Genomic DNA, 134,143 nt, shown 5'->3' on the forward strand with positions numbered 1-134,143 from the left:
ATAGTAAAAAGTTAGAGGACATCCAGTCCCTTATGTCCTTTAGACACGCCTGTAGTCTGACTAGCGGCTCCGTTTCTTCAGGCTTCATGGATAAATACAGCTGGTTATCACCAGCATAACAATGAAAGTTTATGCCGTGCTTCTGGATGATGTTTCCTAGAGGGAGCATGTAGAGGGTGAACAGGATCGGTCCGAGCACAGAACCCTGTGGAACACCGTGATTAACCCTTGTACCTGTGGAAGAAACATCGTTAGCATGAACAAAGTGAAATCTGTCAGATAAATATGATTTAAACCAGCGCAGTGCTGTTCCTGTAATCCTGATCTCGTGTTCTAATCTGTGTAGCAGGATGCGATGATCTACTGTGTCGAAGGCAGCACTGAGATCCAGTAAAACGAGTACAGAGACGAGTCCACGGTCCGATGCCATGAGGAGGTCATTGGTGACTTTAAGCAGTGCTGTTTCTGTGCTGTGATGGGCTCTGAATCCAGACTGGAAAGCATCGAGCAGACTGTTCCTATGCAGGTGGTCATTTAGCTGACTTACAACAGCTCTTTCGAGTATTTTGGAGATAAAGATGAGGTTGGAGATCGGTCTGTAGTTTCCTAAGATGTCCGGGTCCAGTGAAGGTTTTTTAAGTATCGGAATGATCACAGCAGTCTTAAAAGCCTGTGGTACATATCCTGTTTCCAGAGACAAGTTGATCTGTCCTAATATAGACTCTCCGATCAGAGGAATAGCATCCTTGAGGAGCAAAGCACGGAGAAAGCGCGGGTTGTTCTTGTTTTCTTCTATTAGTAATGAATAGTAGGCTGTCCTAGCTTTGCGAAGGGCCTTCTTATACGTCAGCAGACTGTCTCTCCAGGCCCGCTGGGAGTCATCTGATTTAGAGGACTGCCACATCCTCTCCATCCTTCGTGTAATCCGTTTCAGTGATCGGATATTTGAGTTGTACCACGGAGCTAGCCTCTTCTGATTTGTAGTTTTCTTCTTCTTCAGTGGAGCAATCCTGTTTAAGACTGAGTGTAATGTGTCTGCAGTGTTGTTGACAAAGCGGTCCAGTTCTGCAGGAATAATATTTAAGTTGGTACCCCCATCAGTACTTGGGACTGTGGGGAGTACTGGTAGGATTGCTGTCCTAAACTGCTTTACGGCGTCTTCAGACAGACATCTGCTGTAGTAGAGCTTTTCCTCAGGTGCTGTTAGGTCTGAAAGAGAGAAGTCAAAGGTTATTAATGAGTGATCTGAAAGAACAGGATTTTGAGACCATACTAGCAGGTTCTCAGCTTCCAGGCCGTAGGTGAGAACCAGGTCGAGGGTGTGACTGTGGCAGTGTGTGGGTTCATTTACTAACTGAGAGAACCCAACTGAATCCAAGAGTGAGTTGAAGGCAATCTTCAGACTGTCGGAGTCGACGTCCATATGAATGTTAAAGTCACCCACTATAATGACTTTATCTGTGCTAAGCACTAAACTTGATAAGAAGTCTGAAAACTCCAGCAGGAACTCTGAATAAGCAGCAGCAGGTGGACGATAGACTATGACGAGTAAAACAAATTCTGACTTCTTCCAGCTTCCATGAGGCAGGCTGAGAGTGAGACTCTCAAAAGAAGAGTAGACTTAGGTTTAGGATTCATCTGAAGACTGGAGCGGTAGATTGCTGCCACTCCTCCTCTGCGACCTGTAACTCTAGGAACATGACAGTTAATATAACAAGACGGAGTTGATTCATCTAAAGCAACATTCTTCAGTGTGATGATCAATAATTAAATCATTAACTAAGAGCGACTTAGAGTGGAGGGATCGTATGTTAAACAATCCACACCTGAGTGTTCTGTTACCTTGTTCTATGTGTTTGTGTGTGTTAGTGTGTATTTTTATGAGGTTATTATGATTAATATATCTTAACTTGTGTGCTTGAGGAACTGTGGGAGGACGTGTGACCGACACCACTTCAATAACATTATTAAGCTTAGTGTTTCTATGTGTAGTTGTATTTAATATGTTTTTAACTGAGGGCGGCAGTTCTCCAGAAGCAGCAGAGAGGTGTGTAGGACAGCGACTCTGCCTCCTGGCCTTGACCCTGGGTTGTCTAATAAACTTGGCTATGTTGCTAGAAATCATAGCTGCACCACCCTGTGTGGGATGGATGCCTTCTCTCCTAATAAGACCAGGTTTCCCCCATAAAGTTTCCCAGTTATCTATAAAGGCCACGTTGTTTTTCATGGACACCACCATGACAGCCAGCGACGGAGCGAGGACATGCGGCTAAACATGTCATCACTGGTCAGATTCGGGAGGGGACCAGAGAACGCTACGGACAGTCCGACATGGTTTTAGATAAATTACACTCCGACTCAATATTAACTTTATTTATTAACTGTATTTATGCTTATCTCTGGCCAACAGCTTTAGGCTACCCTCTATGTCGCCCGCTCCGGCCCCCGGGATGCACTTAACTATAGCCACTGGTGTTGGCTTCTCAGCGGGTGTGTCGCCGAGTGGGGAAAAACGGTTCGATATATCAAGCGGCTGGTGGTGAACCACGGGCCTTTGTTTCGGGCTACGCTTTCTTCAAACCGCCACCCAACCTCTCTGACTTTCCGGCTGCTCAGGGGCTGCCGGGGGGGCGGCTAAGCTAAGGCAGGCCGGTCTGCACAGGCTAACTGCTGCTGGCTAGCTGCTGCGGCTACAGGTCTATTATCTAACGTGCGGAGCCGACCCTCTAACTCGCTTAGCCTCGCCTCCAAGACTGTGAATAAGCTACACTTTGTGCACACCTCATGCTCACTAAAGGAGGCAGAGGAATAGCTAAACATGTCACACACCATGCAGTGGGCAGGAGAGGGAGATGCAGAGCGAGAGCGAGTGAAAGAAGCCATGCTAATCGCTAATGCTAACCGCTAAGTTACGGTAAGCTTCGCTACAGTGGTAAACGAGAAGGGAACCCAGAGAATGGTGCCTTTAACTCTAACACTAAGGTGCTTGTGTATTACCACAATAAAAGCAAACACAATATGTCTAATGCAGAAAGTCCGTAGCACCAACAGCGCACACCAAGTGAACAAACAGGACAATGTCGAAACAGGAAGTGATGCAATATGTTACCCAACCACCAAATATGTTGGTGTGTCCAAAAACGCGTTATCTCAGCTCACAGAGGTGACTCATTACTCCTGAGTCACATAAAAGATGAGTTCATATTAAACGAATCGTTGGCAACCAGTCCACTGGGACTGAGGGTTTACCACACAGGGCTACAGAGATGTCTTTATCAATACACCTGCTTGTTTACTTAAAATCATCACGTTGTAAAATTATTGACGGCAGATACTTTAAACTGATGATGACTCAATTTGCTGCCCCAGGTGAGGGGCGCGATGGCCAGAGGATAGTGCTGATCAGTGTGTTGCACTGCTATGAATACATATGCACTGATGCATGCGTTTACGTTACGCCAATCTGGCTCCGTAGCTTTGAGGTCAAACCCATTACAAGTTCATATACGCCTGGTATGGCAGCTTATACTGTATTATTATGATTATTATATAACATGTATATGTAATAAATTGCTAACCAGGCTAACCAAGCATTTTTCATGATGAAAGCTAACAAGTAGCTTTAATGGCTAAAGCTAACTAAGCTAACCAAGCATTTTTTTATGATGAAAGCTAACAAGTAGCTTTAATGGCTAAAGCTACCCAAGCATTTTTCCTGATGAAAGCTAACAAGTAGCCTTAATGGCTAAAGCTAACCAAGCTAACCAAGCATTTTTCATGATGAAAGTTAAGAAGTAGCTTTAATGGCTAAAGCTAACCAAGCTAGCCAAGTATTTTTCCTGATGAAAGCTAACAAGTAGTTTTAATGGCTAAAGCTAACCAAGCTAATCAAGCATTTATCATGATGAAAGTTAACAAGTAGCTTGAATGGCTAAAACTAACCAAGTTGCTCCAATAGCTAAAGGTAACCAAGCTGTTTAATGATTAAAGTTAACAAGTAGCCTTAATGGCTAAAGCTAACAAGGTCCCTTTGACAGCTAATGCTAAGAACTAATGTACCTCAGTCAGGTACTTTAAAGACGAGGGCTCCTCGTTTCCATCATTTACTCGTTGACGTAGCAACCCCCCCAGCTGTATGAAGACATTACACTCAAGTCCTAATGAGGTGCATTCAGACCTTTATGCCCCCCCCCCCCCCCCCCCCCCGCTAAGCTCATCGACAAAAAGCGGATCGATATCTAATTACAAGCCGTGCACTACATCGCCTCGGCAACAGGACGAGGGGGGGGGGGGGGTGAAGAAGAAGCGAGGGCTCAATAACACCTTGATTATCTCTTCATCTTCATGCTGCCCTTGTAATGACCCCCCCCCCCCCCCCCCACATTTTAAGAATCTATAACCTGTTTTTTGCCTTAAAGTCAGCACTTTCAGAGGACGGACATTTGTTTCGCTGCGCTCCATCACTCGGGCTAAAGCTGCATTCTTCAAAAAAAGAGGTAAGAGGTACAAGTACGGAAACTTCAAGCGTCGCTCTCTGAGTTTTATTTTTTAATTTTTTTCTCTCTGAGTTTAATTATTTTCATGATTAAAGTTAACAAGTAGCTTTAATGGCTAAAGCTAGCCACATACTTTTGAAAGCTAACACTAACTATGTTGATTTAATGGCTAAAACTAACCAAGTTGTTTCAATAGCTAAAGCTAAGCAAATTGTTCAAATTGCCCAAGCTAATCAAGTGTTATTCATGATTAAAGTTAACAAGTACCTTTAAAAGCTAAAGCTAACCAAGCACTTTTGACAACTAATACTAACTATGTTGATTTAATGACTAAAGTTAAACATGTAGCTTTAATGGCTAAAGCTAACCAAGTGTTTTTCATGATTAAAGTTAATATGTAGCTTTAATGGCCAAAGCTAATTAAGTACTTTTGACAGCTAACACTATGTAACTTTAATGGCTAAAGCTAAACAAATTGTTTCAATAGCTAAAGTTAAACAAGTACTTTTTCTGATCAAATCAATGGGGTCAACTAAAGGTCAAGTAAGATAACCGTATTTTAAAGTGTAAAAAAGTGAGACAAGCTAACTAGCTATGCATGCTAAATGACGTGAAATACACTCACACGGCCCAGCAGGCGTCAAAGAGATCGATATTATTTATTTCATAAATCACCTCACAGCCAAAAGGATGATGTAAAACCCCTTCTGAACGGCACAGAGAGGCAGGAGAGAGGGGGGGGGGGGTTTCCAACATTTGTCACATCTTTCAATGGAGGAGTTGTATAAAGTTCACTTATTGTGGAGGATTAAGTTAGGTACAGTCGCATGTGGACGGCTCCATCTATCAAGTGCTAACAAAAAGTGGAGCGTAGACATAAATCTTTGCCCTTTTTGCCACAAAGAGTTAGCTTGATGCTGCACTGATGATCCTTGCAGCAGATGCTCTTATTGATATTTATGAATTGATGACATCATGAACGCTACGCCGGTACCTCATGCACAGGATGGTAAATGTCATACATCTCATGTGTCATGTAATATAGAATCTAACAAGCTAACAAGCTAGCAGTGGCTGTTACACCACTATGATGGGTTAGCATTAGATATAGATGGAAAATTCTGAATACAAGTTTGATAGAGCAGCATCTAATGAGTATTTTAAGACTGAAATGGAGTCTGTAGCTTGAAATTTGTAGGAGGAGATACATTTGGCAGGTGACACCGAAATTGCTTAACATTTGAAAAACTATAATTTTTTGAAAAAAAGTTGACCCGGAATATCCTCTGTGAGATGAACATTTTGATAGGAATGGCTGAAATCGGTCAATGTATGCTGAAGATACGCTGCACCAAAAAAACTTACGGAAGAATGGTTTGATTGCCTAGCAACGGCAATCAAACTAATGATTGCCTAGCTCAATGTTGCATGCTAACAAGAAGGCAGCTATTAACGTTAGCATGCTAACAAGCTAACAAGCTAACATTGACTGTTACACCACTATGATGGGCTTATATTTGAGTTATCAATGTTGCATGCAATCAAGATGGCAGCTATTAGAGTTAGCATGCTAACAACCTAACAAGCTAGTATTGGATCTACTAAAATGACCGCCATGCCTTTTATTTCTCTATTTCTATTTTGTTGCTGAGATAAAGAGGCTCAGTCTGCGGGGGTTGGGGGTGTTGTGGGAGGGGGGTGGTCTGTTCAATCTTTCCAGCTAAATTACCTCAGCACATATCAAACAGAGTCCTTCAACTCGGCCTGAATGATAATTGTAGCTGGCTGCCAGGTCCAATCCTCAGGGGGGGTCATGTGTGGCAGGAGAGAGGCTCTCTCTCTCATACACACAAACACACACACACACACAGTCTCTACTCAATCTGCTTTTTAAACAGCGGCTCAACAGCATATTTTGTGATGGGGAATCAATGGGTTAATGTTTATCAAGGATCACTGTAGGTTGCGGTCTGGATTAGAAAACAGGAAGAGAGCTCTCCTGCACAGTTCACTTCTATGTTCCAGATCTTAGATTGATTTTATCAATATAATAAAGATTGGTTTTCTTTTACACTTTAATTTTTCTGTAAATTTAAATCTGATACAGTAGCTCTGACTTTAATCTCAAAATTATGACTTAAATCTTAAATTCTGTCTTTATTTCAACATTCTGAACCTCAGGGAAATCCTTGGCTTACAGGAATCTGTAGTTCTGAGATTAAAGTAAGAATTTTGAGATTAATTAAAGAATTTTGAGATTAAAGTCAGAATTCTGAGATTAAAGTAATAAATCTGAGATTAAAGTCAGAATTCTGAGATTAAAGTCTGAGCTCAAAGTCTGAATTTTGAGGTTATAGTCAGAAATCTGAGATTAAAGTCTGAGATCAAAGTCAGAATTTTGAGATTAAAGTAAGAATTTTAAGATTAAAGTAAAAAGTTTGAGATCAAAGTCTGAGATCAAAGTCAGAATTTTGAGATTAAAGTCAGAAATCTGAGATTAAAGTCAAAATTCGAAGATCAAAGTCTGAGATCAACGTCAGAATTTTGAGAATAATGTCAGAAATTTGAGATTAAAGTGTTTTGAGATTAAAGAATTTTTAGATTTAGGAATTTTGAAATTTAAGAATTTTGAGATTAATTTCAGAATTCTGAGATTAAAGAATTTTGAGATTTAAGTCAGAATTTTGGGATTAAAGTGAGATTAAAGCTAGAATTCTGATTAAGTCAGCCCCCGTGTGTTACAGATGCGCTCGGCCGGTAGACAGAGAGCTCGGGATCACCTTGCAGACATGTAAATGAGGGTCCTTTAGCATCACCAGACAGGCAGAGGGTTAAATGAGCCTTATGATTTTCCACCTGATTCTGACAGATGGTTGGTATAAGGCCTTGGTTACCATGGTTACAGCCTTGTTGTTGCACAGTGTGATCTGCAGTGGTAATTTCAAGTCTGAGGCCGTTCTTCCTGCAACTTTTCTCTCGCTTGTGTCTCTTTCGCATGTACAGAAAATTAGCTTAGCATCGCTAATAGCCTGTGAAATTAAAAGGGGGGGTGGATTAAGGTCTCAGGCGTTCAGATTACGCACCTGCTCTCTGATTTAATTAAGTTTAAAGGTGAGGATCAGCACCGGGGCTCTCAAACACCTGGCCTGGATATCGAGTGAAATGGGGGCCATTTACCCCAAGGCTCTCTCTCTCTTTCACACATATAAAATATTGATCTTCAAATATTTACTCCTCAGACACATGTAGGACCTGACCCTTGTGTGTTTGAAATATTCATCTTTTTTTCCCGCTAAATGATTAATTGCGGCATCCAGGAGGGGGGGGGGGGGGGGGTCCTCTGCGATCTGTCAGCAGCGCAAAGGCCATTTTAATTGGGTCCTTGGCTGTGGAGTTGGGGGGGGGGGGGGGTCGGATAGACTGTCAGAGGTGTTAAGAGGCTTAGTCTCGACGATGTCTAAGATGCTGATCTGGCTCATTTTTAACAGTGTATTGATCGGCTGGTTAAGGCGTGCTAATCCCTTGCAGACGTAGCAGAGGGCACAGGAGCAGCACATGCATGGATTGACCGGTGAAACTTTGTAGCCTGAATTTATCGCGGGGTGCCTCTGTGGCTGTAGAGTAGAAAAACATTGTTTAGGCCTTGGTTACCATGGTTACAACTCTAAGGGGCCTTTGACCCAGGTTGGTTTTTTTGTTCTGTCCTCATCCAAAACCTCCAAAATGTCCTACTGGGACAGTTTCCAAAAGTGGACTGTAAGTAAGAAAGCATCATGGTTTGGGCCTTGGTTACCATGGTTACAACCCTAAATCAACCAGATCTTCACTCACTTTAATCTGTGACTTTAATCTCAAAACTCCTTCTTTAATCTCAGACTTTGATCTCAGAACTCTGACTTTAATCTCAGATTTTAATCTCAGACTTTGATCTCAGAACTCTGACTTTAACCTCAGACTTTAATCTCAAAATTCTCACTTCAATCTCAGACTTTAATCCCAAAATTATCACTTTAATCTCAGACTTTAATCTTAGAACTCTGACTTTAATCTCAGAAAGTGGACTGTAAGAAAGAAAGCATCACGGTTTGGACCTTGGTTACCATGGTTACCACTTTGGGTCCTGTTGACCCAGGTTGGTGTTTTGTTCTGTCCTCATCCAAAACGTCCTACTGGGACAGTTTCAAAAGTGGACTGTAAGTAAGAAAGCATCATTGTTTAGGGCTTGGTTACCATGGTTACAACCCTTAATCAACCAGATTTCCCTATACTCACTTTAATCTGTGATTTTAATCTCAAAATTCTCACTTTAATCTGTGATTTTAATCTCAAAATTCTGAATTTAATCTCAGACTTTAATCTCAGAACTTTTACTTTAATCTCAGAAAGTGGACTGTAAGTAAGAAAGCATCATTGTTTAGACCATGGTTACCATGCACAAATCAACCACATTTCCCTGTGCTCGATATTGTACTTCCTTTACGCTTCCCCTTCTTGGACAACTTTGCTGCCTAGTATTTGGTAGGGATGTTGGAACAGAGGGTTGCCATGGTTACCCCCCCCCCCCCCCCCTTCCAATCCTCAATATGGAGCCTGTCTTTGGATGACCAAGAAGTGTGGGCTTTAAGTGAACAAAGCCAAGTCAGCGTATCTGATGATTGGCCATCGTCCAAGAGGAGGTGAGCGAGGCGGTGGACATTCTGACCCCCTCGTCCTCATCTTTATGTCATAGGACATAAGGGCTAGGACTGACTTGGAGCTGACTTGGAGCATCAGAAAGACCGGCTAATCTGGTTAGAGCAGGATTCGGGTCATATCTGGATATATCCAAATAGTTTTTGAGTCTGAACAATGCAACAACAATTTGGTCACCCCTTATGGCATTGCATGACCTACATTTTCCTCACTATCAATTCTTTGGTATTACTTTTTGGCACCGGGTTAGCTGGCTGGACTGTCTGGCTTCGAGGCTAGCAAGCCGCTGGCTGCATGTCTGCTGAGGTAGAGAGAAGATTCTGGCAACACAGAAGAAAACAGAGGGGGACATTAGACTCAAGTCTCGTCACAAATACAAGTTCCAAGTTGTGATATTGCTAGCGTGTTTCTTTATGTCTTATCACTTCCTCGTCTTATCTTTTTTCCCCATCATCTCCCTTGACCTTTCTATCAGACTGCCCTACCCTCTGCACCACATTGTCTCCCGAGAACACTGCCAAATCTGGCTCAGACTCACCTTCGGGCCCCCCCACCCTTCTTTATACGCACCCACAGAAGTGTCAGATGTGGTAATCGTCAGGCGCAGACAGCTCTCTCATTAATTTAAATGACTCTCGATGGCTCCACAATCCCTCACTTTGACTTTGACCAATGTGACATCTGGGTCACCGCTACTCTGACAGCGCTGGAAAAGCTAAGCTAAGTTAGCTAAAAACTTGTGCTAACAAAAACAAATATGAAAAATTAAAGCATGTTAAGCAAAAGGCTGGCGTTTTAAGGGTTAAAAGCCTCCAAATGATTTCACGTTTGGTGGTTTTGAGCGGGGCTGAAGTCGTTCGACACATTTAAAGGGTTAAAATCCTCAAAATAATTTAACATTTGGTAGTTTTGAGGGGGGGCTGAAGTCGTTTGACATTTTTAAAGGATAGATTCCTCAGAATCATTCAACGTTTGGTGGTTTTGAGCGGGACTGAAGTCGTTTAAAACATTTAAAGGGTTAAATTCCTCAAAACGATGTATGCAGGGGGAAAGAAGCAGAAAGCTGGTGTTTAAAGGGTTGTGTTAACTTTTTAATCGCAGAATCAGATGGAAGTGCGCCTCTTGGTAAGCCAGAGGGTAGGCATGACCGGGCTGGTTTCTGATCTGCCCTTCAGGGAGAGCTAAGGGGTACTGCAAGGTCCATAGTGGCCCACACTGCTGTCAACTCATATATCCATTAGCTGCCTTTTTACATTGACAAAGTACGGCACACACACACAAACACACACACTTCCAGAAGTTCAAAGAAGTTCCACCCAAGAACTCCATCCTAGACTCTACAGTCCTAGGTTAGCATGTTAAATGTTAGCATCTGTTAAGGATGCTGGTTTTTAGAGGTAGGCCTTTGGGCTAACGTAGGAGTCCGTAGAAGGGTTATGTGTCCCTGGTGGTTTAGGACTGACTTGGAGCATCAGAAAGACCGGCTAATCTGGTTAGAGCAGGATTCGGGTCATATCTGGATATATCCAAATAGTTTTTGAGTCTGAACAATGCAACAACAATTTGGTCACCCCTTATGGCATTGCATGACCTACATTTTCCTCACTATCAATTCTTTGGTATTACTTTTTGGCACCGGGTTAGCTGGCTGGACTGTCTGGCTTCGAGGCTAGCAAGCCGCTGGCTGCATGTCTGCTGAGGTAGAGAGAAGATTCTGGCAACACAGAAGAAAACAGAGGGGGACATTAGACTCAAGTCTCGTCACAAATACAAGTTCCAAGTTGTGATATTGCTAGCGTGTTTGCCGTTCTATCTGCCGTTATGAGGCAATAGGATGCAAAGCCCTCCTACACAAAGTCTACCAATGCAAATAAGGGTAGGACTACTATATTGCAAGCAGGTGATGGATGCATCATAATACTGTACAAGGATCCAGGAAGTGATGATGTTCCGTGCCATAAACCGGTTACCTAGGCGACGGAAACTAGACAGAAAAAATAACAGAGGGGTCAGACCGCTACGAAGTCCAGCGTATCCCAACATGAAATGAAAGTCGCCAAACCCAGATCGACCTCTGCGACGCACAGCTAATGCTAACATAAGCTAAACGCTAAGCAACACACGTGATGCGTGTTTTCTGCTTTTTCCAAACCACCAAACGTTAAATCCTTCTGAGGAATTTAACCCTTTAAATATGTTAAACAACTTCGGCCCTGCTCAAAACTACCAAACGTTAAATTATTTTGAGAAATTTAACCTTTTAAATGCCAGTTTTATGCTTTTTACCCGCTCAAAACTACCAAACATTAAATCGTTTTGAGGATTTTTTTTAACCCTTTAAATGTGTTAAAACAACTTCAGCCCCGCTCAAAACCACCAAACGTTGAATCATTTTGAGGAATTTAACTCTTTAAATGTGTTAAACAACTTTGACCCTGCTCAAAACCACCAAATGTTTAATCATTTTGAGGAATTTAACCCTTCAAATGTGTTAAACAACTTCGGCCCCGCTCAGAACCACCTAACGTTAAATCATTTTGAGGAGTTTAAATTCCTTAAAATGAGCGGGGCTGAAGTTGTTTATCATATTTAAAGGGTTAAATTCAGAGGTGGCCTCGTGTTGAGGGCATGTTTGCACACGTGGCCCTTCTTATACCGTATATACCAGATATACTTTTGTAGAATTAGATTGGATTAGCTTAGCGTTCTTTAGCGCCTTCTGCAACAATGTTGTAACCCTAGAGACAAACACTCTCTCTCTCTTTCTTTCCTCTATCCCAGAAAATACCTCCATGGACTGGAGTGCCTCACCGTTGTCAGGGGCAACCAACATGGCAAGGCAAGGCAAGGCAAGGCAAGCTTTATTTATATAGCACCATTCATACACAAGGCAATTCAGAGTGCTTTACATAAGATGAAATCACAGAATAAAAACATATTAAAACATTAAATTAGGAAGGAAATTAAAATCATAAAAAAAAATAAAATCATAAAATCATAAAAACATCAAATAAAATCAGGATGATTAAATGAGAAGAGTGCAGTCAAGAAATTAGGAGAACGCTGCAGTAAACAAATGAGTTTTCAGGCCTGACTTAAATGAAGTGACTGTCTGAGCAGACCTCAGGTGTTCAGGAAGGCTGTTCCACAGGTGAGGGGCAGAGTAACTGAATCCTGCTTCTCTCTGTCTGGTTCTGACCCTGGGTACACACAGTAGGCCTGTCCCTGATGATCTCAAGCGTCTGGATGGTTCATAGGGAACCAATAAGTCCAGGATGTATTTTGGTCCAAGACCATTCAGTGCTTTGTAGACCAGGAGTAAAGTTTTGAAATGTATCCTTTGACTCACAGGAAGCCAGTGCAGTGATTTGAGGACCGGTGTGATGTGGTCCATTTTCCTGGTGTTACTCAGAACTCTGGCAGCAGCATTTTGGACCAGCTGCAGCTGCCTGACTGATTTTTTGCTAAGACCTGTGAGGACGCCGTTACAATAATCTAGTCTACTGAAAATAAATGCATGAATAAGTTTTTCTGTGTCTTGTTTGGACAGAAAGCCCTCATCCTAGCAATGTTTTTCAGGTGGTAATAGGCAGACTTAGTATTACACCAAGATTTCTGGCTTGGTTTGTGACCTTCAGTGACATGGAGTCAAGGTAAGCACTGATCTTAGCTCTTTCATTTTTGGGGCCAAAAACAATCATCTCTGTTTTGTCAGCATTGAGCTGGAGAAAGTTCTGGCTCATCCACTCATTGATTTGTTGAGTACACTTACTTAGTGAGTGTAAGGGACTGTAGTCATGTGATGACACTGATATATAAAGCTGTGTGTCATCTGCATAGGTGTGGTAGGAGATGTTGTGCTGTTCTATGATCTGAGCTAGGGGCAGCATGTAGATGTTGAACAGAAGTGGTCCAAGAATGGACCCTTGAGGAACCCCGCATGTGATTTTAGTTCGGTCAGACTCATAGTTACCAATTGACACAAAGTAGTCCCTATCATGTAAGTAAGATTTGAGCCAGTTTAACACAGTGCCAGTAATTCCCACCCACTGCTCCAGCCTGTCGAGCAGTATGTTGTGATCAACTGTATCAAATGCAGCACTAAGGTCCAGCAGCACTAAGACAGAGACTTTGGATGCATCATTATTCTGATGTATGTCATTTAAGACCTTAATAAGTGCAGTCTCAGTGCTGTGGTGTGCTCGAAATCCAGACTGAAATTCATTAAAAAGATTGTTTTGCACCAAAAATGCATGAATTTGTTGAAAAACAGCCTTTTCAATGACCTTTCCCAGAAAAGGAAGGTTAGATATTGGCCTGTAGTTATTTATTGCTGAAGCATCCAGATTTGATTTTTTGAGCAGAGGTTTGATTACTGCAGTTTTCAGGGCCTGGGGAAACTGCCCTGACTGAAGAGAGCTGTTAACTATCTGCAACACATCTGACGATATGCAGTTAAAAACGTTTTTAAGAAAATGTGTAGGCAGATTGTCAAGTGAGCATGTTGTGGGTTTTAACTGTTTAACAGTTTCTGTCAGTGCTGTATTATCTAGAAGGTTAAAATGTGCCAGCTTAACTGGTGGATGAGAAGGCACAAGTGACATTATGGTTTTGCCAGAGCTAGAGCTACAGACTGTTTGTCTTATTTTTAACACTTTATCTGTGAAAAAAGATGCAAAGTCATTGCATGACTTTTTAGACAGCAGTTCAGGTGGGACTGATACTCCTGGGTTTGTCAGTCTGTCTATAACAGAGAACAATGTGCGAGCATTGTTGCTGTTCCTATCGATGATCTCTGAAAAATAGGATTGTCTTGCATTTTTCAGTTCCTGGTTGTAGTTATGTAGGCTCTCTTTGTAAATGTTATAATGAACCTGGAGTTTAGTTTTTCTCCATCTGCGTTCTGCCTGTCTGCAGACTCTTTTTTGAGCTTTAACCAGTGTGGCATTTCTCCAAGGTGACTTTTTCCTTCCTGACAGAACTTTGGTTCTGATTGGGGCAATTGAATCAATAACAGTCATAACTTTGGAACTGAAACTGTTTACAAGGTCGTCAACAGGAGCTGTGGGCAGGGTTGGTGATGGTACAAAAGCCTGTGTGAACAGTGCACAGGTGTTATCATTAATGTGACGCTTTCTGATCACCTTTCCTTCTACCTTGTTGGGATTAGCAGGGTTGGTCGTTTTAAACGCAACACAGTAATGATCAGAAAGAGCAACATCGGTCACCACAACCTCAGAGATGTTCAGACCTTTGGAAATGACTAGATCCAGTATATGTCCCTTGTTATGTGTTGAGTCTGTTACATGCTGTGACAGCCCAAAGCTATCTAGGATGTTAAAGAGTTCTTTGGCACTTCCATCATTAGGATTATCAACATGAATGTTAAAGTCACCCACTAAGACAACACAATCAAAGTCAATGCACATAATAGACAATAGTTTGGCAAACTCATCAAAGAACTTTGCATTGTATTTCGGGGTTTTGTAAATAACTGCAAAGGTTGCTTGACAGGAGGATTTTAGCTGAAGAGCAACATATTCAAAAGAGTCAAACTTTCCATAGGATACCTTTTTGCACTGGAGGCAGTCATTAAACAAAATGGCGACTCCTCCTCCTTTCTTGTGCAATCTTGCTTCACTCATGAAACCAAAGTTAGGAGGAGTAGACTCAATAAGAACTGCTGCACTATTGTCTTGCCCCAACCAAGTTTCAGTTAAAAACATAAAATCCAGATGGTGCTTTTGAATAAAATCATTAATTAAGAACGATTTGCCTGCCAAAGACCTAACATTTAAGAGAGCTAAATTTAATGTATTAAAACCTTTGTCCTGTCTATGTTCAGGGACAGACTGTGGTTGACATTGAATAGATTTTAAATTTGATAGTACATTTGGATGATGGGGCTTTCTTTTCCTTTTACTTATCAAAACATGAATTGATGAATCTGCGCTGTGGGAGAGTGCTCTCTCCCTGGGCCTCAGGTTGGTAGTGGGATTATTATGGGTACAAGTCCTCAAACAGCAGAAGCCCTGGGTGTCCTAGTCCCTGATTGCAGCCTTGGTGTTGTCAAAGGCCTTAGAGGCCAGTGCTCTGGGTGGTGGCCGGGGAGGCTTAGATGTGTGCTTAGGGGAGTGGAAGAGGGAGGGGTGGGTTGGGTTGACCTGAGCTGCATAATCTGGGGGGAGGACGGAGGGGAGATACTGCATCTTGGGGGCCTTGAGGGAGGTGTCTGGGGGGATGCTGGTGGATGTTTCAGTGTTGAGGATAGGACTCTTGATCTGGCTAGATTGGGGGTGAGGGGGACCATTTTGATCCCAGACTTCACCAAACTCTCCATGTGACTTGGAAACCCAAGAGGTGAAGCAGGGGGGGAGATGGATATCGAGGAGTTGGAAGAGGATGTAGCTGACGGGGTGCAGGGCTGTAGTGGAGGAGGTGAGGTGGGGAGATCTGGTGAAGCGGTCCTGCTGTTGTCCCCCTGCAGCTGGTGTTCACTTTGCAGTGGAGCCTTAGGCTGGGCCCAGGGGGGGGTCGGAGGCGTTTCGGTGTCTCACAGAGTGGAGGAGATTATCGGTTAGCCGCCTCAGTCCACGTCCATTCAGATGAGGGCCTCTTCCTTTGAACAGGTCATCACGTTCCCAGAACAGGTTGAAGTTATCGATGAAGGTCACTGCATGTGTCTCACAGGTCTTAGACAGCCAAGTATTCAGTGCAAGCAGGCGACTGAATTTATTTATCCTTCTATCAATGTTTGGGAGCGGCCCGCTGATAAATGATTGGACTTCCAGTTTGTTGAGTATCTCTAAAAGTTTAGAGAAATCTTTTTTCAGCAGTTCTGATTCGCCCCTGTTGGTGTCAACTGCACCCACATGCAGAATGATCTGTTTGACTCCTGGGTGGTTTGACATGACCTGAGGGAGAAGTCCTGTTATATCAGTGACCGTGGCACTCGGATAGCTGCATGTGAGCATTCTTTCATTCTTGACGTCACTGATAGCGCCGTCTCCAAGCAGCAAGATATCTTTGTCCTTCACTTCTGACACAGATTCTCTGCCTCTGTGTGCCCGATGTTTTGTCTTCATCTCCCTCTCTGTTTTATTCTTTATGTCCCATTTCTTATTGACTGCATTGTATACTGGCTCGTTTACAGCCAACTCAGACAATGGTTGATATTTGTTTCTGAGCTGTATGCCTGGTGATGCAGCGTATGTCCCACTGATATTATCATTCATTTTTCTCATTCTGTGTCTTTTTGGTTTGGCGCCAAGTGTATGCCAGGTGGCATCAGTCTGTTTAGGACCAGCTTTCATAAGTTTTGGAAAGGACACAGTGTCGTCCAGGTTTAGCGTATCAGCGGCAGAATCATAATTAACACTGCATTTTGTTGATGCAGATTTAGTCTTCTTACCACCGGGTGTGATCGGGAGAGTCTCATGGAGTCCTTTTTCCATTTCCAGGGCAAAAATCTTTGCTTTAAGCTTGGTGATTTCCTGAAGATAATTCCAGCAGTTTTGGCAGCGTAAGCTTGTTGTGGTGTCTGCTCCAGACATTTCTTCACTGGGCTGATGAGTAGACAAAGTGAGCTGCAGCAGGTCCGTTGATTTGTTTAAAAAGTTAAAATCCAAACATCCAGTGATACAAAACGTATCATGGGTAAAAGATTGAACTGTAAAATCTTTGTGGGTAAAAAGAGTGAAAGATAAAAAGGTAAAAAGTAAAGTATAAAAGTAAAGATAAAAAGGTAAAAAGTAAAGTAAAGGCAGGCAAGAGCAGGAGCAAGCAGAAAAGCGTCTGCACTCTTCAGAAGCAAGGTCAAGTCATGGTGAGAGTTTGCACACAAGCAGATGAGGACAACAAACGCAAACACACTTGACATGCCAACACAGCCGCAGACATTTCCTCTCTCTCAAATACTGTTTCATTGGAGTAGATTATATTAGCCACCTGTTGCTAACAGATGCCGCTGGATGCTAATTGTGGTTGGCGAGGTGGCCGTGACGACATGCCGTGCTAACATTACAGTCTACAGAAACCAGAATTTAAACGGCAACCACATGGCAAAAATTAGCTTAGGTGTGCCAACACCACCAAAGATGATTGATTATCATTTATTGATATTGATATATAACCTAACAACCCAAGCAAGGCTGTTAGCTCATATGCTGTGCCACAAAGCCCATTCAGTCCAGACCCCAGAGGAAACATCAGTGTGCAAAGTTTACCACAACGCCGCCGCCAAAAACCGCCTGATGCTGCCCTGCTCAGGAGGAGGTGGAGCAAAGAGAGGTGGTGATGTTGGAGAAGGACAGCGCCAACCCCACGTGGACTCCAGCTGAAGGAGGTGAGAGACAGCAGATCCAGGAAGTGAAATAAAAAATATTTTTTATTAGGGCCCTGTTGTAATCGTAATGTGTTTTCTTTGTTTTTATATAAGCGCACGAAAACTCACCGAACTCACCCCTTGAAATTTTTAAAACCCCCCTCGCATTAGGCTTAGTTTGGAGTAGGTGCATGAAAATCAGTACGCATGTTTATCATACCGAGATGCACCAAAAAGAGATTTGGACCAATTGACTTGATATTTGGTGGATGTGATCTGAAGAACCTGCTGATCAAAATTTATCAAAAGCTTTTCTCTAACTTAAAGGGCGTGGCCTCTGCGGCTCGCTAAAGTCTGTCCACGATTCATGATTTCATGAATCATGATTGAACAGCTTACACCCGCATACTTTATCCAGACGTTTCTATGTGATCATGATCTGTGTTGCTCACAGCGCTCCCTTGTGGTGGAGACAGGAAGTGCCATGTTCCACACTAAATGTAATGTTCAAAAATGTAGCTAACCAGCATTGGTGTTGACAAACTATTCCCCATGCTATTAGCTAATTTGTTAGCATTACTGCTTCCATAATTCCATACATTTTGTTAGCATGCAAAGTGTATTGATGGCCAGATTGATTGATTATGATTCATGATCGCCAGGGGTGTTAGCTCATTTACTAACATTACAGTCTTAAAGGTAGGGTTTCATTCTGATACAGTTTTTGTTAAATTAGTGTAACTTCTTTTTACAATCCGATAGCAACCAATTAGTTTGGCAGTTTCGCTTTAAAGCGAAGAATATTAATCATCTGTGGAAGCTATAAAATGCTAAAAACTTCAGCCAATCCTACGAGGCGCCCCTGCGCGGAGTATTGGTTGGTTGTCACTCTCTTCCTGCTCTGCGCGCACCAGACAGGTACGTGCATGATGGCCGACGTCACAGACTGGTTGGGAGGCGTGGCTTCGGGGTAAACTCTGAGAGAAAGGGGCGTGTGTTTACTTTCAAAATCTGGCTGACTCACTGAGTTTTCAAAATCTCCTACACTACCTTTAATGAACTCTCATTAACATTAACTCTCTTCTCTAATTTACATTTAGCTAACTAGCATTGTGTTGACAAACTATTGCCCATGCTATTAGCTCATTTGTTAGCATTACAGCTTCCACATTTGACTCAACATCTTACGGTAATCACATGACAAATTAAGCTAGGTGTTAGCATGCAAAACTGTTTTGATGATTGATTGGCAGATTGATTGATTATGTTGTGTTTGTTTTTTAGCTAATTTAGCTAATTAGCAGTGGTGTCGACAATGATTGATTATAACTGATGAGCTTGCCCACGCTGTTAGCTCATTCATTAACATTACAGCTACCTTGCATTTGCTAGCTTATATTAGCATTAGCTGTAACAACAATCGACATTTGACCTCAGTATGCTAAGATATAGAAATATGCTAACATTAGCGGGATACGCTAAGATTAGGCCCCCAAGGATGGTAGCGATGCATCCTCCGAATTCAGGCAAAAGGAGGACGCATTTGGAGGACGCATTTGAAGGACCCTTCAAATTTTGGCGAATTGGGACAGCCTTCGTGCAGCGTTGTGACGTAAGCGGCCTTAAAATGTGCACTCCGAAGGATGCAGACCCTGAATTGGAATTGATGCCTGATTTTTGTCATCCACATAGGATGAAGTATGTGGGAGATACAGCCACAAATACATCCATTTCCTGTGCGTTGGTCCCTACTCCAAACTAAGCCAAATGCGAGGGGTGTTTTGAAAATTTCAAGGGGGCGCTGTAGAGCCATTTTGCCCCACCCCTTTGCAGCGACCACAAAATATCAAATTTTTCGCCACCCCTGATGAGTGTGCAAAGTTTCGTGAGTTTTCGTGCATGGCAAAGGGGCGAAAAATGCAGTTAAACAGGCAGGCAGGCCCCCTCCTCGTCACGCCTCCCACGAGCTGCGGCGATTTTGCCAGCGGTGGGAAAAAGCCGGCAGACAGAAGCAGAGAAGTGTCAATGCAACAAATCTGTCAATATATGTAAAAAATTTTAGTGTGCAGTAACCTCCTCTTTACAGTAGGTGGCGCTGTCCACAGATGTCCACACGTGGTCGGGGTCGGGTCTGTATTACATGTTAAAAATTTGAGGATTTTAGGAGCATCCGTGGTTGAGTTATATCAGTTGCAGTACCGTATGTGTCCACTGGGTGGAGCCAAACACCATGACAATAGCGGAGACCTGTCTGTGCATCAAACCTCAAAAAACATTTGATTCATACATGAAAAATGTCCAGAAGCAGTTACTTCCGGTTTCGTGTAGGTGGCGCTGTGCAGGTGACTCATGAGCATGGAGACGTGTGGGGGGACGGACCGTTACGACATGAAAAAAATTTGATGACGTTAGGACGATGCACGGAGAAGTTATAGGCAGTTGATGTTTCATGGCGAAGGTTAAACAGTCGCCAGCATGATACAGGAATCCACACAGGTGTCTCTGTGGGACTTCAAATCTGTGATCCTCATTTGGCTGTGTAATGACAGGGAAGGATTTAACAGAGTGCATGTCAGTGAAGAACATGGCACTTCCTGTCTCCACCACAAGGGAGCGCCATAGATCATGATGACATGGAGACGTTCAGGGAGGGGCTCTGACCACGTGCAGAAAGTTTGAAGCCGTTTGGAGCAAGTATGTAGGAGAGAGAGCTGTTCGTGTATGAATGGCAAAGTGACGCCACAGCGGCCACGCCCTTTAACTTAGAGAAAAGCTTTTGATAACTTTTGATCAGCATGGTCTCTAGGTGACAGCGACCAAATATGAAGTCAATCGGTCAAAATCCTTAGGAGAAGTTCGTCCGCATACCAAAGGTGGAAATCGCTGAAATTTGACCGCCAAAATCAAAATGGCTGACTTCCTGTGGGGTCTAGATCAATGGTGCAAGAGACTTTTAAGTGCGTCTGGACGTGTTCTGTGTGTGTGCCGATTTTTGTCTTCCTACTCTAAAAAAACCCCTATGGAGAGGGTTTTTCTAAAAATTCAAGGGGGCGCCATTGAGCCATTTTGCCCCGCCCACTTACGCAACCCCCATCAGTTGCTAGGACACGCCCCCGTGAACGTGTGTATGAATTTTCATGATCATAGAAGGTCATTAAGGTCATTAAAAACTCAAACGTAATCTCACGGCGAAGGGTCGACAGTCGCCGCGCCGCCACACAGACACCATTGCACGCAGCTTCACGGCCTTCATAGTGTAGCTTCACCAACTAGTTGGGAAGGTTCTAGAGGTGAAATGAAGTTGATGCTGTCAACTATGTAGGAGCAGTACATGTCAGAGTAAAAAGAGGTCATTTCCTGTTACCAGCAGGGGGCGCCATGAGTAAGTCAGGGTTTCAACATATGGAGGCGTTCAGGGCGGAGCCCTCATCATGCTCATAAAGTTTGAAGACGTTTGGATAAAGTATGCGGGCGTGAGAGCCGTTCGAAGTTGCATGGCGAAATCATGAATCGTCGCCAGATTTTGGCGAGCCATAGAGGCCACACCCTTTAAGTTAGACAAAAGCTTTTGATAACTTTTGATCAGCAGGTCCTTTAGGTGACCTCCAGCAAATTTCAGGTCAATCGGGTCAAAGCTCTAGGAGGAGTTCGTCCGCATACCAATGGTGTAAATCGCCAAAATCGCCATTTTCCATCCAAGATGGCGGACTTCCTGTTGGGTTAAGGTCATGGTGTCAAGAGACTTTTTGGTGCGTCTTGCCATGATAAATGTGTACTGATTTTCGTGCACCTACTCCAAACTAAGCCAAATGCGAGGGGTGTTTTGAAAATTTCAAGGGAGCGCTGTAGAGCCATTTTGCCCCGCCCCTTTGCAGCGACCACAAAATATCAAATTTTTCGCCACCCCTGATGAGTGTGCAAAGTTTTGTGAGTTTTCGCACCACTCGGTGCTCGGGCCCTAATAAGAATAATTAAAGCTGCAAGCATAATTAAAGCTGCAAGCAGCGATGACGGGTCCTCGCAGCCCTTGCGGTCGGTGGGAGCAGTAGCCGCCGCCTGTCCTATCGGCCCACGACCTCTCTCCCAGCTGTACCGGCACGAGCTGTGGTCTGCAGGGTAGAAGACTACAGCAAAACACGCATGTACAAAAGACAGGTCCTCCAGCCAGCAGGTGGCGCAGTGACTGTAGCATATCAGCATTTCAATCTGTGCAATGTCCGATGTTCAGCATGACTGTAAAGTTTCATCCACATAGGATGAAGTATGTGGGAGATACAGCCAAAAAGACATCTATTTCCTCTGCGTTGGCGAAGGGTCAACTTTGTGGCGGCGCCACGGCCAGACCGTGTGACAAAATGCTGCGTTTTTGATAACTTTTGGTCCCTAATGCTATTAAGCATGCTATTAAGAGTAACCAGACCAAGTTTCAGATGGATTGGACAAATCCTCTAGGAGGAGTTCGTAAAAGTGCGGGGAATGAAAACTGGAAAATGGCGCAGGTTTTTCAAAATGGCGGACTTCCTGTGCGTTTTAGAGTATACCTCCAAGAGACTTTTTTTCTTGTCTAGAGGTGATACATATGCGTACCAATTTTCGTGTCTGTAGGTCAAACGGGGAAGTAGATCTCATTCCAGGGGGCGCTGCAGAGCCATGTGGCCACGCCCACATATGACGATGAGGTGATATGAAAAGGTGCACAGGGGCTGATGTCATGATAGAGTAAGAGGCAGGTAGGATGAACAAATTAAGAAAGACAGCAGCTTTCTCTATGGTGGCGAAGGGTCACCTTTGTGGCGATGCCCCACCGTAACATCGAGCTGCGTTTTTGATAACTTTTGCTCGACCATATCTTCAGAACCAGGTGACAAAATCTCAGGTCCGGCAGAGTTTTTCCCTAGGAGGATTTTGTTCAAATACGAGGTGTGGAACATGGATAATCAGCCTGAACACAATTCATACCGCCAGTAGGCGGCGCTATGAGACTTTCTGGTCATTAGCATATCAATCTGTTCAGAATGACAGGCTCAGCATGTCTGATTTTTTTCATTTACATTGGATGAAGTATGTGGGAGATACAGCCATAAACACATTCATTTCCTTTGCGTTGGCGAAGGGTCAAATTCGTGGTGGCGCCACAGCCAGACCGTATGACGAAGTGCTGCGTTTTTTGATAACTTTTGGTCCCTAAGCCCTTAAGGGTGAGTGCACCAATTTTCAGCCGTATCAAGCGATTCCACTAGGAGGAGTTCGCAAAGCTGCGGGGTGTGCAAATTGGAACAAGGCGTGGTTTTTTCAAAATGGCGGACTTCCTGTACATCGTGGAATTTTCGTCCAAGAGGCTTCTTTTCTTGTCACGAGGCGATACATCAGTGTACCGAGTCTGAAGTCTGTAGCACTTGCGGTGAATATTTTCACACTTTAGGGGGCGCTGCAGAGTCATGCGGCCACGCCCGCCAATAGCGACAGTGTCAAGTTGCGATTTTCGTCGGGGGACAATTTTTTGCCAAATTTGGTGAGTTTTTGAGCATGTTCAGGGGGTCAAAATTGCGATACCAGTGCCAGAACCAGAGTCAAGTATAAACGCTTGCATTTCAATAGGGCTCTTGCACCATTCGGTGCTCAGGCCCTAATAAACACTACAATTACAATAGGGCCTTCGCACCACTTGGTGCTCGGGCCCTAATAATAATAATAATTCCTTGAATTTTAATAGGGCTCTTGCACCTTTCGGTGCTCGGGCCCTAATAATACCAGCAATTACAATAGGGCCTTCGCACCACTCGGTGCTCGGGCCCTAATAAACACTACAATTACAATAGGGCCTTCGCACCACTCAGTGCTCGGACCCTAATAATAAATGCTTGCATTTCAATAGGGATCTTGCACCATTCGGTGCTCGGGCCCTAATAAAGGCATTAGCATTGTGGTAACTAAAGGGACAGCAGATGTCCAGGCCTCCCAGTGTCCTGTACCTCACCTGGAGGGACCGCTACCTGCTCCCACCCCTTAATATATATTAGTTGATGCTAAGCTAACCATTATCAGCGCCATTACTTGTAGTTGGTTCCACATTAGCGAGTGCTACATGTTTGCCATGCAAATCCATCCAAAAGGATAACATTACACTCCCACCCCATAGTATTTATTAATTGATGCTAAGCTAACCATTAGCTGTGCTATGGCTTACCATTATAAGCGCAATTACATCTAGCTAGCGTTTTGCTTCCATATTAGCGAGTGCTACACGTTAGCCATGCTATCAAAAAGGATAAAATTACACTTTCACCCCACAATATTTATTAGTTGATGCTAAGCTAACAATTAGCTGTGCTATGGCTAACCATTATGAACGCCATTATTTCTAGTTGGATCGACATTAGCCAGTGCTACATGTTAGCCATGCTATCAAAAAGGATAACATTGAGCTAACCATTATCAGCACTATAACTACCTGATAATATTCATTAGTTGATGCTAAACCAACCATTAGCTGTCCTATGGCTCTTACTTCCAGCTAGTGCTTTGCTTCCACATTAGCAGGTGCTGCATGTTTAGCAATCCTATAGCATCCTAGTGTTACCTTTTTGCCATCTTGATTTATGCTCCAGACCTCTCCTCCTCGGGAGAATCGATCAGCCATGTTGACATCTGTGTCAGCGGTGGGGGGGGGGTATCCAGCGGTATTAAAACAACCTGCAGGAGAGGAAGACCATGATTAAATTTGTTAGCCCGAGACAGAACCCCCCCCCCCCCTTTACATTGTGAGACTAACCCAATTTCAGCCATGTCTGTCGGGGTTGGGCCAGCCGCCATAAATCATCCGGGGACTGGGGGGACATCTTATCCTGTGCTGACCTCCACATGATGCTGCATGCTATGGTTGTTCCCATCAGACGCGCTGACTCAGGCTCCAGAGCTGTGATGATATTTCCCTGCTGCCATCTGTGCCAGATGTTTGGGTTTTGTGTATTGTTGCTATGGAAACCGCTGCTGTTCTCCAATAGTTTAGCATGGAAGCTAACAAAGGTACAGTAAATAGTAAATAACCTGTAGCTAAATTTAGTAACAATTAGCCTAATTACTTTAGACAGTAAAGCTACTTGGTTAGAGTTAGCTGCTAAAGCTAATAGTTTAGCATCAGGTGTCAAAGCTAGTTGGCTAGTTTAAATCATTGAAACTACTTGGTTTGAGCTAGGTGCTAAAGCTAAATGATCTGTTTTAGGCACCAAAGCTACTATGCTAGGTGTTAAATCTGCCTGTTTAAAGTTAGATGCTAAAGCTAATAGTTCAGTTGTAGGCTTCAAAGCTGTGGCTAGGTTAAAACCTAATGAAGAACATGTGCTAAAGCTAATGTTTAGTTATGTCATGCATGACAAAAAAATGGCAACAATTGATGCTAAACAGGAGTAGCACAAATCCTGAACTGATCCCCTCATCTGTTGTCGTGGAAACGGCTCTTGGAGTTGGACCGGATCCAACCCTGCGACAGCTTGGCGAGCAAGATGGCGGCACATCTGCTCGTCATGTTCAGCAACGGAAAGCAGCCCAACATACTTAACCCTTCATTTAATCATGAACATGATCTACATTCCCTCAGCACATGAACGCACCACGTATTACAGATCAGTTGTTTTAGCCACAAATCGTTTTATTTAAATAAAAAAAATATACAGTTGGTGTTAGGAAAATTTGGTAAAAGACAAAAATTGTTTCATTGACTTCCCTAACTAAAGCACTATCATTGACTCGATTGTGACCAGCCATGACATGGCAAAAATGCACCAAGTTTTTGCATAACCTGCAAGCTTTTTTCCATTGATGTGATTATTATTATTAAAAAACTAATATAAAAAATACAAACTAATATCAAAAATCAACAAAAAATAATACTATAAAAATAAAAGCAAACATAATAATATGAAAAAATAAAAAACAATATAAAAACATTTTAAAATAATTATATAAAAAAAATAAAAAACGAATACAAAAATAAAAATAATATAAAAATAAAACTAATATAAAAAATAAAAAATAATAATATAAAAAACAAAAAACAATATAAAAAATAAATAATAATCATATAAAATTAAAAAAATAATAATAATAACAAATAAAATTAAAAATAATCATAACATAATCCCTCTCGCACGTTTCGTACTCAGGTCCTAAAAATCCATAGAACATTTTTTATTATTATTTTTAAATGTATTTTGTGTGTGTGTGGGACATTACTACTACCTTAGTGCCTCGGCCACTCTAACTGCATTTACAGTCATATTTCATATTCCTCCTATTAAGCGTGCAGCCACCCGGGGAGGGGAAATGCAATCAACCTGCTGAGGTGTTTACCTGCATTTTAATGTTGTCGTGGTTTTGTGTAGCCCAAAATCCACACACACACACAAAACCTTCATCTTCGCCCCCTTGTACCCACCCTGTTCGGTGAGCTACCTTGTCGCCGTGGCAATCGATACGCCTCAGTTAATAGCTGCCTGGAGAGCTTGAATGACAGTTCTGGGACCCTGGTTGAGTGATGGAGCGCTGTTGCTGGCTTAATTAACTTCCAGTCGAGTCCACCCCTCCCCCCCCCTCCACCACACACCCATCCCTACCCCCCCACCCTCCCATTACCCTAAGCATGGGGCTGCTCAGCTTTTGTTTGCACACACAAAAAATAAATATTCTACAAGGCGTGTTTGCACCATCATGTATTATGGATCAAACAATTTCATGCATCAAGGCGATTCCCCCCACCCCACCACCCCCACCCCCTGCTTGTCACTTTAGCTTCAAGTCAATTATTTTTTATTTTTTGCAATTTTTTTTGTTATTTTCATGTTGATAAACACACAAAACACGCACCCAGTCAAAACGAATAAAACCTTTTGTGTCACTTTGTGTTTTTAGAAAATACTGTGATATTTTATTAAAAATGTTGCAGAAAAAGTTTATACACGTGTCCAGCCAGAAATCTATTATCACTTAAGGCAAAAACCGCAAATGAAGAGGAGACAAATGAAGGACTTTTACTTTTACTCTACGGTAAAACCCTTGACTGGTTTCAGAGACCAAATGGCAAGAATAGATCTTTTTCTTCTTACAATTTTTTTATACAATTTACAAATGTACCTTAAAATCTTCTAGATGTATTTACATATATATGTATGTATATATAAGCACACACACATATATATGTATGTGTGTATATATATACACATACATGTGTGTATATATATATAGATATGTATGTGTATGTAAGTCTATATTAGGGATGTCCCGATCCGATCACGTGATCGGAAATCGGGCCCGATTACTTGATTTCAGACTCGATCGGAATCGGATGTTACCTCCCGATCAGGACTCGGATATATATTTATTAGGGTTCTCAAAGTTAACGCCTTCTGTGCAGGGTGGCTCTGTGTCCTGTAGTGTAGGGGTATGACTAGGCCTGTCGCGATAAACAATAAATCAATTAATTGCACGATAAATTAAATGGGCTCGATAAGTTTTTCGGCCTGCGTTAAATTACATTTGCATGCTGGTTTCTTTCCTCTCTCTCTCTCTCTCTCTCCCTCTCGCTGCCAAAGAGACTGGATGACAAAAGGCATCACTCCGGTGCGTCGTAGCGTATAAAGGCCGTCGGACTTTATATGGCCCGTGGCTTCTGTCTTAAAATGTGTCAAATCAACAGGTAGTTCTTATTTTTTAACTCAGTGTGTGACGTTTACGTGATGTTCTGAGCAGACCACGGTCAGCTCGCTGTCTGCGTCGCCACGGTGCGTCACAGTGCTGCAGGGCTTGGATGTTACAGCAACACAGAGAGCTGTGAAGCTGCTCAACACCGTTTCAACACTGTGCCACAATTCACCACGACACTAAACATGCTCATGTATAGAACCTGCTCTCAGAGACAGTCCGCGCTGTACGAGTGAAGTTCTCTGCCTTCTCACTGGCGGCACTCGCTGCAGCGCCACCCATTCTAGTTCTGACTATGACTATACTCAGATAAGCTATGATAATAGGCCTACCACTACTCATAATAATAATATCAACATTAATATTAATATCATTAATAATAACAATAATAATGTGTACTTGCATTATATGTCGTTATCATTATATTAGTTGAACATGGTCTCAAAACGACAATATCATCGATTATCACAAAAATTTCTCTTGGCAATTAAACACCCAGCAAAATCTGTTATCATGACAGGCCTAGGTATGACAGTTGCTTTTGGTGCGAGGTCTCGATGAGCTGCTGCGTGTCTGAAATCCTATTTATCTTGAAAGAATCGGATCGGGACTCGGTATCGGCAGATACTCAAAATCAAATGACTCGGACTCAGACTCAAAGGCAAAAAAACCTGATCGGGACATCCCTAGTCTATATATATATATACATATATGTATATATAGACATACATACATACATACACACATATATACACATACATATGTATATATATACATTTACATATATGTGTATGTATACATATATATATTAGGATGCGTAACAAAGTGGTTAGTTGTGTTGTAATTTCTATAATGTCATTAATATTTACACTCATTCCCTTTGCTTTTTTTTGTAACCCCAAAAATATCACAAAGCCTGGCACAATACTTTACATATTGCTAGCATGTGACAATTTGAAATACCTAACATATATTTCTTTACAAACATATCATATAACTAAATATTAATACCCCCCCCCCCCCAAAAAAAAAAAAAAAAAAACATGTCATTTTTTGTTGCATTTCCTAAATAATACATTGCCGGTCACAACAAAGGAAAACTTCAGGAAGCAGAACAAGTAAGAGGAGCAGGGCGGGCAGGGGGGTGAGGAGGTGGTAAGCAAGTCCTCCTTCGTCTCCTTCACTAGAACGTGCAAATGTCTAAAAAAGAGGACGCAAGACGGCTGCAATGTGATGTCCCAAAAATGGCGGGGGAAAAAAAATCAATAAATAAAAAAAATAAGAATATTTTAATATTTACACACATTTTTTTAAACTAAAAACACAAACATACATTTTTACATACAACTATATACCTGTTTTTTGTGTTGTGTTGTGTTGTTTGTGTGTCTAAATAAAGTTTTTCATAAATACATTTCAGGCTGGCATGTAGAATTCTGTGCCCAAAGTCAGATGCATGATGATTGGATAATTGTTGCTTTATCATAACAATATTAACAGTCATCCCTCTGGTCCGCCATTTGTTTTTGGCAAAACCTTCCATCTTTACGGTGACATTCACTTTTTGAAAAACTTGAAGAATTCAAGGCAACGGTAGCAAACTATCCGCTTTAAGAGTCTGTGCCTTTTGTTGGGGTTAGGGGTCATCATCCTGTCCCCATTAGGTCGAGCTATACCCGTGTGGTGGAGTGACCGTGGGGCAGGTTGGTACTGTTCTGGCTGCCGCTGAAGGTGTTGAAGTTGTGCAGGGGCTGCATGCCAGCCAGCGAGTTGGGGATCATTGTGATTGTGCTGGGTGTCATTAGCGGTATGTCGTCGGGCGACCGGCGAAGGGTTAGGGTGTAGTCGGGCGGGCAGGTTAGCCGCAGAGCATCATTGGGCTGCAGCGGATCGCACTCGTGGTGGTGCTCGTGTTCCTGCTGCTGCTGCTTTATCTGCAGAGACATTAGCTCCTCGCTCTGGAGGTGGGCCACGTCGTTAGCGGCGGACGACGGGGCGTTCGTCTGCGCCGAGTTGCGCTGCGGCGTCGGGACCCTGCGGTTTGTCTCATGCCGCCGTTTGTCCTTCTTGTAGTACAGCGCAGCGAAGGCGAGGATGTTGAGGAAAAGCAGGGATGCCCCGACGGCGATCGTAACGCTGAGTTCGGTGGAGTAGTCCCGCTTGGTTTCGATCACTACGGTCGACTCCTCGGTCATGTCGCCACTCTTTCTCTGGTCCGTCGTTTGCTTCGTGTTGGCGGGCGGGACCCCCGGGTGACGCGTGGTGGACGGCCAGCTGTTTTTACCCGGGAACCGCTTCGTATAAGGGTAGGGCGTTGTATCCTGTGGCGGTATTTTGGTCGTAGTGGACACGTATTGAAAAAACTCATTGATGTTGTGAAGGTGTGGGACCAGTTCAAGCCAGAATGCCACCTTGGTAGCTCGGTAGTGATCTCGGACTCTGGGTTTGAGGCCAATGTGGAGGTAGAGCTGGTCTTTGGGGTTGTACTTGGTCCAGGCTACCTCTTCGAATCGGTTGGGTTTGGTGTGGATGAACTTTGTGTCCTGGGGAACCGGTTGGTTTGGGTCCCTGAGGAGAAGGAGAAGACATCGAATCGGTTTGAATCTAGGGTACATGATGAAGGACTCAGGATACAAAACACCAAAGACCAACAAATGACCTCACTCCTGTATTTTTCAAAATACGACGCAGGCCCTAAAACAATCATACTTATTATACTCTAAAAGTGTATTTTAGTACAGCAGAAAGAGAAAGTAGTCCCCCCCCAGCCCATGTGTATTCTGCCATCTCAGGCATGAAGCCAGGTCTGCCTTCCAACTGGTGGCTATATATGGAACTAAGGCGAAACATGTGGTATCCTGTCGTCTCAACATATGCTTCAACAATATGGCTCTTTTCAGGGAAAACACTGAAGGGGCTCCTCTCGCGCTTACTGAACTGCAAAATGCATATGTTTTCATCCAGCGAGGTCGTGTCGCTGTAATCTGGCGTTCGCCATCGTCATGACAAGAGCAGGTGCAAAAATCTTTCATCCCAATCTAAAAACCCTAGGATCCACTTCTGGTGCTGCGACCTTGCGTAAGGATACTTTTATGTAATTTATCTATTGATTGGAGCCAGTCGCTATGGTGATGCAACGCGTTAATTCAAAACACACAAGGAGGTTATTAAGCATCTCAAGAGACCATTAACCATAAGAAACTCCTCACATCCAGAGAGGGTGGTGTGCTAGTGGCAAGGACACAATAAGCGGACAGAGGACATTTCTTAGACTAATGCTAATCTGTAAGTTGTAGGGGGAAAAGAGAGGAAGTAAACAAATACAATAGAGCATCATCAGCATACATCCTCATCTGCTAGATCTCAGATTGCTGCATTGACTTCGATTTAGTCTGATGCTAATTGCGCTGGTTTTTGTTACCTAGGCAACCATTAGATGACTCCATGCATCAAGAGTTATTGTTCAATAGACAGAGGACCTTACCCCGTTTTAGCGAAGTTAGTCCAGTACGTCATGACAACGGCGCTCAACATGACATCGTTCTTGGAGAAGTTGCAGTTGAAGAGATCCGTGGGTCCAATCATAGGGATTCCGAATACGTAAGGTACTTCGTCACCGTGGGCCGAGTCTGCCCAGCTGGGCTTCATGTCGCTCTGACAGTGGTGGTAGAAAGCATAAAAATATGTGGGCGAACCGTACTGGGCGTGGAGGTCCGCTGTGGCCACAGCTGGCGCCACCCACTGGTGGTCGGTGAACAGAGCCACCAGTGTCTTGCGACGAGTCTCCGGGTTCTCCTTGTCGGCCCAGTCGGTGTACATGAACTTGATGGTCTCGCGCAGAGTGTCCTTGCCCTCTGGGTAACCGTAGAGATGGTCCACAAAGTCCGAGACGGCAAAGTCGAAATCGTTAGCAGACACTCCGTCCTCACTGTCCACGATCCCGTCCACAAACTTAAACCCTTCGCCCTGATTGACCCCCAGCATAATATCATAGTTCAAGAACTCCCCTTGCTCCATGAGGATCTGGGGGTCATCCGGGATCACGTCTCCATCGATCACCGGTCCAAACGCTATGTGGTACTTAGCTGGCGTGATGTACTGCTCTATCAGCTCCTTGTAGTTCTTCTTCTGCAGGCACTCCACCAGGTCGATAGTGTCCAGCATGTTGCATCCAACCTTCTCGGCGAGGGCTCGAGTGTACTTGGCCGGTTGGTAGTTGACGGCCCAGCTGGAGAGCGCCGTTCCGCTCTGGATGATGGCTTTCTGGAACAGATCTGAACAGGGAAACGGTATCAGTGATAAGCAATAATTGTGAATGTTCGTTTCCCACGCTGCCGATCAGCAAGTAGGACACAATACACTAGGATTTTATGGACACAACATTAGGATGCAAATTTAAAGAAAATTTGACTTATAAAAATATTTTTTTTTTTAAGTCAATATAATGGAATGAATTTTAAAAATGTTTAATTGAATTTATTTTTAAAATATCTACTTTAGTTTATTTTAAAAATATTTAATCTAAGTTATTTTGAAAATATTTATTTTGTTTTGAAAATATATAATTAAATTTATTTTTTACAAAATTTCAATGTAATTTATTTTTCAATTATTTAATTTAGTTTATTTTTTTAAATTATTTCAACTAAATTATTTTTAAAATACTTATTTTATTTTAAAAATATATAATTCATTTATTTTGGTAAAATATCAAATGTAATTTATTTTTTAAACATTTAACCAAATGTATTTTTAAATTAAAGCTGCAAGCAGTGATGATCGGGCCCTCGCCCTCCGCGCCACTGCCCCCTCCCCGTCACGCTGTCCCTTCTCTCACCCGCTCCCCCCACAAGCTGCGGCGATTTTGCCAATGGTGGGAAAAAGCCGGCAGACAGAAGCAGAGGTGTCAGTGCAACAAATCTGTCAATATATGTAAAAAAGTTTACATATCTCAAAAATAAATTACATTAGATATTTTAAATATTTAATTTATTATTTCAAATATCTAATGTAATTTAATTTTTAAAAATATTTATGTAAATTATTTGTAAAATATTTAATTATTTTTAAAATATCTAATTATTATTGTTAATATCTAATGTAATTTATTTTTTAAAAAACAATTTAATTGTAATTTATTTTAAAAAGATTTAATATGAATTATTTAAAACATTTAATTTATTTTTTAAATATATAATTACATTTATTTTTTAAAAATTAAAAATTTATTTATTTTTTTAATTATTTAATTTAGTTTATTTTAAAAAATATTTAATCTACATTATTTTTAAAATATGTATTTTATTTTACAATATCTAATTCATTATTTAAATATTAAGATTAAGATTAAGATTAAGAAACCTTTATTAGTCCCACAATGGGGAAATTGCATTTTTGCAACGGCATACAGACAGCAAGGGTTAAGTTACGAAAAAGATATATACATTATAAAATAGACTACCAATAAAAAGATATATACATTATAAACAGTTTACATATTAACAGTTATTGCACAGGTGAGTGGAGGTAGAAATGGTTTATAAACTGTACATAGTGCATCAAAAACTAAATAAATAATTTATTGTACACTGTGGTGTGAGTATTGCACCTATCAGAAGTGTTTATTATACAGTCTGACAGCGGCAGGAAGGAAAGACCTTCTGTATCTCTCCTTTACACACCGAGGGTGGAGCAGTCTGCCACTGAAGCTGCTCTGCAGGGCTGACAGGGTGTCCTGCAGGGGGTGGGACTCATTGTCCAGCATGGATGTTAGTTTTGCCAGGACCCTCCTGTCACCCACCTCCTGCACTGAGTCAAGAGAGCAGCCCAGGACAGAGCTGGACTTCCTGATGACTCTGTCCAGCTTCTTCCTCTCCCTCTCAGTGATGCTGCTGTTCCAGCAGACCACACCGTACACGATGACCGATGCCACCACAGAGTCATAAAAGGTCTTCAGGAGTGCCCCTTTCACTCCAAAAGACCGCAGTCTGCTCAGCAGGTAGAGCCTGCTCTGGCCCTTCCTGTACAGTGCGTCTGTGTTGTGAGTCCAGTCCAGTTTGTTGTTGAGGTGAACACCCAGGTATTTGTAAGAGTCCACCTGCTAAATTGTCCATTCCCTGGATGTTCACCGGTGAGGGGGGGGGCTGAGTGTCATCTGCGAAAGTCCACCATCTCCTTGGTTTTCCCTGCATTGATCAGGAGGTGGTTTCGCTGACACCAGTCCACAAAGTTCTGCGTCAGTCCTCTGTACTCCGTGTCGTCGTCATCACTGATGAGACCAACAATCGCAGTGTCATCAGAGAACTTCTGCAGCACACAGCCGTCAGTGTTGTGTCTGAAGTCCGACGTGTAGAGGGTGAAGAAGAAGGGGGCCAGGACGGTCCCCTGAGGGGCACCCGTGCTACAGGTAAGCAGGTCAGACACACAGTTCTGGGCTCTCACAAACTGTGCTCGGTTTGTCAGGTAGTCCCTGATCCACTCTGACAGCAGGTGGTCCACCCCTGTCTGCACCAGTTTGTCCTTCAGGATCGCCGGCTGGATGGTGTTGAAAGCACTGGAAAAATCAAAGAAGGTGATTCTCACAGTGCTGCCGGGCTTCTCCAGGTGAGAAAGAGCTCGGTGTAGCAGGAAGGTGACAGCATCCTCCACTCCAACATTAGGCCTGTAGGCGAACTGCAGCGGATCCATTGAGGAGCCCTCTGTTGAGGAGGTGTCTCAGGACCAGTCTCTCCAGTGTCTTCATGAGGTGGGATGTCAGAGCCACTGGTCTGTAGCTGCTGAGGTCTTTGGTGTGCGGTGTTTTAGGCACTGGTACCACACAGGAGGTCTTCCAGAGCTGTGGTACCACCCCCAGCTTGAGGCTCAGATTGAAGACGTGCTCTATAACTCCACACAGCTGGTCTGCGCAGGACTTAAGGAGCCTGGAGCTAATGGAATCTGGTCCAGCTGCCTTCCTTGTCTTGGTCTTCCTGAGTTCTGTTCTCACCTGGGCTGCTGTGAAGGACAGGGGTGGGGGTGGGGGGTGACTGTCTCTGTGTGGGTGTGAAATGGTTTGATGTTGTGATAAGCTAAGAGTGTGGGGGGCTGTGGGAGAGGAACAAAGGCCAGGAGTCAGAGAGTGGAGGTGCGACTGCAAGGGGGGAGGAGTGGGTGCTACATCAAACCTATTGAAGTGTAGGTTTAGGTCATTGACCCACTTCTGATCCCCTTCAGCCTGTGAGTGGGGTGTGTTGTAGCCAGAGATGGTTTTCAGGCTTCTCCACACCCCACTGACGTTCTGCTGCTGCAGCTGCTCCTCCATCTTCTTCCTGTAGCTGGCTTTTCCCTCTCTGATCTTCCTCCTCAGCTCCCTCTGTGCAGCCCTCAGCTCATCCTTATTCCCTGACCTGAAAGCTCTCTTCTTCTCCTTCAGGAGAGCTTTAATTTCAGGGTTAATCCACGGCTTGTTGTTGAGAGAAACACCGTACCTTCTTGGAAGGAAGAGTGTTCTCAACACAGAAGTTAATATAGTCCGTTATGCAGTCCGTTATTGTGTTAATGTCCTCCCCATGTGGGTCATAAAGCTCTGTCCACACAGTGGTGTTGAAGCAGTCCATGAGAGCAGCCTCACTCCCCTCGGTCCATCTCTTCACTCTGCGTGAGACCGCCGGTTGCCTGTGCACAACAGGAGTGTACACAGTCTGCAGATGGACTATGTTATGGTCAGCTCTTCCCAGGGGAGGGAGGGGGGATGCAGAATATGCCTCCTTGGTGTTGGCATAAAGCAAGTCCAGTGTTCTATTGTCTCTAGTGGGGCAGGTGACATACTGAGTGAATGTGGGCAGAACAGATGAGGGAGACGCGTGGTTAAAGTCTCCAGAGATGAGGAAGAGGGCCTGTGGGTGCTGTGTCTGCAGCCTGTTGGTGACTAAGAGCAGGGTGTCACAAGCTGTGTCGGGGTTAGCAGAGGGAGGGACGTACACCACCGTTACAATCACATGTGAGACCAGACTACCGTGGTAGATAGAAAGGCCTCATGCTAACTGCTAACAGTTCGATGTCCCTTTTGCACAGTTGTTCTTTAATAGTGCAGTGTCCCGGTTTGTACCACCTCACGTTCACATACACAGCCAGCCCCCCTCCTTTTCCCTTACCGCTGTCCGCTGTTCTGTCCGCCCGCAGCAGATGAAAGTTTTTCAGCATAAGAGTAGAATCCTGGATGTTCTGTGTGAGCCAGGTCTCGGAGAACAGAAGGACGCTGCTCTCCATGTACTCACGTTGATGGCGAGTTAGTGCCGCTAGCTCATCCATCTTATTGGGAAGAGATCTCACATTTCCCATAGTGACGGTGGGGAGAGCCGGTCTGAAGCGTCTCTTTTTATCCCGACGTTTTTTCCCGGCACTGCAACCACGGCGGGTCTTCCGAACCAGTTCCGGGGGTATTTGGTGTCTGTCCCTGGGGAACACTACAGCGCTACGCAGCGCAATCAGCTGTTCCCTACTGTAAACAACGCGAGCCGCTTCATGCATTGTTGCGCTGGATGTTGTTGTAAAAGCAGAAAACATCGAGAATCCTGATAAAAAAAACTGCAGGGACACGGTACCATACTCTACAAGTGTGTAGAGAGAAGTTTTGTACAAAAATAAAAGTGAAGAATAGCAAAAAGTAGGAGCCGTTGCAAGCAGCAGCCGGTCTCCACCAGCGCGGGAAGCATATTTGAATGCATATTGATTGAATTTATGTTAAAATACTTAATTTAGTTAGTTTTAAGTTAAGTTATTGTATTTATTATTAATATAATTGTATATATATATTATTTCATTTTTTTGCCCGCCCACCTGTCAATCAAATTGGTCTGGTTTAATGGTACACCCTTAAATGGTCAGTTGAGGGTTCAGAGAGTCTTTCAGGAGTTAAGTAGGTGAGACAAGCAGCTCAACTTGAGTCTCTGAAGCCGGGGGGGCGGGGGGGGGGGGGGTCAACCTGAATGGATTTATCCCCATATATCTCACCTTCTGAGTAATGTGAGAGGGTTAGCAGGCTAACACACGACGCTCCGGCGCCAGAGCCAAAAATGGTCACTCTCTTCGGGTCTCCTTTGAAGGCCTGGATGTTTTCTTTGATCCACCTGAGAGCCTGGATTTGATCCAGCAGGCCGTAGTTGCCCTTGGCTGCCTGGTCTCCTGTGCTTAGAAACCCTGATGAAAACACATAGAGAGAGAGAAAGCATATTATTATTATTATTGTTGGGGGGGTCTTTGGGTCTTTGGCACTGATGTCATGTGGGAGTCAACAGTGCTAAAAGTTAACAGGACCAACACACACACACACACATGAATAATACATCATCATGGCATCACAAAAGCCTGCTGTACAAGTTTCTACAATTGATGATTGAAAGCTAGCTAATGCTAAGTTAATTCTAAAATAGCCACAAAGTTACAAAATACAAGCTACAAGCTATAGATAGCTAACTCCCTCACAAAGATCTGCTGTACAAGTTGGTATTGGTGATGGTTGAAAGCTAGATGATGCTAAGCTAATGCTAACTTACGACTAGCAATAGCCACAACGCTACAAAATACAAGCTAATAGCTATAACTAGCTAACTACCTAACAAAAATCTGCTGTACAAGTTGCTACAAGTGATGGTTAAAAGCTAGCTAATGCTAACATACAACTAGCAATAGCCACAATCAGAATCAGAATCATGTTTATTGCCATGTAAGTGAAGGGGGTTCACATTACTAGGAATTTGCCTTAGTGATTGGTGCATACAAAGAACATATAATAATTAACATGCAATAAGATAAAAACTAAGATAAAATTAAGTGAATAAACTAAAGTAAGGCTAAATTTACATGACAGACATGGCATAACAGACATACAATGAACAGAACATAAAATACTTGGCGGATGAAATGGTAAACATAGACCCTTATATGAACGAATGGAACAGTGTAATAATGTAATAATGTAACAGGTACCACATGGATTGGTGAGGTGGTACTCGTGTGCAAGTAGTGCAAGATGGAGTAAACAGTGCAAATAGTCGTCATTGTGCAGTGACTATACTAAAGTGACCTTCTGAAGTGACAGGTGCAGAGCAGTGCATTAATTACAGTTTAACAGTCCAACAGCAGAGGGGAAGAAGCTGTTCTTGTGGCGTGAGGTTCTGGTCCGAATGGACCGTAACCTCCTGCCTGAGGGGAGTGGCTCAAAGAGTCCGTGTCCAGGGTGAGAAGGGTCAGCTGTAATCCGACCTGCACGCCTCAGAGTCCTGGAGACATACAGGTGCTGCAGCCGATCACCTTCTCAGCAGAGCGCACAACACGCTGCAGTCGCTGTGCCTGTCCCTGGCAGTGGCCCCAGCGTACCACACTGTGATGGAGGATGTGAGGATGGACTCAATGATGGCCGTGTAGAACTGGACCATCATTCTGGCTGGCACCTTGAGTTTCCTCAGCTGCCGCAGGAAGTACATCCTCTGCTGGGCCTTTTTGATGAGGGAGCTGATGGTGAGCTCCCACTTGAGGTCCTGGGTGATGGTGGTACCCAGGAAGTGGAAAGAGTCCACTGTGGAGATGGGGGTGTCTGTCAGGGTGAGGGGGGGTGATGGAGCTGGCACTTTCCGAAAGTCTACTGTCATCTCCACTGTCTTCTGGGCATTCAGCTCCAGGTTGTTGTCAGCACACCAGGACACCAGACGATCCACCTCCATCCTGTAGGCAGACTCATCCCCGTCTGAGATGAGTCCAATGAGGGTGGTGTCGTCAGCAAACTTAATCAGCTTGACAGACTGGTGGCTGGAGGTGCAGCAGTTGGTGTACAGGGAGAAGAGCAGAGGGGAAAGTACACAGCCTTGGGGGGTACCGGTGCTGATGGACCTTGTTTCCAAATGCTACAAATTACACACTAATAGCTATAACTAGCCAAATGCCTCGCAAAAGCCTGCTGTACAAGTTGCTACAAGTGATGGTTAAAAGCTAGCTAATGCTAACATACAACTAGCAATAGCCACAATGCTACAAATTACACACTAATAGCTATAACTAGCCAAATGCCTCGCAAAAGCCTGCTGTACAAGTTGCTACAAGTGATGGTTGAAAGCTAGCTAATGCTAAGCTAATGCTAAAATACAACTGCCAATAGCCACAAAACTACAAAATACAAGCTACAAGCTATAGCTAGCACACACACGCATGAATAATGCATAATCATGGCTGTGCCTGTAGATTTAACCATCTTGGCACTGGATGTGCCAGAAAAAGTTATCATCTATTGCATCTCCCTTCCGGCTGCTGCCGCGAGCACCAACAGTCAAGTATGCGAAGGCGAAGATTCACCCACCAGTAGTCATCCCTTCTAGTCAAGTGCCAGACCAACCAACCAAGCCTGGGCAAAGCCAAGCATCCACATCCGAAACTTGTTGACAAATTAGCAAAATGTGCCTAAACCCATTAAGTGGCTTTCTAGAGGCCGCCACTCGCAGACTCCTTGCCAGGCCCTGGGAGCTCAACAGCGGCCAAGCCTGGCAGTGACAGCCCCTGATCCCTGCGAGGCTGACCAAGAACTGAGGTGGTGTAAAGAAAGGAGGAGAGGGTGGCCTGTGGCTCTTTGATAGAAAGCAGATCCGCTTTGTCATGGGGAGGTGGAGGGGGCAGGGGTGGTGGAGGATAACAAGGCCTTTGGCAGCCTCATGCACCCCCGCCACCACCCCATTCATTTCTGTTGCCTACCAGGTGCACCCCGGGATGTGCGAAGATTAGTCAAAGCGCCGTGGCCCCCACCCAAAAAAGAGGTTACACAACTAAGCCCCACTGCGGAGAGATACGTCACAAGACAACGCCTAGGAAACACACCTAGCGGACCAAAAATGTGTCATTGCATAAGTGCCAATGACCCTTAGGTGAGGTATCGGCGGCAGTCCGTCCGTGTGGCCACCGTGCCGTCGTGCCCTTTTCCCTCCCTGTCATTTGTGTCATCATCCTCGTCCATGATGCTGCTACTACCTTCCTCCCATTTAAACCTGTGTACAAAACACACCGTGGCATTTTGATAACACGCTAATGGTATTTTGGCGGTAACATTTAAAATTTCAGCTCAGATTATGCAGATTAAGTCCCTCGATAGGAAATGCCAACAAAAAGCAGAATTTTTTTTTCCAACCATTTATGGTCATGACGTTATGTTGCTGTTTAAACCTCACGGCCGTGTCCACTCTGTGCTTTGTCATGACTGACCTACATTAAGCAAACAAGGGAAGGGGAGGGGGGGGATTATTATTTTGCCTGACTTGTGCATAGACCCTTATATGGTCACGACTTCCAGGTCCCAGTGCTAACATAAAACATCATCATGTGGGCAGCATATTCATAGTCAGCATGTAGCATGCATGCTAACATCATGTTCATTAGAAACATGTGGCTGTACAGCTAGCACATAATCTGCACATCTGTACTTAAAAGAGGATAAAGCTCCTTTATCACCCTGTTGTGAGAATTGGAGTAGTAATACTAGTGCTCTTTGTCACCTTAGCGGCAGAAATGCTATTTATTAAAAGGGATGATCGGAGGGATATATTTTGAGGATAAGCCTGGCAAGGTCAGCTGAGCTCAGCTCTATGTATGTTGGATTCAAATGTGCCTCAGAGCGCGCTCACACAGGGCCGAGGGAAGGTAAGGAGGCTCCCCCTACGGCTCCCCCCAAGTGGACTCGCCTTGCTGATGGTGCGGCAGTGAATCCAAAGGGGTTTCCAACCCCCCTAAAATTTATTAAAAGACACCATAATTTTGTCTAGCTGTGACTCTGTTAAGCAGATAATTAGCATTAGCATTAGCATTCTGTACAGGATTCCAGGTCCAGGTGCCTCCAAGATGGCCGCAACTAAAGCATCCACCCTGAAACCTTAACCGGTGTCACTGGAAAAAAAATGAATCAAACAACCAATGAGAATGTACCAATGAAAACAAATCAACCAATCAGCTAATGAGGACCCACCAACCAAAGGGAACACATAAAACAACCGACCACAAAGAACTAGCTAATAACCAGAACAAACCAACCAATCAACTAATGTGAACTGACCAACAAGAATCAACTAACTTAGCAAACAACCAATGAGAAGCAACCAATGAGAACTGACCAACAAATATCAACCAATCAAGCAACCAATGAGAAACAACTGACCAAGCAACCAAGAATATACCAATCAACCAATCAACAAGAACCAACCGACTAAGGCACCGACTACTGAGAAGCAACCAAAGAGAACAAGTAAATAAACCAATAAGCCAAAACAATAAGCCAACGTCATTATCACACTTAGCGTTAGCATTTTAGCTTTAATGCTACAAGAATAAACGTTGATGTGGGATCATGTTGTAATGAAAGCAGGTAGCTTTGAATATTTTATAACAAAAGTCAGCAAAACACACAGATGCTGCCCGGGCTTGATTATTTGAAGACAAACAAAATAAACAGGTAAACAATGTACATCTGTTGTTTGGGTTTTTCCTCTTAATTTTTTTGTTTTTAGCAAGAAAGCCTTTGATGAGAATGACTTGTATCCCTGATAATGAGGGACAAGACGACTCCCTGCTGTTTGCTTTGACAATGAGCGATGTATTTGTTTTTTGTTTTTTTGTTTTTTTGCAGCATCAAAGGAAACAGGAAGAGAGTTTGTGTGCGGATGTTGGAGCTTCGAGTGTTAACACACGGATTAGAATGTCTGCGGAGAGGCGACATGACGGGATCGCGCGTGAGGACGTGGGCTGCGAAAAGAGGTCAATACTTCCAGGCATGTTTGGGGGGGGGGGGGGGGTAGGATTGATCGCCATGGCAACGGGAATTAAGCTATGAAATCATGAAAACAATGGTAAACAATCTAAGATTTTTAACTGTAAGATAAACAAATATATATACATAAACAAACAAATGTGTACACAAAAATAACCAAACAAACAAATATATACATTAAAATCCAAATAAATAAATATATAAACGAAAAATCTAAATCAAATACATCAATTAATTAATTAATAAACAAATAAATAAACATCTAATAAATAAAGAAATAAAAATAAAATAAATAGTAAACTAAAATAAAACCACAAAATATCAAATTTTTTGCCACCCCTGATGAGTGTGCAAAATTGGGAGGACAAATAATAATAATAATACCAGCAATAAATAAAAAGTAAGAAATAGCTACATAACAATGGTTAAAGAGAACAAGGAAATACACTACGAAAAAAAAGCAAAATAATTATAATAATGATAATAATAATAATGAAAAATATGTGCAAACATTTTCAAGGCAAATTACGGTAATGCTAAGCTAAGCTAGGCTAGGCTAAATCGCCGTAGATCCGGATCATTGCACTCGCAGGGAAATGAAAGTGACATCAATGCCATAATCCGACTATTATTATTAATATGTTTGATATGCAAATGTTTTTCCGCCATTTTTTTTCTTCATCTTGATATATCTTGCACCCCCCATGCCTCCCCCATTGTAAAAGCAACACAGCGGCACTTAAGTAGCAAGCTTTATGTGATCAAACATCACCTCCAGCTGCGTATTAGCTGACACTTCATCACTGAAGTGTGTTGTGCTCGTGTTTGATGCATTTTTCATACGATCGGTAACGCTGTGAGCAAAAGGAAAGAAACGCTGCAGAGGTGAAGTAAATAAATCAGGTTGCTTAACTCTACTTGAAACGTCTTATCAGCTGTTAGCCGTGCATGTAATGAAAGCACTTTTCTGCCATTACTCCAGCTTAAACAGTATAAGTGGTCCTGACAGCTCAATATTTGTCACTGTCCGTTTGTTTTTCTCTGGAGTATCGACTCGACGCCTCACTGAGGTAAAATCCATAAACTGTTCACTGTAAATAAAAAAATAACAATCACGACTTAACCAAGAGAAGTCGTGTCTTTGTTTGTTTAATAAATAAATAAGGATAATATTTTTTATTATTGTTGTTTATTTAGTTATTTTTAGTTTTATTTGTTTATTTTATTGTATTTAGTTTTATTTGTTTATTTTATTGTATTGTATTTTATTTAGTTTTACTTTTTATTTTTTTATTTAATAATAATTTTAATATATAAAAAAAAAAAAAACTGAATTTAAATCCATCCAATCATTTGCTCCCCATCTGCTAAATTCACCTCCCAGCAGGGACGGCATATAAAAAATTCACCTTGAAAAATTCTTTAATAACATTCCAGCACAGGCACAGAGAGAGAGAGAGAGAGAGAGAGAGATCCTGAGGCGAGAGAGCTGCTTCCCTGAGTGTCACTTCATAAATGTCAGCAGAGTTGTCAGACTGCGACCATGTGTCAGTCCGAGTCAGGGCTACTTCCTTATTTTCTCCTCTTCTTCTCTTTAACTTCTATCTGTGACAAGGTGCCTGGGGGGGGGGGGGGGGCGGCCACTGCTGCTGCTCCGACACCCACATCTTCACACAGGATGCCCACGTGATGTCTTATAGCTCCTTCTCTATGGCCTGGGTCCCTTCCAAATTTCCAAATTGCTCCCTAAAAACTAGCCGACCGTGTCAGATCCACATTCAGCAGAGGATGGAATGAGGGCACGCGGAGAGGAATACCAAATGAAACATTGGGAAAAAAGGTTCTAAAACAGGGTGAAGGAGTCACTGAAGTCGTACTGGCGGGATAAAAATCCGACCTTCAGGATGTGGTGGAAGGATACGGGGAGGGACATTTGGAGCACCTGTGCTTTTTATGTGAAATTAAAAAGCTATTTGTATCCTGTAAAAAAACAACAGCCCCCTGATTGGTCACCACATCTTCCTAACAGGCCCTATGATTGGTCGATTTGAATGGTGTATGCTAGCTGACGCTAACCCTAGGCTCAATAAACCAGGAAATAGACGGCTTAGTTACATTTATTGACATAATGTAAAAATGGCAAGCCCCTGATTGGTTAATCTGCCAATAATAATAATAGCTTATGCTAACTAATGCTAACCCTAACCATAAAGTAACCCTTGTTCCAATAAACTAGGAAGTAGAATTTTCACTTATTTACATTTTGAAAAAAATCACATCTTCCTAACAGGCCCTATGATTTGTCAATTTGAATGGCTTAATTGGTCAATTTGAATGGGATCAATAAAATATTTCTGATTCTGATTCTGATTATGCTAGCTGACGCTAACTCCAATAAACCATGAAGTATATGGTTTATTTTTCATAAGTTTCCATTCCACTATTGCTGGCGAAAGACTGGTAATGGGAGAAAAGAACATTACAAAGCAGCTGATTGGATGAGAAGTTGAGCAGCGCTCCTTTGCTATAGCGATGGATGGCATACATATTGCAGAGGTGTGTGATGCGTGACAGGGCCTGGGAGGAAGCTGGTGGGAGGGGGGGGCAGCAGGGTGACAAGGAGTAGCTTGTGCTAGCGCTGGCTGTTTCTTTGCAGATTTGTGCAGTGGAAACAGAGTGTGGGTGGCACACATGGCCGCTCTGGCCAGATCTGGGTCACAGGGCATTAAATCCCCTTGTTCATCAGCTGCTCTCTCTCTCTCTCTCTCCATCTGTCCTCCAACAGCCTGGCTATCAAATCCATCAGGATTCAACTGGTCAACCTCCGCACTGAGCTGCTTGTGACATCATTCCGGCGGGAGTTGCTCAGATGCTCATTCAGAAAAAAAAATCAATCATGTGATGTGAGGAAACTTGACCTCCACTACCAAAACAAAAGGGGTGATGGCGGCGATGGCGGCGATGGCGGCGATGGCGGTGATGGCGGTGATGGCGGTGATGGCGGCGATGGCGGTGGGACATTCTGCTTCCCCAATAATAATAATATAACAATAATGTAATAATAATAGAATAATTGTGCATTATTGACATTATAAACAATTTGAAATAAATTAAACAAACAAAACAATTTTTTGTGTAGGGGGAGGGGTGTCTATTAAAAAGCTTGAGACCTTCTGCTGCTCACATCCATTAGGATTCAGACGGGTTAATTAGGGAGAGAAGCAGCAGCATCAAAAGCTTGGTGGTCGGCCATCTTTTTTTTTCCCTTTCTGCCCTCAAGTTGTTGAGCGACATTACTCTTTAATCAGCTTCGCATCTGGGGAACGTTCTGCCCCACAGATATCATGCAAATGAGCTCGCTTCTCTTCAGGGGGGTTTTCATGGCACCGCGGCAGTCTGCGGTTGGGGGTCGCCGGAACACGCTCATCCTTACGTAAGATAGGATTTCTGCAGGCCGGAGCCAGTGAGTCTAAGAGGAACAAAAGAAAATTAAAGCTGCAAGCAGCATTGCGGGCCCTCGCGCACCTTGCGATCCGCGGGGTCAGCGCAGTCTTCTCTCCTATGCTCTCGTCTCCTATACTCTCCTGTGCTATTCTCTCCTCCTCTCATTTCCACAGATATACAACAAACACATGTTTACAACCAAACTTTCCTGGAGTTTTGGAATGCGTCTATTCCCTATGGTGTCCTGAGTGGACACAGTGAATTTCAGCTCAATTGCATGAAGTATGTGAGGCGTGAAAAGTTTTGAAGCAGGGTCACAAATAGGCACAAAATGGCCACAAAAGTCAAAATGGCGGACTTCCTGTTGGGTTTGGAGGGGGGGTCCAAGAGACTTTTTTGTGCATCTTGGGGTGATACACATGTGTGCCAATTTTCGTGACCCTACTCAAAACAGGCCACAGGGGCAGGCAGAAAAACCTATGAAAACACAACATTTTGTGTAGCCAGTAGGTGGCGCTCTGTCAAAGCCTCAATATTGTTGTATAGATGTGTTTAGGGTCAGACTCTGATCATACATGTGACATTTCGTACAGATCGGACAGAAAACGAAGAAGTTATAGAGACTTTCTGTGTCCTCAGAAATGGTCAAACTTTGAGGCCACGCCCCGGCCACACCGTCAGACTTTTGTAAGAGTTTTGGAATGCGTCTATTCCCTATGGTGTCCTGAGTGGACACGGCGAATTTCAGCTCAATCCGTTGAAGTATGCGAGGCGTGAAAAGTTTGGCAGCAGGGTCACACATCGCCAAAAATGGCCACAAACCTTCAAATGGCGGACTTCCTGTTGGGTTTGGAGGGGGGGTCCAAGAGACTTTTTTGTGCGTCTTGAGGTGATACATATGTGTGCCAATTTTCATAATCCTGTGTCAAACCGGCCAGAGGGGCTACGCGTTGGGGGCGCTATAGAGCCATTTTTATATGTGCATTTCAAAAGTCAGCAAATTTCAAAATTTTTCGGGCGAATGAATTTTTCTACCAAGTTTGGTGAGTTTTTGGGCATGTTAAGGCCTCCAAAAATGCGATCTCGGAGGGGGAAAAAAAAAAAAAAAAAAAAAAAAAAAAAAAAAAAAAAAAAATTAAAGCTGCAAGCAGCATTGCGGGCCCTCGCGCACCTTGCGATCCGCGGGGTCATCTCAGTCTTCTCTCCTATGCTCTCGTCTCCTATACTCTCCTGTGCTATGCTCTCCTCCTCCCATTTCCACAGATATACAACAAACACATGTTTACAACCAAACTTTCCTGCTACCAGTAGGTGGCGCTATGACCGTATCATCCTATTAGCATATATATCTGTTTAGACTCGGCTCCATGGCAGTACTGTAAGATTTTGTCCACATTGCATAAAGTATATGGGTAGTACTGCATAAAACACAACGAGTTCCTTTGTAATGGCGAATGGTCAACTTTGAGGCCACTCCCCCACCACACGGTAATACTTTTGAAAGAGTTTTGGAATGCGTCTATTCCCTATGGTGTCCTGAGTGGACACAGTGAATTTCAGCTCAATTGCATGAAGTATGTGAGGCATGAAAAGTTTTATAGCAGGGTCAGAAAACGGTAAAAATTACAAAAAAAAATCAAAATGGTGGACTTCCTGTTGGGTTTGGAGGGGGGGTCCAAGAGACTTTTTTGTGCGTCTTGGGGTGATACACATGTGTGCTAATTCTCATGATCCTGTGTCAAACTGGCCAGCGGGGCTACGCATTAGGGCAATAAATACAGTGAGTTCCTTTGTAATGGCGAATGGTCAACTTTGAGGCCACGCCCCCGCCACACCGTCAGACTTTTGTAAGAGTTTTGGAATGCGTCTATTCCCTATGGTGTCCTGAGTGGACACAGTGAGTTTTAGCTCATTTGGATGAAGTATGCGAGGCGTGAAATGTTTTGTAGGAGGGTCACAAATCGCCAAAAATTAACAGAAATTTCAAAATGGCGGACTTCCTGTTGGGTTTGGAGGGGGGGTCCAAGAGACTTTTTTGTGCATCTTGGGGTGATACACGTGTGCCAATTTTCGTGACCCTACTCAAAACAGGCCACAGGGGCAGGCAGAAAAACCTATGAAAACACAACATTTTGTGTAGCCAGTAGGTGGCGCTCTGTCAAAGCCTCAATATTGTTGTATAGATGTGTTTAGGGTCAGACTCTGATCATACATGTGACATTTCGTACAGATCGGACAGAAAACGAAGAAGTTATAGAGACTTTCTGTGTCCTCAGAAATGGTCAAACTTTGAGGCCACGCCCCGGCCACACCGTCAGACTTTTGTAAGAGTTTTGGAATGCGTCTATTCCCTATGGTGTCCTGAGTGGACACGGCGAATTTCAGCTCAATCCGATGAAGTATGCGAGGCGTGAAAAATTTGGCAGCAGGATCACACAGCGCCAAAAATGGCCACAAACCTTCAAATGGCGGACTTCCTGTTGGGTTTGGAGGGGGGGTCCAAGAGACTTTTTTGTGCGTCTTGAGGTGATACATATGTGTGCCAATTTTCATAATCCTGTGTCAAACCGGCCAGAGGGGCTACGCGTTGGGGGCGCTATAGAGTCATTTTCCTATGTGCGTTTCAAACGTCAGCAAATTTCAAAATTTTTAGGGCGAATGAATTTTTCTACCAAGTTTGGTGAGTTTTTGGGCATGTTAAGGCCCCCAAAAATGCGATCTAAGGGGGGGAAAGAAAAAAAAAAAAAATTAAAGCTGCAAGCAGCATTGCGGGCCCTCGCGCACCTTGCGATCCGCGGGGTCATCGCAGTCTTCTCTCCTATGCTCTCGTCTCCTATACTCTCCTGTGCTATGCTCTCCTCCTCTCATTTCCACAGATATACAACAAACACATGTTTATAACCAAACTTTCCTGCTACCAGTAGGTGGCGCTATGACCGTATCATCCTATTAGCATATATATCTGTTTAGACTCGGCTCCATGGCAGTACTGTAAGATTTTGTCCACATTGCATAAAGTATATGGGTAGTACTGCATAAAACACAGCGAGTTCCTTTGTAATGGCGAATGGTCAACTTTGAGGCCACTCCCCCACCACACGGTAATACTTTTGAAAGAGTTTTGGAATGCGTCTATTCTCTATGGTGTCCTGAGTGGACACAGTGAATTTCAGCTCAATTGCATGAAGTATGCGAGGTTTGAAAAGTTTTATAGCAGGGTCAGAAAACGGTAAAAATTACAAAAAGAATCAAAATGGCGGACTTCCTGTTGGGTTTGGAGGGGGGGTCCAAGAGACTTTTTTGTGCGTCTTGGGGTGATACACATGTGTGCTAATTCTCATGATCCTGTGTCAAATTGGCCAGCGGGGCTACGCATTAGGGCAATAAATACAGTGAGTTCCTTTGTAATGGCGAACGGTCAACTTTGAGGCCACTCCCCCGCCACACGGTAATACTTTTGAAAGAGTTTTGGAATGCGTCTATTCCCTATGGTGTCCTGAGTAGACACAGTGAATTTCAGCTCAATTGCATGAAGTATGCGAGGCGTGAAAAGTTTTGAAGCAGGGTCACAAATAGGCAAAAAATGGCCACAAAAGTCAAAATGGCGGACTTCCTGTTGGGTTTGGAGGGGGGGTCCAAGAGACTTTTTTGTGCGTCTTGGGGTGATACACATGTGTGCTAATTCTCATGATCCTGTGTCAAACTGGCCAGCGGGGCTACGCATTAGGGCAATAAATACAGTGAGTTCCTTTGTAATGGCGAATGGTCAAGTTTGAGGCCACGCCCCCGCCACACCGTCAGACTTTTGTAAGAGTTTTTGAATGCGTCTATTCCCTATGGTGTCCTGAGTGGACACAGTGAGTTTTAGCTCATTTGGAGGAAGTATGCGAGGCGTGAAAAGTTTTGTAGGAGGGTCACAAATCGCCAAAAATTAACAGAAATTTCAAAATTGCGGACTTCCTGTTGGGTTTGGAGGGGGGGTCCAAGAGACTTTTTTGTGCATCTTGGGGTGATACACATGTGTACCAATTTTCATGACCCTACTCAAAACAGGCCAGGGGGGCAGGCAGAAAAACCTATGAAAACACAACATTTTGTGTAGCCAGTAGGTGGCGCTCTGTCAAAGCCTCAATATTGTTGTATAGATGTGTTTAGGGTCAGACTCTGATTATACATGTGACATTTCGTACAGATCGGACAGAAAACGAAGAAGTTATAGAGACTTTCTGTGTCCTCAGAAATGGTCAAACTTTGAGGCCACGCCCCGGCCACACCGTAAGACTTTTGTAAGAGTTTTGGAATGCGTCTATTCCCTATGGTGTCCTGAGTGGACACGGCGAATTTCAGCTCAATCCGTTGAAGTATGCGAGGCGTGAAAAGTTTGGCAGCAGGGTCACACATCGCCAAAAATGGCCACAAACCTTCAAATGGCGGACTTCCTGTTGGGTTTGGAGGGGGGGTCCAAGAGACTTTTTTGTGCGTCTTGAGGTGATACATATGTGTGCCAATTTTCATAATCCTGTGTCAAACCGGCCAGAGGGGCTACGCGTTGGGGGCGCTATAGAGCCATTTTTATATGTGCATTTCAAAAGTCAGCAAATTTAAAAATTTTTCGGGCGAATGAATTTTTCTACCAAGTTTGGTGAGTTTTTGGGCATGTTAAGGCCTCCAAAAATGCGATCTCGGAGGAGGAAAAAAAAAAAAAAAAAAAAAAAAAAAAAAAAATAATAATCCTAAGGGTTTCAATAGGGCTCTTGCACCATTCGGTGCTCGGGCCCTAATTAAAGCTGCAAGCAGCATTGCGGGCCCTCGCGCACCTTGCGATCCGCGGGGCTATCGCTGTCTTCTCTCCTATGCTCTTGTCTCCTATACTCTCCTGTGCTATGCCCTCCTCTCCTCTCATTTGCAGAGATGTACAACAAACACATGTTTACAACCACACTTTCCTGCTACCAGTAGGTGGCGCTATGACCGTATCATCCTATTAGCATATATATGTGTTCAGACTCGGGTCCATGGCAGTACTGTAAGATTTTGGCCACATTGCATGAAGTATATGGGTAGTACTGCATAAAACACAGCGAGTTCCTTTGTAATGGCGAACGGTCAACTTTGAGGCCACTCCCCCGCCACACGGTAATACTTTTGAAAGAGTTTTGGAATGCGTCTATTCCCTATGGTGTCCTGAGTGGACACAGTGAATTTCAGCTCAATTCCATGAAGTTTGTGATGCGTGAAAAGTTTTGAAGCAGGGTCACAAATAGGCAAAAAATGGCCACAAAAGTCAAAATGGCGGACTTCCTGTTGGGTTTGGAGGGGGGGTCCAAGAGACTTTTTTGTGCGTCTTGGGGTGATACACGTGTGTCAATTTTCATGATCCTGTGTCAAACTGGCCAGCGGGGCTACGCGTTAGGGCAATAAATACAGGGAGTTCATTTGTAATGGCGAATGGTCAACTTTGAGGCCACACCCCCACCACACCGTAATACTTTTGTAAGAGTTTTGGAATGCGTCTATTCTGTATCGTGTCCTGAGTGGACACAGTGATTTTCAGCTTGATTGGATGAAGTATGCGAGGCGTGAAAAGTTTTGTAGCAGGGTCACAAATCGCCAAAAATTAACAGAAATTTCAAAATTGCGGACTTCCTGTTGGGTTTGGAGGGGGGGTCCAAGAGACTTTTTTGTGCATCTTGGGGTGATACACATGTGTACCAATTTTCATGACCCTACTCAAAACAGGCCAGGGGGGCAGGCAGAAAAACCTATGAAAACACAACATTTTGTGTAGCCAGTAGGTGGCGCTCTGTCAAAGCCTCAATATTGTTGTATAGATGTGTTTAGGGTCAGACTCTGATCATACATGTGACATTTCATACAGATCGGACAGAAAACGAAGAAGTTATAGAGACTTTCTGTGTCCTCAGAAATGGTCAAACTTTGAGGCCACGCCCCGGCCACACCGTCAGACTTTTGTAAGAGTTTTGGAATGCGTCTATTCCCTATGGTGTCCTGAGTGGACACGGCGAATTTCAGCTCAATCCGTTGAAGTATGCGAGGCGTGAAAAGTTTGGCAGCAGGGTCACACATCGCCAAAAATGGCCACAAACCTTCAAATGGCGGACTTCCTGTTGGGTTTGGAGGGGGGGTCCAAGAGACTTTTTTGTGCGTCTTGAGATGATACATATGTGTGCCAATTTTCATAATCCTGTGTCAAACCGGCCAGAGGGGCTACGCGTTGGGGGCGCTATAGAGCCATTTTTATATGTGCATTTCAAAAGTCAGTAAATTTCAAAATTTTTTGGGCGAATGAATTTTTCTACCAAGTTTGGTGAGTTTTTGGGCATGTTAAGGCCTCCAAAAATGCGATCTCGGAGGGGGAAAAAAAAAAAAAAAAAAAAAAAAAAAATAATAATCCTAAGGGTTTCAATAGGGCTCTTGCACCATTCGGTGCTCGGGCCCTAATAATAATCCTAAGGGTTTCAATAGGGCTCTTGCACCATTCGGTGCTCGGGCCCTAATAATAATCCTAAGGGTTTCAATAGGGCTCTTGCACCATTCGGTGCTCGGGCCCTAAAAATAATAATCCTAAGGGTTTCAATAGGGCTCTTGCACCATTCGGTGCTCGGGCCCTAATAATTAAAGCTGCAAGCAGCATTGCGGGCCCTCGCGCACCTTGCGATCCGCGGGGTCATCGCAGTCTTCTCTCCTATGCTCTTGTCTCCTATACTCTCCTGTCCTATGCTCTCCTCTTATTTCCACAGAGATACAACGAACACATGTTTACAACCAAACTTTCCTGCTACCAGTAGGTGGCGCTATGACCGTATCATCCTATTAGCATATATGTCTGTTCAGACTCGGGTCCATAGCAGTACTGTAAGATTTTGTCCACATTGCATAAAGTATATGGGTAGTACTGCATAAAACACAGCGAGTTCCTTTGTAATGGCGAACGGTCAACTTTGAGGCCACTCCCCCGCCACACGGTAATACTTTTGAAAGAGTTTTGGAATGCATCTATTCCCTATGGTGTCCTGAGTAGACACAGTGAATTTCAGCTCAATTGCATGAAGTATGTGAGGCGTGAAAAGTTTTGAAGCAGGGTCAAAAATAGGCAAACAATTGCCACAAAAGTCAAAATGGCGGACTTCCTGTTGGGTTTGGAGGCGGGGTCCAAGAGACTTTTTTGTGCGTCTTGGGGTGATACACGTGTGCTAATTTTCATGAACCTGTGTCAAACTGGCCAGCGGGGCTACACATTAGGGCAAAAAATACAGGGAGCTCCTTTGTAATGGCGAATGGTCAACTTTGAGGCCACGCCCCCACCACACCGTAAGACCTTTGTAAGAGTTTTGGAATGCGTCTATTCCCTGTGGTGTCCTGAGTGGACACAGTGAATTTCAGCTCAATTGCATGAAGTATGTGAGGCGTGAAAAGTTTTGAAGCAGGGTCACAAATAGGCAAAAAATGGCCACAAAAGTCAAAATGGTGGACTTCCTGTTGGGTTTGGAGGGGGGGTCCAAGAGACTTTTTTGTGCGTCTTGGGGTGATACACATGTGTGCTAATTCTCATGATCCTGTGTCAAACTGGCCAGCGGGGCTACGCATTAGGGCAATAAATACAGTGAGTTCCTTTGTAATGGCGAATGGTCAACTTTGAGGCCACGCCCCCGCCACACCGTCAGACTTTTGTAAGAGTTTTTGAATGCGTCTATTCCCTATGGTGTCCTGAGTGGACACAGTGAAATTTAGCTCATTTGGATGAAGTATGCGAGGCGTGAAAAGTTTTGTAGGAGGGTCACAAATCGCCAAAAATTAACAGAAATTTCAAAATTGCGGACTTCCTGTTGGGTTTGGAGGGGGGGTCCAAGAGACTTTTTTGTGCATCTTGGGGTGATACACATGTGTACCAATTTTCATGACCCTACTCAAAACAGGCCAGGGGGGCAGGCAGAAAAACCTATGAAAACACAACATTTTGTGTAGCCAGTAGGTGGCGCTCTGTCAAATCCTCAATATTGTTGTATAGATGTGTTTAGGGTCAGACTCTGATCATACATGTGACATTTCGTACAGATCGGACAGAAAACGAAGAAGTTATAGAGACTTTCTGTGTCCTCAGAAATGGTCAAACTTTGAGGCCACGCCCCGGCCACACCGTCAGACTTTTGTAAGAGTTTTGGAATGCGTCTATTCCCTATGGTGTCCTGAGTGGACACGGCGAATTTCAGCTCAATCCGTTGAAGTATGCGAGGCGTGAAAAGTTTGGCAGCAGGGTCACACATCGCCAAAAATGGCCACAAACCTTCAAATGGCGGACTTCCTGTTGGGTTTGGAGGGGGGGTCCAAGAGACTTTTTTGTGCGTCTTGAGGTGATACATATGTGTGCCAATTTTCATAATCCTGTGTCAAACCGGCCAGAGGGGCTACGCGTTGGGGGCGCTATAGAGCCATTTTTATATGTGCATTTCAAAAGTCAGCAAATTTCAAAATTTTTCGGGCGAATGAATTTTTCTACCAAGTTTGGTGAGTTTTTGGGCATGTTAAGGGCTCCAAAAATGCGATCTCGGAGGGGGAAAAAAAAAAATAATAATCCTAAGGGTTTCAATAGGGCTCTTGCACCATTCGGTGCTCGGGCCCTAATAATAATCCTAAGGGTTTCAATAGGGCTCTTGCACCATTCGGTGCTCGGGCCCTAATAATCCTAAGGGTTTCAATAGGGCTCTTGCACCATTCGGTGCTCGGGCCCTAATTAAAGCTGCAAGCAGCATTGCGGGCCCTCGCGCACCTTGCGATCCGCGGGGGTCATCGCAGTCTTCTCTCCTATGCTCTCGTCTCCTATACTCTCCTGTGCTATGCTCTCCTCCTCTCATTTCCACAGATATACAACAAACACATGTTTACAACCAAACTTTCCTGCTACCAGTAGGTGGCGCTATGACCGTATCATCCTATTAGCATATATATCTGTTTAGACTCGGCTCCATGGCAGTACTGTAAGATTTTGTCCACATTGCATAAAGTACATGGGTAGTACTGCATAAAACACAGCGAGTTCCTTTGTAATGGCGAATGGTCAACTTTGAGGCCACTCCCCTGCCACACGGTAATACTTTTGAAAGAGTTTTGGAATGCGTCTATTCCCTATGGTGTCCTGAGTGGACACAGTGAATTTCAGCTCAATTGCAAGAAGTATGTGAGCCGTGAAAAGTTTTGAAGCAGGGTCACAAATAGGCAAAAAATGGCCACAAAAGTCAAAATGGCGGACTTCCTGTTGGGTTTGGAGGGGGGGTCCAAGAGACTTTTTTGTGCGTCTTGGGGTGATACACATGTGTGCTAATTTTCATGATCCTGTGTCAAACTGGCCAGCGGGGCTACGCGTTAGGGCAAAAAATACAGGGAGTTCCTTTGTAATGGCGAATGGTCAACTTTGAGGCCACGCCCCCACCACACCGTAAGACTTTTGTAAGAGTTTTGGAATGCGTCTATTCCCTATGGTGTCCTGAGTGGACACAGTGATTTTCAGCTTGATTGGATGAAGTATGCGAGGCGTGAAAAGTTTTGCAGCAGGGTCACAAATCGCCAAAAATTAACAGAAATTTAAAAATGGCGGACTTCCTGTTGGGTTTGGAGGGGGGGTCCAAGAGACTTTTTTGTGCATCTTGGGGTGATACACACGTGTGCCAATTTTCATGACCCTACTCAAAACAGGCCACAGGGGCAGGCAGATAAACCTATGAAAACACAACATTTTGTGTAGCCAGTAGGTGGCGCTCTGTCAAAGCCTCAATATTGTTGTATAGATGTGTTTAGGGTCAGACTCTGATCATACATGTGACATTTCGTAAAGATCGGACAGAAAACGAAGAAATTATAGAGACTTTCTGTGTCCTCAGAAATGGTCAAACTTTGAGGCCCCGCCCCGGCCACACCGTCAGACTTTTGTAAGAGTTTTGGAATGCGTCTATTCCGTATGGTGTCCTGAGTGGACACGGCGAATTTCAGCTCAATCCGATGAAGTATGCGAGGCGTGAAAAGTTTGGCAGCAGGGTCACACATCGCCAAAAATGGCCACAAACCTTCAAAAGGCGGACTTCCTGTTGGGTTTGGAGGGGGGGTCCAAGAGACTTTTTTGTGCGTCTTGAGGTGATACATATGTGTGCCAATTTTCATAATCCTGTGTCAAACCGGCCAGAGGGGCTACGCGTTGGGGGCGCTATAGAGCCATTTTTATATGTGCATTTCAAAAGTCAGCAAATTTCAAAATTTTTCGGGCGAATGAATTTTTCTACCAAGTTTGGTGAGTTTTTGGGCATGTTAAGGCCTCCAAAAATGCGATCTCGGAGGGGAAAAAAAAAAAAAAAAAAAAAAAAAAAGCTGCAAGCAGCATTGCGGGCCCTCGCGCACCTTGCGATCCGCGGGGTCATCGCAGTCTTCTCTCCTATGCTCTTGTCTCCTATTCTCTCCTGTCCTATGCTCTCCTCTTATTTCCACAGAGATACAACGAACACATGTTTACAACCAAACTTTCCTGCTACCAGTAGGTGGCGCTATGACCGTATCATCCTATTAGCATATATATCTGTTCAGACTCAGGTCCATAGCAGTACTGTAAGATTTTGTCCACATTGCATAAAGTATATGGGTAGTACTGCATAAAACACAGCGAGTTCCTTTGTAATGGCGAACGGTCAACTTTGAGGCCACTCCCCCGCCACACGGTAATACTTTTGAAAGAGTTTTGGAATGCATCTATTCCCTATGGTGTCCTGAGTAGACACAGTGAATTTCAGCTCAATTGCATGAAGTATGTGAGGTGTGAAAAGTTTTGAAGCAGGGTCAAAAATAGGCAAACAATTGCCACAAAAGTCAAAATGGCGGACTTCCTGTTGGGTTTGGAGGCGGGGTCCAAGAGACTTTTTTGTGCGTCTTGGGGTGATACACATGTGTGCTAATTTTCATGAACCTGTGTCAAACTGGCCAGCGGGGCTACACATTAGGGCAAAAAATACAGGGAGTTCCTTTGTAATGGCGAATGGTCAACTTTGAGGCCACGCCCCCGCCACACCGTCAGACTTTTGTAAGAGTTTTGGAATGCGTCTATTCCCTATGGTGTCCTGAGTGGACACAGTGAGTTTTAGCTCATTTGGATGAAGTATGCGAGGCGTGAAAAGTTTTGCAGCAGGGTCACAAATCGCCAAAAATTAACAGAAATTTCAAAATGGCGGACTTCCTGTTGGGTTTGGAGGGGGGGTCCAAGAGACTTTTTTGTGCATCTTGGGGTGATACACATGTGTGCCAATTTTCGTGACCCTACTCAAAACAGGCCACAGGGGCAGGCAGAAAAACCTATGAAAACACAACATTTTGTGTAGCCAGTAGGTGGCGCTCTGTCAAAGCCTCAATATTGTTGTATAGATGTGTTTAGGGTCAGACTCTGATCATACATGTGACATTTCGTACAGATCGGACAGAAAACAAAGAAGTTATAGAGACTTTCTGTGTCCTCAGAAATGGTCAAACTTTGAGGCCACGCCCCGGCCACACCGTCAGACTTTTGTAAGAGTTTTGGAATGCGTCTATTCCCTATGGTGTCCTGAGTGGACACGGCGAATTTTAGCTCAATCCGTTGAAGTATGCGAGGCGTGAAAAGTTTGGCAGCAGGGTCACACATCGCCAAAAATGGCCACAAACCTTCAAATGGCGGACTTCCTGTTGGGTTTGGAGGGGGGGTCCAAGAGACTTTTTTGTGCGTCTTGAGGTGATACATATGTGTGCCAATTTTCATAATCCTGTGTCAAACTGGCCAGCGGGGCTACGCATTAGGGCAACAAATACAGGGAGTTCCTTTGTAATGGCGAATGGTCAACTTTGAGGCCACGCCCCCATCACACCTTCAGACTTTTGTAAGAGTTTTGGAATGCGTCTATTCCCTATGGTGTCCTGAGTGGACAGAGTGATTTTCAGCTTGATTGGATGAAGTATGCGAGGCGTGAAAAGTTTTGCAGCAGGGTCACAAATCGCCAAAAATTAACAGAAATTTCAAAATGGCGGACTTCCTGTTGGGTTTGGAGGGGGGGTCCAAGAGACTTTTTTGTGCATCTTGGGGTGACAAACATGTGTGCCAATTTTCGTGACCCTACTCAAAACAGGCCACAGGGGCAAGCAGAAAAACCTATGAAAACACAACATTTTGTGTAGCCAGTAGGTGGCGCTCTGTCAAAGCCTCAATATTGTTGTATAGATGTGTTTAGGGTCAGACTCTGATCATACATGTGACATTTCGTACAGATCGGACAGAAAACGAAGAAGTTATAGAGACTTTCTGTGTCCTCAGAAATGGTCAAACTTTGAGGCCACGCCCCGGCCACACCGTCAGACTTTTGTAAGAGTTTTGGAATGCGTCTATTCCCTATGGTGTCCTGAGTGGACACGGCGAATTTCAGCTCAATCCGATGAAGTATGCGAGGCGTGAAAAGTTTGGCAGCAGGGTCACACATCGCCAAAAATGGCCACAAACCTTCAAATGGCGGATTTCCTGTTGGGTTTGGAGGGGGGGTCCAAGAGACTTTTTTGTGCGTCTTGAGGTGATACATATGTGTGCCAATTTTCATAATCCTGTGTCAAACCGGCCAGAGGGGCTACGCGTTGGGGGCGCTATAGAGCCATTTTTATATGTGCATTTCAAAAGTCAGCAAATTTCAAAATTTTTCGGGCGAATGAATTTTTCTACCAAGTTTGGTGAGTTTTTGGGCATGTTAAGGCCTCCAAAAATGCGATCTCGGAGGGGAAAAAAAAAAAAAAAAAAAAATTAAAGCTGCAAGCAGCATTGCGGGCCCTCGCGCACCTTGCGATCCGCGGGGGTCATCGCAGTCTTCTCTCCTATGCTCTCGTCTCCTATACTCTCCTGTCCTATGCTCTCCTCCTCTCATTTCCACAGATATACAACGAACACATGTTTACAACAGAACTTTCCTGCTACCAGTAGGTGGCGCTATGACCGTATCATCCTATTAGCATATATATCTGTTCAGACTCGGGTCCATAGCAGTACTGTAAGATTTTGTCCACATTGCATAAAGTATATGGGTAGTACTGCATAAAACACAGCGAGTTCCTTTGTAATGGCGAATGGTCAACTTTGAGGCCACTCCCCCGCCACACGGTAATACTTTTGAAAGAGTTTTGGAATGCGTCTATTCCCTATGGTGTCCTGAGTGGACACAGTGAATTTCAGCTCAATTGCATAAAGTATGCGAGGCATGAAAAGCTTTATAGCAGGGTCAGAAAACGGTAAAAATTACAAAAAAAAATCAAAATGGTGGACTTCCTGTTGGGTTTGGAGCGGGGGTCCAAGAGACTTTTTTGTGCGTCTTGGGGTGATACACATGTGTGCTAATTTTCATGATCCTGTGTCAAACTGGCCAGCGGGGCTACGTGTTAGGGCAAAAAATACAGGGAGTTCCTTTGTAATGGCGAATGGTCAACTTTGAGGCCACACCCCCACCACACCGTAATACTTTTGTAAGAGTTTTGGAATGCGTCTATTCTGTATCGTGTCCTGAGTGGACACAGTGATTTTCAGCTTGATTGGATGAAGTATGCGAGGCGTGAAAAGTTTTGTAGCAGGGTCACAAATCGCCAAAAATTAACAGACATTTCAAAATTGCGGACTTCCTGTTGGGTTTGGAGGGGGGGTCCGAGAGACTTTTTTGTGCGTCTTGGGGTGATAAACATGTGTGCCAATTTTCGTGACCCTACTCAAAACAGGCCACAGGGGCAGGCAGAAAAACCTATGAAAACACAACATTTTGTGTAGCCAGTAGGTGGCGCTCTGTCAAAGCCTCAATATTGTTGTATAGATGTGTTTAGGGTCAGACTCTGATCATACATGTGACATTTCGTACAGATCGGACAGAAAACGAAGAAGTTATAGAGACTTTCTGTGTCCTCAGAAATGGTCAAACTTTGAGGCCACGCCCCGGTCACACCGTCAGACTTTTGTAAGAGTTTTGGAATGCGTCTATTCCCTATGGTGTCCTGAGTGGACACGGCGAATTTCAGCTCAATCCGATGACGTATGCGAGGCGTGAAAAGTTTGGCAGCAGGGTCACACATCGCCAAAAATGGCCACAAACCTTCAAATGGCGGACTTCCTGTTGGGTTTGGAGGGGGGGTCCAAGAGACTTTTTTGTGCGTCTTGAGGTGATACATATGTGTGCCAATTTTCATAATCCTGTGTCAAACCGGCCAGAGGGGCTGCGCGTTGGGGGCGCTATAGAGCCATTTTTATATGTGCATTTCAAAAGTCAGCAAATTTCAAAATTTTTCGGGCGAATGAATTTTTCTACCAAGTTTGGTGAGTTTTTGGGCATGTTAAGGCCTCCAAAAATGCGATCTCGGAGGGGGAAAAAAAAAAAAAAAAAAAAAAAAAAAATTAAAGCTGCAAGCAGCATTGCGGGCCCTCGCGCACCTTGCGATCCGCAGGGTCATCGCAGTCTTCTCTCCTATGCTCTCGTCTCCTATACTCTCCTGTCCTATGCTGTCCTCCTCTCATTTCCACAGATATACAACAAACACATGTTTACAACCAAACTTTCCTGCTACCAGTAGGTGGCGCTATGACCGTATCATCCTATTAGCATATATATCTGTTCAGACTCGGGTCCATAGCAGTACTGTAAGATTTTGTCCACATTGCATTAAGTATATGGGTAGTACTACATAGAATAGAGCAAGTTCCTTTGTAATGGCGAATGGTCAAATTTGAGGCCACGCCCCCACCACACGGTAATACTTTTGAAAGAGTTTTGGAATGCGTCTATTCCCTATGGTGTCCTGAGTGGACACAGTGATTTTCAGCTCAATTGCATGAAGTATGTGAGGCGTGAAAAGTTTTGAAGCAGGGTCACAAATAGGCAAAAAATGGCCACAAAAGTCAAAATGGCGGACTTCCTGTTGGGTTTGGAGCGGTGGTCCAAGAGACTTTTTTGTGCGTCTTGGGGTGATACACATGTGTGCTAATTTTCATGATCCTGTGTCAAACTGGCCAGCGGGGCTACGTGTTAGGGCAAAAAATACAGGGAGTTCCTTTGTAATGGCGAATGGTCAACTTTGAGGCCACACCCCCACCACACCGTAATACTTTTGTAAGAGTTTTGGAATGCGTCTATTCTGTATCGTGTCCTGAGTGGACACAGTGATTTTCAGCTTGATTGGATGAAGTATGCGAGGCGTGAAAAGTTTTGCAGCAGGGTCACAAATCGCCAAAAATTAACAGAAATTTCAAAATGGCGGACTTCCTGTTGGGTTTGGAGGGGGGGTCCAAGAGACTTTTTTGTGCATCTTGGGGTGATAAACATGTGTGCCAGTTTTCGTGACCCTACTCAAAACAGGCCACAGGGGCAGGCAGAAAAACCTATGAAAACACAACATTTTGTGTAGCCAGTAGGTGGCGCTCTGTCAAAGCCTCAATATTGTTGTATAGATGTGTTTAGGGTCAGACTCTGATCATACATGTGACATTTCGTACAGATCGGACAGAAAACGAAGAAGTTATAGAGACTTTCTGTGTCCTCAGAAATGGTCAAACTTTGAGGCCACGCCCCGGCCACACCGTCAGACTTTTGTAAGAGTTTTGGAATGCGTCTATTCCCTATGGTGTCCTGAGTGGACACGGCGAATTTCAGCTCAATCCGTTAAAGTATGCGAGGCGTGAAAAGTTTGGCAGCGGGGTCACACATCGCCAAAAATGGCCACAAACCTTCAAATGGCGGACTTCCTGTTGGGTTTGGAGGGGGGGTCCAAGAGACTTTTTTGTGCGTCTTGAGGTGATACATATGTGTGCCAATTTTCATAATCCTGTGTCAAACCGGCCAGAGGGGCTACGCGTTGGGGGCGCTATAGAGCCATTTTTATATGTGCATTTCAAAAGTCAGCAAATTTCAAAATTTTTCGGGCGAATGAATTTTTCTACCAAGTTTGGTGAGTTTTTGGGCATGTTAAGGCCTCCAAAAATGCGATCTCGGAGGGGGAAAAAAAAAAAAAAAAAAAAAAAAAAAAAAAAAAAAAAAAAAAAAAAATAATAATCCTAAGGGTTTCAATAGGGCTCTTGCACCATTCGGTGCTCGGGCCCTAAAAATAATTAAAGCTGCAAGCAGCATTGCGGGCCCTCGCGCACCTTGCGATCCGCAGGGTCATCGCAGTCTTCTCTCCTATGCTCTCGTCTCCTATACTCTCCTGTGCTATGCTCTCCTCCTCTTATTTCCACAGAGATACAACGAACACATGTTTACAACCAAACTTTCCTGCTACCAGTAGGTGGCGCTATGACCGTATCATCCTATTAGCATATATATCTGTTTAGACTCGGCTCCATGGCAGTACTGTAAGATTTTGTCCACGTTGCATAAAGTATATGGGTAGTACTGCATAAAACACAGCGAGTCCCTTTGTAATGGCGAACGGTCAACTTTGAGGCCACTCCCCCACCACACGGTAATACTTTTGAAAGAGTTTTGGAATGCGTCTATTCCCTATGGTGTCCTGAGTGGACACAGTGGATTTCAGCTCAATTGCATGAAGTATGCGAGGCATGAAAAGTTTTATAGCAGGGTCAGAAAACGGTAAAAATTACAAAAAAAAATCAAAATGGTGGACTTCCTGTTGGGTTTGGAGGGGGGGTCCAAGAGACTTTTTTGTGCGTCTTGGGGTGATACACATGTGTGCTAATTCTCATGATCCTGTGTCAAACTGGCCAGCGGGGCTACGCGTTAGGGCAATAAATACAGTGAGTTCCTTTGTAATGGCGAATGGTCAACTTTGAGGCCACGCCCCCGCCACACCGTCAGACTTTTGTAAGAGTTTTGGAATGCGTCTATTCCCTATGGTGTCCTGAGTGGACACAGTGAGTTTTAGGTCATTTGGATGAAGTATGCGAGGCGTAAAAGTTTTGTAGGAGGGTCACAAATCGCCAAAAATTAACAGAAATTTCAAAATTGCGGACTTCCTGTTGGGTTTGGAGGGGGGGTCCAAGAGACTTTTTTGTGCATCTTGGGGTGATACACATGTGTACCAATTTTCATGACCCTACTCAAAACAGGCCAGGGGGGCAGGCAGAAAAACCTATGAAAACACAACATTTTGTGTAGCCAGTAGGTGGTGCTCTGTCAAAGCCTCAATATTGTTGTATAGATGTGTTTAGGGTCAGACTCTGATCATACATGTGACATTTCGTACAGATCGGACAGAAAACGAAGAAGTTATAGAGACTTTCTGTGTCCTCAGAAATGGTCAAAGTTTGAGGCCACGCCCCGGCCACACCGTCAGACTTTTGTAAGAGTTTTGGAATGCGTCTATTCCCTATGGTGTCCTGAGTGGACACGGCGAATTTCAGCTCAATCCGATGACGTATACGAGGCGTGAAAAGTTTGGCAGCAGGGTCACACATCGCCAAAAACGGCCACAAAAGGTAAAATGGCGGACTTCCTGTTGGGTTTGGAGGGGGGGTCCAAGAGACTTTTTTGTGCGTCTTGAGGTGATACATATGTGTGCTAATTTTCATAATCCTGTGTCAAACTGGCCAGAGGGGCTACGCGTTGGGGGCGCTATAGAGTCATTTTCCTATGTGCGTTTCAAACGTCAGCAAATTTCAAAATTTTTCGGGCGAATGAATTTTTCTACCAAGTTTGGTGAGTTTTTGGGCATGTTAAGGCCCCCAAAAATGCGATCTAAGGGGGGGAAGGAAGAAAAAAAAAATGAAAAATAATAATCCTAAGGGTTTCAATAGGGCTCTTGCACCATTCGGTGCTCGGGCCCTAATAATCCTAAGGGTTTCAATAGGGCTCTTGCACCATTCGGTGCTCGGGCCCTAATAATAATCCTAAGGGTTTCAATAGGGCTCTTGCACCATTCGGTGCTCGGGCCCTAAAAATAATAATCCTAAGGGTTTCAATAGGGCTCTTGCACCATTCGGTGCTCGGGCCCTAAATAATAATCCTAAGGGTTTCAATAGGGCTCTTGCACCATTCGGTGCTCGGGCCCTAATAATAATCCTAAGGGTTTCAATAGGGCTCTTGCACCATTCGGTGCTCGGGCCCTAATAATCCTAAGGGTTTCAATAGGGCTCTTGCACCATTCGGTGCTCGGGCCCTAATAATCCTAAGGGTTTCAATAGGGCTCTTGCACCATTCGGTGCTCGGGCCCTAATAATCCTAAGGGTTTCAATAGGGCTCTTGCACCATTCGGTGCTCGGGCCTTAAAAAAAGAAAAGTACCTCTTAACCCTTCGGCTCAGCTCTGGCAGAAGTCTAGCAGTTTGTGTGGGCTTCCAGGTGGATGGAGCTGGAAAGTGATCCGTTCTTTTTTGGCTCATGAGATTTACGTGGGCATGTACCTGGGGTCACCGAATGATGATCGCCAATTCGGCAGTGATGCATTTGCCTATTAACTTTAATCGATCCTGTGCGATTGACCCCCGCAACAAATGCCCCGAGGCTCCCCCCCGATCTGAGCGCTCATTTAGAAGCTATCGATTGTTATCCAACAACTTGTAAAGGATGCTGTCATTAAGCCACACATGCTGGAACAGAGACTGGATTTACCAAAGCATCGACCGAACCGGCTGGTCTATTAAGGTATTATTGACAATTTATGTGTAATAAATATATATTATATATATATATTTATAATGATAATTATTATTTGGTTATGATGACTATAAATATATGCAAAAGCAAGATTTTTGTAAGTTCTGGACTTTCTGGCTAATTTCGTTATTTATTTATTTGTTTTGTATTTATTTATTTATTTTGAATGTATTTATTAGGGCCCGAGCACCGAATGGTGCAAGAGCCCTATTGAAACCCTTAGGATTATTATTTTTAGGGCCCGAGCACCGAATGGTGCAAGAGCCCTATTGAAACCCTTAGGATTATTATTTTTAGGGCCCGAGCACCGAATGGTGCAAGAGCCCTATTGAAACCCTTAGGATTATTATTTTTTTTTTTTTTTTTTTTTTTTTTTCCCCTCCAAGATCGCATTTTTGGAGGCCTTAACATGCCCAAAAACTCACCAAACTTGGTAGAATAGACGCATTCCAAAACTCTTACAAAAGTCTTACGGTGTGGTGGGGGCGTGGCCTCAAAGTTGACCATTCGCCATTACAAAGGAACTCCCTGTATCTTTTGCCCTAATGTGTAGCCCCGCTGGCCAGTTTGACACAATTTCATGAAAATTAGCACACATGTGTATCACCCCAAGACGCACAAAAAAGTCTCTTGGACCCCGCCTCCAAACCCAACAGGAAGTCCGCCATTTTGACTTTTGTGGCAATTTTTTGCCTATTTTTGACCCTGCTTCAAAACTTTTCACGCCTCACATACTTCATGCAATTGAGCTGAAATTCACTGTGTCTACTCAAGACACCATAGGGAATAGATGCATTCCAAAACTCTTTCAAAGGTATTACCATGTGGCGGGGGAGTGGCCTCAAAGTTGACCGTTCGCCATTACAAAGGAACTCGCTGTGTTTTATGCAGTACTACCCATTTACTTTATGCAATGTGGACAAAATCTTACAGTACTGCTATGGACCCGAGTCTGAACAGATATATATGCTAATAGGATGATACGGTCATAGCGCCACCTACTGGTAGCAGGAAAGTTTGGTTGTAAACATGTGTTCGTTGTATCTCTGTGGAAATAAGAGGAGGAGAGCATAGGACAGGAGAGTATAGGAGACGAGAGCATGGGAGAGAAGACGTGAGATGTGTGACCCTGCTGCCAAACTTTTCACGCCTCGCATACTTCAACGGATTGAGCTGAAATTCGCCGTGTCCACTCAGGACACCATAAGGAATAGACGCATTCCAAAACTCTTACAAAAGTCTGACGGTGTGGCTGGGGCGTGGCCTCAAAGTTTGACCATTTCTGAGGACACAGAAAGTCTCTATAACTTCTTCGTTTTCTGTCCGATCTGTACGAAATGTCACATGTATGATCAGAGTCTGACCCTAAACACATCTATACAACAATACTGAGGCTTTGACAGAGCGCCACCTACTGGCTACACAAAATGTTGTGTTTTCATAGGTTTTTCTGCCCCTGTGGCCTGTTTTGAGTAGGGTCATGAAAGTTGGCACACATGTGTATCCCCCAAGATGCACAAAAAAGTCTCTTGGACCCCCCCTCCAAACCCAACAGGAAGTCCGCCATTTTGAAACTTCTGTTAATTTTTGGCGATTTGTGACCCTGCTGCAAAACTTTTCACGCCTTACATACTTCATCCAAATGAGCTAAAACTCACTGTGTCCACTCAGGACACCATAGGGAATAGACGCATTCCAAAACTCTTACAAAAGTCTGACGGTGTGGCGGGGGCGTGGCCTCAAAGTTGACCATTCGCCATTACAAAGGAAGTCACTGTATTTATTGCCCTAATGCGTAGCCCCGCTGGCCAGTTTGACACAGGATCACAAGAATTAGCACACATGTGTATCACCCCAAGACGCACAAAAAAGTCTCTTGGACCCCCCCTCCAAACCCAACAGGAAGTCCACCATTTTGACTTTTTTTTTGTAATTTTTACCGTTTTCTGACCCTGCTATAAAACTTTTCATGCCTCGCATACTTCATGCAATCAAGCTGAAAATCACTGTGTCCACTCAGGACACCATAGGGAATAGACGCATTCCAAAACTCTTACAAAAGTCTTACGGTGTGGTGGGGGCGTGGCCTCAAAGTTGACCATTCGCCATTACAAAGGAACTCCCTGTATTTTTTGCCCTAATGTGTAGCCCCGCTGGCCAGTTTGACACAGGTTCATGAAAATTAGCACACGTGTATCACCCCAAGACGCACAAAAAAGTCTCTTGGACCCCGCCTCCAAACCCAACAGGAAGTCCGCCATTTTGACTTTTGTGGCAATTGTTTGCCTATTTTTGACCCTGCTTCAAAACTTTTCACGCCTCACATACTTCATGCAATTGAGCTGAAATTCACTGTGTCTACTCAGGACACCATAGGGAATAGATGCATTCCAAAACTCTTTCAAAAGTATTACCGTGTGGCGGGGGAGTGGCCTCAAAGTTGACCGTTCGCCATTACAAAGGAACTCGCTCTATTCTATTTAGTACTACCCATATACTTCATGCAATGTGGACAAAATCTTACAGTACTGCTATGGACCCGAGTCTGAACAAATATATATGCTAATGGGATGATACGGTCATAGCGCCACCTACTGGTAGCAGGAAAGTTTGGTTGTAAACATGTGTTTGTTGTATATCCGTGGAAATGAGAGGAGGAGAGCATAGGACAGGAGAGTATAAGAGACGAGAGCATAGGAGAGAAGACTGCGATGACCCCGCGGATCGCCAGGTGCGCGAGGGCCCGCAATGCTGCTTGCAGCTTTAATTAGGGCCCGAGCACCGAATGGTGCAAGAGCCCTATTGAAACCCTTAGGATTATTATTAGGGCCCGAGCACCGAATGGTGCAAGAGCCCTATTGAAACCCTTAGGATTATTATTAGGGCCCGAGCACCGAATGGTGCAAGAGCCCTATTGAAACCCTTAGGATTATTATTTTTTTTTTTTTTTTTTTTCCCCCTCCGAGATCGCATTTTTGGAGGCCTTAACATGCCCAAAAACTCACCAAACTTGGTAGAAAAATTCATTCGCCCGAAAAATTTTGAAATTTGCTGACTTTTGAAATGCACATATAAAAATGGCTCTATAGCGCCCCCAACGCGTAGCCCCTCTGGCCGGTTTGACACAGGATTATGAAAATTGGCACACATATGTATCACCTCAAGACGCACAAAAAAGTCTCTTGGACCCCCCCTCCAAACCCAACAGGAAGTCCGCCATTTGAAGGTTTGTGGCCATTTTTGGCGATGTGTGACCCTGCTGCCAAACTTTTCACGCCTCGCATACTTCATCGGATTGAGCTGAAATTCGCCGTGTCCACTCAGGACACCATAGGGAATAGACGCATTCCAAAACTCTTACAAAAGTCTGACGGTGTGGCCGGGGCGTGGCCTCAAAGTTTGACCATTTCTGAGGACACAGAAAGTCTCTATAACTTCTTCGTTTTCTGTCCGATCTGTACGAAATGTCACATGTATGATCAGAGTCTGACCCTTAACACATCTATACAACAATATTGAGGCTTTGACAGAGCGCCACCTACTGGCTACACAAAATGTTGTGTTTTCATAGGTTTTTCTGCCTGCCCCCCTGGCCTGTTTTGAGTAGGGTCATGAAAATTGGCACACATGTGTATCACTCCAAGATGCACAAAAAAGTCTCTTGGAACCCCCACTCCAAACCCAACAGGAAGTCCGCGATTTTGAAATTTCTGTTAATTTTTGGCGATTTGTGACCCTGCTACAAAATTTTTCATGCCTCGCAAACTTCATCCAATCAAGCTGAAAATCAATGTGTCCACTCAGGACACCATAGGGAATAGACGCATTCCAAAACTCTTACAAAAGTCTTACGGTGTGGTGGGGGCGTGGCCTCAAAGTTGACCATTCGCCATTACAAAAGAATTCCCTGTATTTTTTGCCCTAACGCGTAGCCCCTCTGGCCAGTTTGACACAGGTTCATGAAAATTAGCACACATGTGTATCACCCCAAGACGCACAAAAAAGTCTCTTGGACCCCCCCTCCAAACCCAACAGGAAGTCCGCCATTTTGACTTTTGTGGCCATTTTTTGCCTATTTTTGACCCTGCTTCAAAACTTTTCACGCCTCACATACTTCATGCAATTGAGCTGAAATTCACTGTGTCCACTCAGGACACCATAGGGAATAGACGCATTCCAAAACTCTTTCAAAAGTATTACCGTGTGGCGGAGGAGTGGCCTCAAAGTTGACCATTCGCCATTACAAAGGAACTCGCTGTGTTTTATGCAGTACCACCCATATACTTTATGCAATGTGGCCAAAATCTTACACTACTGCTATGGACCCAAGTCTGAACAGTTATATATGCTAATAGGATGATACGGTCATAGCGCCACCTACTGCTAACAGGAAAGATTGGTTGTAAACATGTGTTTGTTGTACATCTCTGCAAATGAGAGGAGAGGACAGCATAGCACAGGAGAGTATGGGGGACAAGAGCATAGGAGAGAAGACAGCGATAGCCCCGCGGATCGCAAGGTGCGCGAGGGCCCGCAATGCTGCTTGCAGCTTTAATTTTTTTTTTTTTCCCCCTCCGAGATCGCATTTTTGGAGGCCTTAACATGCCCAAAAACTCACCAAACTTGGTAGAAAAATTCATTCGCCCGAAAAATTTTGAAATTTGCTGACTTTTGAAATGCACATATAAAAATGGCTCTATAGCGCCCCCAACGCGTAGCCCCTCTGGCCGGTTTGACACAGGATTATGAAAATTGGCACACATATGTATCACCTCAAGACGCACAAAAAAGTCTCTTGGACCCCCCCTCCAAACCCAACAGGAAGTCCGCCATTTGAAGGTTTGTGGCCATTTTTGGCGATGTGTGACCCTGCTGCCAAACTTTTCACGCCTCGCATACTTCATCGGATTGAGCTGAAATTCGCCGTGTCCACTCAGGACACCATAGGGAATAGACGCATTCCAAAACTCTTACAAAAGTCTGACGGTGTGGCCGGGGCGTGGCCTCAAAGTTTGACCATTTCTGAGGACACAGAAAGTCTCTATAACTTCTTCGTTTTCTGTCCGATCTGTACGAAATGTCACATGTATGATCAGAGTCTGACCTTAAACACATCTATACAACAATATTGAGGCTTTGACAGAGCGCCACCTACTGGCTACACAAAATGTTGTGTTTTCATAGGTTTTTCTGCCTGCCCCCCTGGCCTGTTTTGAGTAGGGTCATGAAAATTGGCACACATGTGTATCACTCCAAGATGCACAAAAAAGTCTCTTGGAACCCCCACTCCAAACCCAACAGGAAGTCCGCGATTTTGAAATTTCTGTTAATTTTTGGCGATTTGTGACCCTGCTACAAAATTTTTCATGCCTCGCAAACTTCATCCAATCAAGCTGAAAATCAATGTGTCCACTCAGGACACCATAGGGAATAGACGCATTCCAAAACTCTTACAAAAGTCTTACGGTGTGGTGGGGGCGTGGCCTCAAAGTTGACCATTCGCCATTACAAAAGAATTCCCTGTATTTTTTGCCCTAACGCGTAGCCCCTCTGGCCAGTTTGACACAGGTTCATGAAAATTAGCACACATGTGTATCACCCCAAGACGCACAAAAAAGTCTCTTGGACCCCCCCTCCAAACCCAACAGGAAGTCCGCCATTTTGACTTTTGTGGCCATTTTTTGCCTATTTTTGACCCTGCTTCAAAACTTTTCACGCCTCACATACTTCATGCAATTGAGCTGAAATTCACTGTGTCCACTCAGGACACCATAGGGAATAGACGCATTCCAAAACTCTTTCAAAAGTATTACCGTGTGGCGGAGGAGTGGCCTCAAAGTTGACCATTCGCCATTACAAAGGAACTCGCTGTGTTTTATGCAGTACCACCCATATACTTTATGCAATGTGGCCAAAATCTTACACTACTGCTATGGACCCAAGTCTGAACAGTTATATATGCTAATAGGATGATACGGTCATAGCGCCACCTACTGGTAGCAGGAAAGTTTGGTTGTAAACATGTGTTCGTTGTATCTCTGTGGAAATAAGAGGAGAGCATAGGACAGGAGAGTATAGGAGACAACAGCATAGGAGAGAAGACTGCGATGACCCCGCGGATCGCAAGGTGCGCGAGGGCCCGCAATGCTGCTTGCAGCTTTAATTAGGGCCCGAGCACCGAATGGTGCAAGAGCCCTATTGAAACCCTTAGGATTATTATTTAGGGCCCGAGCACCGAATGGTGCAAGAGCCCTATTGAAACCCTTAGGATTATTATTTTTTTTTTTTTTTTTTTTTTTTTTTTTTTTTTTCCCCCCTCCGAGATCGCATTTTTGGAGGCCTTAACATGCCCAAAAACTCACCAAACTTGGTAGAAAAATTCATTCGCCCGAAAAATTTTGAAATTTGCTGACTTTTGAAATGCACATATAAAAATGGCTCTATAGCGCCCCCAACGCGTAGCCCCTCTGGCCGGTTTGACACAGGATTATGAAAATTGGCACACATATGTATCACCTCAAGACGCACAAAAAAGTCTCTTGGACCCCCCCTCCAAACCCAACAGGAAGTCCGCCATTTGAAGGTTTGTGGCCATTTTTGGCGATGTGTGACCCTGCTGCCAAACTTTTCACGCCTCGCATACTTCAACGGATTGAGCTGAAATTCGCCGTGTCCACTCAGGACACCATAGGGAATAGACGCATTCCAAAACTCTTACAAAAGTCTGACGGTGTGGCCGGGGCGTGGCCTCAAAGTTTGACCATTTCTGAGGACACAGAAAGTCTCTATAACTTCTTCGTTTTCTGTCCGATCTGTACGAAATGTCACATGTATGATCAGAGTCTGACCCTAAACACATCTATACAACAATATTGAGGCTTTGACAGAGCGCCACCTACTGGCTACACAAAATGTTGTGTTTTCATAGGTTTTTCTGCCTGCCCCCCTGGCCTGTTTTGAGTAGGGTCATGAAAATTGGTACACATGTGTATCACCCCAAGATGCACAAAAAAGTCTCTTGGACCCCCCCTCCAAACCCAACAGGAAGTCCGCAATTTTGAAATTTCAGTTAATTTTTGGCGATTTGTGACCCTCCTACAAAACTTTTCACGCCTCGCATACTTCATCCAAATGAGCTAAAACACACTGTGTCCACTCAGGACACCATAGGGAATAGACGCATTCAAAAACTCTTACAAAAGTCTGACGGTGTGGCGGGGGCGTGTCCTCAAAGTTGACCATTCGCCATTACAAAGGAACTCACTGTATTTATTGCCCTAATGCGTAGCCCCGCTGGCCAGTTTGACACAGGATCATGAGAATTAGCACACATGTGTATCACCCCAAGACGCACAAAAAAGTCTCTTGGACCCCCCCTCCAAACCCAACAGGAAGTCCACCATTTTGACTTTTGTGGCCATTTTTTGCCTATTTGTGACCCTGCTTCAAAACTTTTCACGCCTCACATACTTCATGCAATTGAGCTGAAATTCACTGTGTCCACTCAGGACACCACAGGGAATAGACGCATTCCAAAACTCTTACAAAGGTCTTACGGTGTGGTGGGGGCGTGGCCTCAAAGTTGACCATTCGCCATTACAAAGGAACTCCCTGTATTGTTTGCCCTAATGTGTAGCCCCGCTGGCCAGTTTGACACAGGTTCATGAAAATTAGCACACATGTGTATCACCCCAAGACGCACAAAAAAGTCTCTTGGACCCCGCCTCCAAACCCAACAGGAAGTCCGCCATTTTGACTTTTGTGGCAATTGTTTGCCTATTTTTGACCCTGCTTCAAAACTTTTCACGCCTCACATACTTCATGCAATTGAGCTGAAATTCACTGTGTCTACTCAGGACACCATAGGGAATAGATGCATTCCAAAACTCTTTCAAAAGTATTACCGTGTGGCAGGGGAGTGGCCTCAAAGTTGACCGTTCGCCATTACAAAGGAACTCGCTGTGTTTTATGCAGTACTACCCATATACTTTATGCAATGTGGACAAAATCTTACAGTACTGCTATGGACCCGAGTCTGAACAGACATACATGCTAACAGGATGATACGGTCATAGCGCCACCTACTGGTAGCAGGAAAGTTTGGTTGTAAACATGTGTTCGTTGTATCTCTGTGGAAATAAGAGGAGAGCATAGGACAGGAGAGTATAGGAGACAACAGCATAGGAGAGAAGACTGCGATGACCCCGCGGATCGCAAGGTGCGCGAGGGCCCGCAATGCTGCTTGCAGCTTTAATTAGGGCCCGAGCACCGAATGGTGCAAGAGCCCTATTGAAACCCTTAGGATTATTATTTAGGGCCCGAGCACCGAATGGTGCAAGAGCCCTATTGAAACCCTTAGGATTATTATTATTATTTTTTTTTTTTTTTCCCCCTCCGAGATCGCATTTTTGGAGGCCTTAACATGCCCAAAAACTCACCAAACTTGGTAGAAAAATTCATTCGCCCGAAAAATTTTGAAATTTGCTGACTTTTGAAATGCACATATAAAAATGGCTCTATAGCGCCCCCAACGCGTAGCCCCTCTGGCCGGTTTGACACAGGATTATGAAAATTGGCACACATATGTATCACCTCAAGACGCACAAAAAAGTCTCTTGGACCCCCCCTCCAAACCCAACAGGAAGTCCGCCATTTGAAGGTTTGTGGCCATTTTTGGCGATGTGTGACCCTGCTGCCAAACTTTTCACGCCTCGCATACTTCAACGGATTGAGCTGAAATTCGCCGTGTCCACTCAGGACACCATAGGGAATAGACGCATTCCAAAACTCTTACAAAAGTCTTACGGTGTGGCCGGGGCGTGGCCTCAAAGTTTGACCATTTCTGAGGACACAGAAAGTCTCTATAACTTCTTCGTTTTCTGTCCGATCTGTACGAAATGTCACATGTATGATCAGAGTCTGACCCTAAACACATCTATACAACAATATTGAGGCTTTGACAGAGCGCCACCTACTGGCTACACAAAATGTTGTGTTTTCATAGGTTTTTCTGCCTGCCCCCCTGGCCTGTTTTGAGTAGGGTCATGAAAATTGGTACACATGTGTATCACCCCAAGATGCACAAAAAAGTCTCTTGGACCCCCCCTCCAAACCCAACAGGAAGTCCGCAATTTTGAAATTTCTGTTAATTTTTGGCGATTTGTGACCCTCCTACAAAACTTTTCACGCCTCGCATACTTCCTCCAAATGAGCTAAAACTCACTGTGTCTACTCAGGACACCATAGGGAATAGACGCATTCAAAAACTCTTACAAAAGTCTGACGGTGTGGCGGGGGCGTGGCCTCAAACTTGACCATTCGCCATTACAAAGGAACTCACTGTATTTATTGCCCTAATGCGTAGCCCCGCTGGCCAGTTTGACACAGGATCATGAGAATTAGCACACATGTGTATCACCCCAAGACGCACAAAAAACTCTCTTGGACCCCCCCTCCAAACCCAACAGGAAGTCCACCATTTTGACTTTTGTGGCCATTTTTTGCCTATTTGTGACCCTGCTTCAAAACCTTTTCACGCCTCACATACTTCATGCAATTGAGCTGAAATTCACTGTGTCCACTCAGGACACCATAGGGAATAGACGCATTCCAAAACTCTTTCAAAAGTATTACCGTGTGGCGGGGGAGTGGCCTCAAAGTTGACCATTCGCCATTACAAAGGAACTCGCTGTGTTTTATGCAGTACTACCCATATACTTTATGCAATGTGGACAAAATCTTACAGTACTGCCATGGAGCCGAGTCTAAACAGATATATATGCTAATAGGATGATACGGTCATAGCGCCACCTACTGGTAGCAGGAAAGTTTGGTTGTAAACATGTGTTTGTTGTATATCTGTGGAAATGAGAGGAGGAGAGCATAGCACAGGAGAGTATAGGAGACGCGAGCATAGGAGAGAAGACTGCGATGACCCCACGGATCGCAAGGTGCGCGAGGGCCCGCAATGCTGCTTGCAGCTTTAATTTTTTTTTTTTTTTTTTTTTTTTTTTTCCCCCTCCGAGATCGCATTTTTGGAGGCCTTAACATGCCCAAAAACTCACCAAACTTGGTAGAAAAATTCATTCGCCCGAAAAATTTTGAAATTTGCTGACTTTTGAAATGCACATATAAAAATGGCTCTATAGCGCCCCCAACGCGTAGCCCCTCTGGCCGGTTTGACACAGGATTATGAAAATTGGCACACATATGTATCACCTCAAGACGCACAAAAAAGTCTCTTGGACCCCCCCTCCAAACCCAACAGGAAGTCCGCCATTTGAAGGTTTGTGGCCATTTTTGGCGATGTGTGACCCTGCTGCCAAACTTTTCACGCCTCGCATACTTCAACGGATTGAGCTGAAATTCGCCGTGTCCACTCAGGACACCATAGGGAATAGACGCATTCCAAAACTCTTACAAAAGTCTGACGGTGTGGCCGGGGCGTGGCCTCAAAGTTTGACCATTTCTGAGGACACAGAAAGTCTCTATAACTTCTTCGTTTTCTGTCCGATCTGTACGAAATGTCACATGTATGATCAGAGTCTGACCCTAAACATATCTATACAACAATATTGAGGCTTTGACAGAGCGCCACCTACTGGCTACACAAAATGTTGTGTTTTCATAGGTTTTTCTGCCTGCCCCCCTGGCCTGTTTTGAGTAGGGTCATGAAAATTGGTACACATGTGTATCACCCCAAGATGCACAAAAAAGTCTCTTGGACCCCCCCTCCAAACCCAACAGGAAGTCCGCAATTTTGAAATTTCTGTTAATTTTTGGCGATTTGTGACCCTCCTACAAAACTTTTCATGCCTCGCATACTTCATCCAAATGAGCTAAAACTCACTGTGTCCACTCAGGACACCATAGGGAATAGACGCATTCAAAAACTCTTACAAAAGTCTGACGGTGTGGCGGGGGCGTGGCCTCAAAGTTGACCATTCGCCATTACAAAGGAACTCCCTGTATTTGTTGCCCTAACGCGTAGCCCCGCTGGCCAGTTTGACACAGGATCATGAAAATTAGCACACATGTGTATCACCCCAAGACGCACAAAAAAGTCTCTTGGACCCCCCCTCCAAACCCAACAGGAAGTCCGCCATTTTGACTTTTGTGGCCATTTTTTGCCTATTTGTGACCCTGCTTCAAAACTTTTCACGCCTCACATACTTCATGCAATTGAGCTGAAATTCACTGTGTCCACTCAGGACACCATAGGGAATAGACGCATTCCAAAACTCTTTCAAAAGTATTACCGTGTGGCGGGGGAGTGGCCTCAAAGTTGACCATTCGCCATTACAAAGGAACTCGCTGTGTTTTATGCAGTACTACCCATATACTTTATGCAATGTGGACAAAATCTTACAGTACTGCTATGGACCCGGGTCTGAACAGATATATATGCTAATAGGATGATTCGGTCATAGCGCCACCTACTGGTAGCAGGAAAGTTTGGTTGTAAACATGTGTTTGTTGTATATCTGTGGAAATGAGAGGAGGAGAGCATAGCACAGGACAGTATAGGAGACGAGAGCATAGGAGAGAAGACTGCGATGACCCTGCGGATCGCAAGGTGCGCGAGGGCCCGCAATGCTGCTTGCAGCTTTATTATTTTCAGGGCCCGAGCACCGAATGGTGCAAGAGCCCTATTGAAACCCTTAGGATTATTAGGGCCCGAGCACCGAATGGTGCAAGAGCCCTATTGAAACCCTTAGGATTATTATTTTTAGGGCCCGAGCACCGAATGGTGCAAGAGCCCTATTGAAACCCTTAGGATTATTATTTTTAGGGCCCGAGCACCGAATGGTGCAAGAGCCCTATTGAAACCCTTAGGATTATTATTTTTTTTTTTTTTTTTTTTTTTTTTTTTTTCCCCCTCCGAGATCGCATTTTTGGAGGCCTTAACATGCCCAAAAACTCACCAAACTTGGTAGAAAAATTCATTCGCCTGAAAAATTTTGAAATTTGCTGACTTTTGAAATGCACATATAAAAATGGCTCTATAGCGCCCCCAACGCGTAGCCCCTCTGGCCGGTTTGACACAGGATTATGAAAATTGGCACACATATGTATCACCTCAAGACGCACAAAAAAGTCTCTTGGACCCCCCCTCCAAACCCAACAGGAAGTCCGCCATTTGAAGGTTTGTGGCCATTTTTGGCGATGTGTGACCCTGCTGCCAAACTTTTCACGCCTCGCATACTTCAACGGATTGAGCTGAAATTCGCCGTGTCCACTCAGGACACCATAGGGAATAGACGCATTCCAAAACTCTTACAAAAGTCTTACGGTGTGGCCGGGGCGTGGCCTCAAAGTTTGACCATTTCTGAGGACACAGAAAGTCTCTATAACTTCTTCGTTTTCTGTCCGATCTGTACGAAATGTCACATGTATGATCAGAGTCTGACCCTAAACACATCTATACAACAATATTGAGGCTTTGACAGAGCGCCACCTACTGGCTACACAAAATGTTGTGTTTTCATAGGTTTTTCTGCCTGCCCCCCTGGCCTGTTTTGAGTAGGGTCATGAAAATTGGTACACATGTGTATCACCCCAAGATGCACAAAAAAGTCTCTTGGACCCCCCCTCCAAACCCAACAGGAAGTCCGCAATTTTGAAATTTCTGTTAATTTTTGGCGATTTGTGACCCTCCTACAAAACTTTTCACGCCTCGCATACTTCCTCCAAATGAGCTAAAACTCACTGTGTCCACTCAGGACACCATAGGGAATAGACGCATTCAAAAACTCTTACAAAAGTCTGACGGTGTGGCGGGGGCGTGGCCTCAAACTTGACCATTCGCCATTACAAAGGAACTCACTGTATTTATTGCCCTAATGCGTAGCCCCGCTGGCCAGTTTGACACAGGATCATGAGAATTAGCACACATGTGTATCACCCCAAGACGCACAAAAAACTCTCTTGGACCCCCCCTCCAAACCCAACAGGAAGTCCACCATTTTGACTTTTGTGGCCATTTTTTGCCTATTTGTGACCCTGCTTCAAAACTTTTCACGCCTCACATACTTCATGCAATTGAGCTGAAATTCACTGTGTCCACTCAGGACACCATAGGGAATAGACGCATTCCAAAACTCTTTCAAAAGTATTTCCGTGTGGTGGGGGAGTGGCCTCAAAGTTGACCATTCGCCATTACAAAGGAACTCGCTGTGTTTTATGCAGTACTACCCATATACTTTATGCAATGTGGACAAAGTCTTACAGTACTGCCATGGAGCCGAGTCTAAACAGATATATATGCTAATAGGATGATACGGTCATAGCGCCACCTACTGGTAGCAGGAAAGTTTGGTTGTAAACATGTGTTTGTTGTATATCTGTGGAAATGAGAGGAGGAGAGAATAGCACAGGAGAGTATAGGAGACGAGAGCATAGGAGAGAAGACTGCGATGACCCCGCGGATCGCAAGGTGCGCGAGGGCCCGCAATGCTGCTTGCAGCTTTAATTTTTTTTTTTTTTTCCCCCTCCGAGATCGCATTTTTGGAGGCCTTAACATGCCCAAAAACTCACCAAACTTGGTAGAAAAATTCATTCGCCCGAAAAATTTTGAAATTTGCTGACTTTTGAAATGCACATATAAAAATGGCTCTATAGCGCCCCCAACGCGTAGCCCCTCTGGCCGGTTTGACACAGGATTATGAAAATTGGCACACATATGTATCACCTCAAGACGCACAAAAAAGTCTCTTGGACCCCCCCTCCAAACCCAACAGGAAGTCCGCCATTTGAAGGTTTGTGGCCATTTTTGGCGATGTGTGACCCTGCTGCCAAACTTTTCACGCCTCGCATACTTCAACGGATTGAGCTGAAATTCGCCGTGTCCACTCAGGACACCATAGGGAATAGACGCATTCCAAAACTCTTACAAAAGTCTGACGGTGTGGCCGGGGCGTGGCCTCAAAGTTTGACCATTTCTGAGGACACAGAAAGTCTCTATAACTTCTTCGTTTTCTGTCCGATCTGTACGAAATGTCACATGTATGATCAGAGTCTGACCCTAAACACATCTATACAACAATATTGAGGCTTTGACAGAGCGCCACCTACTGGCTACACAAAATGTTGTGTTTTCATAGGTTTTTCTGCCTGCCCCTGTGGCCTGTTTTGAGTAGGGTCACGAAAATTGGCACACATGTGTATCACCCCAAGATGCACAAAAAAGTCTCTTGGACCCCCCCCTCCAAACCCAACAGGAAGTCCGCAATTTTGAAATTTCTGTTAATTTTTGGCGATTTGTGACCCTCCTACAAAACATTTCACGCCTCGCATACTTCATCCAAATGAGCTAAAACTCACTGTGTCCACTCAGGACACCATAGGGAATAGACGCATTCCAAAACTCTTACAAAAGTCTGACGGTGTGGCGGGGGCGTGGCCTCAAAGTTGACCATTCGCCATTACAAAGGAACTCACTGTATTTATTGCCCTAATGCGTAGCCCCGCTGGCCAGTTTGACACAGGATCATGAGAATTAGCACACATGTGTATCACCCCAAGACGCACAAAAAAGTCTCTTGGACCCCCCCTCCAAACCCAACAGGAAGTCCACCATTTTGATTTTTTTTGTAATTTTTACCGTTTTCTGACCCTGCTATAAAACTTTTCATGCCTCACATACTTCATGCAATTGAGCTGAAATTCACTGTGTCCACTCAGGACACCATAGGGAATAGACGCATTCCAAAACTCTTTCAAAAGTATTACCGTGTGGTGGGGGAGTGGCCTCAAAGTTGACCGTTCGCCATTACAAAGGAACTCCCTGTATTTTTTGCCCTAACACGTAGCCCCGCTGGCCAGTTTGACACAGGATCATGAAAATTAGCACACATGTGTATCACCCCAAGACGCACAAAAAAGTCTCTTGGACCCCCGCTCCAAACCCAACAGGAAGCCCGCCATTTTGACTTTTGTGGCCATTTTTTGCCTATTTGTGACCCTGCTTCAAACCTTTTCACGCCTCACATACTTCATGCAATTGAGCTGAAAATCACTGTGTCCACTCAGGACACCATAGGGAATAGACGCATTCCAAAACTCTTTCAAACGTATTACCGTGTGGTGGGGGCGTGGCCTCAAACTTGACCATTCGCCATTACAAAGGAACTTGCTCTATTCTATGTAGTACTACCCATATACTTCATGCAATGTGGACAAAATCTTACACTACTGCTATGGACCCGAGTCTGAACAGATATATATGCTAATAGGATGATACGGTCATAGCGCCACCTACTGGTAGCAGGAAACTTTGGTTGTAAACATGTGTTTGTTGTATATCTGTGGAAATGAGAGGAGGAGAGCATAGGACAGGAGAGTATAAGAGACGAGAGCATAGGAGAGAAGACTGCGATGACCCCGCGGAACGCCAGGTGCGCGAGGGCCCGCAATGCTGCTTGCAGCCTTAATTAGGGCCCGAGCACCGAATGGTGCAAGAGCCCTATTGAAACCCTTAGGATTATTATTTTTTTTTTTTTTTTTTTTTTTTTTTTTTTTTTTTTTTTTTTTTTTTTTTTTCCCCCTCCGAGATCGCATTTTTGGAGGCCTTAACATGCCCAAAAACTCACCAAACTTGGTAGAAAAATTCATTCGCCCTGAAAAATTTTGAAATTTGCTGACTTTTGAAATGCACATATAAAAATGGCTCTATAGCGCCCCCAACGCGTAGCCCCTCTGGCCGGTTTGACACAGGATTATGAAAATTGGCACACATATGTATCACCTCAAGACGCACAAAAAAGTCTCTTGGACCCCCCCTCCAAACCCAACAGGAAGTCCGCCATTTGAAGGTTTGTGGCCATTTTTGGCGATGTGTGACCCTGCTGCCAAACTTTTCACGCCTCGCATACTTCAACGGATTCGAGCTGAAATTCGCCGTGTCCACTCAGGACACCATAGGGAATAGACGCATTCCAAAACTCTTACAAAAGTCTTACGGTGTGGCCGGGGCGTGGCCTCAAAGTTTGACCATTTCTGAGGACACAGAAAGTCTCTATAACTTCTTCGTTTTCTGTCCGATCTGTACGAAATGTCACATGTATGATCAGAGTCTGACCCTAAACACATCTATACAACAATATTGAGGCTTTGACAGAGCGCCACCTACTGGCTACACAAAATGTTGTGTTTTCATAGGTTTTTCTGCCTGCCCCCCTGGCCTGTTTTGAGTAGGGTCATGAAAATTGGTACACATGTGTATCACCCCAAGATGCACAAAAAAGTCTCTTGGACCCCCCCTCCAAACCCAACAGGAAGTCCGCAATTTTGAAATTTCTGTTAATTTTTGGCGATTTGTGACCCTCCTACAAAACTTTTCACGCCTCGCATACTTCCTCCAAATGAGCTAAAACTCACTGTGTCCACTCAGGACACCATAGGGAATAGACGCATTCAAAAACTCTTACAAAAGTCTGACGGTGTGGCGGGGGCGTGGCCTCAAACTTGACCATTCGCCATTACAAAGGAACTCACTGTATTTATTGCCCTAATGCGTAGCCCCGCTGGCCAGTTTGACACAGGATCATGAGAATTAGCACACATGTGTATCACCCCAAGACGCACAAAAAAGTCTCTTGGACCCCCCCTCCAAACCCAACAGGAAGTCCACCATTTTGACTTTTTTTTGTAATTTTTACCGTTTTCTGACCCTGCTATAAAACTTTTCATGCCTCGCATACTTCATGCAATTCAGCTGAAATTCACTGTGTCCACTCAGGACACCATAGGGAATAGACGCATTCCAAAACTCTTTCAAAAGTATTACCGTGTGGTGGGGGAGTGGCCTCAAAGTTGACCATTCGCCATTACAAAGGAACTCGCTGTGTTTTATGCAGTACTACCCATATACTTTATGCAATGTGGACAAAGTCTTACAGTACTGCCATGGAGCCGAGTCTAAACAGATATATATGCTAATAGGATGATACGGTCATAGCGCCACCTACTGGTAGCAGGAAAGTTTGGTTGTAAACATGTGTTTGTTGTATATCTGTGGAAATGAGAGGAGGAGAGAATAGCACAGCAGAGTATAGGAGACGAGAGCATAGGAGAGAAGACTGCGATGACCCCGCGGATCGCAAGGTGCGCGAGGGCCCGCAATGCTGCTTGCAGCTTTAATTTTTTTTTTTTTTTTTTCCCCCTCCGAGATCGCATTTTTGGAGGCCTTAACATGCCCAAAAACTCACCAAACTTGGTAGAAAAATTCATTCGCCCGAAAAATTTTGAAATTTGCTGACTTTTGAAATGCACATATAAAAATGGCTCTATAGCGCCCCCAACGCGTAGCCCCTCTGGCCGGTTTGACACAGGATTATGAAAATTGGCACACATATGTATCACCTCAAGACGCACAAAAAAGTCTCTTGGACCCCCCCTCCAAACCCAACAGGAAGTCCGCCATTTGAAGGTTTGTGGCCATTTTTGGCGATGTGTGACCCTGCTGCCAAACTTTTCACGCCTCGCATACTTCAACGGATTGAGCTGAAATTCGCCGTGTCCACTCAGGACACCATAGGGAATAGACGCATTCCAAAACTCTTACAAAAGTCTGACGGTGTGGCCGGGGCGTGGCCTCAAAGTTTGACCATTTCTGAGGACACAGAAAGTCTCTATAACTTCTTCGTTTTCTGTCCGATCTGTACGAAATGTCACATGTATGATCAGAGTCTGACCCTAAACACATCTATACAACAATATTGAGGCTTTGACAGAGCGCCACCTACTGGCTACACAAAATGTTGTGTTTTCATAGGTTTTTCTGCCTGCCCCCCTGGCCTGTTTTGAGTAGGGTCATGAAAATTGGTACACATGTGTATCACCCCAAGATGCACAAAAAAGTCTCTTGGACCCCCCCTCCAAACCCAACAGGAAGTCCGCCATTTTGAAATTTCTGTTAATTTTTGGCGATTTGTGACCCTCCTGCAAAACTTTTCACGCCTCGCATACTTCATCCAAATGAGCTAAAACTCACTGTGTCCACTCAGGACACCATAGGGAATAGACGCATTCAAAAACTCTTACAAAAGTCTGACGGTGTGGCGGGGGCGTGGCCTCAAAGTTGACCATTCGCCATTACAAAGGAACTCACTGTATTTATTGCCCTAATGCGTAGCCCCGCTGGCCAGTTTGACACAGGATCATGAGAATTAGCACACATGTGTATCACCCCAAGACGCACAAAAAAGTCTCTTGGACCCCCCCTCCAAACCCAACAGGAAGTCCACCATTTTGACTTTTGTGGCCATTTTTTGCCTATTTGTGACCCTGCTTCAAAACTTTTCACGCCTCACATACTTCATGCAATTGAGCTGAAATTCACTGTGTCCACTCAGGACACCACAGGGAATAGACGCATTCCAAAACTCTTACAAATGTCTTACGGTGTGGTGGGGGCGTGGCCTCAAAGTTGACCATTCGCCATTACAAAGGAACTCCCTGTATTTTTTGCCCTAATGTGTAGCCCCGCTGGCCAGTTTGACACAGGTTCATGAAAATTAGCACACATGTGTATCACCCCAAGACGCACAAAAATGTCTCTTGGACCCCGCCTCCAAACCCAACAGGAAGTCCGCCATTTTGACTTTTGTGGCAATTGTTTGCCTATTTTTGACCCTGCTTCAAAACTTTTCACGCCTCACATACTTCATGCAATTGAGCTGAAATTCACTGTGTCTACTCAGGACACCATAGGGAATAGATGCATTCCAAAACTCTTTCAAAAGTATTACCGTGTGGCGGGGGAGTGGCCTCAAAGTTGACCGTTCGCCATTACAATGGAACTCGCTCTATTCTATGTAGTACTACCCATATACTTCATGCAATGTGGACAAAATCTTACAGTACTGCTATGGACCCGAGTCTGAACAAATATATATGCTAATGGGATGATACGGTCATAGCGCTACCTACTGGTAGCAGGAAAGTTTGGTTGTAAACATGTGTTTGTTGTATATCCGTGGAAATGAGAGGAGGAGAGCATAGGACAGGAGAGTATAAGAGACGAGAGCATAGGAGAGAAGACTGCGATGACCCCGCGGATCGCAAGGTGCGCGAGGGCCCGCAATGCTGCTTGCAGCTTTAATTTTTTTTTTTTCTTCCTTCCCCCCCCCGAGATCGCATTTTTTGGGGCCTTAACATGCCCAAAAACTCACCAAACTTGGTAGAAAAATTCATTCGCCTGAAAAATTTTGAAATTTGCTGAGTTTTGAAACGCACATAGGAAAATGACTCTATAGCGCCCCCAACGTGTAGCCCCTCTGGCCAGTTTGACAGAGGATTATGAAAATTGGCACACATATGTATCACCTCAAGACGCACAAAAAAGTCTCTTGAACCCCCCCTCCAAACCCAACAGGAAGTCCGCCATTTGAAGGTTTGTGGCCATTTTTGGCGATGTGTGACCCTGCTGCCAAACTTTTCACGCCTCGCATACTTCATAGAATTGAGCTGAAATTCACTGTGTCCACTCAGGACACCATAGGGAATAGACGCATTCCAAAACTCTTACAAAAGTCTGACGGTGTGGCCGGGGCGTGGCCTCAAAGTTTGACCATTTCAGAGGAAAGAGGAAGTCGCTATAACTTCTTTGTTTTCTGTCCCATCTGTACCAAATGTCACATGTATGATCAGAGTCTGACCCTAAACGCATCTATACAACAATATTGAGGCTTTGACAGAGCGCCACCTACTGGCTACACAAAATGTTGTGTTTTCATAGCTTTTTCTGCCTGCCCCCCTGGCCTGTTTTGAGTAGGGTCATGAAAATTGGTACACATGTGTATCACCCCAAGATGCACAAAAAAGTCTCTTGGACCCCCCCCTCCAAACCCAACAGGAAGTCCGCAATTTTGAAATTTCTGTTAATTTTTGGCGATTTGTGACCCTGCTGCCAAACTTTTCACGCCTCGCATACTTCATCGGATTGAGCTGAAATTCGCCGTGTCCACTCAGGACACCATAGGGAATAGACGCATTCCAAAACTCTTACAAAAGTCTTACGGTGTGGCCGGGGCGTGGCCTCAAAGTTTGACCATTTCTGAGGACACAGAAAGTCTCTATAACTTCTTCGTTTTCTGTCCGATCTGTACGAAATGTCACATGTATGATCAGAGTCTGACCCTAAACACATCTATACAACAATATTGAGGCTTTGACAGAGCGCCACCTACTGGCTACACAAAATGTTGTGTTTTCATAGGTTTTTCTGCCTGCCCCTGTGGCCTGTTTTGAGTAGGGTCACGAAAATTGGCACACATGTTTATCACCCCAAGATGCACAAAAAAGTCTCTTGGACCCCCCCTCCAAACCCAACAGGAAGTCCGCCATTTTGACTTTTGTGGCCATTTTGTGCCTATTTGTGACCCTGCTTCAAAACTTTTCACGCCTCACATACTTCATGCAATTGAGCTGAAATTCACTGTGTCCACTCAGGACACCATAGGGAATACACGCATTCCAAAACTCTTTCAAAAGTATTACCATGTGGCAGGGGAGTGGCCTCAAAGTTGACCATTCGCCATTACAAAGGAACTCGCTGTGTTTTCTGCTACCCATATACTTTATGCAATGTGGACAAAATCTTACAGTACTGCTATGGACCTGAGTCTGAACAGATATATATGCTAATAGGATGATATGGTCATAGCGCCACCTACTGGTAGCAGGAAAGTTTGGTTGTAAACATGTGTTTGTTGTATATCTGTGGAAATGAGAGGAGGAGAGCATAGCACAGGACAGTATAGGAGACAAGAGCATAGGAGAGAAGACTGCGATGACCCTGCGGATCGCAAGGTGCGCGAGGGCCCGCAATGCTGCTTGCAGCTTTAATTTATTTTGTTTTCATTTATTTTTATTTATTTTGTATTTGTATTATTTTGTATTAGGACATCTGGTTGGTCACATGTCCTGGTTGCCCGCTCTTATTAGCTATGGAGACCTATATATATATATATATATATATATATATATACTGTATTTTCACGACCATAAGGCGCACCGCATTATAAGGCGCAGTGTCAGTTACACGGTCTATTTCTGTCCCAAGGCGCACCGTACTATAAGGCGCAGGTTACGCTAAAACATACCAGTACGTAAATTCAGTAAAAACCGACTGGATATCAGTGAGGAGCCGGTGCAGCCTCTCTCTCAACGCTGGCAGCGACAGAGAAACAGCGTGTGTTTCTATGGGCAGAGCAGTGGCTGCTGCTGAATGCCTGTTGTGATTCCAACTTTATATTTACACTTTATTAACAAATAAAGACTGTCATCGCATATAAATTGCACCACAGTGATTTCTAATTCATTATCACTGCCTCCCAGTCTTGGTAAAGCTGTGCTCGCCGTCTGCCATCCATCGCTCCCACGCCGCTCGCAGCTTAGCTTTAAACGCCCTGTTTACTCCGATATCCAGCAGTTGAAGTTCTTTGGTTAACCCTCCCGGGATAACGGCAAGCTCCGAATTCGTGTGCCTCACCAGTTTTTACTCCAGCGGTGAGATGGGCGCGCATGGAGTCACAGATCAGCAGCGAGGGTGATACGTGGAAAAAACCACCCGGTCTCTTTACGTAAACTTCCCTGAGCCACTCTCCCATTTTCTCCTCGTCCATCCAGCCCTTCTGATTTGCCTTAATGACGACTCCTGCTGGAAACTGTTCTTTAGGCACCGTCTTCCGCTTAAAAATCACCATAGGCGGAAGTTTTTGTCCATTGCCAAGGCAACCGAGAACAACAGTGAACGCTGACTTCTCGTGCCCCGTGGTCCGTATCGATACAGTGCTGGTCCCCGTTCGCTCCACAGTTTGGTTAACGGGGATGTCGAAAGTGAGGGGGACCTCATCCATGTTAATGATGTGGCTGGGCTGAATGTTTTTACCGGAAATCTTGCCACTGCAGTAGGCGCGAAAGCTGGCCAGCTTTTCTTTATAATCCGCTGGAAGTTGCTGCGCCACGGTAGTCCGTGTGCGGATCGAGAGATGACGCCTTTTCATAAAACGAAAGCACCAAGACAGACCTCCTTTAAAATGTTCGATATCCATGTCCTGTGCTATCGTTGCTGCCTTCAGTTGAATGGTGACAGTAGAGACGCTTCTCCCGGCAGTTCTTTGCTCAACAATCCACTGCTCGAGTCGGTCTTCTAACTGTGGCCACCTCGCTTTGTTGCCACGGAAACTCAGTTTTGTTTTCTTTGCTTGCCGCAGTTCGTCTTCCTGCTTCCTCCACTTACGTACCATCGATTCATTGATGCCGAATTCCCTCGCAGCTGCTCTATTTCCCTTTGCAACCGCAAAACTGATCGCCTGCAGCTTGAATTGCGCGTCGTAAGCAAGTCTCTTCACTGGTGCCATCGTCAGGGGTCCGTAGTTGTAGTTGTAGTAGTAGTAAAAGATGTTATTATTTTGCAGCATGCCGGTTATATACGTGCCGGGAGCTGTACCATAGCGTTCAGCTGATTGGTGAATTGCTGCCAGCGTACGTAGGGTACATATGACGTAGCGTTCAGCTGATTGGTGAATTGCTGCCAGCGTACGAAGGGTACGTATGACGTAATATCCATCTGATTGGTTCATCGCTGCTAGCGTGCATAGTGTACGTATGACGTAGCGTTCAGCTGATTGGTGAATTGCTGCCAGGGTACGTAGGGTACGTATGACATAATATCCATCTGATTGGTTCATCGCTGCTAGCGTGCGTAATGTACGTATGACGTAGTGTTCAGCTGATTGGTGAATTGCTGCCAGTGTACGTACTTTACGTATCATGTCCCCGTGTCTGGTACTCAACCCACACAAAAGGCGCACCGCATTACAAGGCGCACGGCCAACTTTTGAGAAAATTTTAGACTTTTAGGTGCGCCTTATAGTCGTGAAAATACGGTATATATATATATATATATATATATATATACTCAGAGTCTGAGTATGAGACACACGACACTCACTGCAGTCATCAGGAACAAAGCTGTCGAGCCATAAAGTCATAAACTAGCTTTGAGATCAGCTGCTGTTCAGATTCCAGGGACCAGGAGCTGTGATAAGCGCTGCAGTTTGAAAACAAATTGTTAAAGTGACTTATCAGCTATGATCTCTGGATAAAGCCTGCAGCAGCATGATAGCAGGTAGGAACTACTTTTTTTCTGCCTATTAGTCCTATTAAATTAAAAAAAAAATGAAATTGGGCTAATTTATAGTAATATAATAATAATACACATTAATAATATAAATAATTTTTAAAAAATCAATTAAATTGGGCAAATTTATGGCTAAAAAAACACCAAATAATAATTAAAGTAATTACAAAAATTCTATTAAATCGGGCAAATTTATGAGTAATAATAAATAAAAAAAAGGTTATTAATTTATTTAATTAAAATTAATTTTTACATTTGGATAATTATATTATTATATATAATTATTATTATTTGGATATTATATTTTTTAACAGTAGACACTTAACTTGCAGCATGTGCTGGCTGCAAGGACATTCAAAATAGATGGAGCCATTACGCCGCAGTGCCACAGGAAATTGCATATAGGCATCTGTGTGAAATGTTTCATTTGAAGGCTGTGATTGAAGTAAAATGTTGGAAGGGGGAGTGGGGGGGGTTCGGTCAAGGAAAGTGACTCATGCACTCTAAGGGGAGGCAGGGAAAGAGGGGCCTGCTGATGTCTGCCGTGCCACCAGCTCCAGAATAAGAAATCAACCCACCAGACACACATGGCTGTCGAGATTAGAAGCTAAAGGCGCTATCTTTACTTTCACTCTGCTTCCACTTAGCCATCTCTGATTTTGTTTTGTTTTGTGTGTGTGTGTCCATTTGGACGAGCTATTTACTGATCCCTCTTATTATCATCCAGAAACTGCCGCCCTGCCCAACTGTAACCGTCGTAAATTCAATTACCGACGCGCACTTCACTGTCCTCGGCCTGTAATAGCATTTACTCAGGGCGCTAGTTTGTGTGTGTGTATTATGATGTGCATCATCTGTCATCAAAGAGACTCCAAAACAACGAGAGTGCAACGCTGCCATCTTGTTAGCATTGCACAAGTTTGGCACCTGAATCCTCAAGAGGAGGAGGAGGAGGAGGAGGAGGAGGAGGAGGAGGACAAGGACAAAGAAGAGGAGGAGGAAGAGGAGGAGGAAGATGAGGAAGAGGAGGAGGAAGAGCGGGGGGGGGGGGGGGGGGGGGGACAAAGAGGAGGAGGAGGACAAGGAGGATGAAGAGGAAGAGGAAGAGGAGGAGGAAGAGGAGAAGGAGGACGAGGACGAGGAAAAGGAGGAGGAAGAGGAGGACGAAGAGGAAAAGGAGGAGGAGGAAGAAAAGGAGCTGCCTTCAGCGTGTGTAACACAGCAGCCTCTCCGTGTGGACTCACATTGAAGGCTGAGGATTGTGACAGGACGACCTTTAAAAGCCGGGTTTGGTTAGACACAGCAGCAGTGGAGTGAGAGACACGGGCGCAGTGATGCTACACTGGTCACCATGACAACAAGATCAGAAAAGTCAGATTGTGTTTTTACGTACTTTACTATTTATTTATTTATTGTATCCAAAAATCACAAGACATCGCCTTACCGCTGACCATTGTCGTGAGACAGCGTTGGTGGCACATTTCCCTTCTCTCTCACAACCCAAGGGGCTTGTGTGTGTGTTTGGTGGGGGAGGGGGGGGTTTTGGAGTGGTAATGACCTCCTCCCAGCTATGGGTGTTCTTGTAAGAGATGGAGGAGTCATCAAGAAGAGGCCAGAACAGAACAGAATGGATACTTTTTAGATAACCTCCATGATCGACCAATAAGAGGGCTCGAAACAGGAAGAACCAGGAAGTGAAGAAGAAATGTTACAACAACAAAAAGTTTGACCTAATCAATGGAGCTTCTATTTTGTTTTTAAATTTAATTTATTATAATTACTGACTTCTATGCAGCACACCAAAAGAAAAATGGGCAATTTACTAATAAAATTATTTAAAAATAAACAAATATGTGAAAAATAAATGAAAATATCATTCATATCAAATAATATTAGCAAATGAGCTACTTTAGTGCCACATTTGCCCTTATATGACAGTGTTGTGCTAACAATGCAACTTAGCTAAACGGATTTGTCTAGTATGTGACATCAGCTAATACAGTAACTTGCTAATTAAGTGCCAGGTTGGCCCTGCTGGGTAGCATCATGCTAACGGTAACATTACCTAGCTTAGCCAGCTTTGGAGCTTAGCTAAACCGCTTTGGTATACCATAATTAGTTTAAAATTAGGCTGTAGCTAATTGAACTCACGTTAGCATCACCAATGCTACAAATTGCCATTTAAAACAATACAAATGATTAATAAAGACTTTAGCTTCATGGCTAGGTGCTGTAAATTGTAAAGAAATAGCATCTTCAGTGAGTGGAGTTGGAGGAAGTAACACTTTATGGCAGGTTTAAGTGTTTGTCTGAGTGATGGCTCCGTGGGAAGACACTGTGCCTGGTTGTTTTGGCAACCCCCTTTTCACAAAGGACCATGTAGCGACAAAACCTTCAAAAACCTTGGTCGCACTTCCGACTCTATACAGAGCACAATACAAATTAAAGCTGCAAGCAGCGATGACGGGCCCTCGCAGCCCTTGCAGTCCGCTGGACCAGCAGCCGCCGCCTCCCCATATGGTCCCACGAACTCTCTCCCCCCAGTGCCAGCAGGAGCTGTGGTCTGCAGGACAGAAGAGTACAGCAAAACACACGTGTACAAAAGACAGGTCCTCTAGCCAGTAGGTGGCGCAGTGACTGTAGCCTGTCAGCATGGCAATCTGTGCAGTGTCTGATGTTCAGCATGATTGTAAGGTTTCATCCACACAGGATGAAGTATGTGGGAGACACAGCCAAAACTACATGTATTTCCTGTGAGCTGGCGAAGGGTCAACTTTGTGGCAGCACCACGGCCAGACTGTGTGACGAAGTGCTGCGTTTTTGATAACTTTTGGTCCCTAATGCCTTAAGAGGAACCAGACCAAGTTTCAGGTGGATTGGAGAAATCCTCTAGGAGGAGTTCGTAAAAGTGCGGGGAGTGAAAAATGCAAAATGGCGCAGTTTTGTCAAAATGGCGGACTTCCTGTGCGTTTTAGAGGGTACCACCATAGGACTTTTTTTCTTGTGTAGAGGTGATACATATGCGTACCAATTTTCGTGTCTGTAGGTGAAACGGGGAAGCAGATCTCATTCCAGGGGGCGCTGCTGAGCCATGTGGCCACGCCCACATATGACGATGAGGTGATATGAAAAGGTGCACAGGGGCTGATGTCATGATAGAGTAAGAGGCAGGTAGGATGAACAAATCAAGAAACACAGAAGCTTTCTCTATGGTGGCGAAGGGTCACCTTTGTGGCGATGCCGGGCCCACACGGTGTAACATCGAGCTGCGTTTTTGATAACTTTTGCTCAGCCATGTCTTCAGAACCAGGTGACAAAATCCCAGGTCCGTCAGAGTATTTCCCTAGGAGGAGTTCGTTCAAATACGAGGTGTGGAACATGGATAATCAGCCTGAACACAATTCATACTGCCAGTAGGTGGCGCTATGAGAGTTTGTGGTCATTAGCATATCAATCTGTTCAGAACGACAGGCTCAGCATGCCTGAATTGTTTTCATCCACATAGGATGAAGCATGTGGGAGATACAGCCACAAATACATCTATTTACTGTGCGTTGGCGAAGTGTGAACTTCGTGGTGGCGCCACAGCCAGACCGTGTGACAAAGTGCTGCGTTTTTGATAACTTTTGGTCCCTGACCCCTGAAGGGCGAGCGCACCAATTTGCAGCCGTGTCAAGCAAGGCCCCTAGGAGGAGTTCGCGCAAGTGCAGGGTCTGCAAATTGGAATGTGGCGTGGTTTTTCCAAGATGTCCAACGCCCTGTAGGGGATGGAATTTTTTTCCAAAGCCATGTTTCATGGTGTGAGGCGATATATCAGCATACTAATTTTGTTGTGGTCGTAGCTGTTACGCTGAATATTGTCAAATTCCAGGGGGCCCTGTAGAGCCATTTTGCATGTCGCAGTCCTCGCGACAGATTCAGATCGCCATTTTTCGCGAGCTGGGGCAGTCTGTCAAATTTGGTGAGTTTTCGAACAAGTTCAGGGGGTCAAAATTGCGCCCAATGACATATAAATAGGGAACAATAATAATTAAAGCTGCAAGCAGCGATGACAGGCCCTCGCAGCCCTTGCGGTTCGCAGGACCAGCAGCCGCCTCCCCTATCGTCCCACGACCTCTCTCCCAGCTGTACCGGCACGAGCTGTGGTCTGCAGGGCAGAAGAGTACAGCAAAACACACATGTACAAAAGGCAGGTCCTCCGGCCAGTAGGTGGCGCAGTGACCGTAGCACATCAGCATGTCAATCTGTGCAGTGTCCGATGTTCAGCATGACTGTAAAATCACATCCACATAGGATGAAGTATGCGGGAGATACAGCCAAAAATACATCAATTTCCTGTGCGTTGGCGAAGGGTCAACTTTGTGGCGGCGCAACGGCCAGACCGTGTGACGAAGTGCTGCGTTTTTGATAACTTTTGGTCCCAATGCCTTAAAAGTAACCAGACCAAGTTTCAGGTGGATTGGAGAAATCCTCTAGGAGGAGTTCGTAAAAGTGCGGGGAGTGAAAATTGCAAAATGGCGCAGTTTTGTCAAAATGGCGGACTTCCTGTGCGTTTTAGAGGGTACCACCAATAGACTTTTTTTCTTGTGTAGAGGTGATACATATGCGTACCAATTTTTGTGTCTGTAGGTGAAATGGGGAAGCAGATCTCATTCCAGGGGGCGCTGCTGAGCCATGTGGCCACGCCCACATATGACGATGAGGTGATATGAAAAGGTGCACAGGGGCTGATGTCATGATAGAGTAAGAGGCAGGTAGGATGAACAAATCAAGAAACACAGAAGCTTTCTCTATGGTGGCGAAGGGTCACCTTTGTGGCGATGCCGGGCCCACACGGTGTAACATCGAGCTGCGTTTTTGATAACTTTTGCTCAGCCATGTCTTCAGAACCAGGTGACAAAATCCCAGGTCCGTCAGAGTATTTCCCTAGGAGGAGTTCGTTCAAATACGAGGTGTGGAACATGGATAATCAGCCTGAACACAATTCATACCGCCAGTAGGTGGCGCTATGAGAGTTTCAGGTCATTAGCACATCAATCTGTTCAGAATGACAGGCTCAGCGTGCCTGATTTTTTTCATTTACATTGGATGAAGTATGTGGGAGATACAGCCACAAACACATCTATTTCCTGTGCGTTGGCGAAGGGTGGCAACTTGGTGGCGTGGTGGCGCCACAGCCAGACCGTATGACGAAGTGCTGCATTTTTGATAACTTTTGGTCCCTAAGCTCTTAAACCAATTTTCAGCCGTATCAAGCAATTCCATTCGGTGCTCGGGCCCTAATAATAAACACTACAATTACAATAGGGCCTTCGCACCACTCGGTGCTCGGGCCCTAATAAAAAACATTACAATTACAATAGGGCCTTCGCACCACTCGGTGCTCGGGCCCTAATAATAAACACAGCAATTACAATAGGGCCTTCACACCACTCGGTGCTCGGGCCCTAATAAAAAACATTACAATTACAATAGGGCCTTCACACCACTCGGTGCTCGGGCCCTAATAATAATAATAAACACAGCAATTACAATAGGGCCTTCGCACCACTCGGTGCTCGGGCCCTAATAATAAACGCTTGCATTTCAATAGGGCTCTTGCACCTTTCGGTGCTCGGGCCCTAATAATTACAAGATTGACCTTACATCGTTTGGCTTAGGAGGTAAATCTGGTTCTGATTGCAGGGAAGTAAACCACAGAAGAAGAAGAACCCCCCCCCCCCCCCCGGGCTCTCTCTCGGGCGACTAAATATAGCGACTGGTGCAGACAGCTCGGCCTTATAACAAATGGTAAGCGGAGCGTAGTGCAACAGAGAGGAGAGGAGCGGCGGTGGGAGCGGGTGGGGGTTAGTAGGGAGAAATAGGGAGCACATAAAGCTGCAAACAAAACCTGGGACTCATGTTGGAACTACCAACATACCCCTTCCTACTAGAGAACACCTTCATCTGGACCCTAAGACCCTCCGAAATCAACCCCCCTTTGGTCCACTTGGGGGGACATCTGACTGTGTCCTTCGGCAAGACACTTAACTTAACCCATATGCGTTTTCGTGAATCAAACTTCGGTATGACCTCAAGTTGGGTCACGGGCGATTCAGCCCTATAGACAAACTCAGATCAATGACTCAGCATTTTTGGACTCACCCAGAATTCCGAGGCGGTAGTTGATAGTGATGACTATGACGTTTCCGTAGCTGGCGAGGATGCTGCCGTCGATCATGTTACCCGTTCCTTCCACGTAGGAGCCGCCATGGATGTAAACCATGACCGGCTTTAGCCCGTTCTCGTCGTGGATATCTGTCGGGAAGGAAAAGAAAACGTGTCCAGTCACCTTTGTTTTTACCGACTATTAGCTGTCAGATTTTCAGGAACATGTGTGAAAACACCCACGGAGCAGATAGCGGCTAATGCTAATACCACCAATTGACTGAAATACATGCTAAATGGCTAAATGACAGCTAATTAACCCACAACTAATTAAACTTCCATGTAAAAAAGAAGCTGCAGCTAAGAGCTAGCGGCTATCAAGAATACCATATGCTAAAGGCTAATGCCAATAACACCAACTCAGTTTTCTTGACTAGACAGTGATTTTGCTAACAACTTAAACTTCTGTTGATTACATGTAAAGCAGCATAAATGAAGTACGTACATATAATAACATAGCAAACCAGCTAACAGTTAGCGGCTTACACAAATGCCACCATTTGACTACAGGCATGGGGTTGATTGTTGCTGAAAAAGCTGTCAAAGTGAAGCACATACAAAGTAGCAAAGTAGCAGCTAGCAGCTAACATGAATGCTAGCAATTGACTGGACTAAAATGTGAAACACATTTGCTAAATAAATGAAGTATAAGCAAAGTGAATGCAAACTAGCTAACTTGCAGCTAGCAGCTAGGGCTAATCCCACCATTTGACTGCACTACTCACTGCAGTGTATTCTGGGTGATTGGGCCTTTGTTTTTGAAGATGTATGACTAAGCCACCTTTTTAGCAAACACTCATTCAGTGTCAGCACCGCAGACTTTGACCTTTTTTCCCTTTAATTTCACAGAGGCCATTTTCACAACACAAGAGAGATTGTGACATTCTTCATGCGAGGCTGATGAGAATTTCATGTCTTTAACCCCTCGTAATTCCTACATCTGCCTGCCCTTCCGCCCCTCTCATTTGTTCTCTATGATAATGTACCTGGAACATGGCAATTAGACCACATGAGCACATTGTTTATGAAGCTTTCCAGTTGTGATTAAGCTAGGTGGGGGCTATCAACGCCATCCCAAGCCCTAATACCAAGGTCTGGGCTATCTATCAGATTCTTAGCATAGCTAGCATAAAAAATAGCTAAAAACATTTTTGGCGATTAGGTTGTAGTTTTCCCTAATTGGACAACATTAAGTCATTTCTAAGGATGTGCCGAAATGACTTCTTCAGCTAGTGGCAAACTAGAATATATTATGCTAAAGGTTAGCAGCTAGCATCTAACTGACTGGACTACATTGTAAAAGGGCAGACTGGACTATGATGTGGTAAATTAATTAAACTTCATGGTAGAAAAAGCTAGTAGCTAAAGGTTAACAAGAATACCATATGCTAAAGGCTAATGCTAATAACACCAACTGACTGGCATAAGTGATTATGCTTATTTAAAATTCTGTGTTACGTGTAATGGTATGCTAACAGATAGCGGCTAACACAAATACTACTATTTGACTGAAATACATGCTAAAACAAGCCCATAGCAGCTAGCACCTAACAGCTAACTGACTGGACTACACTGTTAAAGGTCAGACTGGACCATGGTGTGGTAAAAAAACTTCCTTGTAAGAAAAAAAAGCTAGCGGCTAACAAGAATATGCTATATATATGCCATATGCCATATGCTAAAGGCTAATGCTAATGACACCAACTGAGTGGCTTGAGAAGACAGTAATTTTGCTAACAACGTAAACTTCCGTGTTACATGTAAAGCAGCATAAATGAAGCACATACATATAATGGTATGCTAACGGTTAAAGGCAACACAAATGCCACTGTACGAAAAAAAGCTAGCAGGTAGCGGCTAACAAGAATACCATGTGCTAATGGATAATAGATAATGACACCAACTGAGTGGCTTGCTAGACAGTGATTTTGCTAACAACCAATCCCAATCTAGCCATCTAACTTGTTAGCATAGCTAGCATAACCTGACTAATGGATGGTTCCTTTTAAAATAAGTAAGTGGGAATGATCACATAATACCGGTCCGATATGTCTCCTTTGCAGATGTAGCAAGTCCAAAACCTTTAGCATAGCTAGCATAAAAAAGATTTACACAGCTGACTCTTTGGGCCCACCAAATACAAATGGCGGTTAACCACTACCACTGACAGCACCCCTACTTCCTGTTTCAATTACGCTCCACTTGCCCCCCTGGGGGGCCAAACACAAACCAGTGGAATGTGCCAATCCCAATCTAGCCATCAAACTTGTTAACATAGCTAGCATAAACTGACTAATGGATGGTTCCTTTTAATTAATTAAGTGGGAATGATCACATTCCCACTTAGCTTCCGGCGCGGCCTCGCGGTAGCAGCCCACCGAATGGTGCAAGAGCCCTATTGAAACCTTAGGAATTATTATTAGGGCCCGAGCTACGAATGGTGCAAGAGCCCTATTGAAACCCTTAGGATTATTATTAGGGCCCGAGCACCGAATGGTGCAAGAGCCCTATTGAAACCCTTAGGATTATTATTTTTCATTAGGGCCTGAGCACCGAATGGTGCAAGAGCCCTATTGAAACCCTTAGGATTTTTTTTTTTAGGGCCCGAGCACCGAATGGTGCAAGACCCCTATTGAAACCCTTAGGATTATTAGGGCCCGAGCACCGAATGGTGCAAGAGCCCTATTGAAACCCTTAGGATTATTATTAGGGCCCGAGCACCGAATGGTGCAAGAGCCCTATTGAAACCCTTAGGATTATTATTTTTTTTTTTTTTTTTTTTGTTTTTTTCCCCTCCGAGATCGCATTTTTGGAGGCCTTAACATGCCCAAAAACTCACCAAACTTGGTAGAAAAATTCATTCGCCCGAAAAATTTTCAAATTTGCTGACTTTTGAAATGCACATATAAAAATGGCTCTATAGCGCCCCCAACGCGTTTTTCTTCGTTTTCTGTCCGATCTGTACGAAATGTCACATGTATGATCAGAGTCTGACCCTAAACACATCTATACAACAATATTGAGGCTTTGACAGAGCGCCACCTACTGGCTACACAAAATGTTGTGTTTTCATAGGTTTTTCTGCCTGCCCCTGTGGCCTGTTTTGAGTAGGGTCACGAAAATTGGCACACATGTGTATCACCCCAGGATGCACAAAAAAGTCTCTTGGACCCCCCCTCCAAACCCACCAGGAAGTCCGCCATTTTGAAATTTCTGTTAATTTGTGACCCTGCTGCAAAACTTTTCACGCCTCGCATACTTCATCCAAATGAGCTAAAACTCACTGTGTCCACTCAGGACACCATAGGGAATAGACGCATTCCAAAACTCTTACAAAAGTCTTACAGTGTGGTGGGGGCGTGGCCTCAAAGTTGACCATTCGCCATTACAAAGGAACTCCCTGTATTTTTTGCCCTAACACGTAGCCCCGCTGGCCAGTTTGACACAGGATCATGAAAATTAGCACACATGTGTATCACCCCAAGACGCACAAAAAAGTCTCTTGGACCCCCCCTCCAAACCCAACAGGAAGTCCGCCATTTTGACTTTTGTGGCCATTTTTTTGCCTATTTGTGACCCTGCTTCAAAACTTTTCACGCCTCACATACTTCATACAATTGAGCTGAAATTCACTGTGTCCACTCAGGACACCATAGGGAATAGACGCATTCCAAAACTCTTTCAAAAGTATTACCGTGTGGTGGGGGAGTGGCCTCAAAGTTGACCATTCGCCATTACAAAGGAACTCGCTGTGTTTTATGCAGTACTACCCATATACTTTATGCAATGTGGACAACATTTTACAATACTGCTATGGACCCGAGTCTGAACAGATATATATGCTAATAGGATGATATGGTCATAGCGCCACCTACTGCTAACAGGAAAGATTGGTTGTAAACGTGTTCGTTGTATATCTGTGGAAATGAGAGGAGGAGAGCATAGGACAGGAGATTATAGGAGATGAGAGCATAGGAGAGAAGACTGCGATGACCCCACGGATCGCAAGGTGCGCGAGGGCCCGCAATGCTGCTTGCAGCTTTAATTTTTTTTTTTTTCCCCCCTGAGATCGCATTTTTGGGGGCCTTAACATGCCCAAAAACTCACCAAACTTGGTAGAAAAATTCATTCGCCCGAAAAAGTTTGAAATTTGCTGACTTTGAAAATGTACATAGAAAAATTGCTCTATAGCGCCCCCAACGCGTAGCCCCTCTGGTCGGTTTGACACAGGATTATGAAAATTGGCACACATATGTATCACCTCAAGACGCACAAAAAAGTCTCTTGGACCCCCCCTCCAAACCCAACAGGAAGTCCGCCATTTGAAAGTTTGTTGCCATTTTTGGCGATGTGTGATCCTGCTGCAAAACTTTTCACGCCTCGCATACTTCATCGGATTGAGCTGAAAGTCACCGTGTCCACTCAGGACACCATAGGGAAGAGACGCATTCCAAAACGCTTACAAAAGTCTGACGGTGTGGCCGGGGCGTGGCCTCAAAGTTTGACCATTTCAGAGGAAACAGGAAGTCGCTATAACTTATTCGTTTTCTGTCCGATCTGTACGAAATGTCACATGTATGATCAGAGTCTGACCCTAAACACATCTATGCAACAATATTGAGGCTTTGACAGAGCGCCACCTACTGGCTACACAAAATGTTGTGTTTTCATAGGTTTTTCCGCCTGCCCCCCTGGCCTGTTTTGAGTAGGGTCATGAAAATTGGCACACATGTGTATCACCCCAAGATGCACAAAAAAGTCTCTTGGACCCCCCCTCCAAACCCAACAGGAAGTCCGCGATTTTGAAATTTCTGTTAATTTTTGGCGATTTGTGACCCTGCTACAAAATTTTTCATGCCTCGCATACTTGATCCAATCAAGCTGAAAATCACTGTGTCCACTCAGGACACCATAGAGAGTAGACGCATTCCAAAACTCTTACAAAAGTCTGACGGTGTGGTGGGGGCGTGGCCTTAAAGTTGACCATTCGCCATTACAAAGGAACTCCCTGTATTTTTTGCCCTAACGCGTAGCCCCGCTGGCCAGTTTGACACAGGATCATGAAAATTAACACACATGTGTATCACCCCAAGACGCACAAAAAAGTCTCTTGGACCCCCCATCCAAACCCAACAGGAAGTCTGCCATTTTGACTTTTGTGGCCATTTTTTGCCTATTTGTGACCCTGCTTCAAAACTTTTCACGCCTCACATACTTCATGCAATTGAGCTGAAATCCACTGTGTCCACTCAGGACACCATAGGGAATAGATGCATTCCAACACTCTTTCAAAAGTATTACCGTGTGGCGGGGGAGTGGCCTCAAAGTTGACCATTCGCCATTACAAAGGAACTCGCTGTGTTTTATGCAGTACTACCCATATACTTTATGCAATGTGGACAAAATCTTACAGTACTGCTATGGACCCGAGTCTGAACAGATATATATGCTAATAGGATGATACGGTCATAGCGCCACCTACTGGTAGCAGGAAAGTTTGGTTGTAAACATGTGTTCGTTGTATATCTGTGGAAATGAGAGGAGGAGAGCATAGGACAGGAGAGTATAGGAGACGAGAGCATAGGAGAGAAGACAGCGATAGCCCCGCGGATCGCAAGGTGCGCGAGGGCCCGCAATGCTGCTTGCAGCTTTAATTGGTCTTTTGTTATTGTTTTCCAGTTGCTGTAGGCTGTGGTGTGCATCATGGAAAGCTGCCTGCTCTCTCTTTATATATATATGTTCTTTTCTTTATGCGGCAAGTTTAGTCTTGCCCACTTCATCACTGCCCACTTGGGGGGGGGGGTGATATATTCCCCCCGCAGACTGCTGTGCATCGTGCACATTACTCATCTTTATATGGGTGTACGAGGAGTGTGGGGGTGGAGGGGGTGGGGGGTTGGCATTGGGGGGAGGCATTGCTTTTAACTGGAAAAAATACAAATGGAGAGTTAAGCGTTTCCACTCACAGCGTCCGGTTCTATAATGCTCCACTCGGGCCAAACACAAACCAGTATGAGAGAGAGCTGCTAAAACCAACCGTCCGAATACATAGATACAAAAAACTAGCAATGTTAGCATGCTAATGTTAGCATTTTTGCTATACATTACCCAGCATGGGTGTCGAGGTCAAGGTCAAGTTCAGATTAGAACAGGATGTGGGATGAGGCGGTGGGGCTAGCAAGAAACCGAAATGGACGCCAGTGGATGGAATGGCTGTGTCACAAAATCTAGATGTCATGTTGCTAAGAGACTAAAAAAACACCACCGAGCAGGTAGGTAGCTAGGATGTAGCCATGTTGCTAAGCTATGCTAACCCTGCACATATACTACAAAGACTACCTGCTAGCTTCCAAAGATGTCTGCCAACTTTCGGTCGATCTGATTGGTCAAAATGGGCCTTGGGTCTCACTTAAAGGTTACCTTAATACTTGTAATAGAAGTCACCAAAAAAAGATGTGCACCTCTTAATATGTGTTCTAAAGCATGAAGAAATGACAGTAACATCATAAAAAATATATTCTAGTGTAAAAGAACACTATCATGGAAAAATGAGAATTAAAGGTGTGTTTGACTCAAAGGGTTAATCCTGAGGAAGCGCTCTGCAGTGTTTTGAGGTCTCTGCAGCAGAGATGAGGTATAGGTGAAACCACAGGGGAGCTACAGGAGTAATTAATTTCCACTGCAGATGTTCAAAGAGTCAGAGCGCATCCATCTTCCTGAAAACACAGGCGAAGCCGAAGGCCGTGAAGCAACCTGTTGTCGTTGTCATGGACACCTAGCAGTGAATATTGTGTTTTAAAAATAAAATAAAATAAAATAAAATTATAAAGCATGGTGGTGGTAGTATTATGGTTAAATAAAATAGTATAAAAAATAATAAAATAATAATAATATTTTTTTATCCATACATTAACAAAAAAACATACCCTAAAATAAGCATGGTGGTGGTAGTATTATGGTTAAATTAAATTAAATTGAATTAAATAGCACGGTGGTGTTAGTATTATGTATGTAGTATGAATAAATGATTACATATTATTATTAATTATTAAATATTAATTTATCATTTTATTCATTTATTCTAAGATAAAATAAAATAAAATAACTTGGAAGCAACATTTTTAAATGTAGAAAATTTAATTAATGACATCAAATACTTATATTTTATAAAATTATTATTATTATTATTATTATAACCTAAAATAAGCATGGTGGTGGTAATATTAAATTAAATTAAATTAAATTAAATTAAATTAAATTATGAAGCACAGTGGTGGTAGTATTATGGTCTTAACTTCAAAATAAATCATTGAATAAAAACTAATCAACAAAAATAATATATTTATATTTGTTCAGTAAACTACACTTAATTCTTAAGAACAAGATGAAACAATAACATCCTGGGTAGGAAGCAATAAAAGATACAAGAAAACTAGACAAACTCAAACTACAATTTTTTAACCCTTACCGGCCACCTGCTGCATGCTTTTTAATCTATTTTAACAACACAAAAAAACCGTTTCCCAATGATCTGGCCTTTACTACTTGTTTCCTTAGCAGTGTGATATAACCCCAGAGGAAATGAAAGCTGAATAAAACATGAATGAAATAATTACAGTCTCCTTAAAAAAATAAAAATATGATTTTATCATTTCTAGGTCACAGAAAACCCCTTTGAGGTTTTTTTAAAACACATTTTTTCGCACTAAAACTTCCTGATTTTTTGTCACGTGACTGCTCGTTGCACAAAAATGCATTAATTATCATCAAATGTGTGTGAAGTGAAGTTGCAATTGAAGTGGTTTGACCCCATTAACCTGTTAGGCATTCTGGTGATGGAAATATAATTCAATAAAAACATATCGACTATCGACTGCAGTAAACAGCTTTACAAAGTCTGAGTGTTCATTTTGAGGACATGGAGCTAATTAATAACACTAGAGAAATATTCAATCAACACTATCAGCATTCAATAATAATATTTTTTTGATGTTTATTATATTTCTTTATTATATTTTTATCTTTATTTTCCCCCTGAAAAACGCCAAGCAATAAATTTTCAAGAGTCAAAACAACACGGGTTTTTAGTGCTCATGCTTTACCGAGCAGTGGAAGAAGAAAAGAAAGGGTGGGGGGGGAACCAAGACTATTGACAAACAACTGTAACTTGCAATACCGCCAGCAAATGACGAGCAGCACGAAGGTTAGCATCGCTGCTGGTTTGTGTTTTGACATTTAGCTCGGTTAGCTTCGGGAAAACCTCGTCTGTTGCATCCCGACGTCATTTAAACACATTTTCTGAGGCAACAGGAAAATAGGGCCTAGAAATACTATGTTCTACATATTAGAACATACATGTGACTGTATATTAAGATCAATGACATGAAATCATGCTAAAAGTAAGGCTAAACACGATAGCTCTATCACCCCTGGTGGCTGCTTGAGGTATATGTTATAAACTCCAAACTCCAAATTTGATGCACTTTGACGGGTAGAAAATCTACAAACTTACAAAATTATATATACATATATACACCCCCCAGAACGACTTTTGATCAGCTGTTGAGGCTTTGTTGATGACAACTACAGTATATTACAGGAAATCTCGCATTATGTTACGTCATTTCTCGTTGCCGTGGCAACAGGAAAATAGGTTTGCGGGATCATTTCGTGGGTCTAGAAATACTTGGACAGACATGTTACTGACATGACATCATGCTAAAAGTTAGCTCTATCGCCCCCTGGTGGCTGCTTAAGGTATATGTTGCAAACTCCACCTTCTTCCTGTTAACGTAGCATTAAGCAAACGTCTCAATTTAATTTACTATATTTTTTACAGAAACAGCTAGCTAGCTAGTTTTTAGCATACCAACCTGCTCATGTTTTAATTAGTTAGCTGCAAGCAGCTACAAGCTAAATGTGGAAGTGAACCTCTTGACCTCTACTGCAGACTGTGGTTCCAAGATGGTGTCTTTTTTTTTCAACATGGCCACCTGCATATGAGCTATTGTAGGTTGCAGGTTGTAGCTGTCTGTCAAGACTCTCCCAAAAAAGACAGGAAGAAGAAAAAAAGAGGAGTCAAATGCAGTTGATTTAACCAAAAAAATACAAAAAAATTTCTCTGCTGTCATGCACAAGTGTCAAAAAGAGAAGGGGGGATTAAAGAGTTAAAAATAAAAAAATACCTGTATCACTGCCACCTTTACTGCTGAAATCTGCGTCTTGTCTTTTTGTGTCAGTCCCTGGTGTTGAGGAGAAAGTAGAAAAAGTGGAAACATTTAAAAAAATTAAAATTAAAAAATCAGGCAAAAAAGTTGGAGTGCTGTGTGTGTGTCTCTCAAAAAATCTAAAAATTACATTTTTATAATTTCTAAAATTAAACAAAAATCTTCTGTATATATATATATATATATATATATATATATATATATATATATATAGGGGGGATTATATATATATATATATATATATATATATATATATATATATATATATATATAAAACCCGACATATGCTAAATCAACAAATTATTTTTTTAGATATACATAATTTTTCTAAAACAAATTTTTTAATTTAATTTACCTTAAAAAAATAAATAAATACATTTTGCTATTGCATAATGGTTCAGCAGCGCCCCCTAGAGTCATTCCCAGGTCCTGGTTTGCACCAAAAAAAAAAAAGTCTGCCCTTTTGAAAAAAAAGAACAATTGACAAAAGAAATTAAATTTAACAAACGCCACCTAGTGGCAACAGGTAGAAGGCCTTAACATACTATTTGCTTCTACTACTCTACCACCACCTTCTGGCCCCAAGCAGTACTGCAGGTTGGTATCACCTATATATGAAATCCACTTCATTATTTATTATTGTGTAGCTACAACCATTGTATCCCACAATGCATCACAAAAACATCGCAGACATTCAGGCACGAACGTGATGCAAGAAATGTCAGTAGGTGTAGTACCATTTCCCGCCCACATGAGGGTACCTGAGGACCGAAGGGCATTAAAAAAAACTAAAATTCTAAATTACATTCCAGTAAAAGAATTGGCATGTTCACAGAAAATTGATATTTGATAAGAGAAATGTCATTATGGATATCAAATAAGTTCCACTGCTTCACTGTGAGCCATTTAAATCTTTCCTGTAGCTTTCTATTGGACCGCTTTGTTGACGGGTAGAAAATCTACAAAACTACAAAATTATATTTGTTTTGCACCCTCCAGAACGACGACAAACAAAGCTGGCAGGGCATAGCATAGCATAGGCTTACTAGCTAAGGCCTTTTACTTAACCTTGAAGCTAATAAGATTGTCAAGTATAGCATATGCTAACATGTAGCACATACAACATCCCTTTATCAAGCTAAATCAAACTAATATGACTAGTGCAGTGCATCTTGGGTAGTGGAGTCTTCTAACCACATTATCAGGTATTACAGCCTGGCTCGTTTGTGGTTACCATATCTCCACCATAGCTTTCACTAATCAGCAAAGAGGTCTCGACAGGCTCATAATGTGGCAGCGGTGGCCTGTTTGCACATTAAAGCTGCTCGCTGGGGAGAACAAGCTGCACAAACACGGGCCCGGTGCCATGTTAGTGTAACCTGACTGAGCGTGAACCTCTACATCTGCTCATGCTGGTCTCACACACACATAGATAAATATGCACACCCACAGACATATGAAATCTATATTTTAGAGTGGGTTTATAAACCACATCGCCTTATAATGCTTGGACTCTTCCACTGTATGCTTGTCATAGCTACTCGCAGTTCGGGAGGGGTTCTAATGTCATTTGAAGTCCAAGACAGCTATCGAGGAGACCAAGAGAAGTTTTTGAAGTGTCCAAGCTAGGCCTAGGACCGCTTTTGGATTTGAAATGTCCAAGCTAGGCCTAGGACCGCTTTTGGAAACGAAGAGATGCTAAAGACCTAAGTTAGCATGTTAGGCTAACAAGTAGGGCTTGTTTGGAGGACTTTCAGCAGCAACCTTCCACACTTCGGCAACATCCCAAAGCTAACACTCCAGTACCGAAGGGTACCTCCATGTCCCTGATGCAGCCCTTGGGTTTTGGTGTGCGGCCATGATCCTAAGGTTGTGCAAGGCACTAATGAAATTATCATAGTTACTAATTGTGACCAACATATTGGCGCCAAATAATCTGCAGTTCATTGACTGGCCACTTGAGAGTTTGCACCAAAAAGGAGCCGCCCCCTATGGACGACCATGTTGAAATGTTCAACTTCACAGCCGTAACCAGGAACTCGGGCGCTACAACTAGCTGTGGCATCAGTAGAAGCCGCGAGGCCGACGTAGAAATGTTTCCCATAATGCATTGCACCACATTTTGCAGTTGTGGGACACATTGCAGTCATTGAGAAATCTCAATGACTGCAAGAGGACCTTGTAAGGGAAGTCTTCTCTCACTAACCGTATGACTGCTCAGAACGCACCCACCCTTGACAACAGTGAGATTGGATGTAAACATTAATGGCCTCCACCTCCACCTCCAACACCCCCCACTCCTCCTCCTCTAGTCGAGGCACTAATGTTCATCACGGGTGGATGCACGCCTGAAGAGGCAGAGAGGATAACAGATGCTTCCTTCTTCTTTGGTACAAGAAGGGGTTAACACAGGGTTAACTAAGGGAATGCGTGTCTCCATCTTTGTCTCTCTTCTCTCTCTCTCTCTCTCTCTCTCTCTCTCTTTCTGCCACATAAACTCCCTGCCTCCCTTTTCAGAGACGTACTCTGAATGCCAGTAAAGACATAAGAGCGTTTTGTGCGCTCCCATGAGAACACGAGGGGGGGGGGGGGGGGGGTACCAAAACGAGGAAATGAAGAACGGCTTTACAAGTGCCATTGTAATCAGATTGCTCTGAAAGCCTGTGTTTACATACCCGTGTACCCATGTTCCTGTGATTTACACTGCTGAGACCAGTGTCTGTGTACATGTAGAACAACTCGGGAGAAAATGATTGAAAGGATGACTAAATGGAAAACACACATGAATAAATGAATACATGTTTTCAAATCTAGGCTAGAAATGGATGAATGGATAGATATCTGGATGGATGGATGGATGAATGAATAAATGGATGGATGGATGGATGGATGGATGAATGAATGAATGAATGGATGGATGGATAAATAGATGAAGGGACAGATAATGATTAAACAAATGTGTCTAAATGATTCATATAAAACTGAATGAATGAATGGAATAATGAATAAATGAATAGATAGACATAACTACACACAGAAGCAGCATGAATTGACAGACATGAATGAATGAGTGAAGAAATGAACAGATTAGTGGATACATTCTCAAAATGGTATAAAATTAAATTAATGAATGAACAGCTGGTGGGATATTTTGACATTACATGGAATTTCTGAAAAAGGCCAACTCGGGTGGATGGAGTGGGGGGTATAAAGATGATGGGCAGCGAACGGAGCTGTATCTGAGATAGACGTGTCACTTCCTGCTGAGCGGACTGTACAGACACGTTATAATGACTAGCCAACCTAAGTGTGAATGTAAATATTAATTTTCATGCTTTAACTTTCACCGAGGAGTTTTAGCAGTTGTGTCGAGGCTTTTATTTTGAAATGTTTCTATTATTCTGTCACGGTTGGTGTTACTTCCTGTCCTCAAACAGTCACTTCCTGGTTTTATGGTGGCCGGGAAGGCAAAAAAATGCAAAAACCACAACATAAATGTAAAAATTAATAAATAATAATAAATTATATATTATATTATATATAAATAGTTGCATTTATAGACTTGTTACAAACTAACTTTGCGCAAAGTTACCATTAGCTAACCTAAGTGTGAATGTAAATATTCATTTTCATGCCTACTCTACTCTGGTGAAGCTTTTATTTTTATTTTTATTCTGTCTATTATTATTATTATTATTCTGTCACTGTTGGTGTTACTTCCTGTCCTCGAACAGTCACTTCCTGGTTTTACGGTGGCCGGGAAGGGCCAAACCAAATGCTTTCATGCTTTAACTTTCATCGAGAGATTTTTGCAGTTGTGTTGAAGCTTTTATTTTGAAATGTTTCTATTATTCTGTCACGTTGGCGTTACTTCCTGTCCTCGAACGCACCGTCTCTAATTACTGCCTCCCTTCTTGAGTCATCGAAACCCTGCTGAAGGAGCCCTACTGCATTTTCTTCAGCCTCTTCACAATAATGCTGATTTATTGTGCTGAAATCCCAAATTCAATACAATAACTTTATTTCTGAATCATTTGAGAAAAGCTCCCAGCGACACAGGATTGTGAGATTATCCCCCCCTCTCCTCCACTTTTTTAATCTACCATGTACTTAAGAGCGCAGACTCCACACACTGTGACTCAACACAAAACCCTACAAGTTACATCACACGTAGCATGAAGCCCCGACCAAATGTAAAGACGCTGTCAGGTAATCACTGCAGAGGGGATCAAAAACAAAAAACCATTACAAAAGCTCCGACTAATCATTCATAAGCTTTTGTGTTTCAGAATAAAGACACTTTGTCCGACTGAAATCACAAATGAAAGGAGCTCAATCATTTCAATGTGCTTCTTTAAATCCGTCATAAAAAGGACAAAAGTTCTTTGGGGAAATGTACATCTTTGATTGACAGTTAAAGTTGACAGGCGGAGCGGAAAAAAGCTCCACATATCCACACAAACTGTTCCAGGTTTAAGCACAGATATGCAGTAGTATATGTTTATATTAGGGATGGAACGGTTCACTAAATCCACGGTTCGTTTTGTATTACGGTTCTGAGGTCACGGTTCGGTTCGGTTCACATTGTTGAGGGTTTTTCTACTTTTAACACTCTAGAAATACCAGATGAGCGTAAAATACACAGCCTATTTATCCAACATTCAACATATTTAAGAATCAGTTCAGTGTTTCCCATATCATTATATCAGGTCAAGTCAATTTAATTTCTTTTTCATTTCTATATAGCACCAGATCATAACAGAAGCCATTTAAGATAACCTTTACTATAGAACAGGTCTACAGCTTGTTCTTTTATTAACCAAACTAAACAGCTCATGTTATTTATCTTATTTGCACTGCAGCATGTCATTTCTGTCTGCGCTGCTGTCTGCGCACAGAGGCCCAATGTGCATACACACACAAATACACACACAGACAAACACACACACAGACACACACCATCGGACAGAACGTGTGTTGCTTTGTCCACCATTGCTCATGACATGCTAGTTGGATAGACTGAACTCTATGACTACGCTAAGTTAAGCTAACGTTACTGATGTCCGTGTCAGCTTTGCGCACGATTGGACCAAGAGTGCTGTGGGTCTCTGCCTGCAACTGAACCTGCTGCGTGAAGCTACAGTGAGTAAACGGCTGGGAGTGCGTTGATGCGGGGGAGGAGCTCACGATCGCTGCTTGTCGAGGACAGTAGTCTGACTACAGAAAGATTTCATGTTAGTCTCCAAAAGTGACCAGAGAGAGTCACTAGTAGCTTTAGATTAAAAAAAGTTTGAAAAGCCGCCAAATGTAGCGGGAGAGACGCCAAGTTGCCAACACTCATCTCCATGCTGTGGTAAAAACGCCTCCCTGTATTACTTTGTGCGCATGTCCAGAACCGAACAGAACACGTCCCCCGAACCGAAACACGTGTAACGAACGGTTCACATTTTTTTTCTGAACCGTCCCACCATATTAGTGTTGGTAGGACTGACAGAGTTAGGAGGTATGTTAGGCACATATTTAATTTATGGTATTATTATTATTGTTGTTATGTTATTTATTTTGTTTAACCACTGAAAAAAAATCACCTAAAACACAAAAAGTAAAAATAATTTTAAATTAAAAAAATATTTTTTTTCTTAAATACTTACTTACCTACTTCTTAAAAAAAATCACCTAAAACACATACAAAAAGGAAAAAAGTTAAATTTACAAAAATTAAATTTAAACATTTTATATAAATAAATTATAATTAAATTTAAAAAAATCTACAGGTACATTTAATTTAAGTTAAACACATTATCAGTATTTTTATTGTATTTTTTTAAAAAAAAATTTTATTTTGTCTCTTACTATTTACTGTAAAATTCACCTAAATTGCATTAAACCAATACAAAAAAAATAAAAAACACTCACTAAAAAAAAAATCACCTAAAACACATAAAAAACAAAACAGGAACAAATCCTTTATAAGCTAGCAGGAGCATCACTAAAGAATAAATAAATTAAATTTAAATTTAAAAAAATCTAATAATGAGCACATTAGTGCCAAGTAGGCAGATTTTTAGGAAGTACATTTAATTTAATTTAATTTAATCACTAAAGAATTGAATAAATAAATATGTGATTAAATAAATAAATACTAAAATAAAATGTGACAATTCTCTTTTTTGGGCTAATTTAAAAAACACATACATTTCTTTTACTATTCCTGTAAATTTAACCTAAAATGCATTAAACCAACACAAAAAACGTCCACCAACCAATCAAATTGCAGGATATATAACTTATATAAGCCTTTTGAATGAACATCTAACAGTGACCTTTGAACTTTGGTGTCCAAAAATGTCCAAAAGTCCATCATAATAATGACATTTTTCCTATGAATTAAATTGACACAACTCCTGAATAGACATCAAACAGATGGATGAATTCACTCATTAAAAATGATTTTTTTTTTTGCTAAAATTGCCACTTATCTGTCGGCTTTTTTTAATAGGATGGGAGCAGTGACAGCATCACTGAGGGTCTGATGGTGTAACAGTGTAACATCCGTCTGCAGTTAGGAATTACATTTAAACTTTTTTAATATCATATACGGCCTTTTTAACTTTTCAAATTTTCAGGACACCCTGTCTCTCTCTCAGCACTTCGTTCATTAGTCCAGTAAGAGTCATACTGTGCTGCTCTGAGGCTCACACTTTTGTGGGTCGATAAAAATTCCCAGTATTAATTTTCTGGAGAGGGTCTGATGTCACTAATACATGGAGCGAACAAACTTCCATTGATTATAATGAAAAACTACCTCTCTTCGCTGACGACACCTTAATGCTTCAATAAATAGCAAACTAGCTAGCTACAACTAGCTAGCTAAACACCACTCACTTATATTCCTTGTACACCTTTCCTCTGTATCCACATTCTCATAATTCATATGTGACGATAGCAATATTGATATTTTTTGGAAGTAAATACGCTTCGACTGATGCATTAATCAAGCTCCACTGTTATCCACCCAGATATTTTGCTAACATTAGCAGGCTAACTAAAGTTAGCTAGCTAACTGTAGTTCAGTGGACAATACTCCACCACGTATAACAATTCTCCCTACGTGAGCTAATGGCATACTGGTCCACCTCTCACGAATGCTAATTAGCCTCCTATTAGCATTTAGCTTTAGCACACACCATGATTCTACTTTCCATTCATGTTTGTATCACACTTAGCTGAGAAGCTAACCAATTAGCTAGCCAACGATACACTTCCACTCATCCATCAATCAAGCTCCAGTATTATCCAACTAGCTTTTATTTTGCTAGCATTAGCAAGCTAACTAAAGTTAGCTAGCTAACTGTAGTTCAGCGGACAATACTCCACCACGTATAACAATTCTCCCTATGTGAGCTAATGGCATACTGGTCCACCTCTCACCAATGCTAATTAGCCTCCCAACAATACGCTTCCACTCATCCATCAATCAAGCTCCACCGATATCCAACCAGATATTATTTTGCTAACATTAGCAAGCTAACCCAAGTTAGCTAGCTAACTGTGGCTTCAGCGGACAATAATTCCACCACATGTAACAATTCTCCAAATGAGCTAATGGCATACTGGTCAACCTCGCTAATTAACCTCTTATTAGCAATTAGCTTTGCAACAATCAAGGCAGCGACAACTGTGGATAAAGTGAAACATGGACAAGGACGTCCACAAAGTTAGTGGACTTACCATCCTCTGTGGGGACGTAGATGTTCAGGTAAAGGCAGTCCTCGCTCTGTTCCTGCACGTAGGTTACCACTGTATCCAAGTTGGCGGTGAACCACACAGGAAGCATATCATTGAGTAAAAAGCGGTCCTCTAAGAACTGAGGACAAACTGGTGAAAACTGAGTAGCATTCCTGATTCCCGGCCAGGACATAGGCGGCTCCGGTGGTTGGAATCTCCGCTCTCCCGTTGGGGCCAAAGCATACGGGATTCCCAAATACTGCTCCACTGGTCCCAGTATCTCATTGGGTAATGTGACTTTCACTCCTCGCAATTTCCCGTAATTGGTGGTGACAACAGGGTGCTGCTGGGCGGCCACGGAGATCAGCCCCACCCACAGCATGAAGCCGACCTTGGCCGTGGAGCAGCACAACCATCCTCTGGGCGTCGACATGCTCCTGCTGTGCTTTAAACGGTCGCAATTACGGTCCACCTAAGGATCCTCTGCAACCCCACACCCCACCCCACCGCCCCCCCTCCACCACCACCCCTTACCCCCTCCAAGGAGATTCCTCCTGCTTCTCCTCAGGCTATGAGCTGAGGAAAAGAGCCCCAGCCGAAGAAAGCAGCTTCGTCAGCGCTCCCCATGTCGAGAGCCTTGCAGGGACCATTGGCTGCCGTACCACTCTCCCATTCAGGAGGAAGCCTAGCCCGCTCTGGTTACCTGGAATCCAGCGAGATGGGATATCCTAGAAAAAAACACACAGAACAATCTGTTAGCACACTATAGCATGCTTGCTAATTAGGCTAATCAATTCATCTGTAAGCCACGTACATAGTCTAACACCAAAGATCTGGTCCAATGAGCACTGACCCAACATTATGGTACAATTTTAAACCGCATTTGGGGCCCCTCTAGCAGGTGCTTGAGCAGCCTCTAGGCCTCCGACTAGCACCTAGTCAACCATAGTAATGATACCAGAGACAACCAGATGTCTTCAGCACCCTGCAGCCTCTAGGCCTCTGCTCTACAGGACAGCCTCTAAATGAAGGCACCTGAGAGGCATCCTTATCCGAGTAGCTCCCTGCAGTGTGGAGAGGCTGCAACCTTTCAAAATAAGAGAATACACAAGAGCTTTTTCAGTACTGTACTGTTCAGTACAAGCAGGGACCAAATCAGGCATCTAGAGCATCATCATCATTAGATCCAATCTCAGTTTGCCCAGCGGTGTCAGTGTGAACATGTTGTCATGCTAATATTTGCTTTGAGCTGTAAGTAATGCTGCCTAAGGACAATTTCAGAGAGTCAGGAAAAAAAAAATTCCAGGCTCCTCAGTGAGGGATGGGGAGGAGGCGGAGCCCCTTGATTTGGGCTCTGAGCCATTTTACAGATAAAAACCAGATGGCATGCGTACTTGTTGATTCAATTTCCTCCTTCCACCACCGCAAGCAGATTGAAATATATATATATATTTCATGTGACTGCCAAGAAAGTTGATTAATTACCTGCTCACTCACTCACTCACTGAAAGTCAGGCCAAATCAATTATTAAAATCTCACGTTGACCGGCATCGACTCCAACTCCGGGTTGGTTTTTAAAAAATGAATGAAAAGAACGCATGAATAAATGAAGTGGATGTCTGCTAATAGAGTTAAAGTACATGCCAATCTTTTGAGTAAGATTTTGAAACTAAACAGGGATTAGTGAAACAGAACGGACTACGGTTTGCAAGGATCTGTCATGTAGACCTGTCAGCCGGGGGTAAGCAGCTCAGGAGAATATGGAGTGCAACAGGAACGGCTGAAAATCCACCTGTGCAAGGTATTAATGTGGCGGGAACGGAGTTAAAAAATAGAGGGAATCATGTGACATTATACATACGTTAGCTGAAAAGCTAGCTAGCATATGCTAGCAGAGTCCAACTGAAACATTAGTAAAATATATTCACACCAATACATCACATCCGCTAACATTAGCAAGCAAGGAAATCGAGGTTAGCCACCTAGCTGTAGCTTAGCCCCGAATACATTTCAATGTTTCTAAGTCTTATTAGCTTCCTGTGAGACATCTAAACATCTGATTGGGTCCTAAAGAGACACGTGAAGCTATGATTGGCTCCTTTGACACTGAGCAAAATTGTACTGTTCACCGTCAGAGAAAGAAGCAGAACGAACGGATCTTACCGACATCCCTTGACCAAAACCAGACTTCCCTGATACCCATGATGCCTTGCTCTTCATCATCTCTGTCACATGATCAATAGTTAATTAATATTAAGTAGGAAAAGTACAGTAAAAACCAAAAAGAGACACATGTTTCTGAGAAATTTCTGACAAGAATGAACTATTTCTCTCCACTTAAGGGTTTGTTTACTGTAGGTTTGGAAGAAAAAGTGTTTTTTCCCTTCTTTCTTATTGCCACAACATTGTTAGTGAGGCAGAAATCATGACACATTCTTGCCTTGTGTGTGTGTATTCTTGCCAGTTAGCAAGTGTCATTGTTACCATGGGAACAGTGCTGCTAGTTTGGAGATGAGCCCAGTGGCGGTTCTACATTGAATTACTACCCGGGCAAATTTCTATTTTTTTTTTTTTTTAAATTAAACTAATAGAAGGCATGTAAACTAGAGCACTACAATTGTACTGAATCAAACATATGTCCTTGCTTATACAAAACAAAAATATTTCACTGTACTAAAATAGGACTGCATTTTTTTTACATAAATATAATTCTTTGTTAGCAATGATAGTGGTTTCGGATTTCAGTAAGCAGCATAAAGGTTGTATTGTGTACACACTTTGGGCAACTAGTCATTTTGATGTGTGATAGTCCAGGCTGTGGGCATCAAGTGAAGAGAGGCTAAATGGATGATAAATATGGATGAAAAATAATCACTCCCACTTTTTACCCTGTACTTAACTCATAAAACCAGCTGACCGTCAGCAGTATTCTTACTTTAGTTTACCGTTAATCAGCCTGTCATTGATGGACGGACTTTTGTTTGAGACAGTAGCTAAATGGTTCGCTAACCGACGAGCCAGAGCACCGCATGGATGGACATTATAAAAACACAGCGCGCAGCATCAAACTCTCAGTCAAGCATCAGACTACAGTCTTCTGTCTCTCTGCCTCCAGCTCTGCTGTTTGTCCGGTTTGTTCTCATGGCCCCAAAACTTCCGTGTTGTTTAATGATCTTAACAGTAAGAGCTCTCACTCCTTCAGATTATTCACGCTATTCACACTATACACAAACACGCAGTGATGCACGCTATCAGGACAAAGTGAGACCTCCCTCCTTCACTCCCTGTCGTTTAAAGACCCAGAGGTGAGCTGTCCCTAGTGCCCCCTCCCCTCCTCTCACAGCTTCTGTGTACGACAGCTTCTCTCAGCAAGCAGGGGCGCCTGCAGCAGCAGGGGGCGCTAATATGCCAATTCTCCACACAGTGATCTATAATATACATAGAAAACCGCCGCACAGATGATTTTTTCCCAACTGCTCGTGCCGCCCCCTGTGTGATTACGCCCTGGGCGACCGCCCGGTCTGCCCGTGCCCAAAACCGCCACTGGATGAGCCTGAGGGGTAAAAAAAAAAAAAAGCTGGTATATTTACAAAACAAAGAAAAGATGTGAAGCAGATTTTTTTTTCTACCAGTGAGACATTTGGATTGGACAAGACGTTCGAGACATTTAAACATCCGATCGCCTCCTCTTGAGATATCTGAACATCTAATTGGCTCCTCCTGGGGCATCTAAACATCTGATTGGCTGCTCAGAAACACAAGTAAACATTATTGCAGCTTCTCAAAAGATGCCTAAAGATCTGATTGGCTGCTTTTGAGACATCTATACATTTAATTGGCTCCTCTTGAGACATCTAAACATCTGATTGGCTGCTTAGGAACGCAACTATACATCTTTTCAGCTTCTCAAGAAATTCCCTAAGTTCTGATTGGCTGCTCAGGAACGCCACTATACATCTTTTCAGCTTCTCAGGAGAGGCCTAAAGATCTGATTGGCTCCTCTTGAGACATCTAAACATCCAACTGGCATCTCTTAAGGCACCTAAATATCTTGATGACATGAGAACATCTGATTGGCCTCTCTGGAGACATCTAAATGTCTAATTGGCTCATCTGTCTCAATCAAACTACTGAACTCTGAACTGTAACAGTCACTGAGACACTGTACATTCATACTGGTACATTCATGTCATGCTCTTTACAATGTAAAGGTATTTATACAGTAGCAAATATGTTTCTTCTTCTTTAGAAACAACTCAGGGATTTAAATGCTATCTAGGTATTTAGATATTTATTATATATTTCAATTGCATATTTCAATTTATCTTTGACTTTTTTTGTCTGTAACAAAAAAGAATAAATAAAGTAATTCTGATTCTGATTCTGTAGACTTCTGAACATCTGATTGGCTCCTCTTGAAACATCTCAGCACCGATTGGTTCTTTTTTAAACATTCAAACATCCAATCCAAACATTTTTTTCTTCTCTGGAGACATCTGGAGTGGTCCACAAACTTTGATCTGCTTTATGTGTGTGAATGTACAGTTTCTTCTTCTGTTGTTACTGCCATGTGTGTATGTGTATATAAGAGTTTACACATACACACATTTTAAACTCATATTAATCGCACAATAAAGGAATACATTTAGGTCCATAAAGTGCCAAAATGTATGGTGCAATATTATGTTGCCTTTAAATGTTTGCACACACACACACACATGTGCGTGTGTGTATATATACGTGTGTGTGTGCGCATACATATGTGTTTATATATATATATATATATATATATATATATATATATATATATATATATATATATATATATGTGTGTGTGTGTGTGTGTGTGTGTGTGTGTGTGTGTGCAATGAACTGTCCTTCGAATAGGCTCGGCTCTCCTTGATGGAGGGAGATAGTGAACATTGTTCTCGCTCGTAATGATTACAGGAGATATGGCTTATGAATATCAATGAGAGGCGTTCGTTGTCATCTGAATTTCAATCATTAGAAAATGATCTTGTATGGTCCCCTCCCTGTCCTACTAAGTATGAAATTTCACAGCCATTTTGAACCACCTCGACTGACAATCAGCTACGTATTAAGGTTGTGTGCAATCTATTACATACATATTCATACCTAATTATTTAAAATTATATTGGAGCTGTGATTATAAACAAATGTGTTCAATACTAGGACAAATCTAACACAACTGATACTGGTGTCGCATTTTATATTAGCATTATAAACTTTTATGCAGATGATGCTACTTTATATTCCATAGTTTCATATGCTACCTATGCTAATAAAAGATGGACTGCTCGTCGACTCCACTTCCACTCCTTTTAAGGACATGCCCATCCCCCACACCTTCACCACACCCCACCAGGCAACTTTAAAGCATACCCTGCTATTTACGCATAATATAATTATCAGGCTCAAGGCTAAAAAAAAAATATTTGCATTGTATGCTGATGATGCTAATGTATATATTAAGCGTGCCCTCTGTTACCCAGGTGTAAGTCCAAAGAAAAGGTGTCCCACAGGGTTTAACACAAGGACCACGCAGATCAACAAATGATGCTAAAGACTTCTGTGTCAAGGTTAAAAATGAATTTCTATGCAGATGATGCTAATGTGTATATTGACAAATTCTCTTAAAAGGTGTAATATAAGAACAAACACACATTTTTACAAATGATATGAATAGCCAATTTGCACGCGGACAATGCTAATCTGCTATGAAGTGAAACTAGGGCATCCAATCACAGAGGAGGCAAAACAAACAGGAAGACACACACTCAATATACCAAAATAACAGGAAGTGACCTAAGAGGATAAATATTTAAAAATACAGGAAGTAAATAACTCAATTACTTAGATAATAATTAACTTAAGTAACTTAAAGTAACGTAGTAAGTAACTTAAATAATGTAATTATATAACAAAATGCTAGCCTGCTATCATTAACGATAACATTTCCAACAAGCAAGCCCTGAACTTTATGCAAATTAGCACTCTTTAGCTCTGGTTTAGCACAGTCTATGCGATGTGCAGCTGAGCGTAGCGTAGCTTCTTCATTTACGGACGTTCCCCCTCTACCTTGTCTAACGCAGGTTGTGAGGTGTGAAGCAACTGCCAAGCTCGCCACCAAATCGATCAATCATCCGCTTGAGGAGAAGGGCGGGTGTGCGCTGAAGCTTAATTTTTGCACATAAATCACATGCTATATGACTGCTGGGTAATATACTCTGAGCAGTTAATCTGTATCATGATGCGAGCAGGAGGCAAATATGTGTAATCGCCTCACCTGCTGACACTGCATTTTTCAGAGCGACGCAAATGGTGAAGTTACACTACCACTTTATTAACATTTATCTCCACACAAGCTGCTCAAAATCCAGCTGTCCACACACAGAATCAGCATTAGCATCTTAGCTAACATCAGCTTTTAATGAGCTACAGTACATATATTAAAAAGACATCAAGCTGGTGTATCAGAGGGCCAACTTTTCTGATTGTTGTTTTTTTTATTGTTTATCAATGCTCAATCAATCTGTGTATACTGACATTTTATGGACAAGGAAGTGGAAAAATAATCTGGAAATGTCCCTGTTTTACATGAGATAAGACTTTTTGTGAGCTTTTCAAAATAAAAGCTCACAACTGGTTCATGAAAGGTGTCCACATATTTTTGGTCTATTTAGTGTATTTAAAGTGACCCTTTAGATAATGAGACAATAGCGAAAATAAACTCAAATTATCCTTTGCACTAACAATAAAAAAAATAAAAATAAAATGATAATAATTTTTGCTTAAAAATTTAATTTAATTAATTTTTACAAAAAACTTACATAATTTGCCATAAATTACGCCATATTTTACTAAAAAAACAATAAAAAATAAAAACTATATTATTAAAATAAATAAATAATTAATTTTTACAATAAAATTGTAAAATATTTTGGCCATATTTTTGCTTAAAAAAGAAAAAAGAACTACAGCATTAGACTATTAGAATAAATACATAAATAATTAATAAAAATAATTTTAATTAATGTTTACAACTTAAAAAAATATATATATATATTTAGCCATATTTTTTATATAAAAAACAATAAACTACAGTCCTACAGTCTTATTAAAATAAATAAATAACAACTAATTTAAATTAATTTTTACTATTATATTTTTTTTAAAATATTCTGGCCATATTTTTGCTCAAATAAAATAAAAAAATAACTACATCATTACTAAGATAAATTAATATATATATAATAAATAATTTGAATGCATTTTTACTATTTAAAAAAATGTAAAATATTTTGGCCATATTTTTGCTTCAAAAACAGAAAAAAATAAGAAGTACATCAAAATAAATAAACAATAAAAAAATTAATTAATTAATTAATTAATTAAAATTAAAATTAATTTTACAATGTATAAAAACGTAAAATATTTTGGCCATATTTTTCAAAAATAAGAACTACAGCATTATAAAAATGAATAAATTAATAAATTAAAGGACTTAAAAAATGACATGTCCACAGGAGATGCACGCAACTGCATAGATCTATAGAATATAGAACAATTTACAAAACTAATAATTTCATTTTTTTCCCCTTGCTCTGTCCTGACCCTTGAACGCAGTACCTGCCTCTGCCTGGAGGCTTTTAATTAAACATCATTTCTCTCTCTCTCTCAGAGGCTGCCACCTGTCAATCAATCACGCATGTGATGCCACATAAACACTGGGCTGCACGCTCAGCATCTACCTGTCCACATAGTTAAGGGGGAGGAGGATTATGGAGCAGGACTTTCTCCAATTTTTTACAACTGGATAAACTGTGAAGGTTAATCACACACACACAAAAGCGTGATTGAATTGAACACGTTTGATTTTAAAAATAAAAGACTTTTTGTGGGAAAAAAGTTGAAAGAATTGGAGCAGAGCACGCAAGGTCATCCAATAGGATGGCACCTTTGCTTAAAAAAAAACAATCATGCAAGGTGTATGCACCCCGCCCCCCCCACACACACACACACCCACACCTCCTCCCCGTCTTCTCTCTCTTTAAAAATCAACAATCCAGATATCCACACCACCATCTTGTGGCTGCTTCTTAGGTAGAGATATGCGCGCGCACACATGCGCGCACACACACAATAAGAGAGAGAGAGGGAGAGAAGGGTGCCGGTCTCTAACCACATCCCTCCCAGCAAAGGAAAGGAGTTTTGTGAAATGTTTTAGAGGAGGAAAGGAGCGACGTTGCGCGTCGAGCGCGTCTGTTCTTGACGCATTAAAGTTAACCCCTGTTGCTTTTTTTTTGGCAACCAGGTTTGGTTGCGCCGCCACTACCGCCGCGGCCGCCGCACTCATCATTCATTCCTTTCAACTGGATGAAAGTGCGCAAAAAAAATGAGGAGGAAGAGGGAAAAACGCGAAAAATTCCAGCTGCTTGTCTATCATTTTCTCCCACCCCCCCCCCCATCCTCATCCCTTTCCAGCCAGGGAGCCGCACTTACCTCGACCCGTGTGTCTCTCCACCACATAGGAAGGGAAATAAAACACACACACAGTATAGTCCAGCCAGAATGCCGCTCCGACGCAGGTCCGAAAAAAAACACCAGAAGAAAAAGAAGAAGTCCCTGCACGCTCCTTGTATGTGTGCGTCAAGTGTGTCTGTGTTTCAGTGTTTCAGTGACTCATTGCAGAGGCGCTGGGAAAAACGGTGCTGAATCTAATTGCTCTCATATAGCGAGTGTATTGTGCGGACAAGATTAGTGATAGAGAAACCAGGTCTCTCTCTCTCTCCCCTCTCTCCCCTTCTCCCTCTCTCTCTCTCTATGTAGCTCGCGATTGGACTACACAGACTGAAATTTACTAAGCCCGCAGCCAATAGATTGCCGCATTCTCTCCATCACCCCCCCCCCCCCCCTTTAACCAGCCGCTGCAGTGTTGTGGCAGTCTCGTGGCATCCGGCTACCAGCGCTACTCTTTAGAGGAAAGGAGGGGGGGGGGGTCCTGTGGCCGCTCGGTGGCTCTTATTGCGCAACAGTGAACATTCTTTCGTTCTATGAGGGGTTTAAGCACAACAAGGATGCATGCATGCATGCGGTGTAATATGACACAACCCGCAGTTCCAACTACTGCCTCTAGAGGGCAAGGCTCCGGAAAACAAACATGGAGCCGATTTAAAAATTAATTAAAATAATTATAAAAATAATTTGCAAAAATAATTATTTTAAATAATAAAAAAAATTTCGTTTGACTTCATATAAATAAATAAAAATATTGTTGTATAACAATATTTTTATATTAAAATAAATAATTTAAAATATATATATTGTTTTTCCAGATTTATCTTTTCTTTTTTTAGCTTGTCGTTTGATTTTTATTTATTTATCATTATTATTTTTATTATTATTATTTTATTCTTTTTTTATTTTTTTTTAAATAATTTGCAAAAATGATTAAAAATAATAATTATTTTTGTTTGACTTCATATAAATAAATAAATAATAAAAATAAAATGATGATTTTAATATATTTTATTCTTATATAATTTATTTTCTCCATATTAATATTTTTTTACTTTTTATATTTTATTTATCTTTTATATTTTATTGTTTTATTTTTTTAATTTTTATTTCTCGTTATTATTAGGGCCCGAGCACCGAGTGGTGTGAAGGCCCTATTGTAATTGTAGTGTTTATTAGGGCCAGAGCATCGAGTGGTGCGAAGGCCCTATTGTAATTGTAGGTATTATTATTAGGGCCCGAGCACTGAGTGGTGCGAAGGCCCTATTGTAATGGTAGGTATTATTAGGGCTCGAGCACCAAGTGCTGCGAAGGCCCTATTGTAATTGTAAGTGTTATTAGGGCCCGAGCACCGAATAATGCGAAGGCCCTATTGTAATTGTAGTATTTATTTAGGGCCCGAGCACCGAGTGGTGCGAAGGCCCTATTGTAATTGTAAGTGTTATTAGGGCCCGAGCACTGAGTGGTGCGATGGCCCTATTGTAATTGTAGTGTTTATTATTATTTTTGTTTGTGCCTATTTACACTGCATTTTCGCCCCTTTGCCATGCACAAAAACTCACAAAACTTTGCACACTCATCAGGGGTGGCGAAAAATTTGATGTTTTGTGGCTCTACAGCGCCCCCTTGAAATTTTCAAAACACCCCTCGCATTTGGCTTAGCTTGGAGTAGGTGCACGAAAATCGGTACACATGTTTATCATGGCAAGATGCACCAAAAAGTCTCTTGACACCATGACCTTAACCCAACAGGAAGTCCGCCATCTTGGATGGAAAATGGCGATTTTGGCAATTTACACCATTGGTATGCGGACGAACTCCTCCTAGAGCTTTCACCCGATTGACCTGAAATTTGCTGGAGGTCACCTAAAGGACCTGCTGATCAAAAGTTATCAAAACCTTTTCTCTAACTTAAAGGGCGTGGCCTCTGTGGCTCACCAAAGTCTGGCGACAATTCATGATTTCGCCATGTAACTTTGAACGGCTCTCACGCTCGCATACTGTATCCAAACGTCTTCAAACTTTATGAGCATGATGACCAAATGACCTCTTTTTACTCTGACTTGTACTGCTCCTACATAGTTGACAGCATCAACTTCATTTCACCTCTACAACCTTCCCAACTAGTTGGTGAAGCTACCCTATGAAGGCCATGAAGCTGCGTGCAATGGTGTCTGTGTGGCGGCGCGCCGACTGTCAATCCTTTGCCGTGAGATTACGTTTGAGTTTTTAATGACCTTAACGACCTTCTAGGATCATGAAAATTCATACACACGTTCACAGGGGCGTGTCCTAGCAACTGATGGGGGTTGTGTAAGTGGGTGGGGCAAATTGGCTCAATGGCGCCCCCTTGAATTTTTTAAACACCCCTCTCCATAGGGGTTTTTTGGAGTAGGAAGACAAAAATCGGCACACACACAGAACACATCCGGACGCACATAAAAGTCTCTTGCACCATTGAGCTAGACCACACAGGAAGTCAGCCATTTTTGTACATCTCTGCAAATGAGAGGAAAAGAGAGCATAGGACAGGAGAGTATAGGAGACAAGAGCATAGGAGAGAAGACAGCAATAGCCCCGCGGATCGCAAGGTGCGCGAGGGCCCGCAATGCTGCTTGCAGCTTTAATTAGGGCCCGAGCACCGAATGGTGCAAGAGCCCTATTGAAACCCTTAGGATTATTATTTTTAGGGCCCGAGCACCGAATGGTGCAAGAGCCCTATTGAAACCCTTAGGATTATTAGGGCCCGAGCACCGAATGGTGCAAGAGCCCTATTGAAACCCTTAGGATTATTATTAGGGCCCGAGCACCGAATGGTGCAAGAGCCCTATTGAAACCCTTAGGATTATTATTAGGGCCCGAGCACCGAATGGTGCGAGAGCCCTATTGAAACCCTTAGGATTATTATTAGGGCCCGAGCACCGAATGGTGCAAGAGCCCTATTGAAACCCTTAGGATTATTATTAGGGCCCGAGCACCGAATGGTGCAAGAGCCCTATTGAAACCCTTAGGATTATTATTTTTTTTTTTTTTTTTTTTTTTTTTTTTCCCCCTCCGAGATCGCATTTTTGGAGGCCTTAACATGCCCAAAAACTCACCAAACTTGGTAGAAAAATTCATTCGCCCGAAAAATTTTGAAATTTGCTGACTTTTGAAATGCACATATAAAAATGGCTCTATAGCGCCCCCAACGCGTAGCCCCTCTGGCCGGTTTGACACAGGATTATGAAAATTGGCACACATATGTATCACCTCAACACGCACAAAAAAGTCTCTTGGACCCCCCCTCCAAACCCAACAGGAAGTCCGCCATTTGAAGGTTTGTGGCCATTTTTGGCGATGTGTGACCCTGCTGCCAAACTTTTCACGCCTCGCATACTTCAACGGATTGAGCTGAAATTCGCCGTGTCCACTCAGGACACCATAGGGAATAGACGCATTCCAAAACTCTTACAAAAGTCTTACGGTGTGGCCGGGGCGTGGCCTCAAAGTTTGACCATTTCTGAGGACACAGAAAGTCTCTATAACTTCTTCGTTTTCTGTCCGATCTGTACGAAATGTCACATGTATGATCGGAGTCTGACCCTAAACACATCTATACAACAATATTGAGGCTTTGACAGAGCGCCACCTACTGGCTACACAAAATGTTGTGTTTTCATAGGTTTTTCTGCCTTCCCCCCTGGCCTGTTTTGAGTAGGGTCATGAAAATTGGTACACATGTGTATCACCCCAAGATGCACAAAAAAGTCTCTTGGACCCCCCCTCCAAACCCAACAGGAAGTCCGCAATTTTGAAATTTCTGTTAATTTTTGGCGATTTGTGACCCTCCTACAAAACTTTTCACGCCTCGCATACTTCCTCCAAATGAGCTAAAACTCACTGTGTCCACTCAGGACACCATAGGGAATAGACGCATTCAAAAACTCTTACAAAAGTCTGACGGTGTGGCGGGGGCGTGGCCTCAAACTTGCCCATTCGCCATTACAAAGGAACTCACTGTATTTATTGCCCTAATGCGTAGCCCCGCTGGCCAGTTTGACACAGGATCATGAGAATTAGCACACATGTGTATCACCCCAAGACGCACAAAAAAGTCTCTTGGACCCCCCCTCCAAACCCAACAGGAAGTCCGCCATTTTGACTTTTGTGGCCATTTTTTGCCTATTTGTGACCCTGCTTCAAAACTTTTCACGCCTCGCATACTTCATGCAATTGAGCTGAAATTCACTGTGTCTACTCAGGACACCATAGGGAATAGACGCATTCCAAAACTCTTTCAAAAGTATTACCGTGTGGCGGGGGAGTGGCCTCAAAGTTGACCATTCGCCATTACAAAGGAACTCACTGTATTTATTGCCCTAATGCGTAGCCCCGCTGGCCAGTTTGACACAGGATCATGAGAATTAGCACACATGTGTATCACCCCAAGACGCACAAAAAAGTCTCTTGGACCCCCCCTCCAAACCCAACAGGAAGTCCGCCATTTTGATTTTTTTTGTAATTTTTACCGTTTTCTGACCCTGCTATAAAACTTTTCATACCTCGCATACTTCATGCAATTGAGCTGAAATTCACTGTGTCCACTCAGGACACCATAGAGAATAGACGCATTCCAAAACTCTTTCAAAAGTATTACCGTGTGGTGGGGGAGTGGCCTCAAAGTTGACCATTCGCCATTACAAAGGAACTCGCTGTGTTTTATGCAGTACTACCCATATACTTTATGCAATGTGGACAAAATCTTACAGTACTGCCATGGAGCCGAGTCTAAACAGATATATATGCTAATAGGATGATACGGTCATAGCGCCACCTACTGGTAGCAGGAAAGTTTGGTTGTAAACATGTGTTCGTTGTATCTCTGTGGAAATAAGAGGAGAGCATAGGACAGGAGAGTATAGGAGACAAGAGCATAGGAGAGAAGACTGCGATGACCCCGCGGATCGCAAGGTGCGCGAGGGCCCGCAATGCTGCTTGCAGCTTTATTTTTCATTTTTTTTTTTCCTTCCCCCCCTAAGATCGCATTTTTGGGGGCCTTAACATGCCCAAAAACTCACCAAACTTGGTAGAAAAATTCATTCGCCCGAAAAATTTTGAAATTTGCTGACTTTTGAAACGCACATATAAAAATGGCTCTATAGCGCCCCCAACGCGTAGCCCCTCTGGCCGGTTTGACACAGGATTATGAAAATTGGCACACATATGTATCACCTCAAGACGCACAAAAAAGTCTCTTGGACCCCCCCTCCAAACCCAACAGGAAGTCCGCCATTTGAAGGTTTGTGGCCATTTTTGGCGATGTGTGACCCTGCTGCCAAACTTTTCACGCCTCGCATACTTCATCGGATTGAGCTGAAATTCGCCGTGTCCACTCAGGACACCATAGGGAATAGACGCATTCCAAAACTCTTACAAAAGTCTGACGGTGTGGCCAGGGCGTGGCCTCAAAGTTTGACCATTTCTGAGGACACAGAAAGTCTCTATAACTTCTTCGTTTTCTGTCCGATCTGTACGAAATGTCACATGTATGATCAGAGTCTGACCCTAAACACATCTATACAACAAAATTGAGGCTTTGACAGAGCGCCACCTACTGGCTACACAGAATGTTGTGTTTTCATAGGTTTTTCTACCTGCCCCTGTGGCCTGTTTTGAGTAGGGTCACGAAAATTGGCACACATGTTTATCACCCCAAGATGCACAAAAAAGTCTCTTGGACCCCCCCTCCAAACCCAACAGGAAGTCCGCCATTTTGAAATTTCTGTTAATTTTTGGCGATTTGTGACCCTGCTGCAAAACTTTTCACGCCTCGCATACTTCATCCAATCAAGCTGAAAATCACTGTGTCCACTCAGGACACGATACAGAATAGACGCATTCCAAAACTCTTACAAAAGTATTACGGTGTGGTGGGGGCGTGGACTCAAAGTTGACCATTCGCCATTACAAAGGAACTCCCTGTATTTTTTGCCCTAACGCGTAGCCCCTCTGGCCAGTTTGACACAGGATCATGAAAATTTGCACACATGTGTATCACCCCAAGACGCACAAAAAAGTCTCTTGGACCCCCCCTCCAAACCCAACAGGAAGTCCACCATTTTGACTTTTGTGGCCATTTTTTGCCTATTTGTGACCCTGCTTCAAAACTTTTCACGCCTCACATACTTCATGCAATTGAGCTGAAATTCACTGTGTCCACTCAGGACACCACAGGGAATAGACGCATTCCAAAACTCTTTCAAAAGTATTACCGTGTGGCGGGGGAGTGGCCTCAAAGTTGACCGTTCGCCATTACAAAGGAACTCGCTGTGTTTTATGCAGTACTACCCATATACTTTATGCAATGTGGACAAAATCTTACAGTACTGCTATGGACCCGAGTCTGAACAGACATATATGCTAATAGGATGATACGGTCATAGCGCCACCTACTGGTAGCAGGAAAGTTTGGTTGTAAACATGTGTTCGTTGTATCTCTGTGGAAATAAGAGGAGAGCATAGGACAGGAGAGTATAGGAGACAAGAGCATAGGAGAGAAGACTGCGATGACCCCGCGGATCGCAAGGTGCGCGAGGGCCCGCAATGCTGCTTGCAGCTTTAATTAGGGCCCGAGCACCGAATGGTGCAAGAGCCCTATTGAAACCCTTAGGATTATTATTAGGGCCCGAGCACCGAATGGTGCAAGAGCCCTATTGAAACCCTTAGGATTATTATTAGGGCCCGAGCACCGAATGGTGCAAGAGCCCTATTGAAACCCTTAGGATTATTATTTTTTTTTTTTTTTTTTTTTTTTTTTTTCCCCCCTCCGAGATCGCATTTTTGGAGGCCTTAACATGCCCAAAAACTCACCAAACTTGGTAGAAAAATTCATTCGCCCGAAAAATTTTGAAATTTGCTGACTTTTGAAATGCACATATAAAAATTGCTCTATAGCGCCCCCAACGCGTAGCCCCTCTGGCCGGTTTGACACAGGATTATGAAAATTGGCACAGATATGTATCACCTCAAGACGCACAAAAAAGTCTCTTGGACCCCCCCTCCAAACCCAACAGGAAGTCCGCCATTTGAAGGTTTGTGGCCATTTTTGGCGATGTGTGACCCTGCTGCCAAACTTTCACGCCTCGCATACTTCAACGGATTGAGCTGAAATTCGCCGTGTCCACTCAGGACACCATAGGGAATAGACGCATTCCAAAACTCTTACAAAAGTCTGACGGTGTGGCCGGGGCGTGGCCTCAAAGTTTGACCATTTCTGAGGACACAGAAAGTCTCAATAACTTCTTCGTTTTCTGTCCGATCTGTACGAAATGTCACATGTATGATCAGAGTCTGACCCTAAACACATCTATACAACAATATTGAGGCTTTGACAGAGCGCCACCTACTGGCTACACAAAATGTTGTGTTTTCATAGGTTTTTCTGCCTGCCCCCCTGGCCTGTTTTGAGTAGGGTCATGAAAATTGGCACACATGTGTATCACCCCAAGATGCAAAAAAAAGTCTCTTGGACCCCCCCTCCAAACCCAACATGAAGTCCGCCATTTTGAAATTTCTGTTAATTTTTGGCGATTTGTGACCCTGCTACAAAACTTTTCACGCCTCGCATACTTCATCCAATCAAGCTGAAAATCACTGTGTCCACTCAGGACACCATAGGGAATAGACGCATTCCAAAACTCTTACAAAAGTCTTACGGTGTGGTGGGGGCGTGGCCTCAAAGTTGACCATTCGCCATTACAAAAGAACTCCCTGTATTTTTTGCCCTAACGCGTAGCCCCTCTGGCCAGTTTGACACAGGATCATGATAATTGGCACACATGTGTATCACCCCCAGACGCACAAAAAAGTCTCTTGGACCCCCCCTCCAAACCCAACAGGAAGTCCGCCATTTTGACTTTTGTGGCCATTTTTTGCCTATTTTTGACCCTGCTTCAAAACTTTTCACGCCTCACATACTTCATGCAATTGAGCTGAAATTCACTGTGTCCACTCAGGACACCACAGGGAATAGAAGCATTCCAAAACTCTTACAAAAGTCTTACGGTGTGGTGGGGGCGTGGCCTCAAAGTTGACCATTCGCCATTACAAAGGAACTCCCTGTATTTTTTGCCCTAATGTGTAGCCCCGCTGGCCAGTTTGACACAGGTTCATGAAAATTAGCACACATGTGTATCACCCCAAGACGCACAAAAAACTCTCTTGGACCCCACCTCCAAACCCAACAGGAAGTCCGCCATTTTGACTTTTGTGGCAATTTTTTGCCTTTTTTTGACCCTGCTTCAACACTTTTCAAGCCTCACATACTTCATCCAATTGAGCTGAAACTCACTGTGTTAACTTTGGACACCATGGGGAATAGACGCATTCCAAAACTCTTTCAAAAGTATTACCGTGTGGCGGGGGAGTGGCCTCAAAGTTGACCATTCGCCATTACAAAGGAACTCGCTGTGTTTTATGCAGTACTACCCATATACTTTATGCAATGTGGACAAAATCTTACTGTACTGCTATGGACCCGAGTCTGAACAGATATATATGCTAATAGGATGATACGGTCATAGCGCCACCTACTGGTAGCAGGAAAGTTTGGTTGTAAACATGTGTTTGTTGTATATTTGTGGAAATGAGAGGAGGAGAGCATAGGACAGGAGAGTATAGGAGACGAGAGCATTGGAGGGAAGACTGCGATAGCCCCGCGGATCGCAAGGTGCGCGAGGGCCCGCAATGCTGCTTGCAGCTTTAATTAGGGCCCGAGCACCGAATGGTGCAAGAGCCCTATTGAAACCCTTAGGATTATTATTAGGGCCCGAGCACCGAATGGTGCAAGAGCCCTATTGAAACCCTTAGGATTATTAGGGCCCGAGCACCGAATGGTGCAAGAGCCCTATTGAAACCCTTAGGATTATTATTTTTTTTTTTTTTTTTTTTTTTTTTTTTTTTTTTTTTTTTTTTTCCCCCTCCGAGATCGCATTTTTGGAGGCCTTAACATGCCCAAAAACTCACCAAACTTGGTAGAAAAATTCATTCGCCCGAAAAATTTTGAAATTTGCTGACTTTTGAAATGCACATATAAAAATGGCTCTATAGCGCCCCCAACGTGTAGCCCCTCTGGCCGGTTTGACACAGGATTATGAAAATTGGCACACATATGTATCACCTCAAGACGCACAAAAAAGTCTCTTGGACCCCCCCTCCAAACCCAACAGGAAGTCCGCCATTTGAAGGTTTGTGGCCATTTTGGCGATGTGTGACCCTGCTGCCAAACTTTTCACGCCTCGCATACTTCAACGGATTGAGCTGAAATTCGCCGTGTCCACTCAGGACACCATAGGGAATAGACGCATTCCAAAACTCTTACAAAAGTCTGACGGTGTGGCCGGGGCGTGGCCTCAAAGTTTGACCATTTCTGAGGACACAGAAAGTCTCTATAACTTCTTCGTTTTCTGTCCGATCTGTACGAAATGTCACATGTATGATCAGAGTCTGACCCTAAACACATCTATACAACAATATTGAGGCTTTGACAGAGCGCCACCTACTGGCTACACAAAATGTTGTGTTTTCATAGGTTTTTCTGCCTGCCCCCCTGGCCTGTTTTGAGTAGGGGCATGAAAATTGGTACACATGTGTATCACCCCAAGATGCACAAAAAAGTCTCTTGGACCCCCCCTCCAAACCCAACAGGAAGTCCGCAATTTTGAAATTTCTGTTAATTTTTGGCGATTTGTGACCCTCCTACAAAACTTTTCATGCCTCGCATACTTCATCCAAATGAGCTAAAACTCTCTGTGTCCACTCAGGACACCATAGGGAATAGACGCATTCAAAAACTCTTACAAAAGTCTGACGGTGTGGCGGGGGCGTGGCCTCAAAGTTGACCATTCGCCATTACAAAGGAACTCACTGTATTTATTGCCCTAATGCGTAGCCCCGCTGGCCAGTTTGACACAGGATCATGAGAATTAGCACACATGTGTATCACCCCAAGACGCACAAAAAAGTCTCTTGGACCCCCCCTCCAAACCCAACAGGAAGTCCACCATTTTGACTTTTTTTTGTAATTTTTACCGTTTTCTGACCCTGCTATAAAACTTTTCATGCCTCGCATACTTCATGCAATTCAGCTGAAATTCACTGTGTCCACTCAGGACACCATAGGGAATAGACGCATTCCAAAACTCTTTCAAAAGTATTACCGTGTGGTGGGGGAGTGGCCTCAAAGTTGACCATTCGCCATTACAAAGGAACTCGCTGTGTTTTATGCAGTACTACCCATATACTTTATGCAATGTGGACAAAATCTTACAGTACTGCCATGGAGCCGAGTCTAAACAGATATATATGCTAATAGGATGATACGGTCATAGCGCCACCTACTGGTAGCAGGAAAGTTTGGTTGTAAACGTGTTCGTTGTATATCTGTGGAAATGAGAGGAGGAGAGCATAGCACAGGAGAGTATAGGAGACGCGAGCATAGGAGAGAAGACTGCGATGACCCCACGGATCGCAAGGTGCGCGAGGGCCCGCAATGCTGCTTGCAGCTTTAATTATTTTTTTTTTTTTTTTTTTTTTTTTTTTTTTTTTTTTTTTTTTTTTCCCCCTCCGAGATCGCATTTTTGGAGGCCTTAACATGCCCAAAAACTCACCAAACTTGGTAGAAAAATTCATTCGCCCGAAAAATTTTGAAATTTGCTGACTTTTGAAATGCACATATAAAAATGGCTCTATAGCGCCCCCAACGCGTAGCCCCTCTGGCCGGTTTGACACAGGATTATGAAAATTGGCACACATATGTATCACCTCAAGACGCACAAAAAAGTCTCTTGGACCCCCCCTCCAAACCCAACAGGAAGTCCGCCATTTGAAGGTTTGTGGCCATTTTTGGCGATGTGTGACCCTGCTGCCAAACTTTTCACGCCTCGCATACTTCAACGGATTGAGCTGAAATTCGCCGTGTCCACTCAGGACACCATAGGGAATAGACGCATTCCAAAACTCTTACAAAAGTCTTACGGTGTGGCCGGGGCGTGGCCTCAAAGTTTGACCATTTCTGAGGACACAGAAAGTCTCTATAACTTCTTCGTTTTCTGTCCGATCTGTACGAAATGTCACATGTATGATCAGAGTCTGACCCTAAACACATCTATACAACAATATTGAGGCTTTGACAGAGCGCCACCTACTGGCTACACAAAATGTTGTGTTTTCATAGGTTTTTCTGCCTGCCCCCCTGGCCTGTTTTGAGTAGGGTCATGAAAATTGGTACACATGTGTATCACCCCAAGATGCACAAAAAAGTCTCTTGGACCCCCCCTCCAAACCCAACAGGAAGTCCGCAATTTTGAAATTTCTGTTAATTTTTGGCGATTTGTGACCCTCCTACAAAACTTTTCACGCCTCGCATACTTCCTCCAAATGAGCTAAAACTCACTGTGTCCACTCAGGACACCATAGGGAATAGACGCATTCAAAAACTCTTACAAAAGTCTGACGGTGTGGCGGGGGCGTGGCCTCAAAGTTGACCATTCGCCATTACAAAGGAACTCACTGTATTTATTGCCCTAATGCGTAGCCCCGCTGGCCAGTTTGACACAGGATCATGAGAATTAGCACACATGTGTATCACCCCAAGACGCACAAAAAAGTCTCTTGGACCCCCCCTCCAAACCCAACAGGAAGTCCGCCATTTTGACTTTTGTGGCCATTTTTTGCCTATTTGTGACCCTGCTTCAAAACTTTTCACGCCTCGCATACTTCATGCAATTGAGCTGAAATTCACTGTGTCTACTCAGGACACCATAGGGAATAGACGCATTCCAAAACTCTTACAAAAGTATTACCGTGTGGCGGGGGAGTGGCCTCAAAGTTGACCGTTCGCCATTACAAAGGAACTCACTGTATTTATTGCCCTAATGCGTAGCCCCGCTGGCCAGTTTGACACAGGATCATGAGAATTAGCACACATGTGTATCACCCCAAGACGCACAAAAAAGTCTCTTGGACCCCCCCTCCAAACCCAACAGGAAGTCCGCCATTTTGACTTTTGTGGCCATTTTGTGCCTATTTGTGACCCTGCTTCAAAACTTTTCACGACTCACATACTTCTTGCAATTGAGCTGAAATTCACTGTGTCCACTCAGGACACCATAGGGAATAGACGCATTCCAAAACTCTTTCAAAAGTATTACCGTGTGGTGGGGGAGTGGCCTCAAAGTTGACCATTCGCCATTACAAAGGAACTCGCTGTGTTTATGCAGTACTACCCATACACTTTATGCAATGTGGACAAAATCTTACACTACTGCTATGGACCCGAGTCTGAACAGATATATATGCTAATAGGATGATACGGTCATAGCGCCACCTACTGGTAGCAGGAAAGTTTGGTTGTAAACATGTGTTTGTTGTATATCTGTGGAAATGAGAGGAGGACAGCATAGGACAGGAGAGTATAAGAGACGAGAGCATAGGAGAGAAGACTGCGATGACCCCGCGGATCGCAAGGTGCGCGAGGGCCCGCAATGCTGCTTGCAGCTTTAATTTTTTTTTTTTTTTTTCTTTCCCCCCCTAGATCGCATTTTTGGGGGCCTTAACATGCCCAAAAACTCACCAAACTTGGTAGAAAAATTCATTCGCCCGAAAAAATTTTGAAATTTGCTGACTTTTGAAATGCACATATAAAAATGGCTCTATAGCGCCCCCAACGCGTAGCCCCTCTGGCCGGTTTGACACAGGATTATGAAAATTGGCACACATATGTATCACCTCAAGACGCACAAAAAAGTCTCTTGGACCCCCCCCTCCAAACCCAACAGGAAGTCCGCCATTTGAAGGTTTGTGGCCATTTTTGGCGATGTGTGACCCTGCTGCCAAACTTTTCACGCCTCGCATACTTCATCGGATTGAGCTGAAATTCGCCGTGTCCACTCAGGACACCATAGGGAATAGACGCATTCCAAAACTCTTACAAAAGTCTGACGGTGTGGCCGGGGCGTGGCCTCAAAGTTTGACCATTTCTGAGGACACAGAAAGTCTCTATAACTTCTTCGTTTTCTGTCCGATCTGTACGAAATGTCACATGTATGATCAGAGTCTGACCCTAAACACATCTATACAACAATATTGAGGCTTTGACAGAGCGCCACCTACTGGCTACACAAAATGTTGTGTTTTCATAGGTTTTTCTGCCTGCCCCTGTGGCCTGTTTTGAGTAGGGTCACGAAAATTGGCACACATGTTTATCACCCCAAGATGCACAAAAAGTCTCTTGGAAACCCCCCTCCAAACCCAACAGGAAGTCCGCCATTTTGAAATTTCTGTTAATTTTTGGCGATTTGTGACCCTGCTACAAAAGTTTTCACGCCTCGCATACTTCATCCAATCAAGCTGAAAATCACTGTGTCCACTCAGGACACGATACAGAATAGACGCATTCCAAAACTCTTACAAAAGTATTACGGTGTGGTGGGGGCGTGGACTCAAAGTTGACCATTCGCCATTACAAAGGAACTCCCTGTATTTTTTGCCCTAACGCGTAGCCCCGCTGGCCAGTTTGACACAGGATCATGAAAATTAGCACACATGTGTATCACCCCAAGACGCACAAAAAAGTCTCTTGGACCCCCCCTCCAAACCCAACAGGAAGTCCGCTATTTTGACTTTTGTGGCCATTTTTTGCCTATTTTTGACCCTGCTTCAAAACTTTTCACGCCTCACATACTTCATGCAATTGAGCTGAAATTCACTGTGTCCACTCAGGACACCACAAAGGGAATAGACGCATTCCAAAACTCTTACAAAAGTCTTACGGTGTGGTGGGGGCGTGGCCTCAAAGTTGACCATTCGCCATTACAAAGGAACTCCCTGTATTTTTTGCCCTAATGTGTAGCCCCGCTGGCCAGTTTGACACAGGTTCATGAAAATTAGAACACATGTGTATCACCCCAAGACGCACAAAAAAGTCTCTTGGACCCCGCCTCCAAACCCAACAGGAAGTCCGCCATTTGACTTTTGTGGCAATTTTTTGCCTATTTTTGACCCTGCTTCAAAACTTTTCACGCCTCACATACTTCATGCAATTGAGCTGAAATTCACTGTGTCTACTCAGGACACCATAGGGAATAGATGTATTCCAAAACTCTTTCAAAAAGTATTACCGTGTGGCGGGGGAGTGGCCTCAAAGTTGACCGTTCGCCATTACAAAGGAACTCGCTGTGTTTTATGCAGTACTACCCATATACTTTATGCAATGTGGACAAAATCTTACAGTACTGCTATGGACCCGAGTCTGAACAGATATATATGCTAATAGGATGATCGGTCATAGCGCTACCTACTGGTAGCAGGAAAGTTGGTTGTAAACATGTGTTTGTTGTATATCTGTGGAATGAGAGGAGGAGAGCACTAGGACAGGAGAGCTATAGGAGACGAGAGCATAGGAGAGAAGACTGCGCTGACCCCGCGGATCGCAAGGTGCGCGAGGGCCCGCAATGCTGCTTGCAGCTTTAATTAGGGCCCGAGCACCGAATGGTGCAAGAGCCCTATTGAAACCCTTAGGATTATATTTTTTTTTTTTTTTTTTTTTTTTTTTTTTTTTTCCCCCTCCGAGATCGCATTTTGGGGGCCTTAACATGCCCAAAAACTCACCAAACTGGTAGAAAAATTCATTCGCCCGAAAAATTTTGAAATTTGCTGACTTTTGAAATGCACATATAAAAATGGCTCTATAGCGCCCCCAACGCGTAGCCCCTCTGGCCGGTTTGACACAGGATTATGAAAATTGGCACACATATGTATCACCTCAAGACGCACAAAAAAGTCTCTTGGACCCCCCCTCCAAACCCAACAGGAAGTCCGCCATTTGAAGGTTTGTGGCCATTTTGGCGATGTGTGACCCTGCTGCCAAACTTTTCACGCCTCGCATACGTCATCGGATTGAGCTGAAATTCGCCGTGTCCACTCAGGACACCATAGGGAATAGACGCATTCCAAAACTCTTACAAAAGTCTGACGGTGTGGCCGGGGCGTGGCCTCAAAGTTTGACCATTTCTGAGGACACAGAAAGTCTCTATAACTTCTTCGTTTTCTGTCCGATCTGTACGAAATGTCACATGTATGATCAGAGTCTGACCCTAAACACATCTATACAACAATATTGAGGCTTTGACAGAGCGCCACCTACTGGCTACACAAAATGTTGTGTTTCATAGGTTTTTTCTGCCTGCCCCCCTGGCCTGTTTTGAGTAGGGTCATGAAAATTGGTACACATGTGTATCACCCCAAGATGCACAAAAAAGTCTCTTGGACCCCCCCCTCCAAACCCAACAGGAAGTCCGCAATTTTGAAATTTCTGTTAATTTTTGGCGTTTTGTGACCCTCCTACAAAACTTTTCACGCCTCGCATACTTCATCCAAATGAGCTAAAACTCACTGTGTCCACTCAGGGACACCATAGGGAATAGACGCATTCAAAACTCTTACAAAAGTCTGAAGGTGTGGTGGGGGCGTGGCCTCAAAGTTGACCATTCGCCATTACAAATGAACTCCCTGTATTTTTTGCCCTAACGCGTAGCCCCGCTGGCCAGTTTGACACAGGATCATGAAAATGGGCACACATGTGTATCACCCCAAGACGCACAAAAAAGTCTCTTGGACCCCCCCTCCAAACCCAAACAGGAAGTCCGCCATTTTGACTTTTGTGGCAATTTTTTGCCTATTTGTGACCCTGCTTCAAAACTTTTCCGGCATCCACAACATTCATGCAATTGAGCTGAAATTCACTGTGTCCACTCAGGACACCATAGGGAATAGACGCATTCCAAAACTCTTTCAAAAGTATTACCGTGTGGCAGGGGAGTGGCCCCAAGTTGACCATTCGCATTACAAAGGAACTCGCTGTGTTTTATGCAGTACTACCCATATACTTTATGCAATGTGGACAAATCTTACAGTACTGCTATGGACCCGGGTCTGAACAGATATATATGGCTATAGGATGATTCGGTCATAGCGCCACCTACTGGTAGCAGGAAAGTTTGGTTGAACATGTGTTTGTTGTATATCTGTGGAATGAGAGGAGGAGAGCATAGCACAGGAGAGTATAGGAGACGAGAGCATAGGAGAGAAGACTGCGGACCCTGCGGATCGCAAGGCATGCGCGAGGGCCGCAATGCTGCTTGCAGCTTTAAATTTTTTTTTTTTTTTTTTTTTTTTTTTTTTT

At 43.5% G+C, this 134,143-nt stretch overlaps 1 protein-coding gene across 2 annotated transcripts; it reads right to left on the reverse strand.

Annotated features, from left to right (window-relative positions):
* Nucleotides 1-28,585: 28,585 nt before the first annotated feature.
* LOC114431549 (neuroligin-4, X-linked-like) lies at nucleotides 28,586-109,834 on the reverse strand. 2 transcript variants are annotated; one of them, XM_028399084.1, is made up of 6 exons: nucleotides 109,386-109,834; nucleotides 101,613-101,669; nucleotides 92,365-92,517; nucleotides 36,199-36,384; nucleotides 30,692-31,481; nucleotides 28,586-29,775 (listed from the first exon to the last, which is right to left on the reverse strand). In XM_028399084.1, the coding sequence occupies exons 1-6, from the start codon at nucleotides 109,813-109,815 to the stop codon at nucleotides 28,878-28,880; spliced, it is 2,514 nt and encodes an 837-aa protein (XP_028254885.1). In that variant the 5' UTR covers nucleotides 109,816-109,834; the 3' UTR covers nucleotides 28,586-28,877. The 2 variants fall into 2 exon arrangements, with proteins under 2 accessions (XP_028254885.1, XP_028254886.1); XM_028399085.1 differs by lacking the exon at nucleotides 101,613-101,669.
* Between the last annotated feature and the right edge of the window lie 24,309 nt (nucleotides 109,835-134,143).

This window comes from Parambassis ranga, chromosome 2 (genome assembly GCF_900634625.1).
Source record: "Parambassis ranga chromosome 2, fParRan2.1, whole genome shotgun sequence".
NCBI lineage: Eukaryota > Metazoa > Chordata > Actinopteri > Ambassidae > Parambassis > Parambassis ranga.

Coding starts and splice junctions, on each gene's coding strand:
- LOC114431549 (XM_028399084.1), bottom strand. CDS start 109,815: ATGTCGACGCCCAGAGGATGGTTGTGCTGCTCCACGGCCAAGGTCGGC. Junction 101,670..109,385: donor CTACGTCCCCACAGAGGATG/GTAAGTCCACTA, acceptor CCTCAACACCAG/GGACTGACACAAAAAGACAA. Junction 29,776..30,691: donor ACTAACTTCGCTAAAACGGG/GTAAGGTCCTCT, acceptor CCTTCTCCTCAG/GGACCCAAACCAACCGGTTC.